At 48.9% G+C, this 121,896-nt stretch overlaps 8 protein-coding genes and 1 long non-coding RNA gene across 17 annotated transcripts in view; 5 read left to right on the forward strand and 4 right to left on the reverse strand.

The window, feature by feature from the left end:
• The window catches only part of SLC30A2 (solute carrier family 30 member 2), a 7,738-nt gene extending 6,124 nt beyond the window's left edge, over positions 1 to 1,614 (reverse strand). Inside the window, exons 1-2 of one of the 4 annotated variants that reach the window (XM_082684899.1) lie at positions 1,111 to 1,614; positions 247 to 467 (exon numbers count right to left, since the gene is read on the reverse strand). In XM_082684899.1, coding sequence (XP_082541025.1) covers positions 247 to 467; positions 1,111 to 1,172 — 283 coding nt within the window. In that variant the 5' untranslated portion in view covers positions 1,173 to 1,614. The remainder of the gene's footprint in view (positions 1 to 246; positions 468 to 1,110) is intronic. The other 3 variants (XM_082684898.1, XM_082684900.1, XM_082684901.1) reach the window with 3 other exon arrangements.
• Positions 1,615 to 7,171: 5,557 nt separating this feature from the next.
• Positions 7,172 to 24,283, reverse strand: TRIM63 (tripartite motif containing 63). Its single transcript, XM_082688773.1, has 10 exons — positions 24,080 to 24,283; positions 18,046 to 18,513; positions 17,054 to 17,226; positions 14,811 to 14,979; positions 13,958 to 14,053; positions 12,543 to 12,776; positions 11,763 to 11,785; positions 11,318 to 11,442; positions 9,027 to 9,101; positions 7,172 to 7,769 (listed from the first exon to the last, which is right to left on the reverse strand). Exons 2-10 carry the CDS (start codon positions 18,202 to 18,204, stop codon positions 7,759 to 7,761), a joined length of 1,065 nt encoding a protein of 354 aa, XP_082544899.1. The 5' UTR covers positions 18,205 to 18,513; positions 24,080 to 24,283; the 3' UTR covers positions 7,172 to 7,758.
• Positions 24,284 to 47,752: 23,469 nt separating this feature from the next.
• LOC309842917 lies at positions 47,753 to 49,180 on the reverse strand. The gene is made up of 2 exons (XR_014299851.1): positions 49,119 to 49,180; positions 47,753 to 48,488 (listed from the first exon to the last, which is right to left on the reverse strand). It is a non-coding gene; the product is annotated as an uncharacterized lncRNA (long non-coding RNA).
• Positions 49,181 to 49,670: 490 nt separating this feature from the next.
• On the forward strand, positions 49,671 to 61,883 carry PDIK1L (PDLIM1 interacting kinase 1 like). Of its 3 annotated transcripts, none has more exons than XM_082687899.1 (3): positions 49,671 to 50,030; positions 52,434 to 52,735; positions 57,995 to 61,883. In XM_082687899.1, exons 2-3 carry the CDS (start codon positions 52,451 to 52,453, stop codon positions 58,733 to 58,735), a joined length of 1,026 nt encoding a protein of 341 aa, XP_082544025.1. In that variant the 5' UTR covers positions 49,671 to 50,030; positions 52,434 to 52,450; the 3' UTR covers positions 58,736 to 61,883. The 3 variants fall into 3 exon arrangements, with proteins under 3 accessions (XP_082544025.1, XP_082544024.1, XP_082544026.1); XM_082687898.1 differs by lacking the exon at positions 49,671 to 50,030 and adding an exon at positions 50,042 to 50,528; XM_082687900.1 differs by lacking the exon at positions 49,671 to 50,030 and adding an exon at positions 50,535 to 50,949.
• Positions 61,884 to 84,199: 22,316 nt separating this feature from the next.
• FAM110D (family with sequence similarity 110 member D) lies at positions 84,200 to 87,362 on the forward strand. Its single transcript, XM_082686160.1, has 2 exons — positions 84,200 to 84,295; positions 86,093 to 87,362. Exon 2 carries the CDS (start codon positions 86,187 to 86,189, stop codon positions 87,024 to 87,026), a length of 840 nt encoding a protein of 279 aa, XP_082542286.1. The 5' UTR covers positions 84,200 to 84,295; positions 86,093 to 86,186; the 3' UTR covers positions 87,027 to 87,362.
• A 1,082-nt stretch (positions 87,363 to 88,444) lies between these two features.
• On the reverse strand, positions 88,445 to 91,933 carry LOC309842809 (uncharacterized protein C1orf232). Its single transcript, XM_082687611.1, has 4 exons — positions 91,808 to 91,933; positions 90,388 to 90,471; positions 90,203 to 90,300; positions 88,445 to 88,807 (listed from the first exon to the last, which is right to left on the reverse strand). The coding sequence occupies exons 1-4, from the start codon at positions 91,889 to 91,891 to the stop codon at positions 88,507 to 88,509; spliced, it is 567 nt and encodes a 188-aa protein (XP_082543737.1). The 5' UTR covers positions 91,892 to 91,933; the 3' UTR covers positions 88,445 to 88,506.
• A 1,327-nt stretch (positions 91,934 to 93,260) lies between these two features.
• Positions 93,261 to 94,268, forward strand: ZNF593 (zinc finger protein 593). The gene is made up of 3 exons (XM_082687610.1): positions 93,261 to 93,596; positions 93,831 to 93,893; positions 93,985 to 94,268. Exons 1-3 carry the CDS (start codon positions 93,397 to 93,399, stop codon positions 94,124 to 94,126), a joined length of 405 nt encoding a protein of 134 aa, XP_082543736.1. The 5' UTR covers positions 93,261 to 93,396; the 3' UTR covers positions 94,127 to 94,268.
• A 4,274-nt stretch (positions 94,269 to 98,542) lies between these two features.
• CNKSR1 (connector enhancer of kinase suppressor of Ras 1) lies at positions 98,543 to 107,677 on the forward strand. 2 transcript variants are annotated; one of them, XM_082687612.1, is made up of 21 exons: positions 98,543 to 98,686; positions 100,720 to 100,877; positions 100,962 to 101,143; positions 101,747 to 101,831; positions 102,252 to 102,293; positions 102,379 to 102,483; positions 103,041 to 103,100; positions 103,211 to 103,279; positions 103,609 to 103,710; positions 103,792 to 103,862; positions 103,941 to 104,014; positions 104,173 to 104,279; positions 104,357 to 104,387; positions 104,747 to 104,919; positions 105,451 to 105,524; positions 105,676 to 105,747; positions 106,006 to 106,079; positions 106,241 to 106,302; positions 106,384 to 106,483; positions 106,567 to 106,748; positions 107,009 to 107,677. In XM_082687612.1, the coding sequence occupies exons 1-21, from the start codon at positions 98,635 to 98,637 to the stop codon at positions 107,276 to 107,278; spliced, it is 2,145 nt and encodes a 714-aa protein (XP_082543738.1). In that variant the 5' UTR covers positions 98,543 to 98,634; the 3' UTR covers positions 107,279 to 107,677. The 2 variants fall into 2 exon arrangements, with proteins under 2 accessions (XP_082543738.1, XP_082543739.1); XM_082687613.1 differs by lacking the exon at positions 103,041 to 103,100.
• A 790-nt stretch (positions 107,678 to 108,467) lies between these two features.
• Positions 108,468 to 121,543, forward strand: CATSPER4 (cation channel sperm associated 4). Of its 3 annotated transcripts, none has more exons than XM_082686069.1 (11): positions 108,468 to 108,553; positions 108,677 to 108,751; positions 109,229 to 109,372; positions 112,929 to 113,030; positions 113,359 to 113,399; positions 116,789 to 117,164; positions 117,375 to 117,508; positions 118,756 to 118,930; positions 119,710 to 119,921; positions 120,251 to 120,416; positions 121,072 to 121,543. In XM_082686069.1, exons 1-11 carry the CDS (start codon positions 108,485 to 108,487, stop codon positions 121,123 to 121,125), a joined length of 1,548 nt encoding a protein of 515 aa, XP_082542195.1. In that variant the 5' UTR covers positions 108,468 to 108,484; the 3' UTR covers positions 121,126 to 121,543. The 3 variants fall into 3 exon arrangements, with proteins under 3 accessions (XP_082542195.1, XP_082542196.1, XP_082542197.1); XM_082686070.1 differs by lacking the exon at positions 113,359 to 113,399 and having other exon boundaries at positions 116,789 to 116,886; positions 117,044 to 117,164; XM_082686071.1 differs by lacking the exons at positions 108,468 to 108,553; positions 108,677 to 108,751; positions 113,359 to 113,399 and having other exon boundaries at positions 109,354 to 109,372; positions 112,957 to 113,030.
• Positions 121,544 to 121,896: the final 353 nt, after the last annotated feature.

A 121,896-nucleotide genomic window follows, 5' to 3' on the forward strand; every position in this document is an offset into this window, starting at 1 on the left:
GCATAGTGAATGTTCAAATAAATGGGGCTATTCGTAGGTTCTTTTTAATTAAGTAGGCCCCACACCCAATGTGGGGCTTGAACTCACGACCCTGAGATCAAGCCATGCATGCTCTGGGCTGAGCCAGACAGATGCCCCAAGGCTATTAGTTAATTAATATTACTGGGAACATCATGGAGAAGAAACTTTTAGATCATGAGACTATCCATGCACCCAATTTCGTTTAATTAGCACAAAAGTTCTTACCAACCACTTCCCCAATCATGAACACCAAGCAGATGGCAGAGGCCACATAAAGCTGTCGCCGGGCCCGCTCCTTCTTGGGGTCGAAGTGATTGCCAGGACCCTTCTGGGCATGACAGTAATGATTACTCTCAGTGACTAGATCAATCACCTGCAAGTCCAGGCCAGATGGGGGCAGAGGGATCCAGCTAGTCCCCTCCTGCCACAGAGATCCTGTGTAAGACCTGGCCAGAGAGGATGGGAGAGGCCCGACTCAGCTCTGAGTTGGGGGCAAGGAGGCCGGACTCCAGTCCCATCCCTCTTTGGGGTCTTGGCAAACGTTCCCACGCGTCCAATTCAGGGAATACCTAAGGGTACTCCAAGCTGAGGAGTGACCAAAAACTCGTGTTTGGAGTGGGGTGCTGGGGAAATGACCAGTCTTGGCCCAGGGTGTTCCTTCCTCCCCCACCCCACCCGGGTCAAAGACGGAGAAGGAAAAGACCTTGGGACGCAGCCATGGGGCAAGGCCAGTGCAGCCAAGCACGGAGAAGGAACAGAACTCAAGCTCTAGGAGAGCAGACGCCCCTCTTGCGCACTTGGGGACACAGGGCCTCCCAGGGCAGAGCTGCCCCGGGGGCAAAGTGTCGGGCCAAGGGCGGGGCTCCAAGCATGCGACTGCCCACTAGTGGTCAGGATCCGTGCTCAGCCGCGGGGGCGGGGGAGCCCCCCCCCGCCCCCCCGCCCCGCGTCCAGGTTCGATTCCCTCTTTTCCCTCTCCTTCGCCGTCCCAGTTCAAGCCTCCGGCAAAACCGTCCACTGTAAACGGCAAACCAGGAGATGCGTCCGGAGCCGCTGAAATCCCCGCCGCTCCGCAGACTCTCGCCTTACCGGGCTCCCACCCTGGCGTCCACCAGATGCTGCTTCTCCGTGAGCTCCATGAGGCCCCACATGCCCCGCGCTGGGTTCGGGAAGGCGCGCGGCCGCTGTGCCCAGTGCGCCCTGGAAGTTGCGCGCGGGACGCTGCGCAGCGCGCGCGCACCTGCCCGGAGGGCTCCGCGCGCCGTTCCCCGCGCCCCTGCGCCCGCACCCCTGCGCCCGCGCCTCCCGCCCGCCTGCTGCTCCGCGCTGCAACTCCCGCCCGGACCACGTTGGGGGCCGTCCCGCTGCCGCTCCGGCCGTTCCGGCCGCTCCAGACAGTCCGCGCCCACAGCTGCGCCCCGCGCCCGCCCGCTTTATCCTGTCCCGGCCACCCCGTGTGAAGCCGCTCGCTGCGCGTCGTGTGCAAAAGCCCGCCGGGAAGGGGGAGGGGAGGCCGGCTGCGCAGGTTTTCCCGGCGCTGCCCCCGAGCACCCAGTCTTCAGCGCCCCTGGGGCCCGAGGAGCCCACCCCACGTGACTAGGACTAGGCGACGGCTGCGCGCACTGTCCCCTGCGCTCGGCTGGCCACGGTTTGTTGAAATCCGCTTTCAGTCCCCTGAGAGCAGGAATGTGGCTCCTGAAGTTAGGTGTGTTGTCCCCTCAGGCTGAAGGCTCCTGGGGTTGGCTGCGTCCTTCTGCTCAGACTAGGGCGGGGGGGGGGGGTCTCCTGGGGGCGGGGTATGCGGACCCTCGGGCTGGGGCAGGAGCCCTCCTTAGGACTGGCTGTGACCCACGGGCCCATCCCAGCCACCGCAGCTGCGCCTCTTCCTCCCCTCCGCTCCGATTAGATTACTATCTGGAGTAGCTTTATCTCCACCCCTACGTAGAGCAGTGTAGCCTTCAGCAGCAGTCCCCATCTGCAGAGAACCGACACCACCAACCCCCTCCCTTCCCCGCCCTTCCGCCGCTCACGGAAGCCCCTGGAAGGTGCTGTACGCGGTGTTCCACCAGAGAAGCTGGCCCAACTGGGTTGGCTTGGTGCCCTACCCACTTTAAGCTTTGTCTTCTCGCTGGGGCTCGGCGCGGGTGTCGGGACCTTATGGCCTAGCCTTATGGGTGGACTCTGATAGGGACCTATTATATAGAAAACTCTGGACTGCTGACCTCTCAGCCCAGTCACTTCATCATTCCCAGTACGCTTGGTCTAGGGGACCATGGCTCGGCTACGTCCCTTCAGGTAGACAAGTGTTTAAGTTGCAAGCTACTTGCCCACACCATTGGGGATAAAGAGGTTCCTTCAGTCTTTCCTGGACAAGAGTCACTTTATTTGGAGACCAGGTGTGCGGAGTGAGGGTGGCAGCACCATGCCTACCCAGACTGGGTACCCACTGAGTGCCTTTCCACCTTCTGTGGTCAGTGAGTGTGAGAAAGGTCTACCTTAAGCTTTGTGGTTTTCCTGGTATAATCTCAGAACCAGAAGATCCAGCATTACCTGGAAAAGGTGTTAAAATGCAGGTTCCCAAAAGGCTGCATCAAACTAACTCAATCAGAATCTTAAAACTTGGGGCACCTGGGTGGCTCAGTGGGTAAAGTGTCTGCCTTCGGCTGGGGTCATGATCCCAGGGTCCTGGGATCCAGCCTCAGAATGAGCCAGGAATCACATGGGGCTCCTGCTCAGTGGGGGGGTGGGGGTGGGGAGTGGAATCTGTTTGTCCCTCTTGCTCTGCTGCTTCCCCCCACTTATCCACTCTCTCAAATGAATAAGTGAAATCTTAAAAAAAAAAAAAAAAAGAATCTTATGACTTATTTGATGGCAAATGTTTACGGTTTAAAAAGCATATTTTGGGGGCACCTGGGTGGCTCAGTGGGTTAAAGCCTCTGTCTTTGGCTCAGGTCATGCTCCCAGGGTCCTGGGATTAAGCCCTGCATCGGGCTCTAAGTTCAGTGGGGAGCCTGCTCCCCCCACCCCTTGCCTGCCTCTCTGCCTACTTGCCATCTCTCTGTCAAATAAATAAATAAAATCTTTAAAAAACAAAAACATATTTTTTGTGTCCCTCGTTCCCTTCAATTCAGAGCACATTGTAAGTCTTAATAGATGCAGATTTATAAGTTGGATTCAGATGTATGTATTCATTTTGTAAAAACCTTTTATGGCAATTTTCCTTTAAATTAATACTTTCCAAGATGTACTTTAATTGATTTGCAAGAGTATGACCAGTCAAGACTTTGATACAGTGAAAAAGTGCTAGGTCCCCTTATTTTATGCCAGGAGGCCTAAGGGAATGACCTAGCAATTCCTAGACCTCAACCTAAGGAATTTTATTTTTAAAAATAGAGATTCCAGGGGCACCTGGGTGGCTCAGTCTGCTAAGTGTCTGACTTTTGATTTGGCTGAGGTCATGATCTTAAGCTTGTGGGATTGAGCCCCGTGCCAGGCTCCACACTCAGCAAGGTCTGCTTGAGATTCTCTCTCCCCACTCCCCCTGCCCATTCCCCCTCCAGCACCTGTGCTTGCTCTCTCCCCTCTGTCTCTCTCAAATAAATAAAGCTTTAATAATAAAAAAAAAAAAGTACCTTTACCTAAAGTATTGAAAGATAAAATGATTTGATATTTGGGATTTACACCCCAATAATCTCAGTGTTAGGAATGGGTAATGATAGAGATGAAACAAATGTGTCAAAAACTGTTGGAACTGACTGATGGGTACATTATACTATTCCCTTTACCTTTCCATATGCTCGAAATTTTCCCAAATTAAAGGTTTAGGGAAAAATAAACTTTTTCTGGGGCACCTGGGTGGCTCAGTGGGTTAAGCCTCCGCCTTCAGCTCAAGTCATGATCTCAGGGTCCTGGGATGGAGCCCCGCATCGGGCTCTCTGCTCAGCTGGGAGCCTGCTTCCCTATCTCTCTCTGCTTGCCTCTCTGCCTACTTGGGATCTCTCTCTCTCTCAAATACATAAATAAAATCTTTTAAAAAATAAAAAATAAACATCAAAAAAATTTAACTTTTTCTGGTGATTCAAATGCAGCAGGCTATGGAACCATATTGAAGATTCACTGGCATAACCCCTTTGAAGCTTTTCTTTCTTACAGCAATGATCTTAAAGGAAGTTTGTTTGTTTTAAAGATCTTATTTATTTATTTGACAGAGAGATCACAAATAGGCAGGGAGGCAGGCGGGGGTGGGGGGTAGGGGGAAGCAGGCTACGGCTGAGCAGAAAGCCTGACGCAGGACTCTATCCCAGGACCTTGGGATCATGACCTGAGCCGAAGGCAGAGGCTTTAAACCCACTGAGTCACCCAGGGGCCCCTTAAAGGAAGTTTTTGATCAAGAGCCTTTCGTACTACCCTTAAGTGTTCTGGTTTTCGAGAATAAGCAGAGCCCTTTGTGTGGCCAAGTAGAGACCTTCCCATTTGCAATCAAGAGATACTTCCCTGGAACTAAAACATTGTCTACTAGCTTTGACTGCCTTCTCTGTTCTTTCCGATAAGAGATCAGTCCAGAAGATAGTGGACTGTTACGCCTTTTCTCACGTAATCAGCAACCTGGAGTCAGATTGCGGACACGTTGTAATACTGATTCTTGTGATTTCAAAATGATGGAGACCTTTCTCTTTCTGTCCGGAAATTCCATCGGTCATGGCCTATCGGAAGATATTTTAGGACTATAAAGAAAAGCAAGTGTGTGATTACCTAAAAAAGGCATGACAGTGGCTACCTCCAAGGAGGGGGCCGCCTGGGCTTCCAGGGGCTGGCAGTGTTCTCTTCCTTGCCTTGCACAGTCCCAACTCAGAATAGCATTATGCAGCAGTTTCTTAAATCTATAGCCCGTTTTGTTTACTTTTTACTTTGTGTTGGGGCCGCTTTTAGGCAAACGGGGATCCCCCCTCAAAATATCCATAGGCCTGAAGTAACCAATGGGCTACTTATAACACGGCACAAGTACCAAAAAGGGGGAAGGTTCCATGCCTCACCACACTGCCTCACCTTCCTCCTTTATAAACAGCAGCGGCCCCTGCCTCCTTGCAGACAGCCTGGCCTCTGCTGTCCTGCCCTCTGTTCCCTTCCAGGTATATTCAGCAAACTTCTATCTCCTTTATTCTGCCTCAGGTGATTTTTTATTTTTTTTAAAGTAGGCTCCATGCCCAGTGTGGGACTTGAACTCATGACCCTGAGATCAAGAGTCACATGCTCAGGGTGCCTGGGTGATTTAGTAGGTTAAGAGTCTGCCTTCAGGGGCGCCTGGGTAGCTCAGTGGGTTAAAGCCTCTGCCTTCGGCTCAGGTCATGATCTCAGGGTCCTGGGATTGAGCCCCACATAGGGCTCTCTGCTCAGCAGGGAGCCTACTTCCTCCTCTCTCTCTCTGCCTGCCTCTCTGCCTACTTGTCCTCTCTCTCTGTCAAATAAATAAATAAAATCTTAAAAAAAAAAAAAAAGAGTCTGCTTTCAGCTCAGGTCATGACCTTGTGGTTCTGGGATGGAAACGACATCAACGTCAGGCTCCCTGCTCAGCAGGGAGTCTGCTTCTCCCTCTCTCCCTCTGTCACTCACCCCTGCTTGTGCTCGCTCACTCTCTCTCTCAAATAAGTACATAAAATCTGAAGAAGAAGAAGAAGAAGAAGAAAAAGAAAAAGAGGAGGAGGAGGAAGAGTCACATGCTCTATCAGCTGAGCCAGCCAGATGCCCCGCCTCAGGTGAATTCTTGTCACGGCCTGCACCACTGACTTCCACACAATGTCACCCCACATGTGGGGGCCCTCATCCTCTCAGGAAATACACCCCATTTAGACACCATAACTGGTTAAAAAAAATAGTAACTTGAGAAAGGATTAGAAATGAGAGAAAATTTTAAAAATTCAAAGTTAGGGACTGAGTGAGCCTTGGTCCCAGAATAAGAATGGACAAAGGTGTGATGGGTTTAAAGCACTTTTGTAAAGTGAACTCCACAGGATACTAGTTCTGGATGACATCCCGTGAATGAATAAGCTGGGAAATGTTGGGTTAAATACTCAATCCACCAGGAAATATCAAGCGGCGGTATTTCAAACACCATGAACTAGATGGACCAATCACTGTCTAAGGTTAAATCGCCTTCTTTATGGCAGGACTGCTCAGAGCTCTTACCTTGCTGCTGTGTTCTCAATGTTGAAAACATGGGACAGACTCTGCAGTGTTTCTCAAATGCCTAAGTTTGCAGCATCTCAGACCCAGTAAGTCCCTCCGTGGATCCGCTCAGCCTCACCTCTCTACTGGCCCCTTGGCTCCTTGATCCTGGAGACCCTGGATGCTATTTCAGCCTTGGTCTCTGCCTCACCCATCCCCTAGCTCTGGTGGCTGGCTCGGCCTTCCCTGCATTAGGCTGGGCTCCCACAGAGCCGCTCTTGGGCAGCCTGTGGTGAGAGTAGCAGCCGCGCCAGCAACCATGTCAAGCCAGCACCCATGTCCAACCTAACTGGGCCCGGAGGCTCTGCTCATCCCAACACCTGCAGTCAGGTGTGCCTTTTAGCCTACCCCTCCCCCCCTGCAGCTGCCCCAAGGTGGAGGGAACCGGAAGTGAAACCCAGAAGTGCAAGGCAATTAACACTCTGGGAGGCAGACTTATATCCTGAGACAGAGACAGAATTCCCTCCCTCCTTCCTTCTGATGAACTGGTTTGAGCAGTGCTGTGTTCTTTATGACCTGCTAGAAACATCTCATGGAACTGAGCAAGCAGCAGGGGGTCTCTTGGTGATGCTGTGGCTGGCTCAGTGATGCCCCACATCCCATGTCACATTTGCTTCCCTGCTTTCTTGTCCCGCTGCCACTTCCCGCTCCTCTGGCTGCCCTGGGATCGCACCGAGGCTACAGCATTGAGGCTTTGCTTCCATCCCAGTGTTTGGGAGAACCAGAGAACAAGGCACTAAACCTGTTTCTTGGGGACCCCCTCTCAGGGTCAGTTTTCCGTGCCCCTCCCATTGGGAAATGCTATTTTAAAGAATTTCTTCTTTGGTGGGGCAGAAACCAAGCCCACAGCACACTTCTCATCAGGCCATCTGTCCATCCGCTCTGAGCTCATCTCTCCAGAACAACAGGCTGAATGAAACCCCAGCTCTTTGATAATAACAGAAAGAGAGCGCTGTGCATTTATTGAACAACATGTAACACAAACTCAGGTGCCATCCCCTACTTCATCGATGGGCTTTGACACCTGTTCCGGTACAGTATCCCTTTCTAGGCCTGTGAGTGATCCCCAGCCCTCCCTCTCGGGAAAGGAAAAGGGCAGCTTTGTCAGCCTGACTTCCCTCCCCTCTTTCTAACAATAGCTGGTCACACAATGACCAGGCATTATCATACAAAAGTTCCTTTACAAAAAGCACCAATTGGCATACATATACAAGTATATACAAAAAAATCACATTTAAAAAATGTACAAAATATTCCATTTTGCACCAACGTAGAAAAGTGTCCTGTGTGGTTGTTTCAAGCACGTTTCCAATTCTGGTTCAGTGGCTGCTGGACACAGCAGTAGGGGTCCTACTGCTAGTCCCTGCTCTCTGAGTGGAGAGAAGACACACCTTCCCATTGCCCCTCCAGGGGCCCCGACCCCTCCCACCCTGGGCCTGTCACCAAGGTGGCTGGGCCCCTCCCCACCCTCCCCGGCATCTCTGCATCCAGAAGGTCTCTCCCTCATCCAGTTCCTTACTGGTGTCCTGCAAGAAAAAGACAAAGAAACACAAGGTGAACCAGGGCACAGGGGGATCTGGGGTTTACCAAACTCCAGTGATAAAATTATCAGACTCCAATTCCTGCCTGGCCTCTGCCTTCTTAAAGAAAAATAGAATTTAGTCGTCAAAACATGATGGATTGCACATCCAACACAAAACTCCGAAAGAGTATCCTGTATTTTTCAACTGGATTGGAATTGAGTTCCAATAGTAACTTGGCTTGAAAAATTCTATTAGCAAACATGTGCTAATTAGCAAACACGTCCTTTCTATGTGCCACTGTGTTAAATGATCACATCTACGCTTCACCAGAACCTTTTGAGGTCAGTAGTATCGCTCCCCCGTGCACAGATAGGTAGCCTGAGACTCTGAAAAGTTGTGAGCAGCCCAAGATTATACCATTCGTTTCTGGGAAAGCTGCCATTCAGAACCCAGGCACTTAACCACGCTCTGCAGCCCAGAGAGTTTTCTAAATGACTTGCGGGAGGGCACGTGGGTGATCAGATGCTCCCGGGCCAGCGGAGGACTAGACTGAGTGGCAGACTGACAGTGGTGGGCGGAGCAAACTGGCAGAGGGGGCGGTCCCTACCCAGCGCCCGCTCTCTGGGATTGGTGGGGCGGGTGGGGGCAAGCATTGTTAGCTCTTCCCAAAATTTTACAAGAAGGTAGAGATCCAGATTCTTAGTTGAAAGTTCCTTAAAACAAAAAACAGGGGCGCCTGGTTAAGCCTCCAACTCTTGATTTTGGCTCATGTCACAATCTCAGGTCGTGAGACTGGGCATGGAGCCGCCTTGGGATCCTCTCTCTCCCTCTCCTCTCTCTCTCCCTCTCTTAAAAAACAAAAAAACCTCCCCCATCTCCTAATTTTTTAAATGTTGGCAACTAATTTTTAAAAATTTAAACATTGTGCTGGCCAGACAAAAGTTAGTGGGCCCAACCTGGCTCATAACTCCCTTGTCTTTTACGTTTTTTTAATGTTACACTGTATTGCTTTCCACTCAGGAAGATCATTTAGATATAAAATGAGAGCTTTTTATTGTGAATAATTTTTTGGTGGTTTTTTTTTTTTTTCCTCTCAGGGTAAAGAGAACAGGACTTTACCCTCAGAAGGGATAAAACACATATCAGGGCCATCACCACATACTGGCCTCATCCCCCGGGGTCCAGCATAGGACTTTGCACACAGTCAGGATTTCGTGGTGTTGAATGACTGAACAAACAAACAAACGATGAATTTCTTACCTTCTTCCTTTCTCTCTGTGGACTCTTCCCCTTCCTGATCTTCTTCTTCTTCAATGAACTCTTCCTCTTCCTCATCTGTGTGTGACAAAGAACCACTGTATTAGGATGGGGCCAGCTCCTCAGAAGAGCTGCTCGAAGGGGCACCAGGCTGGAGACAGCACTTATCCAAACCCCTGCTGACCCCCAGTTGGGACCCCATGGCCATGTGGCGACATGAGTGGCCCCGGAGGTGACGAGCTTGCCGAACCTAAGCTACACGGAGACCTGCTTCCTCCTCCCCCTGGCGCCCTCCTTCCTTCTCACACCCCTCCAAAGTAGCAACAGCAGCTCCTATCGCTTGAGCTGCCAGTGTCCAGAGAGGACTTTGCGGGGAGCACGCTTTGTGCTTCTGCACGCCTCCCAGTTAGACAGAGACACACCACCCGAGGAGACCCGACTCCCTCAGGGATCAGAGTCCTTGTCTTGAAGGAATGTGCCCAGACTTTGAAATCTGCTTGCCTACCACTCCTTGTCCGGTTTTCCTCATTCCACAGCCTACAAAGGGGTGGCTGTGGGGTGGGGGATGCTCCTGGGCCATCTCCTTGATAGTTCTCTGAAGCTGAACCCCAGACAGACAGACGGCGACCTATGTCCCCGCCTTCCCATCCCGGGACGTCGCCGTCAAGCTTCGCTAACAGGGAATGTGCCTGTTCTCCACCCCACCCTCTCCCAAGCCACTTCCTTAATGCTTCAGGGCCGTGCGGGAATCACCAGAGAGCAGGGCATTTGTCAAGAGTGTGTAGGGAGAGGTTTGAGAGAGATCATGCCTCCAAAACATCAGTCCAGTTTCTAGCTACATAGCCGGGACCTGTGCATAACCCAGGGGGTTTTGTTGTTGTTTTTGAATTATTATCATAATTAAGTGCTCTTAGCGGCATCTACTGAGCACTTACTATGTGCCAAATGTGCCAAGCATCGTGTGTGTGTGTGTGTGTGTGTGTGTGTGCACGCACACACGTGCGCACCAAACACTTTACACATATCGTCTCATAGAATCCTCCCTAGGGTCTTGGGAGCCAAATTCCTTGGTGGAGTCTGCTTAGGCTACTTACTTGCTGTGTGGCCTCCAGCAAATTATGGACCCTCTCTTAGCTTTCTTTCCTTAACTACAAAATGGAGACAACAATAGAAACTATCTCATTAAGTTAAATGACAGAATTTAACAAGTGGGGTATTTTGGAATTCTGAGTATAGCTTCAACATCAGATTCTGAAAGCCAGTGTAGGACACAGCCCAGGACGGGCCAGCTCTGGCTTTCCCAGCGGGTCATTGGAGCATCGCCTCTCAAATCAGTACAATACTTAGCAAAATTGGATCCGCTCTCTCTTTCTAAATAGCTACCTTGCAACTGTGTGACCTTGGGCAAATCATTAAATCTTTGCTCTTCATCTGGCTTCCTCTTTTCCCCTAATTACTTTCTCCTAATTATTGTTATGGTTATGTTGTTATAATTACTATAGGTACTCTGTGGTAGAGTAATTACAAACAGAAATGAGGACATAAAAACAGGTAAATTAAGGTGCCCAAGTATCAGAGATGGGAGAATTAAGAAGCGGAAGCTAAGCCCAGCCTGAGGCAGTAACTACTTTTTATCTAGTACGTGGCAAACTCCCCTGCATCACTATCTTATCTGTTGCAAGAGCACCCTGGTGTGGTCATGACCAGTAGGCCCATGTTTTAACTTATTTTTTAAAGTTAGAAAATGCAGTTCAGGGGCGACTGGCCGACGCAGGCAGAGGAGCACGTGACTCTTGATCTCAGGGTCATGACTTCGAGCCCCATGGTGGGTGTAGAGATTACTTAAAATAAATAAAAATTGAAAAAGAAAATGCAGCTCGGAGAAGGAGAGGGGCTCACCAAAGGTCACACAGATAGCAACTGGCAGAACGTACATTTGAACTTAATCTGCCTGACTACAGTTGCCGTGTGCCTCCCAGCAGCGGGTCCATCTGTAATTGACTGAGTGATGACTATGTGCCAGGTGCTGTGCTAGGCTCTGGGCTCTTGAAGAACTTGGCTGTCGAAGTTTGGCTGTTTACTAGTGTACCTGTGTCCAGGTGGGGCTCAGTGAAAGGGAAGCAGATTACCAGGGGTGAAATAGACATGTTATCAGGGAAATATTATTAATATTATAATATTATTTTATAATATATAATATATTATTATTTTATAAAATATATTCTATTAATATTATAATTAATATTATTAATGTTATCGGGGAAATAGACATGTGGCACTGCCACCTCCTTTACCTGTCCCAAAGTCGATGGCCCTAAGGGCGTCTGCTATGTGATCCAAGTCCAAAGTAAAGTAGTCCATGTTTTCAAAGCCCTGTTCTGTCTTCCCCAGCTGGCAACCCTTGGAAGCTTCCACAATGCTGTGGGGGTGGGAGAGAGAGAAAGGAGGGGCAGGGTGAGATTTCTGGGCCTCAGTGAGAGAAGGGGGTATCTTAAGCTGCACTTCACATCAGTGCATGTATCTACGCCCACACCCAGGCCTTGCACCTAGAGGCTCCCCCTGGAGGGTGGGGTATTTCTCTCCTGTCACAAAAAGGCAGGGGATGCAAAGGCCAGGAAAGCTAGATTGGGCTGAGACCTTCCCAGCCGACCTCATGCACAGGGGGAGGTCCACTGGACAGAGGTCAAAGGCCTTGGTGGGAGCTGGGGCCTTGGATCATAGTCCTGGAGAGATACTGACCTTTTGATGAGTTGCTTAGCACTCTGTGGGGGGAAAGAGAGAGAGACCGAAGGGTTAGGAATACAGAAGAAGTGGCCCCAAGAAATCAGCAAAAACAGTGACTGGGCCACAGGTGGGCCCTTGGTGCCATTCCGTAGCCTCAGTGGGACCTGCTCCCTGCTCTGACTTGAACAGCATTTGGGTTTTTTCCTTCTGTTCATGGTCTACACGGGTTTTGGTCATCACTCTAGGACCTTTCCACGGTCATGGCAGGAAGCTTGGATTTTCAGGGTATCATTCTAAACACTCTTAAACCCCCAAGTCTCCAAGATGAGAATCATACCCTAATCACCTTTTTATGCCCAATGTCTAGCCCAAACCCTGGTCCACAGTATGTGCTTGGGAAATTTTTATTGAGCTGTGAAATCTTATCGTTGATCCTTTTCTGTGCTCCCCCAACAAGCTTTTCTAGGGCAGGGCTGTGTCTTGTTCATCTCTGTTGTCTCTGCTTCTGTGGTTGACCCATAGAATGTTCTCGATGAACAGTCTCTACATGGACACTGTATTTTGCAGTTTACAATGCCATTTCACAAACATCCTCGTATTTGATCCTCACAAAATCAGTTAAGAGGAAAGAAGTTAGGAATCATTGTGCGCCCATTTTACAGACGAGGACACTGAGGCTTAGTGCCTTAAATGGCTTTCCCAGGAGCACACGGGTGACCAGTGACGGAGCATGACTTGCACTTTAGTCAGACCCGTTGGTAGAAGTGACCGCCCACCCCCTCCTGTTCTGCTCACCAAGAGGAAGATGGCCCCACCAGTCTCGTCCAGGGACTGGATGGCCGTCTCCACCAGCTTAGTGGACTTGTCCAGCTGTTCTCGGTACTGCTGGATGAGAGCCTCAATGAAGCTGAGCTTCTCCTCCTGCTCCCGTGTGATCCGCTGTAGCAGCTCGCTCTTCTTCTCGTCCAAGATGGCGTACAGTACATCAAACTTCTGGCTCAGCTCTTCCTTCACCTGGTGACTGTTCTCCTGGGGACAGAATTCTCGGAGTCGCACCCTGTGGGGTCCTCCTCCCTATTTCCGGCACTGGGATGGGTGTGTTAGGAATCAGAGGTCTGAAGCTGGGAGAGATCTGACTATGTCCCCATTTTGCAGAAGACAAATGAAGGCTTAGCAAAAAGAAAGCACTTACTGAGATCTCATAGCTACTTAGCAGACCAGTGACATTTGGAGGCTGGTGTCATGGAGAAAGCTAGCCCCTTCCTCAAAAATAGAGACTCCAGGGCCCTCTGTGTGCACCTAAGTCACTCTCTCCCTCCCCACAACCCCATTTTAGGATCATGACTGGATTCAGGAAGCTGCCTCAGTTGGTCCTAGCAGGGCCTCTTCTAGGCCTTCTCATTGAGGCTCCCTTCTCTCCAACACAGATGCTACCTCTTGGTTTGCTAATTTATAAAATAGGAATAATAATAGTATCTCATCAGACTGGGGGCCTCTATTACCCTCTCTCAGACTGGGAGCATCTCATGAGTAGTAGCAATGCACCCCTCTTTCTCTTGAAGCCTCCCTTCCCACAACTCTTCGTCCACCAGGAGTAAGATGATCCTTCTCCCCACCTCCTCTCTAGCTCCCCTACCTCAAGTGGAGATGGAAAATCATGGCTGCTTTTGCAGAGATAGAAAATTTTCCTTCTGCTTCTATAGTCTTGCTACTCACAGTGTGGGCCATGGACCCACAAGCTGGGCATCACCCCAGGAGTTTGTTAGGAATGCAGAACCTCATGCCTCTCTCCGGACCTACTGAATCAGAACTTGAATTTTAACAGGATCCCGGGGTGATCTGAACCGCTTTTAAGTTTGAGAAGCTTTAGTCTACCACACAATGAAGACAACACTCTGGAAACTATTAGTGCTGAAGAAATATTGAGAATTATTGCTGGGATGCTCCCTGGGGTCAGGGATCAGGTCTGTCTTGGTCACCACCCCATCCCCAGTGCCTTTGGCAGGGCCCAGCCCACAGCTGTGTTCCAGAAGCCTTTGGTGAATGAGTGGATGAATGGAACAGTTAGCCCCCACCCCACCAACCCCGCTTGAACACCCCAGCCTCTAGGCCCCAACCAGCAGCCACTACCCCCAGGTGAACCTTCACCTCAGAAACCAGGTTGCCCCGAGAGGCGTCAGACCCCCAGACAGAACTCCCTTCCTTCTCACCTTGGTCACTCGACAAGAGTCTTCCAGCTGAGTGATGATGGTCTGCACGCGGTCGTTCCCCGCCACCAGCATGGAGATACAGTTACTCAGCTCAGTCTAGTGGCAGGACGGGCGGAGGGGGGACCAGGAGAGGAGAGACAGAAATAGTCTCAGAGCCTGTCTTCTCGGGGGTGGCACCCGCCCTCCCCTCTCTGCCAGAAAGAGCCTCTTTCTGAGCTGCCGTTCGGGGCCAGAGCAGAGAACATCAGAGAGATACTGCGTCCCTGATGTTATAAATGAGGCCCAGAAAAGGGGACATGACCAAAATACGACAGCAATGTACTATCAGAGGAAGGGTCTGTTTCTAGGAAAGAAGGGACACAGAAAAGAAATAGAGTTGGAAAGTTCTAGAAGAGAGAGATCAAGACAAGAGTGGGAGGCAAGGAAGAAGTGTCCAGAAAGAGGGGCCACAGCTTAGTGCATGGGAAGGATGATGGGACTCCCGCAGGCCTGGGGACCCCGGCAGGGGGTGGTGGTGGGTTCTCGGCCACTTTCTGCCACAGGAGAGGTAATGAGCACAGCACAGAGGTAATCTGGGACCCGAAGCACCCTGGGATTTAGAAGTCGTGGCCTGAGAGGACCCTGGTGGCCTGACCCAGGGGTCTGGTCGCTCCCCTGTGGCCACACCCAGGTGCTCTCAAGTGGCTCTAAGTATAACCCATGAGCTCAGCCACCTCCTCCTGTGGCCTGGGAAGTCCCTCCAGAGGGACTATTCCTGAAAGGCCGGCTCAGCAGATCGACAGGGATCAAATCCACATCCTGAATCCTCCAGTCATGCCCCGCAGGCCCAGGTGGAGGCCACCCTGGCCAGTACCTTCTGTCCCTGGAAGACACTCTGCAGCGGGGCCACCTCGCAGGCCTTGTGAGCCCCAAACACCTTGCACATGGAGCACGTGGGCATCTCACACGTGAGGCAGTAGATGTTGATTTTCTCATCCTCGTGCTCCTTGCACATGGGGTGGCTGCCCTTCTGCAGGGGCCGACTGCAGTGGAGAAGAAGCGTAAGTCAGATGGGGGAGGCCCTGTCTCCTGCCCAGCTCCAGCTCCCCCTCACCCCCGATCTAGGGCCTGAGCTCTCAGTGACTGGCTGTCTCCAGTCCTCTTCATTTTCTGGAGACCCAGAAACAGGAAAGCCAGTGACACCAAGGCTGTCCTCATATCCTGGGACTCTGAGGCTAGTGGTGGGCCGTAGGCCCCGCCAGTGCTGAACATGGGAAAGGCTGTAGAATCCCAGGGTTGGAACTGGACAGAAAGGTGAACTGACTTGCCCAAGGTCACCCATCTGGTCAGGGCAGGGGAGACAAGAGTGCACTTGCTCTAATTATAGCCCCTGTAGCGCTTGGTGAATGTGGGCCGGACTCTGAGCAAAGCAATTTATACTCATAGCCTCACTGAATTCTATATTTAATCCACCAGACTGTAACGGCCATCAGAGCAAGGAGACTTGCCTCTCCTCATCTCTGCAGCGTGAAGCGCGTGGCGTGGAGGCGAGCGTGACTCGGGGCAGGTGGCGGAACACATCAGTAAACACGTTGGGAGGGTGGCCCCAGGTTCAGCAACGGAGGCAATGTGTGGGTCCCAAGTCACACAGCCAGAACACGGCAGCCCAGGGATGGCTAACAGCTCAGCCTAAGCCTCGACTTCAAGTCCAGAAAGGTTTTTCCTTCCCAAACACACATTCTTCAAATGCTTTTCTCCCTCGGTGGTGTTCTCTCCTTTGGGACTCTGGCATGTTATTTGTGTTTCTCTTGGGGCATCAGTTTCTTCCCATCTGAGGCTCAGTTTTTGGGCCTCAGTCCTACCTCCCCAGCTAGACTATACGCTCATTTAGAGCCAACCCCGTGTCTACACTGCCGCTGCTTTCCCAGCCCCTAACACAGCGAGGATCTCACAAATGTCAGCTGATGACCGTCCCCCACCCATGGCAATGCCTCGCCTCTGAACAGCCGTGCACAACTGGTCACACCCCAGGCATTATTATCTCCCCGTTCTTAAATAAGTTCCTTTCCAGACTTACCTTCCTTTCATCCTTTAGCCCAGGGCCCCCCATCCTGGCAGGGGTCTCCCTTTGCCACCTGGCTCTACCCCCACCCTCTGACCCTCTCTGAGCCTCCATTTCTTCACTGGAGAACAAGGGTAAGAATGCTGCATGGATTACCGTCAGAATTAAACCAGAGTCACGCACTGAAAATGCTTAGTATGGTGGGTACACACAGGAGGTCCTCCACAAATATTTGATACTTTTAACATTTCCCATCAAAACCCTATTTGAGAGTCACAAAAACAAGCCCTACCGTCCTCTTCTGCAGACAGGGAAAATGACTCACCCAAGTTCCCACAGTGCCTTAGTAACAGTCAGACTCGCCAATGGTTCGCCCAGTCAGGGCTTTTTCTCACAAAGATTGGACTGTCCCCTGTGCTTGGGAAGGACAGTGCCTGCAGGCAGCCACTGAGTGACGGTTTGGGACCAAAAGGCCTGAGGGCAGCAGCCTGGAAGACTTGTCGGAGCTGCTTCCGGCCACTTCTCTTCCCAGCTGGGAAAACTTGGGCAATTGACATCATCTCTTTAAGCCTCAGCTTCCTCATCCATGAAATGGGGCTGATGAAAGTCATGCCTGATCCACAGGATTGTGGTGGGGCAGCAAGAGGAAGCTTCCCCAGGGCCCGCAGTGATAGCGGTCACCTTCACCATAGAGAGACCGGCTGTGTTCTCTCTGGGCACTTTTCTTTGCCTGTCGCGGCCACTTAGGTGGCCCCAGTGCATCCCTCTCCCTGTCACATCTTGCCCTTCCCCTGGTTCCTATCTCAGTCTCTGCTAGGAGGGCAGCCTAATGTCTGGGCTCTTCCTATTCCCTGAGTGACACTGAGAGCCAGGGCTGGGGGATAGAGATGAGCCTCCGCTCTACTTGAGGAAGAGGGAGATGGCTCTCTGGACTAGAGAGTCTAGCTGCTCCAGCCAGGGCACTGGACCCCAGGCAGATGGGAAGGAGCCTGGGAGAGCCAGGCACAGACCAGCTGGGGAGGAAGGATGGGCTCCTGGCTGCCAGATGGACTGACCTGGAACACTCCTGCTTGTAGATATCAATGATGTTCTCCACCAGCAGATTCCTCTGCAGGCCATACACTCCATGACGATCCATGATCACCTCGTGGCGGCAGGAGGGGCAGCGGAAACGGCCACCAGACATGGACACGGAGCCAACCCGGTTGGTCCAGAAGGGATTTGCAGCCTGCAGGTGACAAGGACAGAGGTGAAGCCTGGGACAATCTCTGATTGTCCTTCTTCCTGTTCCCCCCAACCATTCTTGTCAAACCATTTGACCTGGAGCTCCCCACCCTGAGATGAGAGCCAGCCCACTCACAGCGGGGAGCACCTGAAACAGCTAAGCAAGTCTGGGATCAGCAGACCTAGGTTCAAGTCACAGTCATCCTCTGAATGACTTTGGGCAAGCAACCTTCTCTCCCCAAGCCTCCAACCCATTCATGCAAGGGGCATGATTATTAGACCCAACTGGGAAGGCTGCTAATTCAAAGACGAAATTGTGAGAGAATATTTTGTAAAGTGCTTCTGGAAACCTTGAGTCCTGCCTCTTCCCATTCCCTTGTGAAGCCCATATTATATGGAACCAGCCTCCAGAAGGAAGATGCCTCTACTGCCCAGTGTCTCCTGGCCACCTTCCTCCTCCTAAAGCTCTGGGCCCCTTGCCACCAGGGAGCTGGCTCCAGCCCCTGGGGTCTGGTTTCTCTCTCCTCTCCGCCTGCCTCTCCCACTTATCGCTTGAGGCATTTGACTCCTGATTGGAGAGTCAACTGCAAGCTCAGGCAGCGGTGGGGGAGCTGGGGGCAGGGTGGGGACGGGACACACACGTCATGGAGAAGGAATGGGGCAGCCAGAGCTGCCCCTGAGCCTCCTTCAGCCCCTAGGTCTCCTCCAGGATTTTCTCTGTCCGGGAGAAAGCCAGCCCTTGTTTAGAAGCCCTTGACTAAGAGAGAATGGCTTTCCACCACAGGAATGCTGAGCCGCCACCTGGGGCCCGCCCGGCACTGACCTGGAAGATGTCATTGGCACACTTCCGGCAGAGGTTGTGTTGACAAGGCAAGATGACCACCGGCTTGGTAAACATCTCAAGGCAGATAGGACAGATCAGCTGCTTCTCCAGGTTCTCCATGGGGTTCCCATCCTGGATCAGGCTTGATTTATAATCCATATTGTCGGGAGCTGTGGGGGTTCACCTGGCTGCCTCCTTCACCGGCTTTGCTCTACGCAGACCTGGGGGGTCTTGCCTTTGTCACAAAATACCCACACAGAGCCTCTTTGCCTTCTTCTCCTGGTGCCCGAATTCTGTCTTGGTCTGAGGCCCCTCTGATATTTATAGCTGGGTCCCGGTCACATGAGCCCCAAGAGGGGACCAGCTGAGCATTCCAGTGCCAAGTGGCTGGCTGGGGCTTGAGTTTCCTCCAGGCCTGAAAGACCGGCCCTCTCAAATCACATGGAGGGATGAGCAATCGCTGTTCTCCTGGGAGGAGGGTCGTAAACAAGAACAGCCTGTTCATGGGCTGGCGTGGGGGGAGGAAAGGCTACCAGAGTTTCCTCCAGAGACTAGTCTCCCAGAGCAGGCAGGTAAGCTAGCAAGGGGACCCAAGGAATGGGGCCACTGAGATTTGCAGGATTAATTGCCAGAAGTCCCTCACTGCCCTCAACCTCCTCCTCTAGAGTACCGAGTAGCTCCTGAGAAGAGGGGTCAGGGCAGCCCTTCTCTCTGAGCCCATCTCTGAGCCCAGAATATTGCTAGACATCTCGCGACCCCACTCCAGCGAGCCCATCCCTCCTGCATCCATTGGCCACTAACTTCACTCTAATGTTGAAAGGGCTTCCTTGAGACATAGTCCAGTGCCCCGGTGGGGACCCTGAGGTCCAGAGAAAGAAAGGAACTTATTCATAGTCATTTAGTAAGTCAGTGGCAAAGCCAGGAATCTTTTTCATTCATCAGACATTTCTCTGAGTACTAACTATACATCAGGCACCGGGGTGACAGCTAAATGAGTAATCCTTCTCCCTGCCCTGAGAATCTCACAGCCCAGGGAGGGAGGCAAACAGAAATTGCTCTCATGGGTACCATGAAGCCCTACCTGGATACTTAGAGGTTATCCAGATGTTCCCCTTTGCTCTCTGCACAAATTTAAATTTTTCTCTACGTTCTTCTGGACATCTTCTGCGTTGGCAGGTAGAAGTTATTAGAGTATTTCCAATGGCTATTTTCAAGGTAGAATCTCACACAAAGGGATATAGGGCCAGCCAGTGTCAGGTACTGGGACAGGAGTGGGGTCAGTGACAGTGGGCCTCAAGGATGAGCCTAAGAGACCATAGAACATACAGGAGTGTCCAGGGTCTCATGAAAGAAAGGTGGTAGGAGAGGACGTTGGATCCCCTCTGCCTGAAGAAGAGTTGATGGTTAGAGCCCTGAGAGAAGACATAGAGGAGCCAGCTGTGGGGTGAGGGGAAGAAGTGAGAGCAAGAACCAGTCACAGAGAGAGGAGGAGGCCCAGAGGGCAAGAGGCTAGGGAATTTTTTTACAATTTTATTTTTTAGTAATCTCTGTACCCAATGAGGGGCTTGAACTCACAACCCCGAGATCAAGAGTCCCATGCTCCACCAACTAAGCCAGCCTGGCACCCCATGAGACTGCAGAACTTTAAGGAAGGGGTGGTCCCCACCAAAATGTTAATGGCTAGTTTTTGCTGAGCACTTGCTGAGTGCCAGGCACCATGCTAAACGCTTCGTAAGTGTTATTTCATTTTATCACCCCAAGAGCCAGCACATAAGACCTGTTCCATCCCCATTCCACAGATGAGGAAACTGCAGTACAGAGTGTAACATAGCTGCCATGAAGTAACACAGCTTGCAAGAAAATGGCTCTAGGACACAAATGCAGGCATGCTTGACTCAGGAGCCCAAACTCCCTTTGTTATTTATTTATTTATTTACTTACTTACTTATTTTTAGAGAGAGTGCACATGCTTGAGCAGAGGAAGGGGCAGAGGAAGAAGGAGAGAGAGAAAAGAAACCAGATTCCTCACTGAGCGCGGAGCCCAATGGGATGTGGGGCTCGATACCATGACCCTGAGATCATGATCTGAGCCAAAATCAAAAGTCAAAAGCTCTACCCACTGAAGCATGCAAGTGTCCCCCAACCCCACCCCAAGCTCCTTCTATCTTCCTTCTCTATCTACTGAATGCAGGTCAACACTGCCAGGCCAGCTACGGGTTGGAAGATGGGGAGGGTTGGAAAGAGGCCATCCCTTCTTCCTTGCTCATATCTCAGTTTTGTTCAGATATCAGACAGCACTGTTCTCCAGGAAGGTGGACCTCTCCAAGGCCACGGGAGACTAAGGCTTAAAGCTATCATGCTAATCCCATTCTCCTTTGCCTTGGTGATATAGCTGTGGCCTAGGAGACCCAAAGGGCTCGAGGAAGTAGGGGAAGGATAAAGTGAAGGGCAAAAGGAAAGCTTCATTCTTGCCTTTGAATGGGGCTGTGAGAAGGTGGGGCAGCAAGCTTACAGCCAAGATGGGAGACAAGTCTCAGGGACACATCCACTCTCTGAAAACAACAAGAAGGTTCCGTAGAAAGCACAGGGAACATTGATGCCATCACTGTGCTGCCAATTCACCCATCCCTGGAACTGCCCCCCACCTGACTATTTAAGATCTGAGAGAACAAATGTGATCATAGTGGAATTACTCTGTTACTTGCAGCAGAGAACATTCTGTGTACATTCAAGTCTCTACCTCCCATATGCCAACAATTCTCACATCTCTTGTTCCAATTAAGACCTCTCTTTTCCTTAAGTTGAAGATTTGTTGGAGATCTCTACTGGGATGTCCCAACAGCCCCTCGACTCCTCATACCCCCCCAAACAGACCACACCATCTTCCCCCACATCTAGCTCCTCCTTGCATTTTCCTTGTCTCGTGTCACAGTGAACACCACCACCATTCACCCATTTGCACAGACCAAAAAGCTGAGAGCTGGCTTAGGGCTACCTATCCCCTCATTGCACACCTGGTCAATCTCTACATCAAGCATGGGCCTATCTTTGCTTCCCACCTGTCATCTTACCATCATCTGTTTGTGAGTCTGATTCTCCCTCTGGACCTTGAAGACTTTGAGGGTAAAGGCTGCCTCTGTTGATTCTGTACCCCCAGTACCTGGCACACAGTAGGCACTCAACAAATACTTCTTAAATGAATGGAGAGTGAATGAGTGAGTTCAGCAAAAGGGCAACAGGGTCACTGTCAGACTAGGGAAAGATTAAGGTACTTGAGCAAGTTTTTTCGGCGGACACGTTGGAGAGAAAGTACTGGAAGATTGGGAGGGGAGGAATGGAGTAAATGATCCAGGCTCAGAAAGGAGGAGACTGTCTTAAGTTGGGAGGACAGAAAAGAGAAGATGGAGGTGAGAATCAAATGCTGGGAAGGGGAGAGAAAGGTGGTCCTATCATGATCTCAGTCAAGAATGAATTGAGGCCAACTTCCGAGGCTTAGCCGGGGGAAGCGGAGCGTGGGTGGGCAGACCAGCCAATGCGGGCCTGCAGGAGGAAGTCCCCTAGAGAGGGCTGAAAGGGCTGTGCGAGGGCAGAGGAGCCTCGCTGGTGTTTCATAACCATAGTTTTCTATTTGCGAGCGGCCATTCACATGGTTCCGTTGACTTTGTCCAGGACATTTGGCAGTCCAGGTGCAAAAGTCACGCAAATGGACAGTGGGATCCACTCCAGCCTGGGCCTGGGCCAGGCCAGCGCTGCTGAAAGTCAAGAGGTGAGGAAGGGGAATTCCCACGTGGGCCATGCTGGGCATCAAAACATGTCTTGTCACTTAATCCTCCCAACAGCTCTGCAAGGGGGTTATTATGATCTCCGTTTTATTTCCCAGGAGGAAACAAGGCTAAGAGAGTTAATTGGTCAAAGTCACAGAGCCACAAGTGGCAGCGCAGAGCTGGATTTCACATCTAAGATGGACCGACTCCTTACCCGGTGCTCTTCATGCTGAAGCATTTACTGAGTGCTTCTTGCGTGCTGGGCATTGGGTTAAGTCCTTCCCGTCCATCCTCTCTTTTTTTTTTTTTTAAAGATTTTATTTATTTATTTGAGAGAGAGACAGTGAGAGAGAACATGAGCGAGGAGAAGGTCAGAGGGAGAAGCAGACTCCCCATGAAGCTGGGAGCCCGATGCGGGACTCAATCCCGGGACTCCAGGATCATGACCTGAGCCGAAGGCAGTCGTCCAACCAACTGAGCCACCCAGGCACCCCCGGTCCATCTTCTCTTTTTCAGTCCTCAAAATAACTCAGTGAGGCACGGATCATGATTTTCCCTGTTTTGCAGCTGAGCAAGGAGGCTCAGAGAGGTTAAGTCACTTGGTAAAGTACCCCAGCCAGTAAGTGACAGAGCCAGGATCAAAACCAAGATGTTACAAACTAGTATCATTACCAGTTGCTGGAACATACTGGAAAGCTATGGGCTGACAGATGAAGAGACAAACAAGGAGTATCAGTGTTGCGTCTGAGTCCGAGCTTTCGACCACTGTTTTACTGTCTCCCTCTTTGCACGTCTCCTTGCTTATTTATTTTTTAACTTTAATTTATTTATTTGAGAGAGAGAAAGTGAGTGAGAGAGAGAAAAAGCATGAGCAGGGGAAGGAGCAGACACAGAGGGAGAAGCACACTCCCCTCCGAGCAAGGAACCCGACATGGGGCTCAATCCAAGGACCCTGGGATCATGACCTGAGCCGAAGGCAGATGCCCAGTCTACTGAGCCACCCAGGCGCCCCAAATTTTACTGTTTATTAATGAAAAATTCAAACCCACAGAAGTAGAGAGAAGAGTATAATGAACTCATGTAACCAAATCCAGCTTCATCTGCTACCAATAGTTCCCCAATCTTATTTCGTCTACACCCACACACACTTCTTTTGTCTGAAACATTTTTTTAAAGATTCTTTTATTTATTTGACAGAGAGATAGAGTGTCACCGAGCACAAGTGCGGTGAGGGGCAGAGAGAGAAGGAGAAGCAGACACCCCGCTGAGCAACTTCCTGCTATGTGGGGCTCAATCCCAGGACTCTGGGATCATGACCTGAGCTCAAGTCAGACTCTTAACTGACTGAGCCACCCAGGCCCTGAGTCTGATATATTTTAAAACAAATCTTAGACATCAAGTAATTTCATCCATAAATACTTGAGTAAGCATTTCTAACCAATAAGGATTTTTTTTTTACATAATCACAATGCCATTATCATATCTAAACAAAAATAACAAGAATTTCTTGATATTATCTAGTTTTCAGAGGACACAGATTGCCTCAAATGTCTTCTTACAGTTCACTTGTACAAATGAGATCCAAATAAGGTCTTACACACGGCATTTTGGTGATTTTATCTCATTGATCACTTTTAATCTATAGTAATTGCCTTTCCTCCCATTCTTCTGTGCCATTGACTTGTCAGGAAATGATTCAGGGTATTATGATTCTCACTTGGACTTATTAGGAACTAAAGTCCAGGGAAGTCAAGTGACTTGCAGAATATCACCTAGCTAAGAGACAGACTTCATTTGGGACTGCCCCAAAGTCTGTTACCCATGGGAGGAGGTACCCATGGGAAACCAAGAGGTTCCCAGCTGGGTAGGAGTTAGGCAAAGCAGTGGGGGGAGATGGTCTGAACCTGACAAGGAAAAAGAGAGTTGGAAGGTAATAATAATTAAAACACTATTATTTTTGATTGACGGCTTCCAAGTGGCTGGACATCTACTAAGAGCTTCATGGCACTATTTCATTCAGGCCTCACATCAGTAGGTCATACTTATGCCCATTTTGCAGATAAGGAAACCGAGGCACAGACTGGCATATGGAGTTGCACCAAGTCCCACGACTAGCGTAGGCAGAGCTGAAAGTGGTCAACTTAACCCCAAATTCTGTGCTGTTTTTGATTGTTACCAGAGAGGGGACTTTTGGAAACCTGAGATTTTGAGGTTGGATGGAGAAAACCCTGCCAGAGACCAGTAATGTGATGCCCAACAGCCACACCCACCTTCAGTTTCTTGTTTGCCAAAGGCAGCGACCATGAAGAAATGCTCCTCGAGGGTCCCTCCATGTCCTCAGTGGCTGGATTCTTGGAGGAGCTCTTGCAGGGATGGATGACTGGCTGACGCAGGCCTGGGGGCGGTGATGCTGGAAAGGAAAGTACCCGCCATCTCCGCTTTCATTTCCGCATAGCTTGGGGCTTGCTTAAATGTTTCCTTGGTACATTGTGGATCGGATGCCCTCCACGTGTGTGTTGTTCTCTCCCCTGCCCCCATGACCTCCCCAGGAGGATGGGGGCAGCCCTGCCTCTTCCTGTGGATTTCCCCTCAGGCCTCCGTGGTGCCTGAGCACCCTCAGATGAGGGTGGGGAGGACAAAATCTGTTTTTCTTACAGCTTGAGATCTCTGTCACATGCTTCAGGGTCATCCTCAACAAAGAATCATCCCAAATCACAAGATCAAACTGGTAGGTACTTAACCCAGAGGCTAAAGACAGACCAGCTGTCAGAGGCAGGTCGATGGGGTCTGGGGTATGTATGATGCAGTGCCCCAGGTGCAATGCCTACTGGGCCTGGCCCACATGCCATGGAAGGGGACCAGAGTGTTCTGGGCTCTCAACACTTAGGGCTCCAAGCATCTCTTCCACTGGCCTTGGGTCCAGACATCCGTTGTGGGCAGCTATGAGAGCTCTGAGCCACGGATGGCCTTTAGAGAGAAGGACTGCTCAAGGGGATATGGGACACCTAGAGGATCTGGAGGGGATTCTGCACTAATGATCCCAAAATAAAGTATGGAAAGCACTTCATGCACAGTGAGAAGCAATCGTCCCTCATTATAAGGTCTTTGAGAGCAGAGCAACTACAAAGAGGCCGCCCAGGCACCAGCAGATCTGAGTTCTGTCACCTTGAGTGGATTGCATAACCCCTGTGTCTCAGTTTGCTCAACTGTAAAACGAGAGTTGGGTCAAGTAATGGTATCTCCAGTCTTTTAAGCCCAAGAGTCTAGGATTCTAGGTGACTGTCTGCCCCCAACACTCTATGGGATGAAAATCGATGGCACAGAGGTAGGAGTCCATTTGCCCAGCATGTGGCACATACTTGGCGCATGACAGACACTTGAAAAACACTGTTGCTAATATTTTCACAGTCAGGGCAATAATATGGGCTGGCATTTACTGAACGGTTACTATGAATAACCCCATGGTCTGTGTATCATTTATTGCTGCAGAACAGAATTTCCCCAAACGTAGCACCTTACAACGATAATAAACATTGATTATCTCAAGTAGTTTCTGTGGGTTGGGAATTCAAGAGCAGCTAAGCTGGGTGCTCCTGGCTCGGTGCGTCTAAGGACCTGGTAGTAAGGACGCTGGCTGGGGCTGCAGTGTGATTTATCTCAAGATCTGCCTGGAGTTGGAGGATCCACTTCCAAGATGGCTGACTCATGTGGTTGGTAAGTTGGCGAGAAGCCTCCATTCCTTAGCACGGGAACCTCTCCACAGGGTTGTTTGAGCATCCTCAGAGCATGGTGGCTGATTTCCCCAGACAGAGCGATCCAGAAGAGCAAACAGCCTATTATGACCTAGCCCCAGACACAACACACTATCATTTCCATCATATTCTACTGGTCAGGCAGACCAACCACAATGGAGTGTAGGAGGAGACCACACAGGGGCACGAATACCAAGAGACGAGAACTATTGGGAACCATCTTGGAGGCTATCGCGGTCTGCTTTTCGTGTTTTATAGCTATTAATTTATTTATTAATTCATGAAGTTGATACTATTATCATTCCCATGTTATAAAAAAGGAAACGGAGTCATGGAGAGATTTAGGTAACTTGCCTAAGGTTATACTTCTAGGAAATGGCTTGGGGCATTGTTGTTGATTTAATATCCATGTCTTTCCAAAATTTGTATATTGAAGTGCGGACGCCCATTGTGATGGTATTTGGAGATGGGGCCTTTGGGCGATATGGATGAGTGCCCTTAGGGACACAAGGGAGGCTGCTCCCTATCTCTCTCCTCACACTCATGTCCGGAGGAAAGGCCATGTGAGCATGCAGCAAACTAGCAGCCATCTACAAGCCAAGAGAAGAGGCCTCCGAATGGAGCCCACCTTGCCCACACCTCCTTCTAGCACCCCCAGAACTGTGAGAAATACATCACTGTGTATAAGTCCCTCAGCCCATGGTATTTTGTTATGGCAACCTGAGCAGACCAAAACAGGACTCAAACTCAGAGGCCTGGGCTTCTCAGCCCTTGCTCTCAAACTTTCCCTCCCTCTACTGCCCAGTTAACACTGGCCATGACTTGCTCTGTTCCCTGCCTGGCCCCGGCGCTGTGCAGAAAGAGAGACTCTCCTCTGACAGTGGGATCCGATGGCGCTGGGAAGACTGGCAAGGGGACTGGAGGAAGCCTCGTGGCAAACTCAAGGTCTAGGGCTCAGTGCTGGCCCAGATGTTCTGGCACTTGTATCCTCAGAGAGACAGTCCTGGGGGCCAGCTGCCCACCCAACCTGGCCTGCTGCTCCCCCTGACACAGCTTGAATCTGGGGTTTGCCACACACACCCTCGGGGCAATCCAGATCATAAACAGTAAGCGGGAGGAAAACAAACTATATTTAAACCAGCAGTTGCTCCATAAACAAAGCTAAAAGACAAGTGACGGTCAGGAACAGTAGAAACACTTGGGAACACCAAGTGTCAATGCCCATAATACATTAAAGTTTTAGAAACAAGCAAAGGGTACAAAAAGGCAATTCACAAAACAGTAAGTGCCAATACCTCCTCCCCCAAAACAAAAACAAACGAGGCTTATCCTCACTAATTTTTAAAATCTCATTAAAACCACAATAAAATCTGATTTTTCCTCTATCAGATTGGCAAAAAATTCTTAAAGATTAATAATATACAAGTTTGGTGGACATGAAGGGCAATGGACACTGGCACTACCCTTGACCTTGGGGGCAGGTGTACAGTTTTACAAAATCAAAATGTGGAGTATGTTCACATGTGACTCAGCAGTTATATTCTGAGGCATCTGTCTTATCCAAAAACTAGAAAGATAACAACCAAAAGATATATTTAGCTGTAACTAGACAGAGAGATAGAAAACCAGCTATATAGATCCATTTAAATACAAAGATGTTTTTTGCAATCTGGCTTATAGTAGCAAAACTTTGGAAACAACCCAGTGTCCCTCAATGAAACAAATAAATAGTTTTCTGGTCATATAATGAAGACTGCACAGAGGCAACAGTGAACGATTATTGCCATGGGCAACGACGTAGATGAATCTCAAAGACTGTTGAGCAAAAGAGCACATACATAATGGTTCTGTCTGTATAAAGTTCCAAAAGCCCAAACTAATCTAAGCTGGTAGAAATCAAGATTGTGCGGCCCTTGGTCTGGGGTGGGGAGGGTGGGGAGTGGTGGGGGGGTGCGTAAGCCAGAAGCTAAGCTCTGGATGTGTTAGTCAAGGTCTGGTTCTTGATCCGCGTGGGTTATTCAAGCACACCCCCTTTGTGAGGGTGCTTTGAACTGTACCCTTCCCTTGTGGACTGTGCCCTTTTCTGAATGCATATTATACTGAAAGGAAAAGTTTATTTAAAAATAAAACAAAGCATGGGCACCTGGGTGGCTCAGTCGGTTAAGTGACCGGCTCTTGATTTTGGCTCATGTCATGATCTCAGGGTTGTGAAATCAAGCCCAGTGTTGGGCTCTGGGCTAGGCATAGCGCCTGCTTAAGATTCTCTAGTACCCCACCACCACCAAAAAAAGATTCTCTTTCTCCCTTTCCCTCTGCCCCTCCCCCCCAAGAAAACAAAACAAAAAACAAAGCATATTTGATGTATGCATATGTAAGCATTCCTCTAATTTAAAAAATGACATTGAGCTTTCTATAGTGAATACCAATATGAAAAGACATTAACAATGTATTGTTAGCAACAAGCAGAAAAACAGATGCCATTTGTATGTACTCTGATTCTTTTTAGTTAAAATTATATATGTTTACATAAATATACTTATATATGAGAAATACTGTACAGGCATAGAAATGGCTGGAAAGAGATCCCCCTGTTAAAAAGTCATTGTTCCTGTGACTTTTTAGGTTTTTAGGTCTCAAAGAGCAGAGGCTTCTTACTGAGGCTCTCTGAGGAGGCCCAGCAGGAAATCAGGGTTGGAACTGAGTGACCTGGGCCCTCACCTCTGTCAGAGCTGGGCCCTGGCCAGCAGGCCAGAGAGGACTTAGAAGTAGGGTTTCTGGAAGCACAGTAAGAGGTGGGCAGCCTGGGACCCCTGGAACAGTCAGGTCAAGGCCTGGGAGAAGGCATTTAAGAGCTCCTGCCGGGCAGGGGGAGGACAAGAGAACCAGCCCTGCCCAAGGGGCCCTAGTGGCGGTGCGGGAGGGGAAGAAAGGAGGGGACCCCATTTAATCATCACAGCCCTAGGAAGGATGTATGATTATCTCCATTTGTAGATCAGGACACCAAGGTTGAGTACCTTGCCAAAGGTCACGCAGGTAGAAAATGGAATAGCCAGGCCCTGAACCCAGATCTGTCTGAACCTGGAGTTAGAGACTGTGCATGGGGCTGGGGAGGGAGGTGCCCAAGATAGCAGATATGAGCTAAGTGCTTTCAGCAAAGACTCAGAAACCCAGCCCACAGGTCTTAACAAAAGTGGGTCCTGTCTAGTACCTGCAGCCATGCCACCCATCTAGGGTCAGGGCTCAACCACTAAATCTGGCCCCAGGGGCTGCCGTGTTAATTCAGCCTTAATAACCTCCAGCTCTGGCTGCCAGCAGCCTAGAGGCTGGCTCCACCCAAAATAGATCCCAGGTGTGAGAGCGTGGTCAGTCCACTGTGTCCCTGCCCACAGTCACCTGGTGAGCTCCCAATGCCCCTTCTACCCCCCTCATTCCTCTGCCCCTACTCTTGGGGAGAAACAAGGTTGGGGCAATGGGCAGTGGTAACTAGAACAGCCTAGGTCTTGGATTCAAGTCCCTGAAGAAGTCTGAGTCCAGTGTCACCTGCCTAGTTGAGTAGCTTAGAAGAAGGTATTTACGGATTGCTGGGGGTAAGGGATGGGGGACAGCAGCCAGTGGTTAGGAGCCTTGTACGTAGTAGTTTTATTTAGTCCTTAGGACTGCAAGAGGTAGGTATTAGTATCTTCATTTTACAGATTTAAAAAAACTGAGGCTCAGAGGAGAAGCCATTTGCCCGAGGTCACCCACAGCTTTGGCTCTGGAACCAAGGAAGACCTAGATTTTGAGCCTGGTCCCGCTACTTGGTGGTCCTGGGCAAGTTACTTGACCTCTCTGAGCCTCAAATGCCTCATTTATAAAGACGATATAAATTAATATCCGACTTGTAAAATTATTGTAAGGCTTTTAAAAGTAATGCTAAAATTTTTTAAAATAAAAAGTAATGTTAAAACTCTAAGCATGGTATTCAGTACAGAGAAGGTCCTCTGTCAACATTATGATGATGACCAATGCCAGGTTTCATTCTCCAAGAGTTCCACTACTCTAGGGCTAGGGAAAATTTTTAACCTTCCCAGATCAATCTGAGAGGTCTTCCTGAGAGAAGCAGCATTTCTGTCCCTGTTTACCCTGAGACCGTAAGTTCACTGGGCCTGAGTGTGGCTGCGGTGGGGCTGGGGGTTTTTGGGAGAAGGTAGAACAGCTGAGGTAGAGAGAATTACCTCCGTGTGGTGTGTGGGGGTCAGGTCAGGTCTAAACATGGGCAGGCCACCAGACCTCGTTCTCGGAGGATGTCCCAACTGCCTGCTTGGGCACCTTGGATGATAAACAGGTTGTCACCCTCCGAGCCCCAAGTGAAACTGATAAATGCTGGCAGAGCTGAAGTGAAGAGTGGAAGCCCTTCTATAAATACTCCTGACTCGAGCTCAATGTCCTGTTGAAAGAGCCGCTTGTGTTTATGACTCTGTCACCCGGGGGAGGCGTTCCAGCCCAGGGAGGAAAGTCTCGGCTCCCCTGAGGTCTTAGACCACCCAGTTTACTCTCCGGGGGCGGATACGGGTCTGTGGCTTAGTGTCCAGTCCCTTTTTGGATTTGGGAAATCATTCACCTCTGAGCCTTCTTTTCTTTTTTTTTTTTAATTTAAAATTTATCTGTTTATTTTGGGGGGGGAGGGCAGAGGGAGTGGGAGAGAGAGAACCTCAAGCAGACTCCCTGCTGAACATGGAGCCCAACAACAAGGGGCTCGATCCCATGACCCCATGATCATGACCCAAGCTGAAACCAAGAGTCAGACACCCAGTCAACTGAGCCACTCAGGGGCCCCCACCTCTGGCCCTTCTGTCACCTAGGAAATGAAACATGTCTCTCTACTTTAACCAGATGGGCTGTTGGGCAGGATCATCTAGTGGTTGGGCACACAGGGTTTCGTTTTGTTTTTTAATTATTTATTTTTTGTTAATTTAAGGTCAATTAATTAACATACAGTGTATTAGTTTAAGAGGTGGAGGTCAGTGATTCACCAGTCTTATAGAATACCAAGTGCTCATTATATCACGTGCCCTCCTTAATGTCCATCACCCAGTTACCCCATCCCCCCACTCTCCTCCCCTTCAGCCACCTTCAGTTTGTTTCCTATGATTAAGAGTCTCTTATGGGGGGCGCCTGGGTGGCTCACTCCGTTAAGCGTCTGCCTTCAGCTCAGGTCTTGATCTGAGAGTCCTAAGATCGGGCCCCATATCAGGCTCTTTGCTCGCCTGTGAACCTTCTTCTCTCTCTCCCTCTGCCTGCTGCTCCGCCTGCTGTGCTCTCCCTTTCTCCCTGTAAAAAAAAAAGAAAAAGAAAAAGTCTCTTAGGGTTTATCTCTCTGACTTCTTCTTGTTTTATTTTTCCTTCTCTTCCCCTGTCATCCTCTGTTTTGTTTCTTAAATTCCACATATCGGTGAGCTCATATGATAATTGCCATTCTCTCTTATTTTGTTTAGCGTAATACCCACAAATTCCACCCATGTTGTTGCAAATGGCAAGATTTCATTTTTTTGATGATTGAGAAGTACTCCATTGTATATATATACACCACATCTTCTTTATTCATTCATCTGTTGATGGACATCGGGGCTCTCTCCATAGTTAGGCTATTGTGGACATTGCAGCTACAAACACTGGGGTGCAGGTGCCCCTTCGGATCACTACATTTGAATCTTTGGGGTGAATACATAGTAGTGCGATTGCTGGGTCGTAGGGTAGCTCTATTTTCAACTTTTTGATGAAACTCTATACTGTTTCCCAGAGTGGCTGCACCAGGTTGCGTTCCCACCAACAGGGGCACACAAGTTTTTATGGTGCCAGAAAACCATGGGCTCAAGTCCCAGTTTCATCCCTCAACTAGCTATGTGACCTTAAACCAGTGACTTTACTTCTCTGCATCTCCGTTTCCTGAACTATAAAATGGGGATAGTAATGGAAATCCCTTCATAGATTTGTCATGAAGATGAGAAAAGAGGGTCTATAAGGCACTTAACATGGTAACCAGTATGCAGCAAACCTTCAGTTAATAGTAGGTATTATACTGGGGCACCTGGGGCTGCAGTTAGTTGAGTGCCTGACTCTTGGTTTCAGCTCAGGTGGTGATCTCGAGGTCACGAAATTGAACCCTCATCAGGCTCCATGTTCTGCATGGAGTCTGCTTGGGATTCTCTCTCCTTTCCCTCTACCTCTTTCTCCCCAATATACATAGATAAATCTTTTCATTTTAAAAAGTAGGTAGTAGGGGCACCTGGGTGGCTCAGTTGGTTAAGCGACTACCTTCAGCTCAGGTCATTATCCCAGAGTCCTGGGATCGAGCCCCGTGTGGTGGTCCCTGCTCAGCAGGGATCCTGCTTCTCCTTTTCCCACTCCCCATGCTTGTGTTCCCTCTCTCTCTGTGACTCTCTCTCTGTCAAATAAATAAGCATGTGGAAAAGCCTGCATAAAATCTCAAAAAATGGAACAAACAGAATATTAAGCAGCCATTCTAAAATATCATTCTGAAAACTAAAGCCTGGCAAAGTAAAATAAAAAGGCAACCAAGATGATCACTATGACAGTTCATGTGCACACCTCATCCCAAATTTGCTAGACAGATAAAAATGGTCAGAAAAGAGAAACAATTGATTTATTGAGTGGCAAGACTGTGGGTGGCTTTTTAAATTTTTTCCTTTTTGAAAAATACCTGCTATTGTCACATCACTATTTATCTCATTTTTTTTCTTTAAATCAAGAAAAAAGAAGCATCATTCCAGGCATCTCACACGGACCAAATAAGATGGTTCTCTGGTACCGTGAAGGCTAAGTGCATGAGATGGATATATCATCAGAGGGAATTGCTGTGCAGTCTCAAGCAAGTTACACTCCCTCCCTGGACCACAATACTGAATACACAGGTTGCTACATTGTCTGGAACATCTGCCAAAGTGGGGTCTCTCCTAGATGAAGGCATTGGCCAAACCAAGCCACATGCTATTCATGTAACACACATTTATTATTAAAAACACTACTTGTTTTTAATGGCAAGAAAAAAATGGAATCATTAATAAAAATTAGTCAGGAGAATGAGAAAACCAGTCACAGACAGGAAGAAATATTCGCAAAAGACATAGTTGATAAAGCCACTGGATGGCTCAGTGGGTTGGGCTTCTGCCTTTGACTCAGGTCATGATCTCATGGTCTCAGGGTCCTGGGATTGAGCCCCGCATCGAGCTCTCTGTTCAGCAGGGAGCCTGCTTCCTCCTCTCTCTCTGCCTGCCTCTCTACCTACTTGTGATCTCTGTCTGTCAAATAAATAAGGAAAATCTTAAAAAAAAAAAAGACATTAAAAAAATAATAATAACTGTGGTCCACCATCTACCGAGAACTTTTAAAAGTCAACAATAAGAAAATGAACAACTTGATTAAAACCCAGGCAAAAGATCTGAAGAGCTCACCGAAGAAGATATCCAAATGGCAAATAAGCATGTGGAAAGATGCTCAATTTCATATGCCATCCGGGACTTGCAAGTTAAAGCCAAAATGAGAGACTGCAACATACTCGTCAGAGTGACCCAAATTCCAAACACCGACAACATCAAATGCGGGCAAGGATATAGAGCAACAAGAGGGATGCCTGGGTGGCTCAGTTGGTTAAGCAGCTGCCTTCGGCTCAGGTCATGATCCCAGTGCCCTGGGATCGAGTCCCACATCAGGCTCCTTGCTCCGCAGGGAGCCTGCTTCTCCCTCTGACTGCCTGACACTCTGTCTGCCTATGCTCGCTCGCTCTCTCTCTCTCTGACAAATAAATAAATAAAATCTTTAAAAAAAAAAGATTTTATTTATTTATTAAAAACAAAACAAAACAAAAAAAGGATATAGAGCAACAGGAACTTTCATTCATTCTAGGGGGGAAAGTAAAATGGCCTAGCCACTTTGGAATACGGTCTGACAGTTTCTTACAAAACTAAACATACTCTTACCATAAGATTCAGCAATCGCTCTTTGACATTTGCTTAAATGACTTAAAAACTTAGGTCCATGTCGCTCTCGCCATCAAGAACGACCAGGAGACACGGAGCAACAAGCTTGCGCCTTACCCGGATGTTTACCCCTATTTATATCCCCTCTCCTCCAATCAGCAGGCTGTACACGTGAAAGGGAGCGAGATCAACACTTAGCATGATAAAAGGCACGCAGTGTCCACGGGCTTCATGTTCTGGGCATAGCCAATCATTTTTCAGGTGGTGCGCAAGTCCTCTGTTTAGCCGCAGGCGCAAGCGCCATGTTGCATATTATGTACGTAGCTGCCCCCGACAGGTCCACACAAAAAGCTGCATGTCGATGTCAGAGTAGCTTTACTCATCATTGCCAAAACTTGGAAGCAACCAAGATGTCCTTTGGTAAGTGAACGGGTTAATAAACTATGGTACAGCCATACACTGGAATAGTAACCTGCACAAAAATAGAGCTAGAGGGAGCAAGCTATCAAACCACATACAGACATGGTAAAAATTAAAAGGCATATTACTAACTGAAAGAAGCCAACACTATATACCATATGATTCCAACCATATGCCATTCTGAAAAAGGCAATATGGAGACAGTAAAAAGTTCAGTGGTTGTCTGGGATTTGGGGGGAGGAAGAGATTAGTAGGTGAAGTATAGAATTTTTAGGACAGTGAAAATATTCTATATGATACTGTAATTGTAAGATACATGTTATATACATCTGTCAAAACTCATACACACCAAAAATGAACTCAGATGTAAGCTATGGGTTTCAGGCAATAGACATGTCAATGACAGTTCATTGATTGTCATAAATGTATCACACTGGCTTCATGCTGATGGTGGAGGATGCTGAGAGTGGGGGAAACAGAGGGTGTATGGGGACTGTCTGTACCTTCTGCTTAATTTTGCTGTGAACATTAAACTGCTCTAAAAAAAGGTTATTAATTTTCCAAAAATCAGTATAAGAAAACAAAGAAGGCTTCATTGATCTAATCGTTAGCTCAGGTGGAGGAACGGGAAATTCCTCAAAGATCTTTGTTCCTTGAGGTCTGCCACCGCTCGCACAGGAAGGAACGAGAAGTCATGTAGAAGATGAAGGGACTGGGCTCCCGACATCTGCTCTTTCGCTGGACACTTAATGCGCACTCAGCCCTGTGATGACATGAATCATTTCAACTGTTCTTTCAACAGCTAAGAGAAAATGTTTCTATTACGTGAAAGGGTTGAAAATTATTATTTTTCCCAGGAAACAGCTAAGGATGTAGATTTTCCCCCATCACCCAACTCTGTCAGAGAGGCTGAGCTCTAAGCCAGTAGGGGAGATTGGGGGAGCCCTTGACCCCATCCACCGTCAACATTCCACACAGTTCCATGAGTGGGTCTGTCTCTTCCGGGGGCCCATTTGGGGGACCCTGCTCTCTCGATGCTAGATTCCTGGAAGGACAGCTCCGTGCCCTTAGGGGACTGAGAGTCTGACTGCCTGGAGCGCAGCTTCAGGCCGGAATTTCGCACCTTCCCAGACCCTAGACCACAGGTGGAGGGTGTCTGGGGGATGGGCCAAGTCTGCCTGCAAGGCTAGGAAAGGTTGTTCCCACGGAGAGAGGGCTCCTTCTCTAACCCTCAGCCACCTGTTCCCCAGACCTACCCTCCCCACCGCTGTACCTCCTCTCCGGAATGCCAAATCCAAGAGCTGGTGGGGCCGGCAGGGTATTAATAACCGGAGTCTGACGTTTGTGCTGATTAGAAAGGCATTCCTCCTGGCAGCCAAGACGTCTGAATACCTTTCAGCCCATCTCTCCAAGCCTTCCATGACCCTGAAGAGGAGGAGGGCCGCGGGGTAATAATAATAATAACAACCACCTTGGTTTGAATATCGCGCTGCCAAACCCATCACCAAACTTCGCCTTCAATCCCTTCAGGTACTTTCGTCAGATTCCTATACAGAGACACTGAGGCTGATGAGAGAGAGGTCAAGTAACTTGCCCCAGGCCACACAGCAGGGGAGCGGCTGGGCAGGAACTCAAATCTGTCTGCCAGCAGTCGCGGAGCCAAGGACAGGTGTCCCGCTCAGGTGCCAGTAAACACTTGTAGCCCAGTTTCCTTAACTTCCAGGAGCAGAGTGGACTGGTACAGTGGGGCGGGGCGGAGGGGTGGGGCGGGGAGCAGGGGTGAGTTTCCAGGAAGCCATCTTTTTGATGGACTGGAGGACCAGGTCTGTTGGCCCATGCCTCAAGACAGCCCCAAGGGGCAGGGCCAGTCTGGAAGAGGGGCCCTCCCCCGACTTCTGGCATGGGGAGTCAGGTGACCGGAACATCCTCTCCAGCCCCGTCCCCACCCCCATGAACCCCCCCCTCAGAAAACTGGGCTCAGCTCACCCCTGAGCTCACCATTTCTGCTTCTGGTCCTCCAGATCGTTCTCACTTCTTCACACCTTTGAGGTGTTTGACTATTTGGGAGGGTCAGGTTCCCAGGGAGAGGAGAGCAAAGAAGCCCGTTTGTCCAGGGACTCAGTCACAAAGGTCTCGAATCTGGGCTTTTGACATTAGCTTTCCAGGGGCAGTGTGGCATTGTGGTGGCTTAACCACTGGAGCCAGACTGCTGCTGGGCCACCCTCCCAAGTCTGCCTACTTAGGACTGTGTAGCTTCAGTAAGGTTCTTGAACTGCTCTGTGCCTCAGTTTCCCCATCTGTAAAATAGGGATAAATAGTACCTAGTTTATAGGGTTGTTGTGAAAATTAACTGAGTTAATAAATGTGAAGTGTGGGGGTGCCTGGGTGGCTCAGTGGGTTAAAGCCTCTGCCTTCGGCTTGGGTCATGATCCCAGGGTCCTGGGATGGAGCCCCGCATCAGGCTCTCTGCTCAGCTTCATCCTCTCTCTCTCTGCCTGCCTCTCTGCCTACTTGTGATCTCTATCTGTCAAATAAATAAATAAATAACCTTAAAAAAAAAAATAAATGTGAGGTGTACTTTTCTCTCAGCATAAAAGCCTGGCACAGTATAAACACTTAATCAGTGTTAGCACTCCATCATTTACTATTTCCAAACAAGTTCCATGCAGAATAACAGAAAGGAAAGGAGACATTCATCAAGGAAATTTAAAAAAATCATCTCCCATATCCCACCATTCAACACAACCACCGACACCATTTCACTGCATTTCCTTCCAATTATTTTCTTGGCTGTCCTTTCTACAACTCTATAATTATGGTGTACTGAAAATTTTTGCAACCTTGTGACTTGTTTTTCTTTTCTTTCTTTCTTTTTTTTTTTTTTTTCTTAAAGACATTACTTATTTCTTAGGGGGAGAGAGAGAGAGCCCGTGAGCAGAGAGAACAGCAGAGGGAAAGGGAGAAGCAGGCTCCCCATCGAGCAGGGAGCTGGATGTGGGGCTCAATCCCAGGACCCCGGGATCATGACCTGAGCCGAAGCCAGATGCTTAACTGACTGAGCCACCCAGGTGCCCTGGGACTTGTTTTACATTTAAGATTTTATCCTAAATATTTTCAACAATCATTCAGTAGGATTTTCCTAAGGGTCTGCTTTGTGCTGTGCAATAATCTGAGCTCTGGGCATACAGCAACCAACAGGAGCACACAAACTCCTCCTCTCCAGGAACTTACATTCTAGTGGACGATGCTACATTGCCTTCAGAACCCGTGCTTTCGGGGCATCTGGGTGGCTCACTTGGTTGAGCATCTGCCTTCAGCTTAAGTCATGATCTCAGGGTCCTGGGATCAAGCCCTGCATCAGGTTCCCTGCTCAGCAGAGAGACTGCTTCTCCCTCTCCCTCTGCCACTCTCTTGCTCACTCTCTCGCTCTCAAATAAATAAAATCTTAAAAAAAAAAAAAAAAGAATGTGTGTTTTTACATGGATGTCTCATCACATACAGTAGAGAACTCAAATAGGAAGCATGAAGTTCAATGAATTTTTACACCTATCTTCATCCATGTAACCGCCACCCAGATGAAGATCCAGAACACTTCCATCGCCCCAGAAGATTCCCTCCCCTTCCCCATCAATAGCCACTCCACCTCTACATAGACTAGTTTCACTTGTTTAAGAAGAGGATCCATTCTTTCCGAGAATGCCGGTTTTCTAATGGTGGCAGAACATTCGATATATTATTGGACACATATTGTGCATTTAGTTTCTCGCTGTTATCAATGGTGCTACAGGGAATGCCACAATTTTAATTATCTTCTTAGCCCAGACTCTGAAATACGGGATTGATTTTGGAAAGGGTTATTTAGTAAAGACGGACAGACTGCTTCCCTACAAGGTTGGACAGCTCCATCAGCAGTAGGAAGAGCAAGGCACACCGTGCTGGCGGAGTCCCGCTCTCTCCTGCCTTCACGGCTTGACTCACCTGGAGTTTTAGCTAGAATTCTCAGCTTATGATACGGAAGGGTGTCTTCATGACAAGTCTAAATGGCATGAGAAGGACTCACAAGACAGGATCTCTCTTGGTTCTGAGTTTGGGACTGAGCTTTACAATGTCAGAACCCCAGCTTCTCACAGCACACTAAAAAGGGGTTCAGGAGATTCTTTTTTTTTTTTTTTTTTTTTTTTTTTGAGCTTGAACTCAGACCCTGAGATTAGGACCTGAGCTGAGATGAAGAATTGGACCCTTAACCGACTGAACCACCCAGGTGCTCCAGGGATTCATCTTTCATTGGTGGATTAACAAGAACCAAGAACCAGAGTCGGATTCAATCATTAAAGCAGCTATCACTCTAGGAATTTACAAAGATACATGGAACAGTCAAGGAAACCAGAATGTGCATGCCATCCCTCTGATAGATGGCCACAGAGAAAGCCAAATTACAAGGAAGTTCCTTGGTGGCTGAGTCTATGTTCCCAGAAGGCAGAGCTGGTGAGACTGAGCTGTGAAAACAGGACACTTCATCTGCAGCTCAATGGATTTCCTCAGATCAGAGTCCTTAAGGAAAACTGAGGTCAGCCCAGCATTCCTTGATGCCTCCTCCTTCCCATGGCAAACTTCCAAAGCCCAGATCCCATGTGATCTCCCACTTGCCCTTAGATCTACTTCTCCCCTCTTTCCTGGTCACAGTCTGGACCACACCACCACCTTCACCTCTGTCCTAGACCTCTGCAGCTTTTTCTACCCTTGGCCCAACCTTCATCTGCCAATTCAGTGATCCTCTATTTTTTTTTTTTTTTTTTTTTTAAAGTAAGCTCTACACCCAGCATGGGGCTGGAACTCCCAGCCCCCAGATAGAGAGTCACACACTCCACCAACTGAGCCAACCAGGTGCCCACCTAAGCAATCTTTTATTTTTTTAACAATTTTTAAAAGGATTTTGTTTATTTATTTGAGACGAAGAGATGCAGAGAGAGAGAGAGCTTGAGCAGGGGGAGAGGGAGAAGCAGACTCCCTGCTGAGCTGGGAAGCTGAGGGCGGGGAGGTGGGAGGGCTCAATCCCAGTACCTTGGGGTCATGACCCGGGCTGAAGGCAGATGCTTAACCATCTGAGCCATCCAGGTGCCCTAAAGTGATCTTTTAAACTGGAAATCTGTTATAGACATTGGGGAGGGTATGTGCTATGGTGAGTGCTGTGAATTGTGTAAGACATGATTCACAGACCTGGACCCTTGAAACAAATAATACATTATATGTTAATAAAAAGAAAAAAAAGACAAGGGGTGCCTGGGTGGCTTGGTGGGTTAAAGCCTCTGCCTTTGGCTCGGGTCATGATCCCAGGGTCCTGGAATTGAGTCCCGCTTCGGGTTCTCTGCTCAATGGGGACCCTGCTTCGCCCTCTCTCTCTCTGCCTACTTGTGATCTCTCTCTCTCTGTCAAGTAAATAAATAAAATCTTAAAAAAAAAAAAAAAAAAGACAAGACATAACAAGTGTTAGCAAGGATGTGGGGGAAAAGGAACCCTTGGGCACTGTGGATGGGAATGTAAATTGGTGCAACCATTATGGAAAACAGTACGGAGATTCCTCAAAAAACGAAAAATAGAACTATCATATGATTCAGTAATTCCACCTCTGGGTCTTGACCCAAAGAAAATGAAAACCCTAATTTAAAAATATATATGCAAAAAAAAAAAAAAAAAAGAAAAAACCAAACCTGGAAATCTGATCTCACTTAAAATCTCAGCTTAAACCCCTTTGGTGACAGAAAGATGAATGGATAAACAAAATGAGGTGTATACATACAATGAAAGATGATTCAGCCTTAAAAGGAAGAAATGAGGGCCGCCTGGGTGGCTCAGTCGTTAAGCGTCTGCCTTCAGCTCAGGTCATGATCCCAGGGTCCTGGGACCTAGCCCCACACTGGGCTCCCTGCTCAGTGGGGAGTCTGCTTCTCCTTCTCCCTTTCCCACTCCCACTGCTTGTATTCCTTCTTTCTCTGTCAAATCAATAAATAAAAATCTAAAGATTTTATTTATTGATTTGACAGACAGAGATAACAAGTAGGCAGAGAAGCAGGCAGAGAGAGAGGGGGAAGCAGGCTCCCTGCCGAGCAGAGAGCCCAATGCAGGGCTCAATCCCAGGACCTTGGGATCATGACCTGAGCTGAAGGCAGAGGCTTTAATCCACTGAGCCACCCAGGTGCCCCAAATAAATAAAATCTTAAAATTAAAAAAAAAAAAAAAAAGGAAGAAATGCTGAGGCATGCTACATGAATTGAAGGCATTATGCTGAGTGAAAGAAATCAGACACAAAAAAACAAATACTATTAAATATCATACGGTGCTTCTGTGCGGCACCTAGAATGGTCAAGTTCATGGAGACAGAATGTAGACTGGCAGTTCCCAGAGGCTGAGGGAAAGAGGGAATGAGGAGATGGTGCTTCACAGGGATAGTGTCTCAGTTTGGGAAGATGAAAAGGTTCTGGAAATGGATGGTGATGATGGATGCACCAAAATGTGAATGTACTTGTGCCACTAAACCGTACCCTTGAAAATGGTCAACTTTATATTATGTATATTTCACCACAGTTGAAAAAGCAGCTTCGATGACCTTTTACTTCTATCTCTACCGCCATAGCAGGGTCTGCAAGATCCTGCAGGATCTGCCCCTGGCCTTGTGTTGGCCTTTTAAGGCTGATTATCACACCTCCGCCCCCTTCAATTGGGGTGGGGGCCCTACTGGGAAATAGGAACAGGAATCAGACTTGCTGAAGACCAGAGCTTTGTTACTGATGAAGTGGGGCCAGGGCCAGGCTTCTCTCTGTAGCTGCAACGGAACTGCCTTCCTCCGAAGCTTCCCCCAGCTCCTGACTTTAACTTCCCTCTGCTGCTGCTCTATTGGCTAATTGCTTCTCATCAGCCATTTGTTAGCATATGTGTCACTTGATGAGAGAGGCCTTCCCTGACCCAAGCCTCCATCCTACCTCCGCTCCCTACCCACTAACAAGCCCTGGGCCTCTACAGCTTGTCCATAGCACTTCCTGCAATGGCATCTCTGTGTCTCCTTACATGGTCATTTGTGGAATTAAATAGGAAGGTGAGTTCCGTGGGAGCAGGCGCCCTGGGCATGTTTTCCCAGCACCTGGAACAGCTCCTGAACAGTTCAGTCTGCTGCCAGAAGGAAAACGTGGGTAAGGCTTTGGGGGTGGGAGGTCAGGGGTGAGCCCAAGTAACGTCTGCTGCTACACCAAGTAGTCTTTTCCCCAAACAGCACTCAGCCCCTGCTCTAAATGACCGGGGATCAAACATTCAAAGAATGTCAGTTTGAAGGAGTGTCCAAGTATCTCTCTACGACCCTCAGGTCTCAATTTAAATGCGAACTCCTGTCAAAAGCTTTCCCTGGGGATGCCTGGGTGCCTCAGTTGGTTGGGTGACTGCCTTCAGCTTGGGTCCTCATCCTGGAGTCCAGGGATCGAGTCCTGCATCAGGCTCCCAGCTTCATGGGGAGTCTGCTTCTCCCTCTGACCTTCTCTCCTCTCATGCTCTCTCTCACTGTCTCTCTCTCTCAAATAAATAAATAAAAACTTTTTAAAAATAAAATAAAAAAGCTTTCCTTGATCCCCTATCCTCTGTCTTGCTAGAGCAACTTAGGGCCCCCTTCCCCAACCCCCCACAACTAATCAGCTTGTACTGTCTTTGGCTGTTTAGTTTTCTGTCATCCCTGCTAGACTATGAGGGCAGGGACCTTGTCCTCCTGTTCACTGCCTTTTCATCAGCATCTAGCATAATTTCTTGCACCTAGTAGATACACATTAAATAGCTGTTGCCTTAATGAATGTGCCAGGCACTAGTGACTCTTCAGAAGGGGGTATGTGTAGTGACATTTGCTAGCTGCCCCCACCAGTCAGTAAGCCCTGTCCTTGAGGACACAGAGCTTGGCCAAGGAAGGCCCACCATTCTTAATGAGCCAATCAGGTCCAAAGAAGACTCAACTCCAGACTGTTTGAGGAATGGAGTGACTGACTTTCTCACTCCAGCAAGGGCATGCTCCTGAGGCTGAATCCTCAGGACTGCTGCCTACCACCTGGGCCTATCAGACAGGGCAGCCTTAAGCCTTAAGATGTAGTCAGCAAAGTGGAAGGCAGAATAGAAGAAGCTGAGTCTTCAGGCGATAATGTGAGCTGCTGGATCAAACCTTTCCTGAAATCAGGCCTCCCATCTCAGTTCTTCTCAGACACACATGCCAACCATTCCCTTTAAGTCAGTTTGAGTTGGGCTTCTGCCCTTGTAACACACAGCATCCAGAAGGGCCAAAGGCAGCCAAAGCTCCAACACCTTAGTGTCTGCTGAGGAGCTTCATGAATCCTGTTTGAGAGGCTTTGGGGACCTTGTCTTGCAGCTCTCAACTCCTCACCTATCATGCCTATCAAATGGGGACACCCTCTAGCAGCAGTTCTTGGCAGCAAGGGGAGGGGATGTGGAGCTTGGTCTTAATTACCAGCTGTTCTCAGTCCTCACTAAGGAGACAACTAGGACCCGTCCAAAGACACAATAGCTAAAGTTGTGACTGACACATGACTTTCTTGGGCCTCTAAATCACCTGTTTGGGGGGAGGGTAGATCAGAAACAAGCATTTCAGTCTTGGTACAAGCATAGGGGAGGTGTAGGCCTAAAGAATCAGAGTGGCAGAGCTGGAAGGATCTGTAGAGATGAGCTGGTCAGACCCCTTATTATGCATATGGAGAAACTGAAGTACGGAACAGGGAGAGTTATCCAAAGTCACACAGCATGTCAGTGCCAGAGTTGGCATTCTCCTTAAAGGAGTTTCTCCATCAGCCTCCCCCTGCAGAGTTGGGGCTGGAAGTAGAGGGGAGAGAGCATGGATGGGGATTCTCCTTGCTATGGCAAGATAGGAACTGCTCCGCCAAACAGTCACCGATACACCTGGTTAATTGCCCTTAATAATTTGGTAGCATGTTCATAACACCTTGTAGCTGGCCCGGGGTGCGATGACTTCTGAGTGTACCAGGTCTCCGATGAAACATGAAACATCAGGCATGTCTCCAGAATTTCCGCAGAGGAAGAATTTAGGGCCTGCGGTCTGTGGGAAAAGGAGACCAAGAGACCCTAAATGCCCTGAAGTTGCATTTGCATAGTGAGTCTACTGCTGTTACTTAGATTAGTTTCTCAGTTTCCACACTACTGACTTTTTTTTTTTTATTTGACAGAGAGAGCACAAGTAGGCAAAGAGGCAGGCAGAGAGAGAGGGGAAGCGGTTCCTCGCTGAGCAGAGAGCCCGATGCGGGGCTCGATCCTAGGACCTGGAGACCATGACCTGAGCTGAAGGCAGAGGCTTAACCCACTGAGCCACCCAGGCGCCCCCACACTACTGACTTTTTAAGCAGGATAATTCTTTGTAGTGGGGGACTGTCCTGTGGCTTGTAACAGCATCCTCAGCCTCTACCTACCAGATGCGAGCAGTGCTTACCCTCTCAGTGTGATAACCAAAAATGTCTCCAGACATTGCCAAACGCACCCTGAAAGGCAAACTGCCCCACTTGAGCTCCACTGACTTAATTATATGTGTAAGTGGCAGAGAGGGCATGATGGTGAGTCTTCTAAAAGAAGAGAGGAGATAAAAATAGAAACCACCCTTTCCTACAAGGAAAAAAAGAATCATCAGAGGCATAGTCCGTTCTAGGCAGAACTATGAACTTTGACTTTACCCATGCACCCTTCCTTTCATGACCATTTTCTTCTCTTTCAAGGCTCCCATTCCTACCTAAAAAAAAATTTTTTAACTATCCATGAAAAAAATAATAATTAATATTTGTCTTCGTGCTAAAAGTGAGACAAGCAGAATACAATAGTTACTGGGGGTTAAACACACAAGCATTATGTTCTCTTTTTTTTAAGATTTTATTTATTTATTTGACAGACAGAGATCTCAAGTAGGGGGAGAGGCAGGCAGAGAGAGAGAGAGGAAGAAGCAGGCTCCCCGCTGAGCAGAAAGCCTGATGTGGGCCTTGATCCCAGCACCCTGGGATCATGACCTGACCGAAGGCAGAGGTTTTAACCCACTGAACCACCCAGATGCCCCACAAGCACTATATTCTTAAGATGTGAGCGTTTCACTGTAAGTAAACCATATCTCAAAAAAATTTTCAGTAAAAAACACATGGGTACTGTAGTCAGACCCAGTTTCAAGTCCCAATTCAGATGTTTCCTAACTATGTGACTTTTTCCTCTTAGGAACTCTGTTTCCTTGGTTGTACAAGGGGAGCAACAACAGCACATGCCTCAGGATAACTATGCAGAGTAAGTGAGATCATGTATAAACAACACTCTGCACAGCACTGGTTACCTATTTTTATTTACATTTATAGTACCTATTTATATTTATCTGTAGTTTATAGGCAAAATTGCTGCCCAACGATCTGCTTCCTGTGGACCTATTTTAATTAGGGGCATCTCCACTTGCCTCTTTTCATGGGACCCCTTTGTTCAGATAGGAAAAGGAAAGTCTGGAGACACAGCAATTTATGGGGTTTGGGACCTGGAGCTTGGCTCTGCCAGTGACTTACTAGAAACTGAACTTACTGAGTCCCTCCGAGTCCCCCTTTCCCCAGATAATACTAATGGTGTACTAATGGTGTAGTGATACTACCCGTTTCATAGGGTTCTTGGGAGATTTATAACCCAACTGGACAGCTCTGGGAATTTAGATCTACCTTTAAGGCTGGGGCAGTAGCTGTACCAATGGAGACTACCACAAGGGGGCAGGATCGCTACATCCAAGTTCGCACCTATCCCCGACATTTCATTTTTTGAGCGTACTTGTCTACTTGTTATAATCAACTTGAATATATAACTTGTATATTCAAACATATACATAAGTAGATTGGTACGATGAACTCTAATGAGCTATCAACATTTTGTCAATCTTCCTCTTTTTGTCTGCCGCGCTGCTTGTGGAATAATAAAGCACAGCCCAGACCTCATTACATTTCATCAATGTGCCCTTTTTTTTCAAGATTTTATTTATTTGACAGAAATCACAAGTAGGCAGAAAGGCAGGCAGTGGGGGAGGGGAGAGCAGGCTCCCCGCTGAGCAGAGAGCCAGATGCAGGGCTTGACCCTGGGATCATGGACCTGAGCCTAAGGCAGAGGCTTTAACCCACTGAGCCACCCAGGCACCCCTCAATGTGTCATTCTAATTGAACAAGGCTTTTATTTCCACAGGCACGATGTCGTTATCACATCTAACACAAAAAGAATAATAATTCTTTAATCTATCAGTCCATATTCAAATTTCCCCACTGGTACCACACATATCTTTTGACAGTTGGCACACTTGAATCAGGACCCAAATAAGGTTATTGGATTTGGCATGTATCTTGAGTTTTTATGCCTTAACATTCCATCTTCCTTTTGTAATTTCATGCCATGAATTTGTTGCCAAAACCAGGTCACTTGTCCTGTAGGATGTCCCACATTTTGGGTTTTGGGTTTGGCTGATTGTAGTATTTGCCTATCCCCCTGATTTCTGGTAAACTGGTAATTAGATCTTGGCTTGATTAGGCTTAGACTCTTTTTTTTTTTTTTTTTTGCTTTTTAAGACAAGGATATTTCATGGAGAGCACTGAATCCCCCTCTTGGTAATGTTTACTTTGGTCACTGGTTTCAGGCAGTGTCAGCTTAAGCTATTGTAAAGTTCCCCAACACCTTTCATCCAATTGTTTTAGCATCATTTTATGTTTGTCGCCTAGACTCATTCTTTCATTAAGGTTTGCAAGATCGTGCTTTTCTAATCCTACCATCCTACCATTTCTTTTGCATTTATTAGATAGAATTCTTCTACAAAAAATAACTTTCTTAGCTACCCTTTGGTTACATGCAATATAACTAATCAATGAATGACCAGAAAAGTGTTTATTTCTCTACATCAGTGTTCAGAGTAATTAATTGATTCCCTATAAAACTCCCTTGATAACAAATGTGTTGTTTGCCTTAAGTATCATTATTAATGGGGTTTGTATATTTGATGTGTTATGATCAATGGAAGTCATTATTTTTCTTTTAATGCTCAAATTGTTCTATCTTAGACCAGTAGGGTCCTTTGTATTGGTTCTCAGTATACATGACTTCTCAGTATACATGACTCCCAATAGTCCTTGATAGTTTCATGGTTTATGGGCACAAGACGACCCAACATCATCTTTCCTGCTCCAGATCTGGAACCAGCCATTTATCAAAGGAGACTTGGTTTTTTTTTTTTTTTTTTTTTTTTGCTTAATTTTTAATTTTTTTAAAACTGGAAAATGGGTGTTTAGAGACCAAATCTATGCTTTAGGGGTGTTCATTCTACTGGATTGGTGATTATTTCTAGGCCTTTTTAGCAGAAAGTAGAAAACACCATTTTGTTTTGTTTAAAGATTTTTTATTTATTTATTTGACAGAAGGAGATCACAAGTAGGCAGAGCAGCAGGCAGAAAGAGAGGAGGAAACAGGCTCCCCGCTGAGCAGAGAGCCCGATGTAGGGCTCGATCCCAGGACCCTGGGATCATGACCTGAGCCAAAGGCAGAGGCTTTAACCCACTGAGCCACCCAGGAACCCCAAAAACACAGTTTTTAAGAGGAAAATACATACTTCATTCATTCTGCTCTCTAACCCATATATAAAATTATCCTAGGCTTATTTAATTTTTTTTTAAAGATTTATTTATTTGAGAGAGAGGGCATGAGGGGGTGGGGGTAGAGGAAGACATAGAGTCTTAAGCAGACTCGTCGCCAAATGTAGGGCCTGATGCAGGGGTTTTATCTCAAGACCATGAAATCATGATCTGAGCTGACCCCAAGAGTCAGATGCTTAAAAACTTTGCCACCCAGGTGCCCCATCCTAAGCTTGGTTTTTGCTTTGTTTTTAAGATTTTATTTCTTTATTTGAGAGAGATATAGTGAGCAGGGGGGAGAGGGAGAAGCAGGCTTCCCACTGAGCAGGGAGCCCAGTGCAGAGCTCTATCTCAGAACTCTGGAATCATGACCTGAGCTGAAGGCAGATAGATGCTTAACCAACTGAGCCATGCAGCACCCCTAGGCTTGTTTTATATTAACTCTTTTTCTCATTTGTTGAAAATCTTGATGCCTAATGTCATTGACATGCTTATTTGCCTTATCCTTAAATATATCTTTCAAAATAGCTATGTCAATATTACTTATTTTTTTAAGATTTTTTTTTTTTTTTTTTTTTTTGAGAAAGAGTGCACTGTAGGGAGGGGCAGAGTTAGAGGGAAAGAGAAACTCAAGCAGACTTCTCACTGAGCATGGAGCCTGACTTGGGGCTCCATCTCACCACCAGAGCTGAAACCAAGAGTCCCATGTTTAACCGACTGCACCACCCAGGTACCCCAGAAATGTCAATATTACTTCTAACAAGACTAATGAGTGCAAATTAATATTTGTATGCAGTTCTAGTTGTCCTCAGACTATAGCCCATTAAGGAGGTACAGTCAAAATACTTATAAAGCCAGGGCACCTGGGTGGCTCAGTGGTTAAGCCTCTGCCTTCAGCTCAGGTTATGGTCTCAGGGTCTTGGGATCCAGCCCTGCATCGGGCTCTCTGCTCAGCAGGGAGCCTGCTTCCCTTCCTCTCTCTCTCTCTCTGCCTGCCTCTCTACCTACTTGTGATCTTTGTCAAAAAAATAAATAAAATCTTTTAAAAAATGCTTATAAAGCCAACTGAAATGATTTTCTATATGTAGTTACACCACCAACCTGACACACAGATGGCACATTTGTTTCCATTTGTTTTTATGGAGTGTTTTATTCTTTTTACTGAACTTTGTTTTATAAATATGCAAAACATTTACAAATTTCCAAAAGAGTCACTGTATAATAAGGTACATTCACATAAGTCTCATTTACATCTCTATCCTCTCCATCCCACAAAGGAAACCATTTTTAGAAGCCTGAAGTTTATTCTTCTACTGTTTAACTTTTAAATATAAGCAATTAATGTTCCTTTATATCATTCTGCTACTGGGTGATATAAACACTACTATGCACCTCGCTTATTTCACTTAAAACTATATATGGACATCTCTCCAGATTGGCATGTTTATTAGGTTATGTAAGAAGTCTTCCACATATCTTTGTATGGTTGCTTACATACTCTCCTGTGCCAGTACTATAATGTATTCAGCCAGTTCTTTGACATGTGATCAGTTTCCAATGTTTTACTATAAAAGTGCCATAATGAATAACTTGTGAATACAGCTTTTTGTATTTTTGTCAATATTTATCACTAGGATTGATTCCTAGAAGTTCAAGATTTGACCTAGGATTCCTGGGTACATAGATATAGAGTGGCTGTGTGTTGCCAAATTTTCTTAATGAGTTACATCATTTTGCCTTCCTGTAAGCAATGTAGGACAATACCACCCTTGGGTGTATCTTAGTACCATAACAGATAGAGGAGGCTTCAGAGATGAATCATAGACAAGGTTCCTGTCCCAGGGAATTCTCAGTTTAGTAGAAGTCCTACGGGCAAACAAACAATGATGTAAATGTAATAAGTGGGGGAAGATTCACCCTGGAGCTAATGACGCTAAAGCTTGAGGCGCCCCCTTACACAGACACTTTCCAAGGCCCCAGCAGCATGTTCATGGGGTCATTTTGTAATCTTTTTCCTAAAGAAAACACCCCCAATTTTTTAAGCTTCAGGATTTATAGGCCCTGAACCCATTACAATCTTTAGTCAGCCTGTCTTTGGGGTTACAGAGTTGGACTTCAAGTCTCAGTTCTGCAGTCAGAGGAGGGATTCCTGTATTTAATGACTGAGACAAACAAAAGGAAAAGGCTCTTCTAACCAAAAGAGATACTCCTCTCCGGATTCAGATGGATTACCCACAAAGGTATTAAGACCATCTGTAGTTTCTAATTTCAAGGGCAGAAACTAAGCCTTGGTGGGCGTCAGTATCCCCAGCAGAGAGCTGAAGACTGGGAGATAGCACTCAGAACAAAAGTTTGAACGGATTTAAGAGCAGGGTGCTGTCGGGTTTTTGGCAGGGGAGCTGTACTAGGAGAGTAAGTATTCAAGGCAGGTACACACACACACACACCCAAACTACACAACTTTTGCACAAATAAGGCAGAGGTCTGTTTTCTCACCTGTAAAAACAAGGTTAGCAATAAAGCCTGCCCTTTGGGGTTTGGTCAGGATTAGAAAAGCTAATTTAAACACCCAACCCAGGCTCAGACTCTGAGGAGAAGGTCCATAAATAGAGGACAGCAAATAAAATGGGTAAGTGGTTGATCCTCGAGAGCCCCAACAGGGATTCTTTGCACATCGTGCTTACTGCAGCACTGGGAGCAGGAACCGCTTTGTTGACAAATAGTAACTGCAGAATAAATTGGTGAAGAAGGGACGGACGTTTCTGGCGGATGCTTACTGATCCGTGCGACTAACTGAATAATGGGCTGGTCCGAGTCTCTGAGTCACTGACAGTCCCGGGCTGGCTGTCAGGCGACTGAATGCCGGGATCTGACACACCGCTGTCCGTCTCGCTCCGAGAGAACCGCTGCCTTCGCGGTCCATCCCGGCCCCGGCCGCCTCGGACCGCGCGTGGGCTGGATCCCGACTCCCCGCTGGGGCCACGGCCCGCAGGGCCTGGGCGGGCGGCAGCGGCCAGGTGCGGGGGCCGCCGCGCCTTCCTCCCGGCGCCGGGCAGGGCGCCCCCGACTCCCGGCCGCTGCGGCCCGGGAACAATGAGGTGCCGGCTTCTTTAAGGGAGATACCACCGCGCCAGCGGGGCAGGGGACGGCGTCCTCCCAGATGATCGCACCCAGTCCCGCGCCGCCGCCGCCTGGGCAACTGCACCGTCCGCAAACATGGCTCAGTGACTCTGACAAAAGGTGCAGCCTCCCACCCGGCTGGGCGGACGCCAGGCCCTCCAGCTCGGACCGCGCCTCCCCGCGAACTAGCCGAAAAGCTCCGCGTCCTGCAGGTACCCCAAGCCCGATCCCAAGAAGATGCACCAGGCGTTCCGCCCCAGCGACCCCCGCACACCTGCCTGCAGCTCGGTAGGTGGGAAGGGGGGCGGGGAGGGAACGGGGAGGCCGCGCCGGGCGCGTGCACCCCCAGGCCCGGACCTGCTGCCGCAGACCGTCCCTGGAGCCCGCGGGCCGTGCGCGCCTGCTGCAGCTGGACGGTGACCGAGCTCTGGCGGGCAGCGGCCTCCCCGTTCCGGGGCCCGGCCACCCCTGCGGGGAGGGGCACTAGTGGTGCGCTCCAGAGCGCGCACACCTTCGGCGACTCCCGGCTACTGCGAGCCAAGGGAGAGGGAGGAGGCTAGCGGAGGGCGAGGCGCGCGCCCAATAAGGAGGCGCTCGGCCTCCCGGCTCGCGCTACGGAAAGCCGGAGGGGGGCGGGGCCGCGCGGCGTAAGGGGGTGTGTCCGCGCGCACCACGGGGGCGCGCGCCGGTCTCTGACTGGAGGCCGCGGAGGCTGAGGCGCGAGCTGCCCGATAATGGCGGCCTGCAGAGCTCGTGAGAGGGAGAAGCGGCGGCGGCTACCCTGAGGTAAATATGGCCCTCAGACCTGGCACTGAGGCCCTGCTGCAGAGCCGAAGGCCTTGCATGCACCTCCTTCCCCGGGAGGCCTGTCACAGACCTGTCAGCGGAGTCATGCTAGGGAAGGCCCCGCGCTCCTCAGGCCTCCGGCCCGCACCCCTCAGGCCACCGGTCCCAGCTGCGGCCTCCTCTTCTGTCCCTGGTCTCCTCCCCAGGGCCTGGGCCTCATCCGCCAGCACCGAGGATTTGGGACAGCCGCGGGACTGGCTCCTCGGGGTGAAGGGCCTCGGGAGGATCCCCTCCGGGTTTCGTCTGGACGCCGCCGGGGAGGGGGAGGGGGTGGGCCTGATACTCGGCCAATGAGCGGGGCGCTGAGCGGCCGCGTCGGACAACACCTCTGCCCAGGACTGGCCCTTCCCCGGCCCCGCAGGTGTGTGGCCTGGCCCGCGGGCCGCCCGCCGCCGGCTCAGCGGGGCGCGCGCGAGGGCCCGGGAAGTGCTGGCGGGTCGCTTGGGTTTGCGGCCAGGGATTTCATAAACGCCCTCTCTCCGCCTGACGCGGGTGCTCTGTCGTGTGCGGGTATGGGACAGCTTGCAAGACAGGAGCCACTTTGAGGTAGATAGTAACTGGCGATCCACGGAGAGCAGGGAAGAGTGTCTGCTGTGGACCTGGAGCCAGGATTCCGTGGCAGGATGTCAGACACTAGGAATACAGTAGGAATGTGAAGGGGGGTTCCAGTAGAGGAAGTGGGACTAAGAAGTAATCTCAGAAGCTTTCATTTTCTTTACTAAATCTGTCCTATGGACTTAAAGTAGCTGTACCCAGTTTTTCAGGCTCAAGAGTCAGTAGCCTCTTGTTCCCCCTAAACTGTGCATTGGAAAGATTGCACAATCTCTTGCCCATTGTGGCAATCCACAAATAAGAATTTGTTCCTGAAGTTCATTAGAATCTTAACATTCTTCGGAGAATGAGGTGGCACACTTTAGACTTTCTTGATTCAACTCATGAGCATCCTCAGTGTAGGGCCTCTGCCTTTAAATCATTTATCAATTTGAATTTGAAAGAACACTGTCAGAGGACAGTTTTTAGTGGCAAAAATGGCCTACATCTAAATAGGTGTTGTTTAAATTTCACAACAGAAAGGTAACAATATTCTAAGTAGCTTGCTTTATTTTTAGAGGACCATTTTTCTCCACAGAGTTTATTTTCATTTATTTTGCAAGAAATGAGGAAATAACATAAACAAAATTAAAATAGGGACATACACAGTTTGTTTACTTTAAAAAAAAAAAAAAACACATTTTGAATTCTATATGTAATCTGGTCTACTTTTAGTCCCTAAGCACAAGCCAGGTTTTTTTGTTTTTGTTTTGACATTTTTATGAACTTTGTGTATGTCAGCTTTAAGGAGATGCTGGAGTTTCTTTTTTCATGACCAGTAAATAAGAATGATGAATTTTCTGGTTTATTTTTAACAGTAATATTTTGAAGCAGTTTGTATGGGTGGCAGTGTAGTGTAATAGTTATGGTTATGAATGTCAGAGGCAGATGGCCTGGTTTCAAACCCAGGTCCACCAGTAGCTCTTTTACCTTAGGCATGTTGCTTAAACTCTCTGTACTTTAGTTTTCTTATCTATAAAATGACCATAATAGTATCCATTTCATAATATTGTTGTGAGGATGAAATGAATTTAATATTATGAAGTGCTTGGAACAGATCCTGATATATGGTAAGTACTACCAAAGGGTTAGCTGCTTTATTATTACTATTCAAATATTTAGATTTGCCCAAGTTATAACAAATATCTTTCAAGCACTGCAAACAGTGAGACAGATAATTAAATCATACATAAAAAGTTATACAGGCCAGTAAGTATACTTAATTTCAACAGAGCACTTTGTTGATTTTTCCAGAAACTTTGACATTGAAGATGGTGAGTAGCCAGCCAAAGTACGATCTAATACGGGAGGTAGGCCGAGGCAGTTACGGTGTTGTGTATGAAGCAGTCATCAGAAAGACCTCTGCACGGGTGGCGGTGAAGAAAATTCGATGCCATGCACCTGAAAATGTTGAACTAGCCCTGCGTGAGTTCTGGGCACTAAGCAGTATCAAGAGCCAACATCCAAATGTGATTCACTTGGAGGAATGCATCCTACAAAAAGATGGGATGGTGCAAAAAATGTCCCACGGCTCTAACTCTTCCCTTTATTTACAGGTATGTGTGGTTGAATAGGAATAGATACAACTTGAACTTAGTATTGGTCAGCAAGAAGAGGAATAAATGAGTCAGATGAACTTCTACTTTTAAATGCAGGTGTTTATATAGTTAGGAGTAGATAAGGGTCTGCCAAGAACTGAATAGATGTTTGCTTTAAAACAGGGTTTTATTTAAACCTGTGATGCAAATACCTAAAAATAACATAAGCCACCTGTTATGCCATGGTACTTGCCAGTCTGCATGGGAATGGGGCAACATAGGAGCTAGAAAAGTGATCAAGATTAGAGTCTGATAAGTTCACTTATTTGAAATCAAGTTTTTGGGAACTAAAGCCAGAAGAAAAGGAAAAACTCCATCATCAATAGCAGCACCCATATAGGTAATTGGGCATTTCTTTATAAATCACTGATTTGAATATAATAAGCCTTTGCTGTTTTAGAGGGTTGTGTGGTTTCTTAACCATGCAACTCTAGTTATTTTTCATGAAGTATGTTGCATAGCACTTGAATGTTATTAATAGAGCTAATAGCTAACATTGGGGTTCCAACTCAGTTCCACACTATGTGCTCAAAGTGTTTTAAAGGCAGTTGCTCAGAACAATTCTGTGAGGGTAGTACTATTATCATTATTACAAATGAAGAAATTGAGGCTTAGAATAAATAATGAATTTATCCAAGTCACATACCCAGCAAGTGGCAGGATTGGTAACTGAATGTAGGAGACTATCTGACTGCTAAAACTTGTGTCCCCTTAACTTCCAAATTACTCTTGCCTTCAAATTACTTTTTTTGTAGACCTGGGGAAAGCATTAACATAGGAAAACAGAAAAGGTTTATTTGTTTGTTTATTTATTTGGTTGGTTGGTTGGTTGGCTGGCTTCTAGTATAGATCAAAATCTCTAGTAGGCCTGTATTTGCTAAAGAGAAAAGATACTTAAGACATAGCTAGTTAAAGGCCAGAGAAAAATTTAAATCCAGTCATTCTTGGAAAAGGAAACGAACTTCCCATGAGTATGTCTAAATTCAGAATTTTAACCATCAGGGTACAGAAGTATGATTTTAAAACAACAAAAACTTTTGGACCAGGAACAAGGAAGAAAACAAACATTGATCTGTTTAATTAGAAGCTTGCAACTTTCATTATATTGTGAACAAATATCAATCTTGAGAACCTAATTCATATTGAGAACCTAATTCATATTGCAGTTTAGCATGCTATATCCTGAAGTTTTACCTCTTAAGACAGTAATTGTAAAGCACAACTATTTAGCCTCTATTCCATTTATTGTTTACTTTTCTAAAAGTGCTTAGTATGTAAGTTGCACTGATAGAAAATACTGGAAACATTCTTACCACACTCCCTCTTAAAAGTGGATAGAACTTTGATGAACTTTGCCATTGAACTGATCTACAAATACAAAGACATTTAAATATATGACTTAGTGCTAATGGTATCCTTGAGTCCAGATCAAGCAACCTTTATAGTATTAGGTGGTCATTCAAGCCTTTAAGAGGTAAAGTATTGGGGCATCCAGCTGGCTGAGTCAGTAGAGCATGTGACTCTTGATCTTGGGGTTGTAAGTTTGAGCCCCATGTTAGGTGTAGAGATTACTTAAAAAAATAATAAAAATAATAAGATGTAAAGTACTTCCAGCCTTGACTCAATGATTTTTTTTTTTTAATCTAAAACACCTTTTTATTTAGTACTCCCTTTTATCTTTTAAAGGCTGATGGGGGGGTGCCTGGGTAGTGCAGTGGGTTAAAGCCTCTGCCTTTGGCTCAAGTCATGATCCCAGTGTCCTGGGATCAAGCCCCACATCTGGCTGTCTGCTCAGCAGGGAGCCAACTTCCCCCACCTCACCTGTCCTGCCTCTCTGCCTACTTGTGATCTCTGTCACAAAAATAAAAATAAAAATATTTTAAAATAAATAAATAAAGGCTGATAGGCCTGTGTTTAACTTGTAGCACTTTTGCTAGCTCTATGATCTTGGCTAAATAACTCATCTCTTCCAGCATCGATATCTTCAGATGTAAAATAGTAATAATAATTTTACCTTCCATGGAAGTTGTCAAAATTAGAAATGATACAGTAAAATACTTGGCACATAGGAAGTACTCAGTAATATGTAACTCTGTTAAAAGCTCTATTAAAATTGTCTTTTCTGTGGATTTATTAACAAGACATTGATCAACACACTTAGCAAGTGCCTTCTCTAAATTTACATCTGGTAAAAACAGTTAAATCTGTAGCATGACCACAGAGTCCCTATGCATGGCTTTCTCCATTCTCTACACAAGTTTTTGTTTTTCTCCATGTTCTTCTAGATATTTTCCTTGTTCTGATGATTAAGTCAGTTCGTAATAGCTAAAAAACTTAGCTAGAAGAAAATGTAAAGCAAATTAACTAACAGAGGATACATTCTCAACATAGGAACTTGGTGTCAATCTGTATGACTTGTAATCAGTGTCATGAATGAGAGATACAGAATGATATAAGAGCATATGAGAGAGAACCTGACATAACCTAGGGTTCAGGAATTATGAGTTGTTTCAACTGAAAATTAAAGGGTAAAGAGGAGTTAGCCATGTGAGTGAGAAAACTTGCCAGCCAGAAAGAACTGTACATACAGATGTTTTGAAGCAAAAAGTACAAAGCATTCTAAGAATTGAAAGAATATAGTAAGACTGTACCATGCCAGCAGAGTTGTTTTACATGAAACTAGAAAGGTCAGCAGGGTCAGAAGATCCCATAGCCCATGTTCAAGACCTTAGACTGTATCCTGAGAGAACAGGGAAACTGTTGAAGGTCTTTAGGCAAGAGAACCAATGACTCTACATCCTTTATACATGGAAATAAGTGGATTGGGCTCTCTCAACCAGCATCCCTCAAACTATAGCCCTCAGGCAATTTTTTATTTGGCCCAGATGCTAAAAATAGTTTTGACATTTTTAAAGAGTTGTTTAAGGAAAAGAAAGAAGAATATGGAACAGAAACCTTATGTGACTTGTCAAGCCTAAAATATTTACTGTCTCACCTTACTCTAAACCATTCTTTGAATGCTGGGACTTTGTGCTGCTCAAAGTTATTTAGAAATTTGCTTTTGAGAGTAAGACAGAAGAAGAGAGAAAATGAAGTAAGAGTAATGGCACTGATCTTTAATCTCAGCATATTTAGTAACAGTGCACCTGGTAAATAATTGTGTGATCTGTACCTTTCTAGTCTTTCATTTTCTGGCTCACTGGCAAACACGCAACAAAGAAAATGCGAGCAGAAGACATCTGCAGACGATTGCAATTACAGCTGTTTGCCATTGGGGGAGATGGTTTGAAAGGTGTTCTTTGCTTCTGCCATCCAAATGACAAGAGGAAGTACTAGTACACTTAAATGTAAACTTGCAGTTCATTCTTCAACAACTCTTCAGCTTCCCTACTGAGTTTCTATTCAGTGGGTCTGAAAAGGCACCATGGGACAAATGCTTTCAAAGTATTGTATGCTATATTTTACAATGGTAGTTCATATTCGGTGAAGTAATCAATATTCTTGAATTTCAGGTTATAGAATTATAATTTGATAATGATAACAAATAAAATAGCAACTATTCTAGGTTTTCAGCTTGAGGCAAAGAAATATACAAACTCTGAGGTGCCTGGGTGGTTCATTTGGTTAAGCATCTGCCTTTGGCTCAGATTCTGGAGTACTGGGACCAAGCCCCACATGGGGTTCCCTGCTCAGCGGGTAGTCTGCTTCTCCCTCTCCCTCAGCCATTCTCTCTCTCTCTCTCACTGTCTCTCAAATGAATAAAAAAAATCTTAAAAAAAAAAAGAAATATACAAACTCATATTTGAATTTTTATATCAAAACATAAATATTTTTTTTTATAAATTGGTTTTTAGAAGCCATATAGTGATAGAGATAGACAGTATATTTGCATTCTGCCTGTAGAAGTTTATGAAGTAATAATGGCAGTCTTTATCAGTGACTACAGGAAGGTTTGATTTCCTTTTTTTTTTTAATTTTTTAAGATTTTATTTATTTATTTGTCAGAGAGAGAGAGAGAGAGGACAGGCAGGCAGAGTGGCAGCAAGGAGCCTGATACGGGACTTGATCCCAGGACACTGGGATCATGACCTGAACCGAAGGCAGCTGCTTAACCAACTGAGCCACCCAGGTGTCCCTCCTTTTTTTTTTTTTTTTCTTTTAAAGATTTTATTTATTTGACAGAGGGAGAGACAGCAACAGAGGGAACACAACACAAGCAGGGGGAGTGAGAGAGGGAAAAGCAGGCTTTTCAGAGAGCCCAAAGCAGGGCTCGATCCCAGGACCCTGGGATCATGACCAGAGCCAAAGGTGGATGCTTAACGACTGAGCCACTCAGGCGCTGCAAGGCTTTTATTTCCCTAACAACTAGTGTTCCTGATCATTTCTCTTCTAATTTTACAGATTGCATAATGTTAATAGTGTATGTCCAATGAACAAGAAATATATTTCAGGCAGTTTAATTGAATAGAGCTTCCTAATTGATGTTTATACCTCAGCTGGCAATCTCCCAGGTCTACTAGCTGCTGAAAAGTCAATTTTTTAACGAAGCTATTGTGTAGGTAGATAAAGTTCAGCTCCATTAACTCATGCAGAAAATGTATAGCCAGTTGGATACTTTTAAAAATAAAATGTTTGTTTGTTTATGACTTAGTAAGCTTTATGCCCAGTGTAGGACTTAAACTCATGACTCTGAGATCAGGAATCCCATGCTCTACCAGCTGAGCCAGCTAGGTGCCCCTAAAGCTTTTTATTTTTATTTTTATTTTTATTTATTTATTTATTTATTTTTAAAAGATTTTATTTATTTATTCGACAGAGAGATTACAAATAGGCAGACTGGCAGGGAGAGAGGGAAAGCAGGCTCCCCGCTGAGCAGAAAGCCCAATGCAGGGCTCAATCCCAGGACCCCGGGATCATGACCTGAGCCGAAGGCAGAGACTTTAACCTACTGAGCCACCTAGGCGCCCCCTAAAGCTATTTTAAAATAACTTTTTACCTCCTGACTTAGAGATTTGGTATGCATTCATTAGGAGCAGTTTGAAGTACTGAAATTTAAAATAAAATGCACATATGAGAGCATTGACCAAATAAAACATTCATGAAATTTCCACTTAAAATTGGGAGTCCAACTTATTAATCAGTTAGTTATTCTTTTTCTGTAGCTGAATTGTATAAACTGTGCAGATGACTGTAATCTGTTTTTTCCCCCTCTTGTAGCTTGTAGAGACTTCATTAAAAGGAGAAATTGCCTTTGATCCCAGAAGCGCCTATTACTTGTGGTTTGTGATGGATTTTTGTGACGGCGGAGATATGAATGAATATCTATTGTCCAGGAAACCCAATCGTAAAACTAACACCAGCTTTATGCTTCAGCTGAGCAGTGCTCTGGCTTTCTTGCATAAAAACCAGATCATTCACCGAGATCTTAAGCCTGATAACATCCTGATTTCACAAAGTAGGTTGGATACCAGTGACTTGGAACCCACACTGAAAGTGGCTGATTTTGGTCTCAGTAAAGTTTGTTCAGCCTCTGGGCAGAATCCAGAAGAACCTGTCAGTGTAAACAAGTGTTTCCTTTCCACAGCCTGTGGAACAGATTTCTACATGGCTCCTGAAGTGTGGGAGGGACATTACACAGCAAAAGCGGACATCTTCGCTCTGGGGATTATCATCTGGGCAATGCTGGAAAGGATCACGTTCATCGACACAGAGACAAAGAAGGAACTCTTGGGGAGTTATGTAAAACAAGGAACTGAGATTGTGCCTGTTGGAGAGGCGCTTCTGGAAAATCCCAAAATGGAACTTCTCATTCCTGTGAAGAAAAAGTCTATGAATGGGCGGATGAAACAACTGATTAAAGAAATGCTGGCTGCAAACCCTCAGGATCGTCCAGATGCTTTTGAACTAGAACTCAGATTAGTACAAATTGCATTTAAAGATAGCAGCTGGGAAACGTGACACATACATTGTTTGCAAATATCTTGGATGATATGCTGCTTATGTTTTAACAGTGATGCAACAACATAATGTGGCTGAAAAGAATATAAAAAGCTAAACTCCACCTTTTAAGGGTTTAGATTTTATTGTGGGGTGTTTTTTTTCCTCATTTTTGTTAAGTCCAAGCTGGCCATTTTGTTAGTATGTTTTAAATGTGTATTACCAATGTGGGTGTACATTTTTAAAAATGATCATTGGTAGAAGTTTGGCAGGAAAATTCTCTAAGAGCCAAGAAGAGAAGAAAGTCCAGTTTTCTGGAAATAAGTCTCAAGTATTTTAGACATTCCTTGTCAGTATTAGGAATTTCCATGGAAGAAGAGGTTTGCATGCTGGCAATGCAACCTTTGAAGCTTTGTAAAGGAAACATATATGTATATATTTATGTATATGTAAGTATGTGAATGTGTGCATTTTGCATTCCATATGAAGAAAATGCCACTTCTGTTTAAATTATTTGATGTAGGTTTGGGTTTTTGAGATTTGCTGGTGAAATCAGTGATGAAAAATAAAAGAACCTTCCCTCATCTTCCTACCCTGCCCCTCCCTCTAATGAAATCATACTACACTTTTTATTTTTGTAATATTATATGGCTTTTTTTAAGGCATCATTTTGGAGGGTCTAAAGTTATCCAATTAAGCATAAAATTAAGTGATCCAAAGCTGCTGAAATATGTTTGAGCTCTCCAGTGCCCTATAGCTGCAGGAGTCGAAGTAGCCATGCAATCATGTGGTAACAGGTTGGCAAGGACCTTGATGATTCAGTCGTACCTTCTTTAGGTAACCAAGCATTCAATTAACCAATTAAACCATTGCACTGGAACATGTCTGCACTTGAGCATCTGCAATCTGATACAGATCTGAACACAGGATTCCTCTGTTTCTGAAAACTTTGCAATATATGAACTCTACTACTTGATATAGTAAGTTTTGATTTCAAGACTGTCTAAGCCTCAGCATAAAGTTGAAGAAATCAAATGAGCTCTACCCTCACATTGCCTGTCCTGATACGGTCTCTTGTTTAATCACTGGAATTCCTTTCATTTTGGCACTAATGCTGTTTTCTCTTGCCTAATTTAACACAGTAATGATAGTGATATGGTTGTGTTAAATGTTGATCACCTTTTTCTGAAGTGGGAGATGATACCTATACAGCGTGGTAAATGGATGAAATATTGTGGCATCCACTATATCTTTCAAGTAGAAACTTGCAAGTTACCGATTTTATACAATCATTTGGTATGTTCTATGTCAAAAACCAATAGACTGTTACTCTAATTGAAGTTAGTTTGATTTTTAACCCTAGATGGTTGTCTCCAATTTGTTTTCCTATAAATGCAGATAATTAAAATCTAAGAAAGTTTTGCTAAAACAGAATATTAGCCTTTAAGGTTAGATAGACTTTAAGGCCATTGTATCTAGGTTAGTCTTTATAAAGCACTAGAATCTTTGGTCAAAGTAAAAAAAAAAATATATATATATATATAAGAATACCAAAATTATTAATAGTTGCATAGTCTCCTCAGCTTTTTTTTCTGAGTTTTTTTGTTTGTTTGTTTGTTTGTTTTTTAATTAAAGCATAGTTGACACCCAGTGTGTCTCCTCCTCAGCTTTTTTGAACTTCCATAACTTTTGGAATTTTGCTATCATATTTTCCTTACTTAAAATATATTTGAGAACTTGAGAAGGTGAAAAAGCACAAAGAATTAGAGTATGTAAAATTTCTGAATTCTGCATTCATTGGCCTGGAAGTTTAAAATTTGGAATGAAAGGTTTTACTGAGATAAAACCTTCTATTTTCTTCTTAAATAAAACCTTTTAAAATTAAAAAAATCGTATACTTTGAACATCACTTTCAAGCTAATAAATACAAGATTTTGTTGGAAATGAGAGGTGGAAATACACTGGAACCTCATGATAATTGACCCTGTGGATCTCCAAATTACTGTAACACAGATCTGGCCAAGGAGATTGAGTTACTGGAAGTGGGAAGAATCATCATGTTGCATCAGTAAATGGCATTTCAGCAGAGATTCATGGTGATTCGGTGGTAGTGGGCCAGTGCTTCGTTTGCTCTTCAAATATCTATGTGCTTGGAGCCCCCGTTTCCTAAGTACATAGTTTTTGGTCTTGCCTCATTTAAAATAGCTAACGATTATCATTTATTTTGAAAGATTTCACCTGTGAAGTGAATTCTTTCTTTCATTGGCAGCAAAGGTATGAGGGGATCAGGAAGTTTCTCTTGGAATTTTCTCAAGTCCTTATATTCTAAAATAGTCTATGATACCAAGCAAAAGGATAGTAAATTCTTTGTCTTTGTTTTTTTTCAATCAGGAGGTATTTATTCAGTACCTACTGTGAGCTCAGCACTAAAGGTCGGGTGGTAAAATGACAGTTTAAAAAAATGGCCTACAGCCACAGGCCTTTTCCAGCCAGGAGTAAGAAATAAAAGAAGGTTGATGATACTTGGAAATTCCTAGATATTTATTTGCTAGAGGAAAAATGAAAGCAAAAATTTGTGCACAGTGCCTTGCCCATAATAGGTACTCAATAAACAATTATTCCTCAGAGTCTCTTGCCATGGTTTATAGTGTTTTATGAAATTTGTCTTAATTGAAGAAAAGACCAAATATTTCAAATAAGCTTATAGGCAGCTGTGGCCAGTTAAAATATGGGGTTGTACAGTTAGTTCCTAGAATGTTATTTTGCACTAGTTGTCACTTAGAAAGACGGGGTTCCTGTAGATTTTTGGTGCTAAGGGATACTTTGTCATTATGATGAAGTAAGTGTTAAGTGTCAGATAAATAGCACACTGAATAGTTCTTTCTGCTGGTCTGTTTTTCCTCTTTGTTGTTGTTGTTGTTGTTGTTTTTAATTGTAAAATGTTTATCAATCAAACTATTGTAGCAGCTACAAAATAATTCACCAGCATGACAAAATGGTCAAAAAATAAGTCATCAGCACTTCAAAAATGAAAGCAACTTTTGAGATTTTCTTTTAAAATTGTCAAATATATTTTATGAAGAATTTATAAAAGGGGGAAATGATTGTAATTTATTGTTCATGACTGTTTTTTTTTTTTAAATAAAGTGAGTTTCAACAAAAAAAAAAACCTACCCTGAAAATTTTATATTGTTGATTTGGTGGCTCTGTCTAGTTCTGTACTGTTTTACTTCAGGAACATAAAATATAGAGGGTATAAAATTTGAAACAATATCATTTTCATTCAGCCTTATTAAGTGAAACTTTCTGTAATAGAAGCTATTGCTGAGGAAAAGATTATTGAAATTTAGGAATTTCTTTCAGCATTTCAAGTTCTCCAATTTTATTTTAAGAATTTATTTATGTCAGAGAGAGAACACACAGGCAGGGGGAGAGCAGCAGTCAGAGGGAGAAGCTCCCTGCTGAGCCAGGAGCCTGATGCCAGACTAAGTCCTAGGACTCTGGGATCACGACCTGAGCTGAAGGCAGATGCTTCACTGACTGAGCCACCCAGGTGTCTCTCAAGTTCTCCAGTTTTAATGCTTTCTTTCTGTTTTTGTCAGAAGAACTTGTATTGCCTAAAATAAATGATTTTTTTCATTAACCCTTCTATATCATTAAGATGAAGATTTATCCCAGACTCAGAATGAAATATGGTAAATGTGCCAGGAAGAGGTATTATTTCAAGCTATAACTTGAAAGCATGATTTCCTTTCTATAAAGTCAGCTGGCCTACTTTTTTCTTTTATAGCTTTTATTATAGATGCCTTCTTCAGAATAAACAAAGTACTGAAGACACAGTGCACTTACTGGTCCAAAGGAGCAGCAGAGGGAAAGATGGGAGACAGAAAACATTAATGCTACATGTGATCTAGTGACAAATAGGAAAGCAGGCATCAGGAATTGTGGCTGCTTCTGACTGGCACCTTGTCCTGGCATAGCCTTTGTAGACAGGCAAATCTGGCTTTCTATTTAGTGATTAATTTTTTTTCATTGCATCTTAAACTATAAATATTTGCATTTACTAGCTTTTTTGTAATCCTTGGCAGTTTACAAAGAACATTCACTGGTTTTTATGTGTCTTCTTAATGGGTTTTACTTAAAACAAGGACTGGTTTCTTGATGAAATGAATAGTAATACACCAGTTAGGGTGGTAATGGTAGAACCTAATCTCAGACTCCAGTTGGAGTTTTCTCTAACAACAAAGCTTTATCTTCCTCACTGAAGGACTGACCTCTGGTTGTTTTGGTCTTTTCTTTAAATTCAAACGTTGCTCTCCTAGTCAACCAATCATAGACGTCCTGTGAAATGCAGTGTAATGACAGACAGTTGGTTTGTGGTTAGATAATAACTCCTACTTGAGAAAACCTTCCCGCCACACCTCTTGAGGGCTCAGGGCTGTCCTGCGTCTCTTAAAGGCAGTACTTTCTCTTTCGCAATGATTTCTCATTGGTTAGAAGGGAATTGTTTGAAAAAAAAAAAAAAAAAAGATGTTTTTGACTTCGCTCTTTCACTTCCTGCTCATTCCTGGTATTTCAAGCTTAGCTTGTTCTGAACAGAAGTTAGGCAACTTGGTATTACTGAAGGCATCACGGCCTAGCAGCTAAAGGATAGGTTTGCTGTAGCAGATCTATTAAACGCTAGCTTTTGCAAATACCTGCCTAATTAATATGTGGCACTGGGCAAGTCCCTTCATTCTGAGCCTTAGTTTTCATATCTGTAAAATGGAGATGATACATTGGATGATGATATGTACTTTTCAGAATTTTTCTCAGGGTCAGAGATAATGTAGGTAAAGTGCCTGGCATAATACCTGGCACATTCAGTTCTCAAATGGTAGCCATTGTTGTTAATTGTGTTCTGATATTGATAATATGTTGAATGAATGAATGGTCTCTCAATGAGCCAGGCTTAGTAGCTTTCATTTTTCTCCCCTTTGGGAGAACCTGATGAAGACATTAACATCCTCTCCCTCAGGAAAATGTCTGCCTGTGATTTCAGGGGAAACGGGATGATGGGTATATTCATAGGTTTCATACATATATAAGAATTCACCACAGTACTTAAATTTAGGTACTTTATTTTACATCAGTTATACTTCAGTAAAGTCATTTAAATTTTTAAAAAACTGATCCTTGGGATCCATCTCATATTAATAAAATGAGAGTTTCAGTAGGAAGGGTACTCCCATTAGTATTTTTTAAGTATTGGCGATTCTAATGTGAAAATGGTAAAATATTACAATTGAAACAGTACAGGTTAGACTGTAGGATAGGCAAAAAGTCATAGTGTAGTAGTATTTTTTAGATTTGCTTACCTTCTAACAACCAACAGCACAGACCCGTTTCAGCACCCCACCCCAAACTCAAGTCCCTATCTTCATTTTCAGACTGTTTCTGAGAAACAGAAGACATAATGCATTAAATCATTATCAGGTATGTTATTGTAGCACTGGGCTTCTTAAGCAGGAATCTAACAAGGGAATCCAGCCTTGTCAGTGGACCCACTAGAATTATAAGTAAAATTTTATATGAATATGACCTCAACCCTTCTGCTCTAATCATATCAATACAGTGGGTCTTCTAGTATTTCAAAGGAATGTCAGTGCCTGTGGCCTACAGTGGGCTGCGGAGAAGAAAATATTCTTTGAGGATAAATTACATGATTATCTGGGTTCACTTTAGGCCGACTCCCATCCTTAGAAAAGAAACTTCGTGACTTTAGGATTTCTTTTAGGGACATAGGACCAAAAGAGTCCAATGGGGTGGTAATTAATTACCATCAGCACTAGCTAGTTAAGAGCCCTTCCAGTTCTAAGATGCAATGAGTCAATTCAACATGGAAAATTACTAATGGAAAGGATTATGAGACTTACGAAGGAAGGGTCACACATCCCTGGCCCTTGGTTGAGAAAACAAAACACACAATGTGTCACTATAAATTTCCTCAAAGACACCAAGACATAAGAACCACCACATTCCTTCATCCTTCTGGAACAACCATGATTAGAGAGAACTTCTCTAGAATCATCCACCAGACCTGGAGAAAGTCCTCTGGTCTTAACTCTGTCCACTGAGACGCTTACTGACTAAATCCCTAGGCCAGCCCTACTCAAACACCGAGGCCTATTCCTTCCTGTCAGAAATCTGCCATGGGTCACTACTGGAGCTCAATTCTTAGAGAAATCAGCAATACACCATCCATCCCTTCAGTCTCAGGAGACCCCACCTTTGCCGAGGTGGGTCGGATTGCTGGTCCTCCTGTCCTTCAAGACTTTGAGCCATTTCATTGCCCTTGAAACTTTAAAGGCAAAGCACTTTTCTCTCCACTGGGACAAGTGAAGCCCTAAGCCTCCAGCACAGAAAGCACTATTGCCCTCTTCAAATGGCAATTGAAAAATTGCCTTTCAAGAAATTTGCACCACTGGGGCGCCTGGGTGGCTCAGTGGATTAAGCCTCTGCCTTCGGCTCATGTCATGATCCCAGGGTCCTAGGTTCGAGCCCCACCTCGGGCTCTGCTTGGCGGGGAGCCTGCTTCCCTTCCTCTCTCTCTGCCTGCCTCTCTGCCTGCTTGTGATCTCTCTCTCTCTCTGTCAAATATATAAATAAAATCTTTAAAAAAAAAAAAAAGAAAAAGAAAAGAAATTAGCACTACTGTATGCCTGGGACTTTTTAAGATACTTTTTAAAACTATTGAATTTATGTGTGTTAACTAGCTGGAGTTTAAATAAAAATGTGAAACTACAAAAAAAAAAAAAGTGACCATGTTTGGTTTCCAAAAAATAATAGCAGAACTATTTTATTTACAAGAATCCTCTCCTAGTTGACCACTGAACTGGAGGATGCAAATAATGACCCACTCTGCAGGGGAGTAAAACCACCTCAAACATATCGGCAGTCCCTGGGTGCCCCTCTCTGCTCTGAATGCTTTCTGTGCATTGACTCACAGAATCCAAACAATCCTGCAAAGTACTTAACACTCTTCACCATTTACAGGTAAAGAAACAGAGGCACCAGGAGGGAAGATAACCCACCCTTGGTCTACAGTTGCTCAGGATCTGAACCCAGGCTACGAGAGCCCATTATCTTAGTCACTGCTTCTCACTGCACAGAGCCAAGCCACGAACTGAAGAGAGATCATGCAGATGCCCAGAAGGGCTATTTCGGGGAATGCATGTCAGGACACAGAGGGATTGGAATACAAAGGGTCTTGGAAGACAGGCAGAGGAATGGGAACTTGGGATCAAGGCTAAAAAACGAATGTGTCTTTTTGTTCCAGCATCTGCTCTCAGTATTATAACAAACACAGATTCTTCATCTAGAATCCATGGACAGATTTCGTAGGATATCAAGCCCCCTGCAATTTTAGTGTATTGGTATCAATGTACATGTTTTTGGAAGAGGATCTAAAGCTTTCCTCGGATTCTCAAGGGGGTCCATGTCTTCCACCAAAGTTTAAGAACCTGTGGAGGGTAAAAACCAATGGCGAAGTCCCTGTTCAGTCATATAGTTGCTGCAACCTTGCGCAGAACTCGGAACCTATGTTTCTTCATCTGTAAAATAGAGATGGTAATGTCTACTTCTCTGCAGTAAATATGGGAGTGTTGAATCACTATACTATACACTGGAAACTAATATAATACCGTATGTTAACTACACCAGAATTAAAATAAAATAAGGTAAAATAATGATACCTACCTCCCTGGGTAGTTGTGAGTGTTAAATGGTATCATTATAAATAATAATATACACAGTCATACCATATATAAAAAGACTATTAAATGACATAAAAAAATAGGAGTTGTGATCATGAAACCTACGTTTTAAACTTTTTCCCAACAATATGGTAAATTAGAGATCTAAGGGACCCTCCTGATGAAAAAAATTAAAATGTTGCATAAAGAAAGTTTGTTTGTTTTTTTTAATTCTTTTTACTATGCTGCTAGAGTTGCCATGAAAGTTAGGAGAGTGCCAAGCCCCAAAATGAAGTAGAGAGGAAAGTAAATACCCAAATTGTTCTTAACCCTCAGGGAGCCTGCCAATGCCTGGACACCATAACATCCTCCTTCCCTGTCTGCATAGGACATAGGATACAGAGAATTCCCAGGGCCTTTCCCACTGATAGGAGACCCCAAAGGATAATAACCACAGCACAAGGGCTGATACGAGACAAACACTGGCACCCAGAAGGGAGGACAGTTAAAACTTGCTTGTATCACCTTTGGTCCTGGGAAAAGGGGGAAATAAAATTTCCTTTAAGAATTCATAATTTGGGGCGCCTGGGTGGTTCAGTGGATTAAGCCGCTGCCTTCGGCTCAGGTCATGATCTCAGGGTCCTGGGATCGAGTCCCTCATCGGGCTCTCTGCTCTGCAGGGAGCCTGCTTCCTCCTCTCCCTCTCTCTGCCTGCTTGTGATCTCTGTCTGTCAAATAAATAACTAAAATCTTAAAAAAAAAAAAAAGAATTCATAATTTGGGGGGTGCCTGGATGGCTCAGTGGGTTAAAGCCTTCGGCTCAGGTCATGATCTCAGGGTCCTGGGATCAAGCCCCACATCAAGCTCTCTGTTCAGCGGGGAGCCTACTTCCCCCTCTCTCTCTGCCTGCCTCCCTGCCTACTTGTGATCACTGTCAAATAAATAATTTAAAAAATCTTTTTAAAAAAAAGAATTCATAATTTGCAGGGCGCCTAGGTGGGTCAGTCAGTGAAGCTCTGCCTTCATCTGGGTCATGATCCCAGGGTCCTGGTATCGAGCCCCGCATTGGTCTCCCTGCTCAGTGGGGAGCCTTCTTTTCCTTCTGCTGCTCCCCCAGCTTGCTCCTCTCTGTCAAATAAATGAATAAAGTCATTAAAAAAAATTTTTTTAAAGATTTGTTCATTTATTTGATAGAATGAGTGTGCATGAGCAGGGGGTAGAACAGAAGGGGAGAGAGAGGAAGAGAACCTTAAGCAGATTCCCCTGCTAATTTTTAAAAAAATTAAGAGAGGGAAAAAGTACAAAACTACAAATATACATTCCAAGATGAGAAACATAAATAAAAATAAATTAATCTCAATGAATGAGTTTAGAGATAAGGATGCCAGGCCAAATAAAAGAACAAAATCCAGGTGCCTGGGTGGCTCAGTGAGTTAAGCCTCTACCTTCGGCTCAAGTCATGATCTCAAGGTCCTGGGATTGAGTCCTGCATCGGGCTCTCTGCTCGGCGGGGAGCCTGCTTCCTCCTCTCTCTTTCTGCTTGCCTCTCTATCTACTTGTGCTCTCTCCCTGTCAAATAAATAAATAAAATCTTAAAAAAAAAACCCAATGATGTTCTGTTTACTAAAGGCAGATCTAAACATCAGAACACAGACCGACAAAGTTGGGGAAGAGAAATACTAGGCTAAAGAAATAAATAAAAGCGATAGGCAAAAAGCGTCACTAGAGATAAAGAGGGTCATTATATAATGACGAAGTTCAGTTCAGCAGAGGGGGAGAAAGAGAACATATCTAAACTGGTATGCATCTAATACCATAGCCTCAAAATGCCACGGAGAGAACTGGACAAAGCCACCGTCCCCTCATGGGCTTTATTAACACACCAATCTTAGTAACTGATAGGCCAATAAACAAACAAAAATTCTGTAAGAACATGGGAGATTTGAACCGTATCCTTAATAAGCTCTCCATGGTCCAGTGATCTGCTTGTCTATCCCCTACTGTCAGTACTTCATGGTCGCAATTACTGCAGAATTAAACCAATTACAAGGCTGCTTGTACACCTCCCAGGGCATAGAGCAGGTACCCAGGAGATGTCAAAGACAGCCGCACCAGAAACTGAGTATGTGACTTTACTAAGTGTAGCCGCTTCACTCTGTGAGCCCGTTACCTCTTCTAAAAAGCGGCTATATAATAAATTATCTTTTCAAGTTGCTTTGTAAATGAGAATAATATATGTGAAGATACTTCACAAACTGCAGGAGAAAATATAAATGAAGGAATTACTGCTCTTACCGGTTCACTGGTATTGCAAAGCACCATGCATCAGGGTAAGTAACCATCGGAGTGGGCAGCAGGGAGACAGCAGCGCTGAGATCGTCCGGGGAGTGCAGAGTAATGCCAGGCAGCGGCGTGGACCCTGGGGCTGTTGGAGCTCAGACGGCAGAGTCCGTAGGTGAACGTGAATGGGGAAGGCTTCTTGAAGGGTGAAGCCTGCCCTCTGGTGGATACGCCTGGAATACTTTGCTCCAGTGCAAGGGGCGCTGTGCGCGTTTCAGAGAAACCACTCAACAGTCTGAGCCTATACATCCCCTGGACTGAACCGCTGTGCTTCCTCTAGACATTGGAGGGTAGAGTGGATAATTTGGAAACAAAACGCTCACTGTGGCCTTTGGCTCAGTACCAAGCTTGCCTAATCTCAGAGGCTCATTGGGAGGCAGTCTCTAAGAAGTAAGTAACTGACCATATATGCCGTAGAGCGGGCTTGGTCTAGGCTGCTATCAGTCTCTTCCTGATCGCTAAGGCTGGCAGGCTTGGCCTCCTTACCTACGGCTGGAACCACAGGAGGCCGAGGGGAGCAGACCACTCAGGGTCTAGGCCCTTTATGGGGAAAAGATTTAATCCCACTCTATAGGGAAGGCATTTAAAAATTATCAAGGCTCTAGAACTAGCGGGTGCTTAATATTCGTTTGCAGAGCAAATGTTGAAGGGAAGACGTGGGAAAAGGTGTCTAAGACTCAATAAGTAGAAAGCTGCGTTGGAGAAGCAGCTCAGAAGCCCCCTTCAGGTTGTGGGGAAGATAGACCCATAACCAGTAAGCAAATTAAAGCAGTCATCAAAAATCTCCCCAACAAACAAGAGCCCAGAGCCACATGGTTTCCCAGAGGAATTCTACCAAACATTTGAAGAAGAATTAATACATTTAAAGAAGAATTAATACCTATTCTTTTGAAACTGTTCCAAAAAAATAGAAATGGAAGGAAAACTTCCAAACTCATTTTATGAGGCCAGCATTACCTTGATCCCAAACCAGACAAAGACCCCATCAAAAAGGAGAATTTCAGACCAGTGTCCCTGATGAACACGGATGCAAAAATTCTCACCAAAATACTAGTCAGTAGAATCCAATAGGACATTAAAAGGATAATTCACCATGATCAAGTGGGATTTATTCCTGGGATGCTAGGTTGGTTCAACACTAGCAAATCAATCAATTGATACAATACATTAATAAAAGAAAGAACAAGAACCATATGATACTCTCAATAGATGCTGAAAAAGCATTTGAAAAGTACAGCATCCTTTCTTGATCAAAAGTGTAGTGATAAACCAAAGAGACACAGAATCTATACTCAGAAAACTACAAAGTACTCATGAAAGAAATTGAGAAAGACACAAAAAAATGGAAAAATGTTCCATGCTCCTGGATTGGAAGAATAAATATTGTGAAAATGTCTATGCTACCTAAAGCAATCTACACATTTAATGCAATTCCTATCAAAGTACCATCCATCTTTTTCAAAGAAATGGAACAAATAATGCTAAAATTTATATGGAACCAGAAAAGACCTCGAATAGCCAAAGGGATATTGAAAAAGAAAGCCAACGTTGGTGGCATCACAATTCCGGACTTCAAGCTCTATTACAAAGCTGTCATCATCAAGACAGCATGGTACTGGCACAAAAACAGACACATAGATCAATGGAACAGAATAGAGAGCCCAGAAATAGACCCTCAACTCTATGGCCAACTAATCTTCGACAAAGCAGGAAAGAATGTCCAATGGAAAAAAGACAGCCTCTTCAATAAATGGTGCTGGGAAAATTGGACAGCCACATGCAGAAAAATGAAATTGGACCATTTCCTTACACCACACACAAAAATAGACTCAAAATGGATGAAGGACCTCAATGTGCGAAAGGAATCCATCAAAATCCTTGAGGAGAACTCAGGCAGCAACCTCTTCGACCTCTGCCGCAGCAACATCTTCCTAGGAACAACGCAAAAGGCAAGGGAAGCAAGGGAAAAAATGAACTATTGGGATTTCATCAAGATCAAAAGCTTTTGCACAGCAAAGGAAACAGTTAACAAAATCAAAAGACAACTGACAGAATGGGAGAAGATATTTGCAAACGACATATCAGATAAGGGACTAGTGTCCAGAATCTATAAAGAACTTAGCAAACTCAACACCCAAAGAACAAATAATCCAATCAAGAAATGGGCAGAGGACATGAACAGACATTTCTGCAAAGAAGACATCCAGATGGCCAACAGACACATGAAAAAGTGCTCCATATCACTCGGCATCAGGGAAATACAAATCAAAACCACAATGAGATATCACCTCACACCAGTCAGAATGGCTAAAATCAACAAGTCAGGAAATGACAGATGCTGGCGAGGATGCGGAGAAAGGGGAACCCTCCTACACTGTTGGTGGGAATGCAAGCTGGTGCAGCCACTCTGGAAAACAGCATGGAGGTTCCTCAAAATGTTGAAAATAGAACTGCCCTATGACCCAGCAATTGCACTATTGGGTATTTACTCTAAAGATACAAACGTAGTGATCCAAAGGGGCACGTGCACCCGAATGTTTATAGCAGCAATGTCCACAATAGCCAAACTATGGAAAGAACCTAGATGTCCATCAACAGATGAATGGATCAAGAATATGTGGTATATATACACAATGGAATACTATGCAGCCATCAAAAGAAATGAAATCTTGCCATTTGCGACAACATGGATGGAACTAGAGCGTATCATGCTTAGCGAAATAAGTCAAGCAGAGAAAGACAACTATCATATGATCTCCCTGATATGAGGAAGTGGTGATGCGACATGGGGGCTTAAGTGGATAGGAGAAGAATAAATGAAACAAGATGGGATTGGGAGGGAGACAAACCATAAGTGACTCTTAATCTCACAAAACAAACTGAGGGCTGCTGGGGGGAGGGGGTTTGGGAGAATGGGGTGGGATTATGGACATTGGGGAGGGTATATGCTTGGGTGAGTGCTGTGAAGTGTGTAAACCTGGTGATTCACAGACCTGTACCCCTGGGGATAAAAATATATGTTTATAAAAAATAAAAAATTAATAATAAAAAAAAGTGTAGTGATAGCATCCTTTCTTCATCTTCACAGTGTAGTGATAGAGGGTACATCCCTCAACATCATCAAAGCCATCTATGAAAAACCCACAGCGAATCTCATTCTCAGTGGGGAAAAACAGAGAGCTTTTCCTTAAGGTCAGGAACATGGCAGGGATGTCCACTATCACCACTGCTATTCTACATAGTGCTAGAAGTCCTAACCTCAGCAGTTAGACAACAAAAAGAAATAAAGGACATCTGAATCAGCAAAGAAGAAGTCAAACTCTCACTCTATGCAGATGATATGATACTTTATGTGGAAAACCCAAGAGACTCCATCCCAAAGCTGCTAGAACCCATACAGGAATTTAGTAAAGTGTCAGGATATAAAATCATTGCACAGAAATCAGTTCCATTTCTACACATCAACAAGAAGACAGAAGAAAGATAAATTGAGGAGTCGATCCCATTTATAATTGCACCCCAAACCATAAGATACCTAGGAATAAATCTAATCAAAGAGGCAAAGAATCTGTACTCAGAAAACTATAGAACACTCATGAAAAAAAACTGAGGAAGACAGAAAGAAATGGAAAACATTCCACACTCATGGATTGGAAAAACAAATTTTTTAAAAGATTTTATTTATTTATTTATTTATTCATTCATTCATTCATTCATCAGAGAGAGAGAGAGAGAGAGCACAAGCAGGCAGAGTGGCAGGCAGAGGCAGAGAGAGAAGCAGGCTCCCCACCAAGCAAGGAGCCCAATGCAAGGCTTGATCCCTGGACCCCAGGATCATTACCTGAGCCGAAGGCAGCAGCTTAACTGACTGAGCCACCCAGCCACCCCAGGAAGAACAAATATTGTGAAAATGTCTATGTTACCTAGAGCAATTTACATATTTAATGCAATCCCTATCAAAATACCATCAACTCTGGGGTCCCTGGGTGGCTCAGTCGGCTAGGCCTCTGCCTTCAGCTCAGGTCATGATCTCAGGGCCCTGGGATTAAGACTGGCATCGAGCTCTCTGCTCAGCAGGGAGCCTGTTTCCCCCTCTCCCCCTCTGCCTGCCTCTCTGCCTACTTGTGATCTCTCTGTCTGTCAAATAAATAGATCGTTTTTTTTTTAAATACCATCAACTTTTTTCAAAGAAATAGAACAAATAATCCTAAAATCTATATGGAACCAGAGAAGACCCCGAATAGCCAGAGGAATGTTGAAAAAGAAAACCAAAGTTGGTGGCATCACAATTCCAGACTTCAAGCTCTATTACAGTGCTGTAATCATCAAGACAGTATGGTACTGGCACAAAAACAGACACATAGATCAATGGAACAGAATAGAGAGCCCAGAAATGGACCCTCAACTCTATGGTCAACTAATCTTCAACAAAGCAGGAAAGAATGTGCAATGGAAAAAAAAAAAAAAAAAACAGTCTCTTCAACAAATGGTTGCTGGGAAAATTAGACATTCACATGCAGAAGAATGAAACTGTACCTTTTCCTTACACCAGACATAAAAATAGACTCAAAATGGATGAAAGACCTAAATGTGAGATAGGAATCCATCAACATCTTTGAGGAGAAAGGCAGCAACCTTTTCCACCTCAGCTGCAGCAACTTCTTCCTAGAAACACCGCCAAAGGCAAGGAAAGCAAGGGCAAAAATGAACTCTTGAGACTTCACCAAGATAAAAAAAAACTTTTGCACAACAAAGGAAACAGTCAACAAAACCAAAAGACAACCGACAGAATCGGAGAAGATATTTGCAAATGACATATCAGATAAAGAGCTAAAATCCAAAATCCATAAAGAACTTATTAAACTCAATGCCCAAAGAACAAATAATCCAATCAAGATCTGGGCAGAAGACAAGAACAGACATTTCTGCAAAGAAGACATTCAGGTGGCCAACAGACACATGAAAAGGGGCTCAGCATCACTCGGCATCAGGGAAATACAAATCAAAACCACAATGAGATACCACCTCACACCAGTCAGAATGGTTAAGATTAACAAATCAGGAAATGACAGATGTTGGTAAGGATGTGGAGAAAGGGGAACCCTCCTACACTGTTGGTGGGAATGCAAGCTGGTGCAGCCATTCTGGAAAACAGCATGGAGGTTCCTCAGAAAGTTGAAAATAAATCTACCCTACAACCTAGCAATTGCACTACTGGGTATTTACCCTAAACATACAAATGTAGTGATCCGAAGGGACACTTGCACTCCAATGTTTATAGCAGCAATGTCCACAATAGCCAAACTATGGAAAGAACCTAGATGTCCATCAACAGATGAAAGGATAAAGAAAATGTGGTATATATATACAATGGAATACTATGCAGCCATCAAAAGAAATGAAATCTTGCCATTTGCAATGATGCGGATGGAACTAGAAGATATTATGCTTAACGAAATAAGTCAAGCAGAGAAAGACAACTATCATATGATCTCCCTGATATGAGGAAGTTGAGAGGCAATGTGGGAGGTTTGGGGGGTAGGAAGAGAATAAATGAAACAAGATAGGATCGGGAGGGAGAAGAACCATAAGAGACTCTTAATCTCACAAAACAAACTGAAGTTTGCCGGGGGAAGGAGATTAGGGAGAGGGTGGTCGGGTTATGGACATTGGGGAAGGTATGTGCTGTGGTGAGTGCTGTGAAGTGTATAAACCTGGCGATTCACAGACCTGTACCCCTGGGGCTAATAATACATTATATGTTAATAAAAAATATTTTTTAAATAAAGATTTCCTAATTAATTAATTAAATGTCCTGATATTTCTGACAAACTTCCCAAAATTCAACTTGTAAATTCTATGGTTTTGGAAGGCTTTCAGGACCTGGAGCTTGCATCACTCCAGTCCCAAGACCCTCAAGAGAACTTCTCAAGCCCCCCCTCCCAGTCTCTCCATGGTTTCTTCAAAATCCATTCATGAAACAATGTATTGATAAACCCACTAAGTCTTTGGCCCCGTGTCAGGTGCTGGGAACACATCCATGAACAAAGTAAAGGTCCCCACCCTCAGCGAACTTACATTCTAGTTGGGGAGACATGTATGAGTATGAACAAATATGTCATTTAGTATGATAGAATTGTGAAGTTATAAAACAAACCGACAAGAAGATGCAAAGGAGAAGTAGAGCACAGCAGCCGTGTAGGGAACGCGACAAAAGATGCTGGCTGACTTATTCAATGAAGCGGTCAGGGGAGATCTCATTGGGGCAAGAGTTTAACAACGTCTTAAAGGAGGAGAAGGAGTTAGCGAAGCTGAGAGCTAAAGGTAAGGCATTCCAGGCAGAGGGTCAAAGCCCAAAGGTAGACATGGTCGTGTGTTCAAGGAGCAGGGCAGGCCAGGAGACCAGAATATCTGTGGCAGGGTGGGTGAGAGGGAGGACAGCCAAAGATTCAGGTCAGGAAAAGCTTTGTAAGCCTTTGGGTGCATTGGGTCTCACTCCAGTGAAAGGAGGAGGAGCCTCTTTCAGGAATTTGGGTTGGAAGTGACTTGGTGATTAACTTCCACTTTGGAAAGGATTGCTCTCTGCTGGGTGGCCTGAGGTTAGGAGGGAACCCTGGAGGCTATTGCAGGAATGCCAGCAAGAGAGGACAGCCTTTGGCCCAAGGTGGTAGGAGTGGGGTGGGACAGAGATGACTTAAATCAGGAGATATCCACAATGATGTGGATGGAACTAGAAGATATTATGCTTAGCGAAATAAGTCAATCAGAGAAAGACAACTATCATATGATAGTTGGCTTTGACACAAACTCACTCTTGGTCTGGAGCAAGTCGCACTCTCTTATATTTCAGGTTCTGATATGTTAAAAGGAAGAAAGTAAATTTGACCATGGCGCCCCAATGCTATTCTTTGGTGGATTCCAAATGGCTACATAAAACTACCTGCGGAGCTTGCTAACAAGACAGATGCCAGACCTCTGCTTTCTGAGAACCGAATTTAGTAGGTCTAGTGGGGAGTCTGAAGATAGGCCAACAGATGGCTTATGGATTAGATGAGGAATGTGAAGGAAAGACATGTGTCCAAGATGACTCCATGCTTTTGGCCTGAGCGGTTGGAAGGATGCCGAGATGGATCTGGGGGCATAAGAGATCAGTAGTTTCATTTCAGACATGTTAAACAGTGGGTTTCCAGAGATAGCATAAATTCCGAAGTAAATATCTAGTCATGCCTAAAAGGTCTGAGTTTTCCCATCCCCCATCCTTAGAGGAAGACAGACACTGACAGACTATCCACTTGTGGGACCTGGCCTCCTATTCGGTGGAGACATCAGCTCTGTGAACTGGCTTGGATGTGGAAATTAGATGCAAGGCTGAGACTCTCCATTGGGACAACAATTCACTTTGGGCTTCTGGTCACAAGACGTGGAGGGTTTTCTGTGATACAACTCAAGGATATCTAATAAGCTACTCATCTATTTCTAAGATCAAAGATCCCTGCAAGTGAGCGAAGATCACCTCATCCTGCGGGGAAAGTGTCCACCTTGACTCTGGCAGCCCTGGCCAAGTTCAGCTTGGCCTTTACTCCTTCAGGACACCATCACCCCTAATGAAATCAGGGAGCACATCTCAGTGGTGCCTCTCCCAGTATACCCAAATCGCAGAAGACAGAGACCATAAAACTTTCAAGAATGCTGGTGTTATTCTCACTTAGGCTTATCTCAAAACCTGGGCAAAGAACTACCCTCTGAGCCCTCATTGGGGGAATATATGCAATCTCATGTGATAAATCTCCAACATTCCTTATCTTTTTAGACGTGAGACATATTAACCAGAAAAATGCTGACATCTCAGCCTTAGTGACTACAGGCCATGTTGAGTACCTCAACTGAACAAGCAATATTAGAGCTACCTTCAGCTGCAAGAGATAACACATTAAATCTAGAATCTCTAGTAAGGGCATTCATATCAATAAAATCAGTCTGACCTAATGTAATATTCTTTCCTTCTTGACTCCCCACTAGACCTACTAAATTGGGTTCTCAGAAAGCAGAGGTCTGGCATCTGTCTTATTAGCAAGCTCTGCAGGTAAGTTTTATGTAGCCATTTGGAATCCACCAAGGAATAGCATTGGGGCGCCATGGTCAAATTTACTTTCTTCCTTTTAACATATCAGAATCTGAAATATAAGAGAGTGTGACTTGCTCCAGACCAAGAGTGAGTTTGTGTCAAAGCCAAGACCAGGACTTTGGTGTCCTGACCCCTTATGAGAACTTCAACTGCTCTTTCAAGTCAGCTTTGAAAAAAACAAAAAACAAAAAACAACAACAACAACAAAAAAAACCTGGAGGCATCTGTTGAGCATTCCAGAGAAATTAGCGTAGAGATGGGTTGCAATAGTAAGCAAAGGAAGGCTGTTCACGGCCCATGCTACAGGCACTGTGATGAAGGTAACACAGTTCTGGAGAGAAAGTTATCTCCTTCTGGTTTATTTTGACTGTAAGTAACTGAAAAACCAACCCAGCATGGTTAAGCCAAAAGGAAAGGTATTGGCTTCCCTACTAGTTTGCTTCAGATATGACCAGATATAGAAAGCCCCCTCCTCAAGGTCAGTTTTCACTGGCTCTCTCAGGGCTGCTCCTTCTCTGCTGACTCAGTCTTTGGGCAGGCTGGACCCTCTGGGCTTCTTGCATTATAGGGAAGAGAGAGATCTGTTGCCACAGTTTCAGCAAAAGTCCCTTTGGCTGTAATTGAGTTACATATCCATCTTTAAATGAAATATTGGGGCCAAAGAAACATGATAGGCTTTTTGACCCAAGCCTAGGTCAAGCACCCTGCTCCAAGTCAAGTTACGCCACTCTGAGAGCACAGGTGGTCAAAGTCAGGGTAGGATGAGAGCAATTGTTGAATGGCAAAACTCACAGATGTTTACAGTGCTAGGAACCATGGAGAAGCTGACAATGACTGGGAAGGAGTGGATGATTAGAATTCAGGGGTAACACTAAGATGTTAGTTACAATACGAGGTTGATATTAGGGGTGATGGTTATAATACTCACCTTTTGGGGTATCAGCCTAGCTCTCAACCTTCACCTTCTCTGTGAATTACCCTCCTCACGTACAGAAAGGTATGTCCCCACCATTGGGTATGTTCAGTGTGACACAGCAGCTTCCTGGCCATAGCTCAGTGCCACCCTTAGAACTAGCTAGAGGTAGGGATGCCTGGGTGGCTCAGTGGGTTAAGCGTCTGCCTTCAGCTCATGTCATGATCCCGGGGTCCTGGGATGGAGCCCTGCATCCGGCTCTCTGCTCAGCAGGGTGCCTGCTTCCTCCCCTCTCTCTCTCTGTCTGCCTCTCTGCCTACTTGTGATCTCTGTCAAATAAACAAATAAAATTAAAAAAAAAAAAACTAGCTAGAGGGATCCATGCCCTTCAAAGGAGACATGATATCAAAATCTCCCCAAAAGTCATTTATTATTATTCTTTTTAAAATATTTTATTTATTTATTTGATAGAGAAAGAGAGACGGTGAGAGAGGGAATACTCCCCTACAAGACAGGGGGAGTGGGAGACCCTGGGATCATGACCTGAGCTGAAGGCAGAGGCTTAACCACTGAGCCACACAGGTGCCCCTAACGTCATTTATTAAGACCATACAAGCATCTCGGTGCTACACAGCATAAGCTGTAATCCTCACCATCTGCTTTCATACCTGACACCATTCAGCCCTGGGGAAACAAACACTTCTCCACACCTCTTGCTCTGTGTCCTTGAATCAGAAGTCGACCTCATCCATATACCATGAAACTTTGCACTCCTGCTGACATCACAGCCAACCACGGTTCAGGGCATGGAGAAGACTGAGTGTTGACGGACCTTAGGTGAGACAAATTAGTTCTCTGGTCAGATCCTTCCTCTCAGAGATTGGAAGTGCTGTAGTGAGAATGGACTGTTTCCAGCAAGTACTGAACATCCATTTTCTTGCTCCACTTCAAACCTTCCGATGTGCAGATGGATTTTGCAATAGTTAACATATTATGGCCAAAGACTATCTTGCAGGGATGCCTGGGTGGCTCAGTTGGTTAAGCAGCTGCCTTCGGCTCAGGTCATGATCCCAGTGTCCTGGGATCGAGTCCCACATCGGGCTCCTTGCTCAGCAGGGAGCCTGCTTCTCCCTCTGCCTCTGCCTGCCATTCTGTCTGCCTGTGCTCGCTCTCTCCCCCTCTCTCTCTCTGATTTAAAAAAAAAAAAAAAGACTATCTTGCAATATTAAACAATGCATTTTACTCTTCCATTTATTTTTTGTCCTTTTAAGTAAGCTCTATACTTGGGGCTTGAACTCCCAACACTGAGATCAAGAGTCACATGCTCTAATGACTGAGCCAGCCAGTAGCTCTGCAACTTTTCATTATAGCAACATACTTGGTAATTTTGCTCAAATCAAAGCAAGAAAAATAGATTTTATGGAATAAAGATGGAACAATTTGTGAATTAGTCACATCTTTATTTTCTTACTCATCCAGTATTGCTATCCCTTGACCAAAATACCCATATATGTTCAATAATAATTAAGTTCTGTCATGTTTGATATTTTCATGACTTTCTCTGTGTTAAAAAAGAAAAGTGGGGCATCTTGGTGGCTCAGTGGGTTTAAGCCTCTGCCTTTGGCTCGGGTCATGATCCCAGGGTTCTGGGATGGAGCCCTGCATGGGGCTCTCTGCTCAGCAGAGAGCCTGCTTCCCCCCCCCCCCCGCCTGCCTCTCCGCCTAATTGTGATCTCTGTCTGTCAAATAAATAAATAAAATCTTTAAAAAAAAGAAAAAAAAGAAAATCAAGCCGCATTTTTCAACATGTCATTATGAACTCATAGTTGTCAATACTTGCCAGAGGGTAGATTTCTTGCCGCTGCATTCCACAAGAACCCCCGTTTCTTGCCCACATGTTCCTTCCTGCACTAGGTGGAGACAGGATGGGTTTTGTTCCTGGTACTGGATGTGGAGGCACCTTGCTTAGGACAGCTTTGGGAGGTGGGGATGATGGAGGTGCTGAAGAAGACGTGGACGCGGAGGTGGAGGCAGTGAGCACTGCAGCTGGGGCTGCCCTCATTCCGGGAACAGGATGCTGCAGGTACTGCCTTCTGCTGGGCAGGGAGCTGGGAGCTCGTTCTGCAGGCCCTGCTCTCCGGCTGCCAGCTGTGGACCCGGCTGAGATACTTCTCTGACCCGGGCTGCTCCCTCACCGCGTTCACATGGCATTTGGTGAGAAGCAGGGACAGGGGGTAGGGGGGGTGGTTTACTGCACAAAGCGCCCTGCACAGGGCACACAGTACATAGGCTTGGCTTCCTCATTCTAACACCATGCCCCACATACTGAGAGAGCAGAAATCCAATCTCTTATTCACTTCGTTGGTTGGCAACGCGGAGGTGCTCCACAAACAACCTTTAACGACACCTTCCTCTCCACGCCCCCCTACCGCCATCCCCCTACTTCCCGCAGTGGGTGCGGGGGGGGGGGGGGGGGGGGGGGGGCGCCAGCTCTGCCCAGAGGCCACACCTCTCACCGGGAGAAGCTGGAGCCAGGCTATTGTTGTGGCTGAGATTCTTTCCTAAACGGAAGGCCCCGAATTGCACAGTAGCTGCTCTAATCTCTGTGGGGGTGCATGGGGCCAGCAGAGGGGTCCCTCCCTTGGTGCCCACAATAGCGTGAGCCCCTCCTGCTCTCTAAGCCAGACCCCACCCAGAGCCCTATCTCTCCTCGGAGCTGCCTCTTCTCAGGACCCCCACCACCTCACACATCTCCTCACAGAACCTCTCCCTTCTCCTCACCCCATATTCCCTCTCAGCAACCCCCAGCCCCTCTCCCTTGCTAGTCCTCTCCTCCTTCTCTCTCCCTCTGTCTCTGTCCCTCTCCTTCACTCCCTTCTCCCCGCTCCCTGTCCCTGCACCCCCTCACTGACCCCCTGGCCCTCCTGCTGTCTTTAGGTCTCCAGCTCTCACAGGCCCTCCCCCAACACCCCCCCCCAACTCCCAGCCAGGCCGGAAATCCCTTCCTCCCTGCCCCCAGCTTCTCTGGAAGAACAAATGTCCTCTGCTGTCCCCTGCGTTGTTGGCCTCTGTCACAGAAGCACTGCCCTGGCTGGAGCTGTGATCAGTCTGTCATGCCTCTGCCCACTGCCACCGCCACCCACCCCCAGCCCCTAAGCAGGCCAAGCTCCCTGAGAGCAGAAACCATGTCTGACCTATCTGCTGACCTCACAGCTCACTGCAGTGTCCAGGATGATTTGTTGACAGCAGCTGAGACTGCGGAGTTAGAGAAAGGATTTGGGCCAGAGGTGTCGGGAAGGTGTCGGGGCTGGGCAGGAGCTAAAAGGCAGTTTCGTCTAACATTTATGAGCTCTTTACAGCACCAGAGGCTTTCCCAGTCACCGCAGCCACTACTTCCTCCTGCCGCTCAAGAGCTAAGTCTTGTCATTCCCATTTTACGCTGAAGGAAACTCAAAGAGGTTAAGCTTGTGCTCCAGGCCACGGTGCCAGTGAGCGGCCACACCAGGGTTAGCATGAAAGACAGGGCTGAGGTGCCTGTGGCTGGGGTGAGGGGGGCCGTAGCTAGCTGCTAAGGGCGGGGGGGTGGGGGCAGAACAGCACCCCCCCCCCCGCCCTTAGTCTGGGGTCTGGGGCTGGATCTGAAGGCCTTCCTGAGCCATCTCATTATTCCCGACACTGACCAGAGCTGCCCCCCAGCCTACACCCCCTTCCCCCCAACTCTCTCCTCCGGAAGGAGCCGGTTCTGACTCAGACCCATTCCAATCGATCATCAAGGTGATCCGGGAATGAGCTCAATGAGCTCGGAAATAGGAAGGAAACCTCTCTCAGATTTGGCCTCCCATGGGCTCAAAGTCCTGGCTCTTGCACCGGAAGGAGCCACTTTAAGGATCTCCCTGGGGATCCATGACCAGAAAGACAGAGGATCCGGTTCATAGCAAGTGAGACCAAGAGCCCAGCAAGCGGGTTGCTGGATCTCCACCTCATGATCTCCCCCAACCCCCACAACCGATCCCCTCTAACTCCTTGTGGGGGGGGGGGGGTACGGGGGCCTCTTTTACCCAGAAAGCCGATCTAGTTTGACCTCTCCTTCATGAGCCTTTCTGCCAGTATGTGTCCACTGGCATCCTGGGACAGGGAACTGTCACCCCTCAGACACCCCCCATCTTGGACTGCTGAGGGCAGAGCTGTGTCTCCCCTCTCTAACTGGGTGCTCTGAGGCCTGGAGCTCCCTCTCTGACTCTAACAGAGTGCTCCCACAAGGAGGCAGGGTCATTTCCAGTTACCGTCCTCAGACGGGGGGGGGGGGGGGGGGGGGGGGGGGGGGGGGGCTGCCCCAGGGTGGCACCTGTGTTCCACTCTGAATCCCCTCTTTCTGTAGCCCAAACTCTGTCTTAGTCCCTAGAAAAGAGCTGAGAAGTCCCCTGACCCCCTCCAACCCTTACTCTGGCTGCCCTTCCACCCAACCTGGAGGCTCCTTTAAGACCAAAGGGATGGGGGTTGCATCAAGTCAGACACAACAGCCCCATCCTCCCCCTCCCTCACAGGCCAGGTTTCCTGCCATTGACAGCAGCCCAGCTGGGCCCTGCCCAGCCTCCATGCTTAACCCCTTCACAACCAGATCTCAGTGCTAGGGGCCTGCACATCTGTAAAATTAGGTGAATAAAAGTACCCGTTTCACTGGGTTGTTTTGAGGATTAAATGTGTTAATCACAGAACAATGCCTAGCATATGTTAATCCCCAATAAAAGTTAGCTGTTAAAAAAAAAGTTAACTCTTAGTCTATTGTGTGAGTTTGGACGGATCCTTTCACATCTCTAAGCCTCAGTATTATCCGCTGTTAAATGGGGAAGTAAAACCCCCTACTCCCCAAGATTGTCCCATGAATGAATTGTGAGCATGTAGATAAAAAAAAAAAAATTTTTTTAAGATTTTATTTATTTGATAGACAGAGATCACAAGTAGGCAGAGAGAGAGAGACAGAGACAGAGAGAGAGACAGAGGAAGAAACAGGCTCTCTGCTGAGCAGAGAGCCCGAATCTGGGCTCGATCCCAGGACCCTGGGATCATGACCTGAGCAGAAGGCAGAGGCTTTAAGCCACTGAGCCACCCAGGCGCCCCTAGATGAAAATATTTTGCAAAGATAGATAGCATCAGAATGCAATATGGAACTATCGTGGACCAATAAACAAACAAACAAAAAAACCCAAAAACCTTCCCTTGACTATGTGATTAAAATCTCTTACCAGCAAATGGGCCTCCTGGGTTTTTCAAACTCATTACCTTACTTGACAGGCAGAGGGTGCAGCATAAAGCGCGGGTGGCTTCAGAGTTGGGTTTTGGCAAGATCCCATTTCCTCATCCTTCAGGTGGGGTGGTCACCCCTACCGCCAACCCCCCCCACCCCCCCACCCCGAGTTCTTAGGAGAAACAAAGGAGATCCAAGAGCACAGGTGTGAATGTGCTTTGCAAACATTAACAGTTCTACAAGGGAAAGAAAGGGGTTTGTGGAAAGTGGCCAGCTAGGGGTGGGGCAGGGGCCTGTTGGGAAGGGCTTTGAGCTATGAGCTCTGGGTGCTGCAGGTTACTGGAGAGATGGGGGCGGAAATTACCTGACACCAGCGCTGTGGGGACAGGGCTTCGCCTTGAGACATGAGATGTCACCTTGAGAAGTCCCCAGTGGGGCAAAGCAGAAAGGAGGCCAAAGACACAGGCTTGGCCCCGGAATCATCCCTTTATCTCCCTTTTCCCAGCCAATCCCATTGGCCATCAGAGGACCTTGGGCAGAGGCACCTCCAATGGGCTCCAAGGTGACTGTCGTGCCAAGACATGACATGCTAGGACAGGCTCGCCCTGCACGTCCATCCGCAGCACCAAAGACCCCACCCTTGGGCTGCAGATTCCTGGCCTCACCCCTAGGGAGAGCAGGCCTGCCACCCTCCACACATCCCAGCCAGGACAGGCCTAAACCTGCTACAGAGGAAAACAAGCACAATAGGCTAGAACCCTGCTCTACCTTGTCTTTTAACTAAGAGGTTCTGCCAAGGCCTAGCAGAGGGGGCTGACCTCACATGACTAGCATATCCCTACCCCAGGCCTCTGGAGGGAGCTAGGGAATCAGGAGACCTTGTTTGGGTCCTGGCTGTACCCCAACCTTGCTGTGCCTCCTTGCAAATCACCTAGCCTGTCAGGGCCTGTATGACCATCTATAAAATAAAGGGTCTGGACCTGGTCTGAAGGTCCTCTCCAGTACTGAGACTGTGACCAGGAAGGAGTTAACTGGAGACCAGGCTCCAGGTCAGGAAGGCAAGGGTTAATCTGGAGGGGCGGGTGTGGAGGCTCTCTCCTTTTCCTGTGGAGAGTGGAGTTTGGCTGCCACCAAAGTTACTTCCAGTCCTTACTGTCCCTCCTGCCCTTGTCTGGTCCTGCCCAGGGACCCCTGCTTCAAGCCTAGCCTCAGTGAGGGCACAGAGGTGAGTGCATCCCGAGCCCAGGGCTGGGGTGGGAAGGCACTCGGGGACCCAAGGGCAGGGAGGCTGGCACCAAACCAGTGACCAAATGCTTCCCGCCCTCCCCCACCCCACCAAGTCCAGATCAAAGTTCAGACCACTAACCACAGGACTGGGAGAAGGTGAGCAAAGGGGACGGAGGGCACAAGGATGTCTGCCAGGCTTCTAGGGCGGAACATCTGTGGGCGAGCATCAGGGCCAACCCAGGAGGCAGGGAAGAGACGGTGGATGGCAGACTATTTTAGTCCCTGTGTTTAGGGACTTTTTATAGCCTTGCTGCTCAGGGCTGGGAAGAGGGAAAGGGATGGGAGCATACCCATAAGGTCAGATAAGCACAGTGCCCTCTTGGGACCTTGGAATCGGACCCATTGCCTGGTATAGTTCTTGGGAGCCAGGAGGGAGGTCATTGCCAAGCTCTCCTGGCTGCCTGCGTTCGCAGTCACCAGTCACCAACTACCTATGGACTGACTTACTAGACACTAGATAGTGATGTGTGTGTGTGTGCACGTGCACACACACACACACACACACACACACACACACACACACACTCTGGAGTGGGGGGTTTGGCAGGGTCTCTGGCCTCCCCCTATCCTGGAAAGTTCTCTTCTTTTGTGACCTCCTGACTGGAGGTCCTCTCAGCCCCCAAAACTTCTATGTCCTTTTCAACTGAATGGAGGATTCAGGGAGGAGGGAGCAGGGGTGGGAGGGGTTGTGCTGAGCCTTGTGGGTGGCCCATTCTCTTACTGCCAATGGCATCATCAGCTCTTGATTTACAACCCCTTCTGGTCCCCTTCCCCAGTGGCAGAGGAGGTGGTGGACAAGGGTCACGGGGGTCTCAGGATGAGAAGAGGACAGAGACCCTGAGGGCAGATTGCTGGGAGTGCCAGTAATTGGGAAGAATCTGTGGAAGGAACTTTTTAGTGAGGCAAAGGGCCCAGGTCTAATGGAAAGTGCTTGGGATTATAGCAGCAAGAAGAGAAGCAAAACATGAGAGGGATAGAGAGACAGGCCATCTGAACTAGTTCTGCACTGCAAGGCTAGAGACCCAGGTTTCAATACCAGCCCCTACCTCTCAGTAGAGACCTGAGCAAGCCCTTTCCTCTCTACCAGTTTCCTTTTCTGTAAATGGAAATGCAGAGGTAGGCAAGGTGGTGTTCACAGGCGGGCACTGTGGAATTCCCTTGGCAGGGGTACAGAGGTGGGAGGTGGCTGGGTGACATGACCTGGTCGCCACCTCTCTGCCTCTTTCCCTGTGGCCCAGCTGGGACTGGGCAGGGCAGTTGGCTGTGATTACCGGAGGCTCCTACCCTGTGGTTATATCCCTGACCTCGGGTGCTTGGGGGCGGGAAGGGTGGGCCCTGCTGGAGCCGGCCTGTGGCTGGGGAGCCTTCTTGTCTTGGACTCAAAGTTGCTGGGTTGGGAAGAGGTATTTTTTCCGGTTGAGGCCACTTTCGGGAACTGAGCCGGGACCAGCCCCATTTCCTTTTCCAAGTGTCCCACTTGCTGATGCTTGCTTGGCATGGCTCTATGGCCAGATTGGGGCATCCTCAAAGGAGCATGTTTCTGGGTGGCCAGGGCGCCCCTGCGCAATGTCTTTGAGGGATAGAGAGGGGGAGGGGTAGCCTGAGCCTCTCTGCCCCTTGAGGACTGTACCGGCTGATTTGGATGGAGGAGGGGTGGCTGGCTGATCCTATTCCCAGGACCAACGGCAGGAGAAGTTCAGGGACTCTCTTCCTGACCATTCCTCTTTCCCTGCAGGCACCAGGAAGCCCCGGCCAGTTACTCTTGGCTCCTCAACTAGCTGCCTACTTCCAGTGGCTTATGGGGTACAATCCTGTCCAGCTCCGCTGAGATGATCCTGGCCTCTCCCTCCACCCCGTCCAGGGGACGCACCCCCAGCGCGGTGGAGAGGCTGGAGGCCGACAAAGCCAAGTATGTCAAGACCCACCAAGTGATAGCACGACGCCAGGAGCCCGCTCTGCGTGGGGGTCCCGGACCGCTCACCCCGCACCCCTGCAATGAGCTGGGGCCCCCTGCATCGCCCAGGACGCCCGGGCCCGCCCGCCGGAGCAGCGGCAGGAGGCTGCCAAGGCCTGACTCCCTCATCTTCTACCGCCAGAAGCGGGACTGCAAGGCTTCGGTGAACAAAGAGAATGCCAAGGGCCAGGGGCTGGTGAGGCGCCTCTTCCTGGGCGCCCCCCGAGACGCCACCTCGAGCAGTCCGAGCCCAACAGAGCGACCAGCGGCTCCTGGGGTTTGGGCCGCGCCCCAAGATGCCCCGGAAGCGGCAGGAAAGCGGGCGCTGTGCCCCACATGCTCACTACCCCTGTCGGAGAAGGAGCGCTTCTTCAACTATTGCGGCCTGGAGCGCGCGTTGGTGGAGGTGCTGGGCGCTGAGCGCTTCTCTCCGCAGAGCTGGGGCGCCGACGCCAGCTCCCAGCCCGGAACGTCGCCGCCGCTAGGCTCTGGGGACGCCAGCGACTGGACGTCCAGCGACAGTGACACGGATCGCCCGGACGGAGCTGGCGGCGGCGGTGGCGGTGGTTGCGGCGGCGGCGGCGGCTCGGAGGCGGCGGGCTCGGCGCGGGACGGGCGCCCCCCGGTGTCGGTGGTGGAGCGCAACGCGCGCGTCATCCAGTGGTTGTACGGCTGCCAGCGCGCCCGCGGCCCGCCGCGCGAGTCCGAGGTGTGATCGCGGCCGCTCGGAGTCCGGGGTCCGGGGTCCAGGGTCCCGGGAGGGCTAAGGGGTGGATGCAGGGCTGGACCCGGGCACGGGCAGGGGCGCCCTGTCTCTGAGGCGCCGGGTGCCTTTAGGAAAGCCCTTCCCTCTGGATTCTTGGTACCCCCCCCCCCCCCACACCGCGAACCTTGGGAGGATGGGACAGAATGATTCGGAAGGCCCTTCCCAGAGCAGACGACCGAGGGGGAGGGGGCAGCTATGTGGCCCCTGTGGAGGCCGGATCTGGGGAGAGAAGCCTGGGGTGGGAGATCGGAGAACCTGCTGAATAAAGCCAAAACGTTATTTAAAGGAGTCGTGATGTTGGCTTAGAGAGCAGCTATTGAGGAAGGGGGCGGGGCGGGCTTGCGCCGAGTTAAGCGCCTGGGTTTTTGGAATGCGAGTTCCCGGCTCACTGTGTGACCCTGGGCAAGCACTTAACTTCCCCGAACCACAGCTGCACCCCTCGGTGATCAAAATATTTTTGAAATGGTCATAAAACGCATGGTAAAGTGCCCGGCATATAGGGAAGTGTTCAATAAACGACAGCCACTAAAACCACTACTGAATCAGTACTAACTCCATTATGATCATCTCCACCATCGACCCCCAGAGGTCGATCCAGGCTAGATCTGGGAGCCTGGAACAGCATGTTTGGTGAGTCCTGGGGAGGGGTCTGCTCCAGAAATGTGGGTCTGCTGGCCCGAAAAGGCCCCCATTCCTGGAGATTTGCTGCACTCTTTGGTTACTAGCTATGAATGGGCTGAGACAGGAAAAATCCAGAATTGAGGACACTAAAGGAAGGGACCATTCAAACCAGGACTTTGATCATTAGCAGCCCCACATAGGGCCACTGTCTTCCTTTCCCTCAAAGACACACAAGGTCATTCGATTGCCTCCAAGTCCACATCTCCAAGTCTTTGCTTAGGGTCCTCCTTCCTTTGCCTGGGCTACCTTCCCCTCTCCACTCATCCTTCTAAGATTACATGTATTCATTCTCCCTCCGAAATTCCTGAATTCCTCAGTTGGCCTCATCTCTGAGCTCCCAAGTACAGCCTTATTTTTGTGTCTCAACTTGTCACCTTTTGTGGAACCCGCTGGTCGGTGAGTCACTGACCTTCCCCCAGTGCAGGGACGTTGCGCTCAGGAGGGCCACAGGCAACGTTTGTTGAATTAAAGAGGCTGAACAAGGTGATGGGGGCCTGTTCTCTGGGGTTCCCCAGTTTCCTGGAAAGTTGTATCCTAAATCCGACGCCAGGGCTGTCTCGTCATTTTCTCCCTGTACATTTGTGGGGGAAGGGAGTGAGGGCGCTTTGAGCTGGATCTGCCTTGAGGTTGCCCACCCAAAAGCAGTCATCCCCGCCGTCCGGACAAAGGCACGCGGTCACACGGGGTGTCGGGTCAGGGTTTTTATGGGAGTGGGGGAAGAAAGGGGGTGTCCAGCTGGGCCCGCCGACTAGTCGCCCTTGGGCGCAGCCTTCACCCTCATCTCGGCCAGTTTGTGGGTGAGAAAGCCCCACTTGAAGCCGGCTACGTTGTCGGCCTCCCCCGGCTCGGGGCGCTCAGCGGCCTCCTCTGCGGCTTCGTCCCGGGCTTCGGGGTCTGGCTCCGGGTTGGGTTCGGCGCCGCGCAGTATGGACGCCGCTGCCGCCTGCTGCTGCTGCCACCTGCTGGCGAACGCGTCCCAGAATCCCGGCCCACGCGGCTCCGCCTCCGTCGCGGTCACTGCCTGAGAGGGGGACCGCGCCGCCAGCGGGCTGCGGGATTAGGACGGGTGTCATCGGCCGAGAGGCCCAAGGAGAGAACGAAGAGGGGAGACAAGGCGCAGGCGCCAGTAGTGGGACAGGAGGAGCCAGAGGGAGGTCAGGTGACGGGGGTGGGGCGGGAGACTGGAGGTCCGCGGAGGGCTCAGAGGCACAGGGAACGGCGGCTGGGACGGGACAGTGTCAGGGGATCAGGTGAGGGGTCTGGGAAGAGGGGACTGAGACCACGATTCCTGGGAAAGAGTCGGGGTCAGGCGTTTAAGAAAGACCGGGAGAGGAGTACAGCCAGAGGAGGGAAGAAAGCCCGAGCCGTGAAGTCTGGAAAGCTGTGGGAGGATCCGGGACGAGGGGCGGGGCCCAGCGATGGTTGGGGCGGAGTCAGGCTCGGGGAGCAGAGGTCCGGGAAACCAGGGTTGCAGCCCTGGGGAAAGAGGCGGGGCGGGGGCGAGAGCGATGGAGAGAAAAGGGGACTGGGAAAATGAGGACACACTGGAGAGAAGGATAGGTGGAGCGACCCAAGGAAATGAGAAAGGCCTAGATGAGGGCTTAGTGGCGAGGAGGACTGGAGGGGTGGAAAGGCGTGTGGGGGAAGGGCAGTCAAGGAGCGATGCCGAGTCTTGAGGTGGGAGCCTCAGATCTGAGGAGGAGTCCTTGGAGCTCTGGGAAGGACAGGGGGTGAGCGCCAGGAGGAAGAAAGGGACCCCTGGGGAGGGAGAGATGGGTGGGTCAGGGGGACCCCCAGGGGAGAAAGGAATAAGGGAGTGTCAAAGAAAGAGGGTGTGACTGGGCTGGAGGAAAGGGCAGAGCGGGAGTGTGTGCCAGAATGGAGCTAGGAGAAAGGAGCTGCCCTGGGTCCTACCCCTACCCCCAGCATCAAAGCCCTTCTAAATCAGTGGTTCCTAACTAAACTAGTGCCTCTCAGGTCCTCCCAAGCAAGCTGCAAATACAGATCCCAGGCCTCAGCCCACACCTGCCGAATCAGAAGCTTTGAAGCTTTGAGGGTCTGGCACAAACTTCCTAGGAGGAGGAGGGTTTAGACCAGCACTGGGAACCACTGGTCTGGACCATCCTCTGTTCTGAACACCTAAATGTTCTCTCTTCTGTTCCTCAGCTGTAGGGAGAGGACCACCCCCCAACCATGCAGATGGGGAGGAGAGAGAGTATAAAGTACCTTTCTAGCACCTCAATTCCAACAGCCCTTAAAGTCCTCCTGAGAGCTAACCTAAACTCCAGATATGTCGACTTGGCTTCTTTCCTGATGAGAGAAACATAAATGGCCAGGAGCTGGCTCTCCCCCTGGCTCCCTGGTCAGAAAGATAGACAAATAGATCAGAAGGAAAGAACATTGGGACGTCAGGCCCAGCCCAGCCCCCACCAACACGCACGTACTGGTCCGCACAGGGCTCCGGTGGCAGTAGCTTGTCTTCATCTTCTTTGTTAAACAGAGACGACATTGTCAGCCAACCTTTCACCCCAACCCCCTGAACCTGGGAGGAACGGGCTGGGAGTCAGGGAGGGGGTCACAGCAGCGTCTGCCAGGCGCCCCGGGCTGGGGTGAAGAAGGGAAAACTCACCCGGCGGGCCAACTGTGACATGGAATGGAAAGCCTCTTCTGCGGGTTCTGCCGGCTCAGATTCCGCTAACGCTGGGTTCCCTCTCTGGGACACAAGACCCCCTCCCAGGATGAGAGAGGCCCCAGAGGAATAAGACCTCCCTCCCTGACTGCTAGCCTGGTACGCACACTCCAGTACCCCAAACCCTTCCAACTAAACACCCATCTCATCCACTCACACAGCCCGTAAATCCAGACAGGTGGCCCTCTATATAAAGCCACGAGTCCCATACCTTACCTGGATAGTAGACCCCTGCAGACAACCTTGAGCACACACCTGCTCACCCACAGACACATCCATCCACACGCACCCAGAAATGTGTGGATAAGGGCATGCATGCCAATGCAGACACACCTGTATGTGAGCAACCCCACACGGCTATACCTCTTCCCTTGTGCTACATGTACATCCTGGGAGGCACCTCTACAAGAACATGTCCTTGGTTACCCCATTCACACCTGTACACTTACACCAATGCAGATGGCTGCCCGGAGGCCCACCCACACCTCCCTCCACCTCTCCACCGCTCCACAGATGCCAAGGCCGAGACGAACACACAGGATAAACATAACACCTGCCAGTGCCTGCACAGAGGGTCTCCGGAAGAGACATGCCCCAAATCCACACACCCGAAAATCCCTATCTCTAGTTCACGCCCACCCGTACAACTTCATGGACATTCTGCACGGACCCCAGTCCTCATACCAAACCCACAGCTACTTCTACACAAGCCCAGCCTGGGACACCCACCTGTCTAGACAGATGCTTCTTCACATTGACACATACACACACACACACACACACACACACACCCTTACAGAAATAGTTCCTGCCCTTGCAACACCTGTTTGCACAACTACCGTATATCACAGCATCTGGATGGAAGACGGTTCCCAGTTTCAGAGCCTTTTTTGATCTTTAATGTCAGGACAAAGATGGTCCAAGTTCAGGCTCTGACCTGATGCTGCAATGGTGACTCCACGTTAAGTGCCGCTTTTCCTACTTCCAGTCCCATAGGACCCTCTTCCTCTCAAGGCAAGCCATCTGCATTCCACTGAGCCCTGCCCACTAGAAAGTCGTGTCAAGCCCCACGTACCCCCGGTGGCTACTGCCCACTGGTGCTGGAAGGATTTCTTCCATGCGGTAACCCTTGAGATCTTTGGAGACAATGACTATTCTTCTGGTGGTCCCCAAATCTTCTCCCTCACTTTTCTTCAATACCCTGGCTTTCTGCACCATGCCATTTGTCATCCCTGAATGTGCTGTTGGCTTCTGCACAAATGTGCCCTTCCCCCAGAGCCTGTCCCTTGCCCTTCCTTGTAACTTTCACACCTGCTGCCCCTCTTCCAGGACCCACTCAGCAAGCATGGACCGTACCCACCTCCTCTGCCAGGTCCTCCTCAGGTTCTCCACTTAGGGTCTGTAACACTTTGGACTTGTAGGTTTTCCAGAAGGCCTGGTTCATGGCTGCAGGGGAAACACACCTGGCACCCTAGTTCAGACAGGCAGTGACTCAGTGGTCACCCAGTGGGTCTGGCTCCAGGAACTTGGTGAGGCCAGGAGCCTGTCCCAGGGATCAGGTGACTTCATTAAAGATGCACCAGTCTCCCCATCTGGCACAGTGTCCAGCAGGTGAATCTGATCCAGAGGAGTCTGGGGTGGGGATGGGACAGAGCTGGCTTCTGTGGCTTCAGTCCCTGGTCTTGACCCATATTGGCCAAGAATAATGAAGACATCTCCATGGAAGCCTCTTTCCTGGCCCTAGGGGTACTTGAGTTTGAATTTGATCTCTTGGAATGGCTCCAGGAAAAATCTGTTTTCATTCACAAAGTCCATTTATAAAGTCTTTGGGCCCAAGACCCACTCTGGTGCTCCTGTGTCTGTAGTCACACCAGTTGTGCCCTAAGCAGGGCCTGCCCTAGATCCCTACTCATCTGTGAACTGGATTGAGGAGGTTCTAAGGCCCCCAGTTGGCACCCTGGGCTTACATTTCATTGCTTTGTCTGGGCTGGAAACTGATTCCCTTCCCCAGGGATGCACGTGCACGTCGACCTGTTTCCTGGCAACAGGTCCCAAAGAGCTGGAGTCCCTGAATTATTGCTGAGCTCCTCTGGTTAGCCAGAAAAGGCACCAGGCTCCGATGAATGGGGAAAGGCTCTCTGGCCCTCTCCCCATTCTGAGCACACAACACCTCGGCTGTATTTGCCTTTGCTGCCAGCCCATGCCTGGGAATCCAGGGCTCAGAGAAAGGGGGCAAAGATGAGAGGTCCTTCTGTGCGCACTTCCTCTTCCCGTGAGAGGAGCTGACCCCCATTCAGTCTGAGGACATGCCTGTGCACTGTCCTCCCCAAGGAGGAACACTCCTTGCTCACGGATCTGACTGGGGTGGATGCAGGATGGAGACCCAAGGGAATAAGTGGGGAACGGTGAGAAGTGGTGAGGGCTTTGTCAGGAACTGGAAGTATCTCAGGAATCCTTGCGGGGGCCAGGATCGCAAACGTACTCACTCTTACTCATTAATTCATTTATTCACATCACGGACATTTTTCAGCGCCTTCCAGAGATGCGCGAAGCATTTTCCCTCTCTCGACTGACCGCAGAGTCTAAGATCTGGGAAGAAGCTAGGGGTGACAGTGCCCGGGGATGACGCAGAGATACGCTGGGCCAGGTAGGACGGGAGGGCAGGGACCGGAATCCTCCGGGGGCACGCACCACCCAGCCGCTCCCCAGCAATAGCCTCGCTCAGGTTCGATGAAGCCGCTTCTGGGCTCCGCCCCGCGCTCCGTCACTGACGTTGACGGCCGCGTGGGGGCGCTCAAGACTCCAACAGCGCAAGTGACGTCATCTGAGGCGGTCTGGAGGAGCCGGCTCTGTCCCCGGGCGTCACGTAACGTCATCCCACAATCCGGAAGCTCCCACACGTGTGCGCCCGACCCGGCTCTGGGCGTCCTGGCCCCTCTGTCACCGGCCATGGGTCGCTCCCGCCGGACGGGTGCGCACCGAGCCCATTCCCTGGCCCGCCAGATGAAGGCGAAGCGGCGGCGGCCGGACCTGGATGAGATTCACCGCGAGCTGCGGCCCCAGGTTCCCGCACGGTCTCGGCCAGACCCGGGCCCTGAGCCTGACCCCGACCTGCCAGGGGGCGGCCTGCATCGCTGTCTGGCCTGCGCGTGAGTCCCGCCCCGGCCTGGCCTGGGGAGGAGAAGCATAGGCGGAGCGGGACAGACGGGGGCGTGAGGTCCGGGCCCTGGGACGTGCAGGGTCTTTCTCGTGCGACCCGTGGGTCTCCTGGTTTCCCATCCCTTAAGGTTCGCTGCCAAGTGTCAGGAATAGCTAGGTTCAGGGAGATAGGCATATCTGAGAGGCATCACCTCACTCTTTTTACCCACCTCCCATCCCTACAGGAGATACTTCATCGATTCCGCCACCCTGAAGACCCACTTCCGATCCAAAGACCACAAGAAAAGGTATGAAGGAGTAAGGAGAGGACTGATGAACGTCTGGGCAGACAGGTCTTGCGTCTGGTCAGCTCCCAACTCTCATTCTTCTTTCTCCCAGGCTAAAGCAGCTGAGCGTGGAGCCCTACAGTCAGGAAGAGGCGGAAAGGGCAGCGGGAATGGGCTCTTATATGACCCCCCAGCGACTGGCAGTGCCCACGGAAGTATCCACTGAGGTCCCTGAGATGGACACAACTCCCTGACATGACCTGAGGGTGCAAATCAGGGGAGCTGCCCGTGGACAGCAAGCCAAGGGCTATGCTGGGAGAGACTGTGCCAACCTCTTTTGGCCCTGGGCTTGGGGAGTGGATGGCCTCACCCTCAATAAAGGAACTGGTTAGAGAAGATTTGCCTCTGACCCTAACCTCCAAGCCACTCCCCCCAGCTCCTGCCCTGGGTGGGGGTGGGGGCGGGTGTTTCTGCTACTTTTGTTTACAGGGCCTAGGTTGTCTATTCCCTACTTGGTCCAGCTTTGGAACCTACAGCCTTGCCTTCCCTCGGGGATCCTGCATCTTAGCTGGAGACCCAAAGTGGAACCCAGGTCAGTGAAGGGGAGAGGAAGGATCAGGTTTATATTGTCCTGCTCTCATGAGAGCAGGGACTGGCCCTCAGAAAAGAAATGGGCTCCCGAGATTACAGCCCCCACTGAGTCACGTCCCCCAGGACCCAGGTAAGAGGCCGCCTACTTTATCCTCAGGCCTGTGGCCGCCGCTGCTGCCCCACCATCTTCCAGACAGCATAGCAGGAGCCACCCAGTCCCAGGACAGCCAGCAGCGTAGCCACAACCCCAGCCAGCGGACTTCGGGGCTCTGCTTTCAGCTCCCCAGCTATCTGCATCTGGAGATACACAGAGGCTCCATCTGAGGGGTGGGTCAGTTGAGACTTCCGGGAAGGTAGAGGGTGGGAAGGAGCGGAGAAGGGACGGCTGGGTGAAGGAGATACGTGTGCCATTGTTGCCCCAGGGAGATTCCATCCCAATCCCTCTCGCTTCACTGCCCATCTGGGCCCTGGCTGCTCAGGCGGCAGCAAACGTGACAGCCTGGCTGCTGGGGGTGTCAGCCCAGCTATGGTAATGGAAAAGCGGGGGGTCGGTGGCCGAAGCCATCAGTGAGAGGTACTTACCTGTAATACCCGGAAGTAGCCGGGGGTCAGGCGTCGGAATTTCATGGTGGATGCCACTGGTCTCCCTGGCGGCCTGTGAGGTGGAAGCAGGAATGAGGGGTAGTGGTGTTGGTGATACCCAGGAGCGGAAATCAGGGCATAGAGGTTTCTGACTTCCCATATGCATGAGAGCCATGCCTGAGAGGATGCTCACCAGTGTTTGCTCTCCCAAGTCTGGCAGGGGGCGGGGCAGCTAAACCTTTAAATCTGGTCCCTTCCCCCTCCTGCCCATCCTGCCAGCCTCAGGAACAGCTGTCAAGAGAGATCAGCATCAGGCCTGAGCAGCACCTCCCCCACTCGCCAGGGAGGCCAGGCTGGGTAGGCAGGAGAGGCCTTGCCTGGCAGCGCTCAGGAGTCTTAGACCTGGATCAGGTACTGGGAGGGTCTCCCCAGCCCTGGTTCCGGCTCTTTCCCTACCCCTCAGATGGTTGGATATCACCAGTCAGTCCTCAGCAAAGGAGGAGCAGAGTGCCTTATTAACTTCCTATCCTCCCAAACATCGGTAGGCCTTTTCACTTGGTTTCTGTTGGATCAACGGCCCCTACCTTGGGGAGAGGCACATACCACTTCTTTCTCCAAGATGAAGTTCCTATAGGGACTTTCCTATTCTTGGCTTGAGAACAATAAAAGGAGATCAGTATATACTGATTAAGAAAGTTGTCCACGGCATGCTAAAAATCAGTGGCCAACCGTGTCAGGCAGTATTCTAAGCAGTGAATGTATATTATTTTATTTGGTGTTGACTATCTCCTAAAATGAAAAACATAGCATGTGGCGTATCTGCCTATGTAGAGAATGGAAACTTTCAGTAGTCCCCGTTTGGGAATGGAAGAGAGAGAGAGAATGCCCTACTGTTAACCTTTGAATGTTTTACAGCAAATGTATAGAAGTAACTCTTATAAACTCGTAAAACTACTACCATTTACTCTACCCTTACCTGCCGAGCCCTACCAGGTACACAAAATAAAGGCAAGGTTGTGGGTGTGAGGCCCCCAGGCCTTTCAGGGGAGCAGTTGAGTATGAGCGGTGAGTTCCTGTCTGTTTCTCCCCTGCAGGATTTCGTGTTCGGGGAGGGCAGGGGCCAGCTGGCTCAGGGAAGGTGTTTGACGAAATCAGGATGGTGGAGACAGGGTCTGTGTTTATTGGGATTCCGCAGAGTGCCACAGGAAGGCTGTTGAAGGAAGAGGCAAAAATGTGAAAGGGGGGTGCAGCGTGGAGCAGTGATGGAGGGACACATGCTGCGCAGGGTGTAAGGAGGCGTCCGTCAAAGGAGGAAGCCAGAGGTGAGGGCTGTGTTGCACATTTGGAGCCTCCTGGGTCACCAGTGAGGGAGCAAGGCCTGCAGGGACCTGCGGGGACCTTGAAAGATACAGCCAGCAGTCTGCATTCATGTTCGATGCCCCATGTGAAAGTGGAAAGGGGTCAGCAGAGCTGGCCAAGGTCCAGAGACCTGGATTTGTATGTGAAATTATTCAGTGATGACAACTGAAACACACTATAAGAGCCATCCATAGGCCAAGTGCAGAATTTGGGTTTTAGGGCAAAATCATGACAGGCCTTGAAAGCATTGGGGCACTGGTAGGGATTCCAGAGTGACACAGCCAGAGGGCCAAGCCCCTCTCCACAAAATCAAAGCAATAATAACTCCTGTGTATCCTATGTGACAGATTTCAAAGTACTTTGAGCAAATCTTCACTGTGCTAAGGTGTAGATGTCCCTGTTTTAGATGGGAAAAAACAGGTTCAGAGAGGTATTGAGGTTAGTCTCAGTCACACAGCAGATGGAACTGATTCTGTCTGATTACAAAGTCCGGGGAGTCTCCTGGCATGGGATGATGATGGTGGTGGTGAGGATGGTGACAGTTCTAAACAGTATGTTTCAGACTTGTTCAAAGAGAAGGGGTCTTAACTGGGATTCAGAATTCAGGGGCCCCATAAATTTGGATGGGAAAAATGTTAAATTTTTCACTAACTTATAACCAAAATTTACCATTTCCTTCTATATGGATTGACTTATCAGTAGTATCTGTGTCTTTGTCACCTATTGAAATCACAGTTATTTTCATATCAAAATACAGTTGTTCAACGGTCTCCACATTATTTATGCTCATGACTATTTCAAAATCGTGATAGTTATTAGCCCACTGCTAAATCACACTCTTTCAGACACTCCTGCTACGTAGCCACCATTGATTGGGCAGCTGTGGCCTAGCAGAGGATCCGTGACCAAATGGTGCATCTCATCTACCCGTTCTCACACTGGTGACCTAGGCTTCCCCATTATCTCCTGCATTCCCTCTGCTTAGTTGTTAACTGATAAATACGTGCAAAAAGGTGAATCAAAGACTCCCCCACAGCTGAACGTTCTTCTAGGTGAACAACATGCTGATATTGTTACAAAAGGAAAATTTAATAGTCTTATTTAATGCTAATAAACATAATACTATATCATAAATTTGTGGTGTGTTTTTTTAAAGATTTTATTTTTTTTAAAGACTTTATTTATTTGACAGAGATTACAAGTAGGCAGAGAAGCAGGTGGGGGGTGGGGTGAAGCAGGCTCCCCACTGAGCAGAGAGCCCAACATGGGGCTCGATTCCAGGACCCTGAGACCATGACCTGAGCCACCCAGGCACCCCTAGGATTTTTATTTTTTTTAAGTAATCTCTACACCCAACGGACATGGGCTCGAACTCACAACCCTGAGATGAAAAGTTACACATTGTACTGACTGAGCCAGCCAAGCACCCCAATCATAAATCTGTGTCTTGTTTTGTTTTAAGATTGCATTTATTTGCCAGAGAGAGGGGGAGAGCACAAACAGGGGAGCAGCAGGCAGAAGGAGAAGCAGGTTCTCCACTGAGTAAGGAGCCTGCTGCAGAATTGGATCCCAGGACCCTGGGATCATGCAAAGACAGACGCTTGACTGACTGAGCCACCCAGGTGTCTTATAAATTTGTGGGATGCTTCCAAAAGCACTATTCTGAGAAAGGGTCTGTAGCTTTCATCAGAGTGCCAGAAGGGTCTGTGTGCCAAAAAAGAGGGGAACTAAAAACCCCTGTTCCAAAAAGTTTTAGAGCTGTTAATGCAGGTACTATGCACAGCAGCCCATTTTGCAGACAAACTGAGGCTGGACAGCTAAGAAGCTGCGGAGGGGACATTTGCAGTCAGGGCTCTGGCTCCCTAACCTCTGTGCTTTGCTGCTGCCCTCCCTGCTCACCTTTTTCTTTTCTTTCTTTTTTTCTTTTTTGAAAAGCCTAAAAGTCAAAGTGCAGTTTGGGGCGGGATCCTAGGGTCTCACAGCAGGGACACCGCCTCGGGTCGCGCCGCGGATTAGCCGGAGGACGCCTGGAGGGCGGGGTAGGAGGCGGGCCAGCGGCGGGCCAATGGCGGTCGCAGCGCCTCACCTGGCGGTGCAAGTTGGGCCCAGGTGTGCGGGTGGCTCCGCCCCCGCGCCCGGCCCAGGTCCCTCCCCAGGCCCGACTCCGCGGGCGGAAATTCCTGCGCGGGCGGGACCCGGCGAGAGCAGATCCCAGCGGGCGGTCTCGGCCATGGAACCAGTGGCGACCTGGACCCCCGGGAAGGTGGCAGCTTGGCTGAGAGGTGGGCCTGGGCAGAATCGGGCTTAAGGGGCGCTGCGAGGGGAGAGGGAAAGGAAAAAAGGAGGAGCCAGGTCTGTCGGTTAGTCAACAAGTCCTGTATAGACGGTCTGCCAGGTACCCGGTACTGTGCTAGGCAGAAGGATCGGCGGCATGACCCCGGGGGCCCCGAGAACTCAGAATGGGTCTCCCGGCGCCCCAATAACGCCGGTGGCGGCCAGGGTGGCGGAGGTGGTGTCAGGAAAACAGAGAGACGGCCCCAGCGCGCCCCCGCCCACTCAATCTCCTTTATCTTCCCTCGGCCCCAGAGCTCAGTGGGCTGTTCTTAAACCCATTTTTCAGAAGCGGAAACTGACGCACTGAGCCAGGAAGTGATTTCCTTGGGCTTTGGAATAGGCCCGGTCCTCCTGTGTTTTCCTTTCTCACCACCTTGAGGTTCCCAGTGAGAGAAACAGAAGGCCCAGCCAGACCGAAGGGGTTGGCACAGCCCCACCCTGGGGGCCTCCAGGGAGGACATGCTGGCCAGCGTCAGCCCCGATGGGTGGGAAACGGCCCAGACTGCAGTTAGGAGAGGGAAGGGGAGGGGAGTCCTGACAGCCTTCCTGGGAGGGAAGCTCGCAACGGAGTGGAGGGGAACGGAGGACGCTGCTGGCAGGCTCAGGGCTCAGAGCGACCAGCCCTTGAAAAGCAGGGATTCAGGCCTGGAGTCAGACTCCTAGGCCGAGCTCCAGGTTCCTCCCCTCCACTCAACAGCTCTGCGACCAGAGGTCTCAGTTTCTCCATCCATAAGGTGAGAGAGTCTGCAACTCTCATGAGGTAGACAAAATGAGACAATCATGGCAGGAGCCTAGCCTGTGTGGCTCAGTGTAGGAGACTTTGGGGAGGAAGGCAGTGCAGCAGGGTCACTGCACAGGGCAGAGGGGCTGTCCAGGGGCTGTATACCTGGAGTCACAGGTTTGGGAACTCGCAGTCCAGTGTTCTTAATGTCACCTGGGGAATGAAGGAGAAATATTAATGACACTCACACTCCCTGGTGATAGAGCCTGACTTGGAATGGAAGGAATTTCTTCAAAGGGCGAGCAAGCTACTTTTTTTTTTTTTTTTAAGATTTTATTTATTTATTTGACAGAGATCACAAGTAGGCAGAGAGGCAGGCAGAGAGAGGAAGGGAAGTAGGTTCCCTGCTGAGCAGAGAGCCTGATGCATGGCTCCATCCCAGGACCCTGGGATGGTGACCTGAGCCGAAGGGTGAGCCACCCAGGCGCCCCGTAAAGTGGGGATGACAGGAGTCATTACCTTCTACACTCAGTATGCACCAAATGTGTTAACATGTAGATTGCCCTTGAAATTTTGCCTAGCCCATGATAAGCTTTTAATAGATATTATTCCTATTTTTGGTCTGCCTTGTCTACCCTGTGCCAGGCATGGGCTAGAGTTCAAGATGAACAGTTATTTATGGCCCAGAACTTGAGGGGCAGTGGGAGCAGGAGAGCCCCGGACCCGCTCTGGGGAGTTATGGAAGGCTTCCTGGAGGGAGTTGTATTAAAAAGGCAGGTAAAGTAGCTAGAACTACCCAGGCAGAAGAAATAGCACATACGAAGACCCTGAGGCAAAAGGAGCCCCAGGGAGTTCGTGCTCTGGATCTAAAGTATTGAGTTCGAGGGGCTGTGCCAGGGGGTGAGACTGGAGAGGCAGGTGGCAGCCTGCTCATACAAGGCCTTGTAGGTCGGGGAAAGAGTTTGCTAATGATACAATGGGAGATCTCACTACCATGATTCAGGGAATGGGCCAACTGCTTGACATGTATCCTGTCATTTGGTACGCACTGGATCAGAAAATAGGTGCTTATTATATTACTGCCATTTCCCAGCTGAGGTACAGAGCAGTTATGTTTCTCACTCAGTAGTCTCATCTGTGAAATGGGAAGAACCCAGCCTGGGTCCTAGGATTGTGGTTAGGAACAGATGGGAGAGAAAGGGACTTTGTGGGAGTGAGGAAGTGGCCCGAGAGGCCATGACAGTCCTGTCCTCCCTCCAGGTCTCGATGACTCCCTGCAGCATTACTGCTTTGAGGACTGGGAGCTGCCCGGGAAGTACCTGCTCCAGCTCTGTCCCCGCAGCCTTGAGGCCCTGACTGTGTGGCCTCTCGGTCACCAGGAGCTCATCCTAGAAGGGGTGGAACAGCTCCGGGCCCTGGTGAGTGAATGAATGGTGGCCATGCTGGCCGAGAATGGGGGGCTGGCTGCTGCCAGGAGATAACCTGCCTTTTTTCTGGTCCAGAGCTCTGGCCTACAGACGGAGAACCTTCAGAGCCTGACAGAGGGTTTGCTCCAGAGGACCTATGCTTTCCAGAGCTTAGTCCAGGGCCACCTGGAAGGCTGTGCCAAGCCCCCTGCTGATGTCCTCAGTGCAGCTGTGGAGCTGGTGCATGAGGCCCGTACCCTCCTTTTCTGGCTCAATAGGTACCTAAAACCCTACTGGGGAGAGGACCCTTCTCATCCTTGACCTCCTCTGCGGCCTGGGAGAGAATAGAGCTATGCTGATGTTCAGATGTTGTGGAGATGGGCAAAGAGGTTATTTGGTCCATGCAGAGGCACTGGGAAGCCTAGGTTCCCATTCACCCCGCGGCTTGTCATCATAACTGTCCCGAACCTGCATGGAGAGCTTCTCCACTCCCTTCAGCTGCTGCTGCTGGTCCCACAGATGCCAGCTCAAATGTCACTCCTCTGGGAAGCCTTCCTGTTGTAGTTCTCAGAGCTCCCTACATCTCACAGCTCCTGGAGTTATATCATCATTGATGTAATCATGTGTGTAAGGTCTCTCCCTAGTGCTTGGAATAGGGCCTGGCACATCCTGGGTGCTTGACAGATGAGTCCTGTGCTAAGCTCTGTCGATGTATTAGTTCTCTCCTTTACCCCAAGCAAAACCCATCAGAGCAGATATCCCGCCCCCCCCCCCCCGCCACCTCCCGTCCGGCAGACGAGTAGTTGCCCATGAGTGGTTCCATGACTGACTGGTCATCAGAGTCCCCTAACCACTGCCCTTACCATCCTGCCCCCTGCCAGGTACCTCTTCTCCCACTTAAATGACTTCTCGGCCTGCCAGAAGATTGGGGAGTTGTGCGGGGAGCTGGGCCAGGCCTTGCAGGAGGTAGGAGAACCAAGGGCCAGGCTTGGCCCAGGCCGTAACAGACCAAGTCAGGCTAGAGCTTTTTATAACCTGTGAATCAGCACAGGATGGCATGTGGGGGTTGGGAAGAGACGGGCAGGAAGAAAGGAGGCCTGACCACGGGGTAGGGGGCGATGGGGGCATGGGGTCTTCTAGCTGGCAGGAGCGGCTCAGAAAGTTCATCTCTGGGGATGGGGGTGGAGTGGGGGAGGGGATGTATGGTGATTTCTGGGGCTTGGCATCAGCAGAACAAGACCCTGGAGCCAAAGCTCTGAGGCCTTGTCATTCTGGGAGGAGACCAGCATTCAGGTCACGGGAAGGGACCACAGGGAAGCCCACCCTTCCCTTGGGCAAAGGCAGTGCTCCTACCTCAAGGAAGGCTGTTGCCCTCTCTGCTTCCAGGACAGTCCGGCAGCCGACAGGGAGAGCCAAGTCCTGAGGATTGTGAGTGTGGCTTCAGTTGAGTGGGGACGTTGGGGTGGCGGTGGGAAGGGACTCGAGGCTCAGCTTCCCATGCCCCCTCCCCCAGTGCAGCCACGTGGCCGGGATCTGCCACCACATCCTGCGCTGCAGCCCCCAGGAGCTGCTGGAACAGAGGGCCCTGCTGGAGCGTGTGCAGCTGGATGACCCTTTGGTGAGCAATGACCTCTCAGCAGCCTTGTCTGGGCCCTGAAATGTGGTTCTAGGAGCCCCCGGAATGCTGTACAGTTACGGCTGGAAGCCCTCTTCTGTGCAGCTGGTAAAGGCCTAGAGGACTTAACTGGGGTCTTAGGTCATTAAGTACTTTCTCCAGTCCTGGGGGGCTTTAGCTGATGTGGTCTCAGGGGACACATTCCAGCCCTTGGACACAGATGTGGCAGATTAGGGGACTGGGGAAAGGACACAGACTTAGTTGCTTTAATCTTTGACTGATTGAAAACACCAGAGTCCCCAGCCCTGCCCTTGTCCTGCCCCAGCCCTACTGATCCCTTCAGGAGGGCGGCCGAGGATCTGAGACCTCATTAGTCAGCAAGCCCAGCCTCTTCCTGGCCCTTATTAGAGGAGGCAGCAGGGGCCCAGAGAGGAGTGGCAGGCCCAAAGTCACACAGCAAGTTGGGCAGCACCTACCTGGGGCCAGCTGTCCCCTCAGTTCCATCCACAGAATAATCCTGGCCCCCCAGCACTCAGTGACTACGGCCTCTGCTTGGGCAGGGCCTGGAAATCCACACCACCGGTAACGGCCTGCACTTCGTGTCCCGTGTGGGCCCCCAGGTGAGAATCCTACGTCCTTCTCAGCTGCCCGCCCCAAGGCCCTACTCTCCAGTTGAGCCCGCTTCAGGCCTGTGGAGAGTGAACCCCATAAGCCCCACCCCACATTCCAGGTCGCTGCTGACTCCCCGCTGCAGATCCTTCCCGGAGACGAGATTGTCCAGGTCAATGAGCAGGTGGTGGTGAGTGAGGAGGAGAGGGATGTGGCTGTTCGGGGCAGAGGGGGGTGGGGTGGGGAGGTGGTGAAGGGGCTGCTGAGAAAACCCAGGGCTGGTGGGGGTGGGGGGGCCTCATGCAGTCCCTTGTGGGGACCAGGCTTGTAGGAGCTGCTGTCTGTGAGATGAGCCAGAGTGGCCTTGGCAGGGCCAAGGGGAAGGGGCTGGAGGGGGAGTGGCCGGAGGCTGAGGGCAAGGGTGGGGGGCTGTTGGCTTACTCCAGAGCCTCCTGGGCCGCTGCCTCAGCCCAGGGTCCCTGCCCTGCCCCGCCCTGCCCCGCCCCCTGCCCTGTCCAGGTGGGCTGGCCCCATAAGAACGTGCTGAGGGAGCTGCTGCGGGAGCCAGCCGGGGTCAGCTTGGTGCTGAAGAAGGTCCCCGTGCCAAAGACCCCTCCTCAGGTACCAGTCCCCCAACCCTGCTCCCATCCCGCTTTCAGACCCCTGTCAGCAGCTCCGTCACCATTTCTGGTTGTTCCCCAGACCCCTGCTCAGACCCCGGGCTCCGCACCACTGTCGAGTCCACTGCTGGCTTTCACCCCACTGTCTCCCAGGTAACAGGCTCTGCCGCTGGTGGGTCTGGGTGGGGGTGCCATGGGCTCACTCACCACATCTCCCCTTGCTCTCCCCAGGGCCCCATCCGAAGACGTCTTTGCCTTTGACCTGACTTCAGACCCAAGTCCTGCACCCAGCCCTACCTGGACAGGTAGTTGCAGAGTCCCAGCAGGTGGCAGATGTCCCCGGCAAGGCTTGTGGGATGCCTGGCTCTGACCCTGCTCCCCCTACCGACTCTGAGATCCTCACCCTGCTGCCCAGCCTGGGGCTGGGCTCATGGACCCTTCTCTCTCTCCTCTTTCCTGACAGACTCTACCTCCCTTGACCTTGAGTCCCGGCCCATTCACCCTGCACCTCTAGCCACATACCCAGCAGGGGTAGCGGAGACTCAGGAAGCCCCAGAACAGCCTGACACGGTAAGGGGAGAGCTCCGCAGGGAGGGGTGTGTGGCTCTGGGCCCAGACCCTTCTCTAACCATTTAGGGCCTTTTCAGAGTCCTGTTTCTGGTCGGAAGAAATCAAAAGGTAAGAGACATACTTGATTGGCTGAGGGTCCCCTGACAGGAGCTCTTCAAAGTCTTTCCAGTGTTTGGCAAGACGCAACCCCCCACCCCTGCCCATTGCACACACAGCGTCTCCTCAGCAGCCTGGGCCTCTCACCAGCTCTGTGGCTTTGGGCTGTGGGCTTCTCTGATCTTCCATTTCCTCGTCTCTAAAATGGGAAGAGTCAGCCCTACCTCAGGGGGAGACCTGTAACACTTCAAGCACAGTACGGGTTCAGAAGGATCAGCTGGGAATGCTGGTGTGGGGGGTGGGGGGCAGGTGGGGGTGTCTGGGGTGCCTTGCTAGCCCTTGATCACCCGGGCCGGGCCATGCTCCTGCAGGTGTGGCGACGCGGCTGAGTCGCCGGCGGGTGTCATGCCGGGAGCTGGGCCAGCCGGACTGCGACGGATGGCTTCTGCTGCGCAAGGTGCCGGGTGGCTTCATGGGCCCTCGCTGGCGCCGCTGCTGGTTTGTGCTGAAGAGACACACGCTCTACTGGTACCGCCAGCCCCAGGTGAGGCCCCTCCTCCCCCGCCCCATGCACGGGTCAAGGCGGGAGTCAGAGCCACGGTCCTTGTCCTTATTCCTCCAGCCCCTCCATCTGTGGTCACAGGCAGGCCACAGACCCCCCCACCCCACCCCAAGCCCTATCTATAAAATGAGCTCGCTCTTTGGAGAGAAACGAATGGATACGTTGTGTGAAAGCAGGCTGAGAAAGGCATCATGGGCAGCGTAGAGAGTCCTGTTCGCTCTGCATATTAGGGCTCTGCAAAGCTCATCGGATAACAGAACAAATGCATAAGCAGTCTTCTCCCTTGTGGCTGTTCTCCTGGCTGCCTTTGGCTCCCCTTTCCTGGCTTAAGAGCCCCCCCTTGGTTGTGTCCCCTCCCCCCACCCCAGATTCCTGCCCTGAGCTCTAGGCACTGGGAGATTTGTGATTGGAGAGCCCAGGAACCACTCTCTCCTCTCCCTGCCCCCAGAGCCTGACTGGGCCTCCAGGGTAATGGGACTTCAGGCTGACCCTCACTCTGTGATTCCCCTCCAGGATGAGAAGGCTGAGGGCCTCATCAATGTTTCCAACTACAGTCTGGAAAGTGGACAGGATCAGAAGAAAAAATAGTTAAGTCCTGGAGTGTGACACATGGGGGGCTGAGGCAAGAAAGAGAGGAGGAGGAGGAGACCGGGGGAGGGGGGGATTCCTGGGGCAGCCTCCTGGGTTCTGGATGGGCACCACCAGGCTGAGTGAGGCATCCCATGGCCTCCCTGGCAGTGTGTTCCAGCTCACGCATGACGTGTACAAACCCTTCATTTTTGCTGCTGATACCCTGGAGGACCTGAGCATGTGAGTGCCACCTGCCCCTGATACCCCCGCTCCCACATGAGGGCTTGCGAGCCTGGCTCAGGAACCTGAATCCCGAGCCCCACTGTCTGATAGTGGCTGGTCAGGGCACTCACTTCTCCAAGCCTCAGTTTCCTCATCTATAAAATGGGTTAATAAGAGTTCCTACCTCTCAGAGGTGCTCTGCAGATGAAGTTAGATGGTAGATGGTAGATGAAAACTCCAAGACCTGTTTGTCCCCCCGCCCCGACCTCCCAACAGGTGGGTACGCCATCTCATTACCTGCATTTCCAAGTACCAGTCTCCAGGCCGGGCCTCCCTGCCGCGAGAGGAAGGTGGGTATCTCACAGGGGTGGGTCCCACCAGGTGGGTCTCAATTGAGCCTCTGTCTCTCCTAGAATGGGGGCTGGAATCTCCAGTGCCCTGGCCTGCTCCCTGGCCTCCCCAAACCCTATGGGCTTAGTGGGCTCCCTCTCTGCTCATCTTCCCCCCCCAGATTGCTACAGTGAGACAGAAGCAGAAGACCCTGACGATGAGACTGGGTCCCGCTCAGCCTCGGTGAGTAGGAGACTGGTGGGGGCTGAAAGCTGACCATAGAGCTCAGAGTGACACCCACCTCTCCGTATACCCTGCCTACAGCCCAGCCCAGCCCAAGTTTGGAGTCCACTCCATGGAGACACGTCACCTGCAGCTACCCCTACCCAGGGCAGCCCACGGACTTCCTTTGGCCCGCCATCAGGTGTTGCGCTGGGGTTCGGAGCTGAGCTGGAGGGTGGGGGAAGCTGGGATGGGCACATCCTCATCTGCTTCTCCCTCCCACAGACAGCAGCGAAGGGGCGCTGGAGGGAATGGTGCAGGGGCTGAGGCAGGGGGGCGTGTCCCTTCTGGGCCAGCTGCAGCCCTTCACTCACGAACAGTGGCGGAGCTCTTTCATGAGGCGCAACCGAGACCCCCAGCTCAATGAGCGAGTGCACCGCGTGCGCGCGCTACAGAGCACGCTCAAGGTCGGCTGGAGGGCACTGGGCATGGGGAGGGACTGGGCTCTGGGCTTTCTGTTCTGGTTGCAGGCCCTGAGCGCTGGGCTCAGCTCTGGACTGGGCCAAGTTCTAGGTTACTGGAGCCAGCCTCTCAATGTCAGGTTTGGGGCTAGGCCGAGCCAGGTGCTAGGTTCTAAACCTGGACTCCAGAGTGAGCTCTGGACTTGGGCTCTGGCCCCTCTCCCCACGTGATCATGACCCCTTAACACCCCCAACTCTCTTCACAGGCAAAGCTGCAGGAGCTGCAGGCCTTGGAGGAAGTGCTCGGTGACCCGGAGCTGACAGGAGAGAAGTTCCGGCAGTGGAAGGAGCAGAATCAAGAGCTCTACTCAGAGGGCCTGGGAGGCTGGGGAGTGGTGCAGCCTGAGGGCCCCTCCCAAGTCCCGAGCTCTGACTCCAGAGAACAGTCTTCCCACCCCCTGCCCTCTGACCCTGAGGAGCAGTCCCATCTCTGCCCCCTGACCCCAGAAAGCAACCTCCGACCTCCTGACCTCTGACCCTGGTCCATACCCTGGCTCCTGACCTCTGGCCTTAAGGACCACCTCAGCCCCCAAGTCCTGACATGTCCAGGACAGAGCATCCCTGAGTTCTGTTCAGGGTTGGAAGTAGTCTGTGTGTCACTCCCAGAGGCCCCCCTTTGCCCACGTGTCACCATTTCTGCTCCTCTCTCCCTTGGAGTGGGTCAAAGTGAAGTGCACTCCGTGCCGTCTTCTTTCTTGCCAATGAAGGAGTGGCAAGCTGGGCTGAAATTTCTCCCCCTTCATCCTCCCCCCTGTGGGGCACAAACCTGTCCCCCTCCATCTCTGGCCCTTCTCCCTTCCCCAAACCAGTCTTGTATAGGTGCTCATGGTACATAAACACTTTCAACAAAATAAAATCAGTTTATTTAAAATGAATCTGCGTGTGCCTTTGACTGTATATTAGAACCCCGAATCTGCTCCCGCAGGGGACAAGGATGGAAAGTATCAGGAGGACATGAATGTAACTAGTCTTGGTAACTAGTTAGTCTTGGTAACTAGTAGTTGGTTGGGAACTAACTTGGTAACTAGATAATCTTGGCAACTAGGCCACCATGTGTGCAGACCAGCGGCCTGCGCCCTGTAGCTGAAGTCTGTGCCTGTCAGGATGCGGAGTTGCTGATCCATGACGAGTGAGCGCTTCCACGTAAGCATCTCTCCAAGCACTTCGGAGATCAGGGCTGCTCTCCTGCCTCATCCTCAGTGGGGGCACGAACAGCAACAGACGGGCCTTTAACTCTAGATGGAGAAGCACACCTTGCATAGAAGGACAGGGTGAGCAGCCCTGGGAACTGGGGTCATGGGCGGCATAGCTGGTGGGAAGCGGTACAGTTTGAGGTCAGCTGGGAGGAGGGCCTCGGGGCCTCTCTTCTCTCCTCCCAGTCTCACCTCTAGCTCCTGGACCTGAAGAAGGGACAAGCCCCGTGTCTCCAACCAGGCTGCACAAGAGCCCTGACCTTCTCCCATCAGCCTCTGACCTCTGACCGCAGCCCAGCCCCTTGGTGTCCCTGGCTCTGTCGTGGGGTACCGAGGGCAGTCAGTGGGAGGAGCTTTTCTCGGTTTCAGAATTCCTTGGTGGAATGCAGACAGCTGGAGGTCACAGAGTCCTCTATGATATCACCACGAGGGGGAGCAAGACCACTTGGAAAGAAGTTTCTTTGACGGGTGGGAGGAGCCTGAGCAGCTATGATAGGTAATCAAGACAACTGGTGGCAGCAGTGGACCGATACCAGTATTAAACCTTTGACTATCCTGGTAGGTGGCCCCTTCCTCGGTCCACCCCAGCTGGGCATGCCAGGGAGGGGCAGGGCGCAGGGGCATCGCCCTGGGTCCCAGGGGCTGCGGCTGCACTGATGGGCCCTCTGCTGACCGTTGCAGAGGGCCCCTGATGAGCCCTACGCCCGGCCAGAGGAGCAAGTCCTCATCAACCGCCAGGACATCATGAGCACCAAGGTAAGGAGGAGGCTGGGGCGGCGGCCTGCAGCTCCTCCCCTGCCCCCACAGTCAGCCTTGTGCCGCTGCACCCCAGGGACCACGGGCTGCCATCATAACTCTGCCCCTTCTAGTTTCTAAACATCCCCCTGAGGACCCTCCCGGTGGCCCCTGCAGTGACCCCCTCATGGCATTGTAGTACCCACCTGGCAGTGCTCCCCATGGGAGTCCCGTATAATGACAGTCACTTACCAGCTGAGCCCTCAAAGGTCTCCCTTGTAATGACTCCCACAAAGATTCCCCAGCAGTCACCCCCTTTCAATGGCCATTTAGGTAGTGATCCCCTACATCGACACCCCCACTTCAAGACCCCTCTCAGGCAGCTTCTCCCCCTAGAGCGGCCCTCATCCAGGGGCCCCCATTCACTGAGAACAAATGTCCAGGCCGAGGCCTCCCACGTGACGCCTGCCTGAAGGAAGGTCCCCCGCCCTCTCCCAGGATGCCTGGGACATCCAGGAGTTCATCACTCGCATGTATATCCAGCAGCTGCTTCGACATCCTGCCTTCCAGCTGCTGCTGGCCTTCCTGCTGGTGGTCAACGCCATCACCATTGCTCTGCGCACCAACTCCTTCCTTGGCCAGGTGGGACTCCAGCCTGACCTCTGCCCCCACGGATCTAACAGGGGGCCTGGGCAAGCCACTTTCCTCTCTGGGCCTCAGGACCCTTACCTGTTCATGACGGTTGCATTGAATGTTCTTCACGGGCCTGCCAGCTCTGACCTTCTAGGAAATTAGAGATCAAGGAGGACTTCGTGGTGGAGGGGGCCCAGACTTGTAGAGAGGGTGGGAGAAAAATAGTGTGAGCAGAGGCAGACAAATGGGTGCCTGGCAGGGGAGGGTATTCCAATTTAATCAAAAGTCACTATGAGTAGTTCTAGGTATGATCACAGTAGACCGAATGCTGTCTCAGACACAAGCATGTCATTACGGATACCTGAGTGTCACGGAGTACGTGGAAGTTCAAAGTAGGAATCGAACCTGCCTAATCTTACAGTTAGGGAAGGCTTCTTGGGGAAAAGAATGCTTCAGATGGGAAGAAGGAGTAAGTAGGAGTCATCCAGGCAGAGAGAGGTGGGAAAGAGTGTTTAGGGATAGAAGAAAGATCTTGTGAGCAAGTTCTGTATGTCCACCTTGAAATCCAGTATGCTTTTGGTCTTATCCTTGATGTGTGTGGGTTTTTTTTTAAGATTTTATTTATTTATTTGACAGACAGAGATCACAAGTAGGCAGAGAGGCAGGTGGGGTGGTGGGGGAAGCAGGCTTCCTGCTGAGCAGAGAGCCCAATGCGGGGCTCAATCCCTGAGATCATGACCTAAGCTGAAGGCAGAGGTTTAACCCTTGAGCCACCCAGGCACCCCTATCCTTGATGTTTTAATTTCCTACAAGGAATATGCTCCATATATGAACTGCGCCATTTGAAATCCATATTGTAAAAGTGTCCAGTGCCATGGCTGATGATTTCAGAGAAGTAGTCAGCAGCCAGCTGTTGGAGGGTCTTTAAGTTATCTTAAGGATGCTGGCCTCTACCCTACGTCATTGGAAAGCCAAGGAATGGTTTAAAGCATAGAAGTAACCATGATTTAAACACATGACCAGACATGTGTTTTAGAAAACTTACACTTGCTCCCACAGGGTGAAACACAGAATGGAGGGAGCTGGGAATGGGAAAAGATGGGCCAGGCAGACTGTGTTGTGTTCAGTGAAAGGTGGTGGGACTTGGACTTGGGCAAGGGCCATGGGTGAAAGAGGTCATGTGTCTAAAGCTCTGTAGGAGTCAAATCCATGGGCCTTCCTGACTGGTCTTTTTCTTTCTTTCTTCCTTCCTTCCTTCCTTTCCTTCTTTTTTTCTTCCTTTCTTTCTTTCTTCTTAAGATTTATTTTCTTGAGAGAGAGACAGAACAAGCAGGGAAAGGGAGCAGAGGGGGAGGGGAGAGACTCTCCACTGAGTGTGAAGCCTGATGTGGGGCTTGATCCCAGGACTTCAAGATCATGCCCTGAGCCTAAATCAAGTGTCAGAGGCTTAGCCGACTGAGCCCAGGTGCCCAGGCGCCCCCGATCACTATTCTTTCCAACAAACAGTAAGCGCTTAATGTATGTACACTGTTTAACATACCTTATCCTCTCACACATGTAGAGAAAGGGAGAGCAAGGACTCACATTTCTGGCTTGAGCAACTGTGTGGGGACGGTGCTGATTTTGGGATGTGGGGGACACAGAAGGTGTGGGGAAGATGCTGGGGTCAGATTGAGTTGAGTGGTGTGGTGGTTGGAGGTACCAGGGCAATATCCACACAGAGAGGTCTAGGGAGAGGTTGGAGGTCAACTCTGAACCAAGAGATTGGGGATAGAGATGGCAGCGTGAGGGTTGACAGCATCTGGTTACGTGGTGGCCAGAAGCTAAGGGAGATGAGGCCACCTGAGGAGAGAGTGTCCAGTGAGAAGGGAAACACCACAGGACAGAGCTCTGAGGAGAGCCTTCGAGTGAAGACAGAGAATGGTGGCGGCCAAATGAAAGGAGAATAAGGAGGGGTGGGCAGAGGAGTGGGAACACCCGGGAGAATGGGCTGTCGGGGAGGGTGGGGTGCAGGGCCAGAGAAGGTGAGAGAGGAGGCCAGAGAAGGATCATGGAGCATCCCTCAGGTTCAGTTCTTGTGGCCTTGACAAGAACGGCCTCTGGTGTGGTGGAGGCAGAAACCCAAGATGGCCGCTTCTACCCCTCACAGATTGCGAGATGGGTCCAGACTGCAGACACCAGGCTTCTGAGATAGAATGAAGCCAAATGATAAAGAAGGAAGTAAAAGTTGTGTGTGTGTGTGTGTGTGTGTGTGTGTGTGTGTGTGTGTGTGAGAGAGAGAGAGAGAGAGACAGAGAGAGAGAGAGGCGGGGGAGGGCAGGAGGAAGAGAGAGTACTCTGCTGCAAAATACAAAGCACATCCATCTTCCCATGGGTCCTGGTCAAAAATGCTGATATGTGTCCATGAAGGTAAAATCCTAGAGGCCTGTGAATGTCAGACTGGTTTTGACCTGGTTTAGACCCTGTAGGCCATCGGGAGCCATGGCAGGCTTGTGGGCAGAGGAAGCAAACTCTAGAATCTCATGACTTGGAGAAGGCAGGAGGCCTACTCAGGAAGGTCACGTAGTAAACAGTGAGGAGAGCTGTTGCCTCCCAGGGCCAGCGGGATGGAGCTGAGGGGACAGATGATGGGAAAGAAAGTTCTTCCTTGTTGTAAACAGACATCCCTGGCCTGTGATGCCCTTTGGGAATGTGGAACAGGCAGCAGGCTCATAACCTTAACCTCCCATCTGGGTTTAAGGAGCTCTGCTCAGCCTCTCATGAACCAGAGGACATGGGTGCTGGTAAGGTAGGGGAGTCAGGAGGCCTCTGTGTGTGGCAGTGAGCTTTGAGGCACTGAGTCTGGACCATGGAGGTAAAGGAAGGGAAGAGTCTTTACAGGAATTTTGGTAACTGCCAGGGTGGAATCAGAGGTTCTCGGAGCCGTTAGTGGGGTCACAACTATAGTTGGGTCAGTATGGTATGAGAGATTGGTGGGGAAAGTGAGTTGGATTTCAAAAAGAATTCAAGGTCATCAAGTCATCCATCCATCCATCCATCAGTCCACCCAGGGAACTGGACCCAGGAGGAAGGGGGATACACAGGAGTTTGGCCAGGCTTTGTCTGGGGGATTTGGGAGCTGGAGAAGCAGGAGTGGCTGGGACAACCAGAGAAGGAAGGATGAGGCTTGTATCTGCCCTCTCAGGGGCAGAGCCTTTCTTCCCAGTCCTGGGGACTGTTCTACCTCTCCCGAACCCCTTTCTTGCGTGTCCCTACTCTAGAGGTTAGGAGGGAAAGTTTATAGCCAGACAACAGTCTTTCTTGCTAACTATCTGACCTTGGGCACCTCTCTGATTCCTCCTCTGTGACATGGGAATAAAACCTACTTTGTAGGAGGGGGTGATGCTAACATGAACGGCCCATGTACATGGAAAATGTGCTCTAAAGGGCGCCGCAAGGATATTGAGGCTGAGAAGCAGCAGGAATACAGGCCTTCCTTCCCCCGTGGATGCCCGCTCTCTCCGGCCTCCCCCAGGCTCTGCTCCACTGACCTCTCGGCTCCTCTTTTTCTCTGTCTTCCATATAGAAACACTATGAGTTGTTCTCTACCATAGATGACATTGTGCTGACCATCCTCATCTGTGAGGTTCTCCTCGGCTGGTTAAATGGCTTCTGGATTTTCTGGAAGGTAAGATCCTGGGCCCTCCCTGCCCTTTCCCCAGCTCCTCCTTAGGGACTGTACCCCAACCCTGTGCTTCTGCCCCAACAAGCTGAGAATGCGTGTGCATGTGCGCGTGCATGCGTGCGTGGGTGTGTCTGTGTCTGTGATGTGGAGAAAGAGACTGACTATTTCTGAGATGTTTGTCTGAGATGCAGCAGAAAATAATTTGTCCTAGAAGTGCATCCTCCCTGGGTTCCAGTCCCTGGATTAGTCTTCCCCAGTTCTGTGATCTTGGGAAAACCTTGCTTTGCTTACCTGAGAAATGGGCTTGAGAGTCTCCACCTTAATTTACAAGGTTCAAGAACAGAGGTCAGCAGACTTTCTGCAAAGGGCCAGGTAAGTATTTTAAGCTCTGTGGGCCGTACAGGACCTGTGACAGACACTGACCTCTTCCCAGAGCACAAATGCCCTGTAAACAGTCCAGACATGCTGACCATGGCCGTGTTCCTAGGAAGCTTTATTCACAGACACTGAAATTTGAACTTCATATAATTTTCACATGTCACAAAGTACCGTTCTTTTGATTTTGCCCCCTAACCATTTAAAAATATAAAAACCATTCTTAGCCTGAGGGTCTTACAAAAAATGGGCTACTGGCCAGATTTGACCCAGAGGCTGTAGCTTGCTGACCCCTGTTCGGGAGAGTGTCAGAGCTATTTGGGTGGGAACAGGTCTTAATGCTACATTAAATGAGACTCAAGCTTTGCTTCACTAGGACTTCTGCAGTCAAGTGGTTTTTGAAGTCAAGGGATTTATTTTGCCTTTCGGCATGTTTGAGAAGAGGCTTTAAAAAAACCTATCAGGGGGGCACCTGAGTGGCTCAGTGGGTTAAAGCCTCTGTCTTCGGCTAGGGTCATTATCCCAGGGTCCTGGAATAGAACCCCGCTGCCTGCCTCTCTGCCTACTTGTGATCTCTATCTGTCAAATAAATAAATAAAATCTTAAAAAAAAAAAACAACAACACCCCAAAACCTATCAAGGAGCACCTGTTTGGCTTAGTCAGTAGCATCTGACTTCAGCTCAGACCATGATCATCCCAGAGTCCTGGGATCAAGCCCTGAGTCAGGATCCCTGCTCAGGGGGAGCCTGCTTCTCCCTCTCCCTCTGCTGCTCCCCACCACTCACATGCTCTCTTACTATCTGTCCCTCTCTCAAGTAAATAAATAAAATCTTAAAAAAAACCAACAACAACAATCAGGGGCCTCAGTTGGTGGAGTGTGCAACTCTTTTTTTTTTTTTTTTTTTTATTTATTTGACAGACAGAGATCACAAGTAGACAGAGAGGCAGGCAGAGAGAGAGAGGAGGAAGCAGGCTCCCTGCTGAGCAGAGAGCCCGATGCGGGGCTCGATCCCAGGGTCCCGGGATCATGACCCGAGCCGAAGGCAGCGGCCCAACCACTGAGCCACACAGGCGCCCCGAGTGTGCAACTCTTAATCTCAGGGTTGTGAGTTCAAGCCCAACGTTGGGTATAGAGATTAGTTAAAAATAAAATCTTTTAGGGGTGACTGGGAGGCTCAGTTGGTTGAGCATCTTGATTTGATTGAACCCAAATCCTCTTGGTTTCGGGTCAGGTCATGATCTCATGGTGCTGAGATGGAGTCCTATATCGGCTCCCAGCTCAGTGGGGAGTCTGGAGACTCTCCCTCTGCTCCTTTCTCCATGTGTGTGCACACACACTTGCTTTCTCTCTCTTAGATAAATAAATCTTTTTATTTATTTTTTAAAAAGATTTTAGCTATTTATTTGAAAGACAGAGATCACAAGTAGGCAGAGAGGCAGGCAGAGAGAGGAAGGGAAGCAGGCTCCCTGCTGAGCAGAGATCCCAATGTGGGGCTTGATCCCACGACCCTGAGATCGTGACCTGAGGCTTTAACCCACTGAGCCACCCCGGCACCCCAATAAATCCTTTTAAAAAGTAAAAATGAGGGACGCCTGGGTGGCTCAGTGCGTTAAGCCACTGCCTTCGGCTCAGGTCATGATCCCAGGGTCCTGGGATTGAGTCCTGCATCTGGCTCCTTACTCGGCAGGGAGCCTGCTTCTCTCGCTGCCTCTGCCTGCCTCTCTGCCTGCTTGTGTGTACTCTCTCTGTCTCTCTCTGGCAAATAAATAAAATCTTTTAAAAAAACATCAAGTACTGGGTGCCTGGGTGGCTCAGTGGGTTAAGCCGCTGCCTTCTGCTCAGGTCATGATCTCAGGGTCCTGGGATCGAGTTCCGCATCGGGCTCTCTGCTCAGCAGGGAGCCTGCTTCCCTCTCTCTCTCTGCCCGCCTCTCTGTCTACTTGTGATCTCTCTGTGTCAAATAAATCAATAAAATCTTAAAAAAAAATCAAGTACTTATACCTTTTATAAAAATAAACATTCATTTATTTTTTTTATTTTTTAAAAGATTTTATTTATTTGACAGACAGAGATCACAAGTAGGCAGAGAGGCAGGCAGAGAGAGAAGGGGAAGCAGGCTCCCCACTGAGCAGAGAGCCTGATGAGGGGCTCAATCCCAGGACCCCAGGATCATGACCCGAGCAGAAGGCAGAGGCTTTAACCCACTGAGCCATCCAGGCGCCCCTCATAGTGTGTATCTTGCAATCATAAGTTAATATGTATGTATCTTAGTCCTCCCTTTCCTTTGTCCTCCCTCCGTTTGTACTTGGCTTTTGTCACTTAATGGATCCTGGCAACCTTTCTGTATCAGTACACGGAGATCTTTCTCATTCCTCTTTTTTGGCTATGCAGTGCTCACTGACTAAATGCTCCGTGTTTTACTCAGCAGTGTCTCATTGTCGGACACTTTAGTGGTCTTCAGCCTTACACAACTGGCATTTTCTACTTGGATCAGAGTCTCCATGGTTCACATTTTAGAAGTGGGATCACTGGTTAAAAGCTAAATGCATCCATGGTTTGCTACATAAGTTTCCATCTTCAGTGGCTATGCTTGAACTTTTCATACATGGGAGCTTCCTTCCTCTGTCCCTATTCCTCTATGACTTTATTCCTTGCTGGACAAAGGGCTTGTAAAAATTCCCTGTGTCTGTCTCTCTTGCACAGTGAGAGCTAGTCCACTTCTAAATTGGCTACCGAAGCTGTATTCTTTAATGGTTTTCTTGGTTTTTATTTTCATCTTTTTTTTTTTTTAAAGATTTTGTTTATTTATTTGACAGAGAGAGGGACAGATCACAAGTAGGCAGAGCAGCAGGCGGGGGGCGGGGAGCAGGCTCCCCGCTGAGCAAAGAGCCCGATGTGGGGCTCGATCTCAAGACCCTGAGATCATGACCCGAGCTGAAGGCAGAGGCTTTAACCCACTGAGCCACCCAGGCGCCCCATCATCTTATTATTAATTGTAGCATGTGTCACAAAAGCCTGGAGCACCCAAACCCTCTTCTGTCTCCTAACTGTAGGTCAGGGCCATTTTCAGCACTGCACTGGCCAAGGCCAGTGCTCAGCTTGGGAATCAGCTGTGTGTATGAGAGTCTCCACCGTGTGTCTCCCAGAATACACTTGGCTGTGGACATACACAGGAGACAAGTGCCTGTGTGTTTTGTGGCACATTTGCGGGGCAGCAGGAGAAATAACAGCAGTGGATAGCAGATGACTGGCCCTGCCCTGAGAAGAACATTGAACTCCCCCATCCTTGGGGTGGTGGGAGGGCAGACCCAGGATGTCCCCACGGGCTGGGTCTGATAGACACCATTGGGGCTGGCCCACCTCCCCATCCCCCACCACCCCCAGGACGGCTGGAACATCCTCAACTTCCTTATCATCTTTACCTTGCTCCTGGGGTTGTTCATTAGCGAACTCAATATCAAAGCTATCACCTATACCCTCAGGTGAGCTGGGAACTCTGGGGAAAAGAAGGGCACCTGTCTGGATCCCGGGAGAGAAATGGGGTGGGGATCGTCTCTGCCCCTCTGGGCAGGTTGGGGGTAAGTGGGGCGGAGGGGCGCGGGAGGGGCTGAGGGGCACCCCTGAGAGGCTGTGCCATAGGGCACTTCGTCTGGTACATGTGTGCATGGCGGTGGAGCCTCTGGCCCGGATCATCCGTGTCATCCTGCAGTCGGTGCCTGACATGGCCAACATCATGACCCTCATCCTTTTCTTCATGCTGGTCAGTGCCCTCCCCCACCCCCAGCTGCTCCCTTTCCCTGACCAGAGCCCCCAGGTCACTGGGGACTGGGGGGAGGGGGTGGATAGAGAAGAGGAGAGGCCTCTGAGCCTGAACCCCTGGATTCCCTTGGCAGCTTTGCATGGCAGCTGCTTGTCCTGTCTCCAAGGTGGTTGGGTAAAGTTCAGGCATCTTCTTTGGTCTCTCTGGCAGGTGTTTTCCGTGTTTGGGGTCACTCTCTTTGGTGCGTTTCTGCCCAGGCATTTCCAAAACATGCAGGTTGCCCTGTATACCCTCTTCATCTGCATCACCCAAGATGGCTGGGTGGATATCTACAATAACTTTAAGTGAGTGTCTGCGGGGTATCTCTTCCCCCCTCCCCCGACCCCCAGTGGGACAAGGCAGTAGGAGTGGAGATCCAGGGCTTAGGAGGAGGATGGCCCAGCAGGAGGGGGCTGCCTGGGCCTTCAAATCAGGGAAAAGGAGACCCCCTAGGACTGGTCTTGGTTTTCTCGAGGCCTTGTCCCCCTTTCGAAGTCCTACTGCAGACCCATTCATGAAGATGGCCCCTGTCACGCTAAACAGCTGGGTAGCGAGACCTTGAGCAAGAGAGCAGATCTGTGGTTTCAGGACAGCCTCCTGGTCCCCATTCGAGCCCATCAAACTGCCTGGACTCCTGGGAGTCTCATTTCATTCATTCATAGAGCCGCTGCCCAAGGTCATTTTTGGCCACAGATGGCCACTAGGTTCTGTTCTTTATGTCTTTTCCATTTACATCTCAACCCTACTTGTTTCCCGTCCCCTCCAGAGAGTAGATCTCTCTGACTGATACCTTTTTTCTCTTGAGGGAATAGAACAGTTGGCAAAGGGCTTCTGCAGGCATTGCCCAGTATGATGTAGGCAGTGGAAAAATCACAGGGTGAGCAGTAAAGGTAGACTGAAGGCTGGGCTTTTGAGTCCTTGCTCCATCACACTAGCCATGCAACCTTGGACAAGTTACTTCATCTCTCTTCTAAGCCTCAGCTTCTTTACCTGGCAGTTGGGAATTGTAATAATTAACTATATCTGAACTGCTATGATCAATAGAGAAAAGCTGTATAAATCTCTTAGCATAGAGCCTGGCACAGAGTGTATATATACATATGTGTGTGGTGGCGGGATGTATGGAAAGAGAGAAAGGGAGAAAGACCTTCTTACTTAGGAGATTCATAATAAGGTATTAAGAATGGATGGGCTTTTTTCCTGCATATCTCACTTCTTCCTTCTGATCCTTCTATAATGAGCTTGAATTACTTTTGATAATAAGAAAAACATGAATAAAGAGTATAGCCAATAGATTAAACTTGATAATGCCGATGTACAAATCCCCACCTTGGAGGGCTGGCTTGAGGCCTATGCTCTGTCCCTGGCAGGACAGCAGGTGCTCAGCAAAGAGTGGATCCTTTGACAATCAGAGCAGGCACTAGATCTGCCCAATAGCAGTGAGGTAGCAGAAGTCCCGGGAGGTCTTGAGATATTGTCCGCATTTCATAGATGGGGAAATGGAGACTCAAAGGACCAGGGCGGTGATGGGGCCCCTGCCTGTCATCTCCAGGATAGAGACAAGAGAATATGCAATGGAGATTGGGGGCGCCATCTACTTTGCCACCTTCATCACCATTGGTGCCTTCATTGGCATCAACCTGTTTGTTGTCGTGGTCACCACCAATCTGGAGCAAATGATGAAGGCAGGAGAGCAGGGGCAACTGCATCAGATAAACTTCAGTGAGGTAAGTGGGCTGGGGAGGGCAGAAGGGAGGAGAGGGTGAATGTATAGGTGCTGACTGGAGCACACGTATGTGTGTGTGTGTGTGTGTGTGTGTGTGTGTGTCCATGTGTGCATACACGCTTAAGGGCCTAGAGAAAGTCAAGCCTGAGACGTGGGGACAGCATCCCCCACCTTGTGTGCCATCTGAGGGGTGTGGGCTCCCTAGATGTCTGGTTTCCATGGCAACTCAAAACGGAGTGGCTGGGTAACCTTAGGGCAGGTAACCAATCTAAACCTTGACGTCTTCTTCCGTAAAATGGGAATAATAATAATATTGCTCTCATAGGACTATTATGAGAATTATGTGGATAAATGAACAGTAGTGGGCACACAGGTAGAACTCCTTAAATGTTAGTTATAGTGTTATTCATTCATGGGTAGGACTTCCAAAATGTTGGTGGAGTGGAAGGGGAGTACGTTCCAAATGTTGAGGGGTGGGAACTATGACTTGAGAGTAGGTAGAGCTTTAGAGGTTGGTTAGGTAGGATTTATCAGGAGTGAAACTGGGTGCTAAGTTTTGAAAAGGGATGAGAATTTTCCAAGAGGTGGAGGAGGGGGTAATGCATTTGAAGCTGAGCTCCCGCAGCAGGGTGGGAGGGCTAAGATTGGTTGGAGCTGAAATGAAGGGCATTAGAACCCTGGTGTCCTAAGAGACTCATCCTCCCCCAAACCAAGCGGGAAGGGGCTGGGGGAGGGGTGCCGGCTGAGCTATCTGTCTCCTCTCCATTTCCCTCTTCCCAGGGAGGCAAGCAGGAGCTGGATGAAAGTAACGAGCTGCCGGTGGTGCACTGTGTGGTTGCGCGTCTGGAGATGTCTGGCGTCCCGCAGGAGCCACTGTCGGGGGGCCACCTGTCTAACCTCTCAGAAAACACCTATGACAACTTTTGCTTGGTGCTCGAGGCAATACAGGAGAACCTGACGCAGTACAAGGAGATCCGAGATGAGCTCAACACGTAGGGCGGGTACTGGGGGTACCCCCAGTCCTGTGAGTCCGGGCTGAGCGGAGCCTCAGATTTTTCTGGCTTCACGCCCTCACCATTTTATAAGGCGGACCCTCCGGCTCAGAGAGGTTTCAATGACTCGCTGGGGTCGGTGGGTGGAGGAGCCGAAATCCAGACCTTCCTGCTCCTTCCATCTCACACGAGCGCGCAGCTTGGCTTGGATCTCCATAGGAGCGAAGGGGGAGGGCGGAGCGGAGTGGAGGCCAGGGAAGAGCTGGGAAGGCAGCCTCGCTTCTTCCACTCGCTCAGCCCTCGGAAAGTACTCACCCTTCCGCCCGCAGGATAGTGGAGGAGGTCCGCTCCATCCGCTTCAACCAGGAGCAGGAGGAGGAGCTGTTGAACAAGCACTTGTCACTGAACCTGTCGGTGGTGAGCGGCTCCTCCCTGGACATCCGCGATATGACCTACCAGCAAGACTTGATCACGGCACTCATCAACAGGGAGAAGGTGCGTGCAGCTTCCCTCTCCTACCCAGCAAGTGCTAGCCCGCCTCGCACCCCCAGGCCAGCCTAGCCTCTGCCCCATGAGCCAAGCTTTCTGTCTGCTCCGAGATCGGATCCCCTGCTTGGACCCTCGCATGCGGGCGGCAGCCTCGGCGGGTCCCTTCAGTACCACCCCTTCCCCCTCTGAGAGGCTCTGCCTCGACCCCTCATCAGGCTCCTCCCACTGAGTCACTTAAGTCCCTGACTCCTTCAAACCTACTACTCCTTCTTAGGGTGGTAAGAACCAACTCCGTTTCTGCATGGTGGCAGATACCTAGGCTCACTGTGGGCAGAGGACCCCTGGGTTCACACTAGAGCGCCCCAGAACAGCCTCCTACAGAGGGAGGAAGCTTCTAAGAAGAAAAAGGCACACACCCATTTTCCATTTTCCTTAGTCTCTTTCTCTGCTTCCCATACCACCTGAGGGGGCTAGAATGACCCAGAGCCTTGTGAATGTCCACAGCTGCCAAGCTTGGAGAGGACACTAGGCAGCTAGAGTCAGACATAGGAAGGACTTCCCTGGGAAGCCCGGTGGGGTAGCTGGTAAAGCTAGCAGAGGGGAGTGAGGGGGTGTATGCCATGTGAAGCTGGGGGACTGACACAAGCCCCTTGGTTTGCAGGTTCAGGAATCCAACACAAACGTACTCCTTAACAAAAACAAGAGCAGCCGCTGAGAGGCAGAATGGGAGCCAAGGGGCCTGAACACACACACCCTGCGGCATTTTCCTGCATCTCTATGTGACTTGGCACAGTCTGTCCTGAGCCCACCTTCTGCCTTACACCTAGGCAAATGCCTGGGGCTGTGAAGGGGGTGGCTTCTCCAGGGCTTGTGTCTGTGAGCCCCAGGTCCGGAGGAATTCAGATGGAGAAGGATGCTGGATGAGAGAAGGAGCCCCACAGCAAAGAAAGAGCGCGGAAAGGGAGTGATGGCCAAGGCAGCCAAGATTAGTCCTAAGGATGGACATCCCTGGTCCCCTGCTTTAGGCCAGAGCTAGCTGGGGCCCAAGTTGACCTAAGCACTTAGAGGAGAAAGGTGAAGCCAGTGGGGCCAGGAATCTATGTATTGACAATAAAGTTTTGTGTTGGGATCAATATGTCTGACTGATAGATCTCCAAACTTGGGCCAGTCTTGCCCCTTAAAAGACTTCTGATGGGAGAGTTACTGACTACCCTCTAGAGCTTTCCAGTCTAATGGGAGACAGAATGTACCCTGAAAATTTCTGACTTAATGTAATCTCCCCTTAGTGTTCTAAATTTTTATTTTTGGCAGGGGAGGGGGTGGGAATCTGGTTCTCATGGTTGAGCGCCCTAGTCTGATGAAGGAGTCAGCCCCAAGATAGAGAAGACTGGTCTTCATTCTGGGGGGCGGGGCTAGTTTGATCAGGTCACACCGAGCAGTCATGCAGGTACAGCTTTACAGAGGAGAGGAGCCCTGGAGCTTGCTG

This window comes from Mustela nivalis (assembly GCF_964662115.1).
Source record: "Mustela nivalis genome assembly, chromosome: 10".
Classification (NCBI taxonomy): domain Eukaryota; kingdom Metazoa; phylum Chordata; class Mammalia; order Carnivora; family Mustelidae; genus Mustela; species Mustela nivalis.

What these genes read in the sequence shown, in the direction of transcription:
- TRIM63 (XM_082688773.1), bottom strand. Translation starts at nt 18,204, where the DNA reads ATGGATTATAAATCAAGCCTGATCCAGGATGGGAACCCCATGGAGAAC. An exon ending in GTGCCAATGACATCTTCCAG is followed by an intron (nt 17,227 to 18,045) that starts GTCAGTGCCGGG and finishes TGTCACCTGCAG; the next exon opens with GCTGCAAATCCCTTCTGGAC. An exon ending in GTGTCTTCCAGGGACAGAAG is followed by an intron (nt 14,054 to 14,810) that starts GTACTGGCCAGG and finishes TCCTGCCACTAG; the next exon opens with ACTGAGCTGAGTAACTGTAT.
- PDIK1L (XM_082687899.1), top strand. Translation starts at nt 52,451, where the DNA reads ATGGTGAGTAGCCAGCCAAAGTACGATCTAATACGGGAGGTAGGCCGA. An exon ending in ACTCTTCCCTTTATTTACAG is followed by an intron (nt 52,736 to 57,994) that starts GTATGTGTGGTT and finishes CCCCTCTTGTAG; the next exon opens with CTTGTAGAGACTTCATTAAA.
- FAM110D (XM_082686160.1), top strand. Translation starts at nt 86,187, where the DNA reads ATGATCCTGGCCTCTCCCTCCACCCCGTCCAGGGGACGCACCCCCAGC.
- LOC309842809 (XM_082687611.1), bottom strand. Translation starts at nt 91,891, where the DNA reads ATGAACCAGGCCTTCTGGAAAACCTACAAGTCCAAAGTGTTACAGACC. An exon ending in TGTCACAGTTGGCCCGCCGG is followed by an intron (nt 90,301 to 90,387) that starts GTGAGTTTTCCC and finishes CGTTCCTCCCAG; the next exon opens with GTTCAGGGGGTTGGGGTGAA. An exon ending in CCGGAGCCCTGTGCGGACCA is followed by an intron (nt 88,808 to 90,202) that starts GTACGTGCGTGT and finishes CTAATCCCGCAG; the next exon opens with CCCGCTGGCGGCGCGGTCCC.
- ZNF593 (XM_082687610.1), top strand. Translation starts at nt 93,397, where the DNA reads ATGGGTCGCTCCCGCCGGACGGGTGCGCACCGAGCCCATTCCCTGGCC. An exon ending in CATCGCTGTCTGGCCTGCGC is followed by an intron (nt 93,597 to 93,830) that starts GTGAGTCCCGCC and finishes CCATCCCTACAG; the next exon opens with GAGATACTTCATCGATTCCG. An exon ending in TCCAAAGACCACAAGAAAAG is followed by an intron (nt 93,894 to 93,984) that starts GTATGAAGGAGT and finishes TCTTTCTCCCAG; the next exon opens with GCTAAAGCAGCTGAGCGTGG.
- CNKSR1 (XM_082687612.1), top strand. Translation starts at nt 98,635, where the DNA reads ATGGAACCAGTGGCGACCTGGACCCCCGGGAAGGTGGCAGCTTGGCTG. An exon ending in AGGTCAATGAGCAGGTGGTG is followed by an intron (nt 103,280 to 103,608) that starts GTGAGTGAGGAG and finishes TGCCCTGTCCAG; the next exon opens with GTGGGCTGGCCCCATAAGAA. An exon ending in TGGTCGGAAGAAATCAAAAG is followed by an intron (nt 104,388 to 104,746) that starts GTAAGAGACATA and finishes ATGCTCCTGCAG; the next exon opens with GTGTGGCGACGCGGCTGAGT.
- CATSPER4 (XM_082686069.1), top strand. Translation starts at nt 108,485, where the DNA reads ATGATAGGTAATCAAGACAACTGGTGGCAGCAGTGGACCGATACCAGT. An exon ending in AGGACATCATGAGCACCAAG is followed by an intron (nt 108,752 to 109,228) that starts GTAAGGAGGAGG and finishes GCCCTCTCCCAG; the next exon opens with GATGCCTGGGACATCCAGGA. An exon ending in TCATCCTTTTCTTCATGCTG is followed by an intron (nt 117,165 to 117,374) that starts GTCAGTGCCCTC and finishes TCTCTCTGGCAG; the next exon opens with GTGTTTTCCGTGTTTGGGGT.